The sequence below is a fragment of the Lampetra fluviatilis genome, chromosome 37 (assembly GCF_964198595.1).
Source record: "Lampetra fluviatilis chromosome 37, kcLamFluv1.1, whole genome shotgun sequence".
Lineage (NCBI taxonomy): Eukaryota > Metazoa > Chordata > Hyperoartia > Petromyzontiformes > Petromyzontidae > Lampetra > Lampetra fluviatilis.
In genome coordinates, this window is record NC_136311.1 from 7,743,766 (window position 1) to 7,879,047 (window position 135,282).

The 135,282-nt window shown below is 52.4% G+C and overlaps 3 protein-coding genes across 13 annotated transcripts; 1 reads left to right on the plus strand and 2 right to left on the minus strand.

Moving 5' to 3' along the window:
• Positions 1–15,669: 15,669 nt before the first annotated feature.
• On the minus strand, positions 15,670–33,670 carry LOC144945459 (acyl-CoA dehydrogenase family member 10-like). Its single transcript, XM_078873976.1, has 13 exons — positions 33,603–33,670; positions 30,021–30,211; positions 28,059–28,207; positions 26,878–27,069; positions 26,161–26,319; positions 24,981–25,137; positions 23,143–23,284; positions 22,182–22,250; positions 20,787–20,968; positions 19,313–19,463; positions 16,799–16,944; positions 16,019–16,192; positions 15,670–15,674 (listed from the first exon to the last, which is right to left on the minus strand). The coding sequence occupies exons 1-13, from the start codon at positions 33,638–33,640 to the stop codon at positions 15,670–15,672; spliced, it is 1,755 nt and encodes a 584-aa protein (XP_078730102.1). The 5' UTR covers positions 33,641–33,670.
• Positions 33,671–36,749: 3,079 nt separating this feature from the next.
• On the plus strand, positions 36,750–94,940 carry LOC144945310 (rabphilin-3A-like). Of its 10 annotated transcripts, none has more exons than XM_078873734.1 (19): positions 36,750–36,878; positions 50,728–50,930; positions 62,892–63,067; positions 67,211–67,320; positions 69,282–69,425; positions 70,560–70,689; positions 71,331–71,417; positions 73,213–73,411; positions 78,446–78,556; positions 79,359–79,559; positions 86,895–87,074; positions 87,602–87,681; positions 88,680–88,754; positions 89,896–90,005; positions 90,380–90,506; positions 91,063–91,226; positions 91,998–92,079; positions 93,161–93,257; positions 93,967–94,940. In XM_078873734.1, exons 4-19 carry the CDS (start codon positions 67,241–67,243, stop codon positions 94,092–94,094), a joined length of 1,995 nt encoding a protein of 664 aa, XP_078729860.1. In that variant the 5' UTR covers positions 36,750–36,878; positions 50,728–50,930; positions 62,892–63,067; positions 67,211–67,240; the 3' UTR covers positions 94,095–94,940. The 10 variants fall into 10 exon arrangements, with proteins under 10 accessions (XP_078729860.1, XP_078729862.1, XP_078729864.1 ...); XM_078873733.1 differs by lacking the exon at positions 36,750–36,878 and adding an exon at positions 50,447–50,554; XM_078873736.1 differs by lacking the exon at positions 50,728–50,930.
• A 1,594-nt stretch (positions 94,941–96,534) lies between these two features.
• Positions 96,535–118,866, minus strand: GGNBP2 (gametogenetin binding protein 2). Of its 2 annotated transcripts, XM_078873747.1 has the most exons (15): positions 118,737–118,866; positions 117,729–117,809; positions 115,522–115,775; positions 114,846–114,944; positions 113,112–113,225; positions 110,388–110,591; positions 109,430–109,604; positions 107,196–107,378; positions 106,347–106,545; positions 104,796–104,903; positions 103,132–104,289; positions 101,145–101,302; positions 99,207–99,986; positions 98,289–98,369; positions 96,535–97,438 (listed from the first exon to the last, which is right to left on the minus strand). In XM_078873747.1, exons 1-15 carry the CDS (start codon positions 118,827–118,829, stop codon positions 97,223–97,225), a joined length of 3,903 nt encoding a protein of 1,300 aa, XP_078729873.1. In that variant the 5' UTR covers positions 118,830–118,866; the 3' UTR covers positions 96,535–97,222. The 2 variants fall into 2 exon arrangements, with proteins under 2 accessions (XP_078729873.1, XP_078729874.1); XM_078873748.1 differs by lacking the exon at positions 98,289–98,369.
• Positions 118,867–135,282: the final 16,416 nt, after the last annotated feature.

The following is a 135,282-nucleotide window of genomic DNA, read 5'->3' on the forward strand; positions in this document are numbered from 1 at the left end:
GCTGTTACACACCGCTGTTACACACCGCCGTTACACACCGCTGTTACACACCGCTGTTACACACCGCTGTTACACACCGCTGTTACACACCGCCGTTACTCACCGCCGTTACACACCGCCGTTACACACCGCTGTTACACACCGCTGTTACACACCGCCGTTACTCACCGCCGTTACACACCGCCGTTACTCACCGCTGTTACACACCGCTGTTACACACCGCCGTTACACACCGCTGTTACACACCGCTGTTGCACACCGCTGTTACACACCGCCGTTACACACCGCTGTTACACACCGCTGTTGCACACCGCTGTTACACACCGCCGTTACACACCGCTGTTACACACCGCTGTTGCACACCGCTGTTACTCACCGCCGTTACACACCGCTGTTACACACCGCTGTTACACACCGCTGTTACACACCGCTGTTACACACCGCTGTTGCACACCGCTGTTACACACCGCCGTTACACACCGCTGTTACACACCGCTGTTGCACACCGCTGTTACACACCGCCGTTACTCACCGCTGTTACACACCGCCGTTACACACCGCTGTTACACACCGCTGTTACACACCGCTGTTACACACCGCCGTTACACACCGCCGTTACTCACCGCCGTTGCACACCGCTGTTACTCACCGCCGTTACACACCGCCGTTGCACACCGCCGTTACTCACCGCTGTTACTCACCGCCGTTACTCACCGCCGTTACTCACCGCCGTTACACACCGCTGTTACTCACCGCCGTTACACACCGCCGTTACTCACCGCCGTTACACACCGCTGTTACTCACCGCTGTTACACACCGCTGTTACACACCGCTGTTACACACCGCCGTTACACACCGCCGTTACTCACCGCCGTTGCACACCGCTGTTACTCACCGCCGTTACACACCGCCGTTGCACACCGCCGTTACTCACCGCTGTTACTCACCGCCGTTACTCACCGCCGTTACTCACCGCCGTTACACACCGCTGTTACTCACCGCCGTTACTCACCGCCGTTACTCACCGCCGTTACACACCGCTGTTACTCACCGCCGTTGCACACCGCTGTTACTCACCGCCGTTACACACCGCTGTTACACACCGCCGTTACTCACCGCTGTTACTCACCGCCGTTACTCACCGCCGTTACTCACCGCCGTTACACACCGCCGTTACTCACCGCCGTTGCACACCGCTGTTACTCACCGCCGTTACACACCGCCGTTGCACACCGCCGTTACACACCGCTGTTACTCACCGCCGTTACTCACCGCCGTTGCACACCGCCGTTACTCACCGCTGTTACTCACCGCCGTTACTCACCGCCGTTACTCACCGCTGTTACACACCGCCGTTACTCACCGCCGTTACTCACCGCTGTTACACACCGCCGTTACTCACCGCCGTTACTCACCGCTGTTACACACCGCCGTTACTCACCGCCGTTACTCACCGCCGTTGCACACCGCCGTTACTCACCGCCGTTACTCACCGCCGTTACTCACCGCCGTTACTCACCGCCGTTGCACACCGCTGTTACTCACCGCCGTTACTCACCGCTGTTACACACCGCCGTTACTCACCGCCGTTACTCACCGCTGTTACACACCGCTGTTACTCACCGCCGTTACTCACCGCTGTTACTCACCGCCGTTACTCACCGCTGTTACACACCGCCGTTACTCACCGCCGTTACTCACCGCTGTTACACACCGCTGTTACTCACCGCTGTTACTCACCGCCGTTGCACACCGCTGTTACTCACCGCCGTTACTCACCGCCGTTGCACACCGCCGTTACTCACCGCTGTTACTCACCGCCGTTACTCACCGCCGTTACTCACCGCCGTTGCACACCGCTGTTACTCACCGCCGTTACACACCGCTGTTACTCACCGCCGTTACTCACCGCTGTTACTCACCGCCGTTACTCACCGCTGTTACACACCGCCGTTACTCACCGCCGTTACTCACCGCTGTTACACACCGCTGTTACTCACCGCCGTTACTCACCGCTGTTACTCACCGCCGTTACTCACCGCTGTTACACACCGCTGTTACTCACCGCCGTTGCACACCGCTGTTACTCACCGCCGTTACACACCGCTGTTACTCACCGCCGTTACTCACCGCTGTTACTCACCGCCGTTACTCACCGCTGTTACACACCGCTGTTACTCACCGCTGTTACTCACCGCCGTTACACACCGCCGTTACACACCGCTGTTACACACCGCTGTTACACACCGCCGTTACACACCGCTGTTACACACCGCCGTTACTCACCGCCGTTACTCACCGCTGTTACTCACCGCTGTTACTCACCGCTGTTACTCACCGCCGTTACACACCGCCGTTACTCACCGCCGTTACTCACCGCCGTTACACACTGCAGTTACTCACCGCCGTTACTCACCGCCGTTACTCACCGCCGTTACTCACCGCTGTTACACACCGCCGTTACACACCGCTGTTACACACCGCCGTTACACACCGCTGTTACACACCGCCGTTACACACCGCTGTTACACACCGCCGTTGCACACCGCTGTTACACACCGCTGTTACACACCGCCGTTGCACACCGCTGTTACACACCGCCGTTACACACCGCCGTTACACACCGCCGTTGCACACCGCCGTTACACACCGCCGTTACACACCGCCGTTACACACCGCCGTTACACACCGCCGTTGCACACCGCCGTTACACACCGCCGTTACACACCGCCGTTGCACACCGCCGTTACACACCGCCGTTACACACCGCCGTTGCACACCGCCGTTACACACCGCCGTTACACACCGCCGTTACACACCGCCGTTGCACACCGCCGTTACACACCGCCGTTACACACCGCCGTTGCACACCGCCGTTGCACACCGCCGTTACACACCGCCGTTACACACCGCCGTTGCACACCGCCGTTGCACACCGCCGTTACACACCGCCGTTACACACCGCCGTTACACACCGCCGTTGCACACCGCCGTTACACACCGCCGTTACACACCGCCGTTACTCACCGCCGTTACACACCGCCGTTGCACACCGCCGTTGCACACCGCCGTTACACACCGCCGTTGCACACCGCCGTTACTCACCGCCGTTACTCACCGCCGTTGCACACCGCTGTTACTCACCGCCGTTGCACACCGCCGTTACTCACCGCCGTTACTCACCGCCGTTACTCACCGCCGTTACTCACCGCTGTTACTCACCGCTGTTACTCACCGCCGTTACTCACCGCCGTTACTCACCGCCGTTACTCACCGCCGTTACTCACCGCCGTTACTCACCGCTGTTACTCACCGCCGTTGCACACCGCTGTTACTCACCGCCGTTACTCACCGCCGTTGCACACCGCTGTTACTCACCGCCGTTGCACACCGCTGTTACTCACCGCCGTTGCACACCGCCGTTACTCACCGCCGTTGCACACCGCTGTTACTCACCGCCGTTGCACACCGCCGTTACTCACCGCTGTTACTCACCGCTGTTACTCACCGCCGTTACTCACCGCTGTTACTCACCGCCGTTACTCACCGCCGTTACTCACCGCTGTTACACACCGCCGTTACACACCGCCGTTACTCACCGCCGTTACTCACCGCTGTTACTCACCGCCGTTACTCACCGCCGTTACTCACCGCCGTTACTCACCGCCGTTACTCACCGCCGTTACTCACCGCCGTTACTCACCGCCGTTACACACCGCCGTTACTCACCGCCGTTACTCACCGCTGTTACTCACCGCTGTTACTCACCGCCGTTACTCACCGCCGTTACTCACCGCTGTTACTCACCGCTGTTACTCACCGCCGTTACACACCGCTGTTACACACCGCCGTTGCACACCGCTGTTACTCACCGCTGTTACACACCGCCGTTACTCACCGCTGTTACTCACCGCTGTTACTCACCGCCGTTACACACCGCTGTTACACACCGCCGTTGCACACCGCTGTTACTCACCGCTGTTACACACCGCCGTTACACACCGCTGTTACACACCGCCGTTGCACACCGCTGTTACTCACCGCTGTTACACACCGCCGTTGCACACCGCCGTTACACACCGCCGTTACTCACCGCTGTTACACACCGCCGTTGCACACCGCCGTTACACACCGCCGTTACACACCGCCGTTACACACCGCCGTTGCACACCGCTGTTACACACCGCTGTTACACACCGCCGTTGCACACCGCTGTTGCACACCGCTGTTACACACCGCTGTTACACACCGCTGTTACACACCGCTGTTGCACACCGCTGTTACACACCGCCGTTACTCACCGCTGTTACACACCGCCGTTACACACCGCCGTTGCACACCGCTGTTACACACCGCCGTTACACACCGCCGTTGCACACCGCTGTTACACACCGCCGTTGCACACCGCTGTTACACACCGCCGTTACACACCGCCGTTGCACACCGCTGTTACACACCGCCGTTGCACACCGCTGTTACACACCGCCGTTACACACCGCCGTTACACACCGCCGTTACACACCGCCGTTGCACACCGCCGTTACACACCGCTGTTACACACCGCCGTTACACACCGCCGTTACACACCGCCGTTGCACACCGCTGTTACACACCGCCGTTACACACCGCCGTTACACACCGCCGTTACTCACCGCTGTTACACACCGCTGTTACACACTGCTGTTACACACTGCCGTTACACACCGCTGTTACACACCGCTGTTGCACACCGCCGTTGCACACCGCCGTTACACACCGCTGTTGCACACCGCCGTTACACACCGCCGTTACACACTGCTGTTACACACTGCCGTTACACACCGCCGTTGCACACCGCTGTTACACACCGCCGTTGCACACCGCCGTTACACACCGCTGTTGCACACCGCCGTTACACACCGCCGTTACACACCGCTGTTGCACACCGCTGTTACACGCCGCTGTTGCACACCGCTGTTGCACACCGCCGTTACACACCGCCGTTACACACCGCTGTTACACACCGCCGTTGCACACCGCCGTTACACACCGCTGTTGCACACCGCCGTTACACACCGCCGTTACACACCGCCGTTGCACACCGCCGTTACACACCGCCGTTGCACACCGCCGTTACACACCGCCGTTGCACACCGCCGTTACACACCGCCGTTACACACCGCCGTTGCACACCGCCGTTACACACCGCCGTTACACACCGCCGTTACACACCGCCGTTGCACACCGCCGTTACACACCGCCGTTACACACCGCCGTTGCACACCGCCGTTACACACCGCCGTTACACACCGCCGTTGCACACCGCCGTTACACACCGCCGTTACACACCGCCGTTACACACCGCCGTTGCACACCGCCGTTACACACCGCCGTTACACACCGCCGTTGCACACCGCCGTTGCACACCGCCGTTACACACCGCCGTTACACACCGCCGTTGCACACCGCCGTTGCACACCGCCGTTACACACCGCCGTTACACACCGCCGTTACACACCGCCGTTGCACACCGCCGTTGCACACCGCCGTTGCACACCGCCGTTACACACCGCCGTTACACACCGCCGTTGCACACCGCTGTTACTCACCGCCGTTGCACACCGCTGTTACTCACCGCCGTTGCACACCGCCGTTGCACACCGCCGTTACTCACCGCTGTTACTCACCGCCGTTGCACACCGCTGTTACTCACCGCCGTTACTCACCGCTGTTACTCACCGCCGTTACTCACCGCTGTTACTCACCGCCGTTGCACACCGCTGTTACTCACCGCCGTTACACACCGCCGTTGCACACCGCCGTTACACACCGCCGTTGCACACCGCTGTTACTCACCGCCGTTACTCACCGCCGTTACTCACCGCTGTTACACACCGCTGTTACACACCGCTGTTACTCACCGCCGTTACTCACCGCCGTTACACACCGCTGTTACTCACCGCCGTTACTCACCGCTGTTACTCACCGCCGTTACTCACCGCTGTTACTCACCGCCGTTGCACACCGCTGTTACTCACCGCCGTTACTCACCGCTGTTACTCACCGCCGTTACTCACCGCTGTTACTCACCGCCGTTGCACACCGCTGTTACTCACCGCCGTTACACACCGCCGTTGCACACCGCCGTTACACACCGCCGTTGCACACCGCTGTTACTCACCGCCGTTACTCACCGCCGTTACTCACCGCCGTTACACACCGCTGTTACACACCGCTGTTACTCACCGCCGTTACTCACCGCCGTTACACACCGCTGTTACTCACCGCCGTTACTCACCGCTGTTACTCACCGCCGTTACTCACCGCTGTTACTCACCGCCGTTGCACACCGCTGTTACTCACCGCCGTTACACACCGCCGTTGCACACCGCTGTTACTCACCGCCGTTACTCACCGCCGTTACACACCGCTGTTACACACCGCTGTTACACACCGCCGTTACACACCGCTGTTACACACCGCTGTTACACACCGCTGTTACACACCGCTGTTACACACCGCCGTTACTCACCGCCGTTACACACCGCTGTTACACACCGCTGTTACTCACCGCCGTTACTCACCGCCGTTACTCACCGCCGTTACTCACCGCCGTTACTCACCGCCGTTACTCACCGCCGTTACACACCGCTGTTACACACCGCTGTTACTCACCGCCGTTACTCACCGCCGTTACTCACCGCCGTTACACACCGCCGTTACACACCGCCGTTACTCACCGCCGTTACTCACCGCTGTTACACACCGCTGTTGCACACTGCTGTTACACACCGCTGTTACACACCGCTGTTACACACCGCCGTTGCACACCGCCGTTACACACCGCTGTTACACACCGCCGTTACACACCGCTGTTACACACCGCCGTTGCACACCGCCGTTACACACCGCTGTTACACACCGCCGTTACACACCGCCGTTACACACCGCTGTTACACACCGCCGTTACACACCGCCGTTACTCACCGCCGTTGCACACCGCCGTTACACACCGCTGTTACACACCGCCGTTACACACCGCTGTTACACACCACTGTTACACACCGCCGTTGCACACCGCCGTTGCACACCGCTGTTACACACCGCTGTTACACACCGCTGTTACACACCGCTGTTACACACCGCTGTTACACACTGCCGTTACACACCGCTGTTACACACCGCCGTTACACACCGCTGTTACACACCGCCGTTACACACCGCTGTTACACACCGCTGTTACACACTGCCGTTACACACCGCTGTTACACACCGCCGTTACACACCGCTGTTACACACCGCTGTTACACACCGCTGTTACACACCGCCGTTACACACCGCCGTTACACACCGCTGTTACACACCGCCGTTACACACCGCTGTTACACACCGCTGTTACACACCGCTGTTACACACCGCTGTTACACACCGCTGTTACACACCGCTGTTACACACCGCCGTTACACACCGCTGTTACACACCGCCGTTACACACCGCCGTTACACACCGCTGTTACACACCGCCGTTACACACCGCTGTTACACACCGCTGTTACACACCGCTGTTACACACCGCTGTTACACACCGCTGTTACACACCGCCGTTACACACCGCCGTTACACACCGCTGTTACACACCGCCGTTACTCACCGCTGTTACACACCGCCGTTACACACCGCCGTTACACACCGCTGTTACACACCGCTGTTACACACCGCTGTTACACACCGCCGTTACACACCGCTGTTACACACCGCCGTTACACACCGCCGTTACACACCGCTGTTACACACCGCCGTTACACACCGCTGTTACACACCGCTGTTACACACCGCTGTTACACACCGCTGTTACACACCGCTGTTACACACCGCCGTTACACACCGCCGTTACACACCGCTGTTACACACCGCCGTTACACACCGCTGTTACACACCGCCGTTACACACCGCCGTTACACACCGCTGTTACACACCGCCGTTACACACCGCTGTTACACACCGCTGTTACACACCGCTGTTACACACCGCTGTTACACACCGCTGTTACACACCGCCGTTACACACCGCCGTTACTCACCGCTGTTACACACCGCCGTTACTCACCGCTGTTACACACCGCCGTTACTCACCGCTGTTACACACCGCCGTTACACACCGCTGTTGCACACCGCCGTTACACACCGCCGTTACACACCGCCGTTACACACCGCCGTTACACACCGCTGTTACACACCGCCGTTACTCACCGCTGTTACACACCGCCGTTACTCACCGCTGTTGCACACCGCCGTTACACACCGCCGTTACACACCGCTGTTGCACACCGCTGTTACACACCGCCGTTGCACACCGCCGTTACACACCGCCGTTACACACCGCCGTTGCACACCGCCGTTACACACCGCCGTTGCACACCGCCGTTACACACCGCCGTTGCACACCGCCGTTACACACCGCCGTTACACACCGCCGTTGCACACCGCCGTTACACACCGCCGTTGCACACCGCCGTTACACACCGCCGTTACACACCGCCGTTACACACCGCCGTTACACACCGCCGTTGCACACCGCCGTTACACACCGCCGTTACACACCGCCGTTACACACCGCCGTTGCACACCGCCGTTACACACCGCCGTTACACACCGCCGTTGCACACCGCCGTTACACACCGCCGTTACACACCGCCGTTACACACCGCCGTTACACACCGCTGTTACACACCGCTGTTACACACCGCCGTTACACACCGCCGTTACACACCGCCGTTACACACCGCCGTTGCACACCGCCGTTACACACCGCCGTTACACACCGCCGTTGCACACCGCCGTTACACACCGCCGTTACACACCGCCGTTGCACACCGCCGTTACACACCGCCGTTGCACACCGCCGTTACACACCGCCGTTACACACCGCCGTTACACACCGCCGTTACACACCGCCGTTGCACACCGCCGTTACACACCGCTGTTACACACCGCTGTTACACACCGCCGTTACACACCGCCGTTACACACCGCTGTTACACACCGCCGTTGCACACCGCCGTTACACACCGCCGTTACACACCGCCGTTGCACACCGCCGTTACACACCGCCGTTACACACCGCCGTTGCACACCGCCGTTACACACCGCTGTTACACACCGCTGTTACACACCGCCGTTACACACCGCTGTTACACACCGCCGTTGCACACCGCCGTTGCACACCGCTGTTACTCACCGCCGTTGCACACCGCCGTTACACACCGCCGTTACACACCGCCGTTACACACCGCTGTTACTCACCGCCGTTGCACACCGCCGTTACTCACCGCCGTTGCACACCGCCGTTACTCACCGCCGTTACACACCGCTGTTACTCACCGCCGTTACTCACCGCTGTTACTCACCGCCGTTGCACACCGCTGTTACTCACCGCCGTTGCACACCGCTGTTACTCACCGCCGTTGCACACCGCCGTTACTCACCGCCGTTACTCACCGCTGTTACACACCGCTGTTACTCACCGCCGTTACTCACCGCCGTTACACACCGCTGTTACTCACCGCCGTTACACACCGCCGTTACTCACCGCAGTTGCACACCGCTGTTACTCACCGCCGTTACACACCGCTGTTACTCACCGCTGTTACTCACCGCTGTTACTCACCGCCGTTACACACCGCTGTTACACACCGCCGTTACTCACCGCCGTTACTCACCGCAGTTGCACACCGCTGTTACACACCGCTGTTACTCACCGCCGTTACTCACCGCAGTTGCACACCGCCGTTACTCACCGCCGTTACTCACCGCTGTTACTCACCGCTGTTACTCACCGCCGTTACACACCGCCGTTACACACCGCCGTTACTCACCGCCGTTACTCACCGCAGTTGCACACCGCTGTTACACACCGCTGTTACTCACCGCTGTTACTCACCGCTGTTACTCACCGCCGTTACACACCGCTGTTACACACCGCCGTTACTCACCGCCGTTACTCACCGCAGTTGCACACCGCTGTTACACACCGCTGTTACTCACCGCCGTTACTCACCGCTGTTACTCACCGCTGTTGCACACCGCCGTTACACACCGCTGTTACTCACCGCCGTTACACACCGCCGTTACTCACCGCCGTTACACACCGCCGTTACTCACCGCAGTTGCACACCGCCGTTACACACCGCTGTTGCACACCGCTGTTACACACCGCCGTTACTCACCGCCGTTACACACCGCTGTTGCACACCGCCGTTACTCACCGCCGTTACTCACCGCAGTTGCACACCGCCGTTACACACCGCTGTTGCACACCGCTGTTACTCACCGCTGTTACACACCGCTGTTGCACACAGCCGTTACTCACCGCCGTTACACACCGCTGTTGCACACCGCCGTTACTCACCGCTGTTACTCACCGCCGTTACTCACCGCCGTTACACACCGCTGTTGCACACAGCCGTTACTCACCGCCGTTACACACCGCTGTTGCACACCGCCGTTACACACCGCTGTTACTCACCGCCGTTACACACCGCTGTTGCACACCGCCGTTGCACACCGCTGTTGCACACCGCTGTTGCACACCGCCGTTACACACCGCTGTTGCACACCGCCGTTACACACCGCCGTTACACACCGCCGTTGCACACCGCCGTTACACACCGCCGTTGCACACCGCCGTTACTCACCGCCGTTACACACCGCCGTTGCACACCGCCGTTGCACACCGCCGTTACACACCGCCGTTGCACACCGCCGTTGCACACCGCCGTTACTCACCGCCGTTACTCACCGCCGTTACACACCGCCGTTACACACCGCCGTTGCACACCGCCGTTACACACCGCCGTTGCACACCGCCGTTACACACCGCCGTTGCACACCGCCGTTACTCACCGCCGTTACACACCGCCGTTGCACACCGCCGTTGCACACCGCCGTTACACACCGCCGTTGCACACCGCCGTTGCACACCGCCGTTACTCACCGCCGTTACACACCGCCGTTACACACCGCCGTTACACACCGCCGTTGCACACCGCCGTTACACACCGCCGTTGCACACCGCCGTTGCACACCGCCGTTACACACCGCCGTTACACACCGCCGTTGCACACCGCCGTTGCACACCGCCGTTACACACCGCCGTTACACACCGCCGTTACACACCGCCGTTACACACCGCCGTTACACACCGCCGTTGCACACCGCCGTTGCACACCGCCGTTACACGCCGCCGTTGCACGCCGCCGTTGCACACCGCCGTTGCACGCCGCCGTTACACACCGCCGTTACACACCGCCGTTGCACACCGCCGTTGCACGCCGCCGTTACACACCGCCGTTACACACCGCCGTTGCACACCGCCGTTGCACGCCGCCGTTACACACCGCCGTTGCACACCGCCGTTACACACCGCCGTTACACACCGCCGTTACACACCGCCGTTGCACACCGCCGTTGCACACCGCCGTTACACGCCGCCGTTGCACGCCGCCGTTGCACACCGCCGTTGCACGCCGCCGTTACACACCGCCGTTACACACCGCCGTTACACACCGCCGTTGCACGCCGCCGTTACACACCGCCGTTACACACCGCCGTTGCACACCGCCGTTGCACACCGCCGTTGCACACCGCCGTTGCACACCGCCGTTACACACCGCCGTTACACACCGCCGTTACACACCGCCGTTGCACGCCGCCGTTACACACCGCCGTTGCACACCGCCGTTGCACACCGCCGTTGCACACCGCCGTTGCACACCGCCGTTGCACACCGCCGTTACACACCGCCGTTACACACCGCCGTTACTCACCGCCGTTGCACACCGCCGTTGCACGCCGCCGTTACACACCGCCGTTACACACCGCCGTTACACACCGCTGTTACACGCCGCTGTTGCACACCGCTGTTGCACACCGCTGTTGCACACCGCTGTTGCACACCGCTGTTGCACACCGCCGTTGCACACCGCCGTTGCACGCCGCTGTTGCACACCGCTGTTGCACACCGCTGTTGCACACCGCTGTTGCACACCGCCGTTACACACCGCCGTTACACACCGCCGTTGCACACCGCCGTTGCACACCGCCGTTGCACACCGCCGTTGCACACCGCCGTTGCACACCGCCGTTACACACCGCCGTTACACACCGCCGTTGCACACCGCCGTTGCACACCGCTGTTGCACACCGCCGTTGCACACCGCCGTTGCACACCGCCGTTACACACCGCCGTTACACACCGCCGTTGCACACCGCCGTTGCACACCGCCGTTGCACACCGCCGTTGCACACCGCCGTTGCACACCGCCGTTGCACACCGCCGTTGCACACCGCCGTTGCACACCGCTGTTGCACACCGCCGTTGCACACCGCCGTTGCACACCGCCGTTGCACACCGCCGTTGCACACCGCCGTTGCACACCGCCGTTACACACCGCCGTTGCACACCGCCGTTGCACACCGCCGTTGCACACCGCCGTTGCACACCGCCGTTGCACACCGCCGTTGCACACCGCCGTTGCACACCGCCGTTGCACACCGCCGTTACACACCGCCGTTGCACACCGCCGTTACACACCGCCGTTGCACACCGCCGTTACACACCGCCGTTACACACCGCTGTTACACGCCGCCGTTGCACACCGCCGTTGCACACCGCTGTTACACGCCGCAGTTACACACCGCCGTTACACACCGCCGTTACACACCGCCGTTGCACACCGCCGTTACACGCCGCAGTTACACACCGCCGTTACACACCGCCGTTACACACCGCCGTTACACACCGCCGTTGCACACCGCTGTTACACGCCGCAGTTACACACCGCCGTTACACACCGCCGTTGCACACCGCCGTTGCACACCGCTGTTACACGCCGCAGTTACACACCGCCGTTACACACCGCCGTTACACACCGCCGTTGCACACCGCTGTTACACGCCGCAGTTACACACCGCCGTTACACACCGCCGTTGCACACCGCCGTTGCACACCGCCGTTACACGCCGCAGTTACACACCGCCGTTACACACCGCCGTTACACACCGCCGTTACACACCGCCGTTGCACACCGCTGTTACACGCCGCAGTTACACACCGCCGTTACACACCGCCGTTGCACACCGCCGTTACACACCGCCGTTGCACACCGCCGTTACACACCGCCGTTGCACACCGCCGTTACACACCGCCGTTACACACCGCCGTTACACACCGCCGTTGCACACCGCTGTTACACGCCGCAGTTACACACCGCCGTTACACACCGCCGTTACACACCGCCGTTACACACCGCCGTTGCACACCGCTGTTACACGCCGCAGTTACACACCGCTGTTGCACACCGCCGTTACACGCCGCAGTTACACACCGCTGTTGCACACCGCCGTTACACGCCGCAGTTACACACCGCCGTTGCACACCGCTGTTGCACACCGCCGTTACACGCCGCAGTTACACACCGCTGTTGCACACCGCTGTTGCACACCGCTGTTGCACACCGCCGTTACACGCCGCAGTTACACACCGCCGTTGCACGCCGCTGTTGCACACCGCTGTTGCACACCGCCGTTACACACCGCAGTTACACACCGCCGTTACACACCGCCGTTGCACGCCGCTGTTGCACACCGCTGTTGCACACCGCTGTTGCACACCGCCGTTGCACACCGCCGTTACACACCGCCGTTGCACACCGCCGTTACACACCGCCGTTGCACACCGCTGTTACACACCGCTGTTACACACCGCCGTTGCACACCGCTGTTACACACCGCCGTTGCACACCGCCGTTACACACCGCCGTTGCACACCGCCGTTACACACCGCCGTTGCACACCGCCGTTACACACCGCCGTTGCACACCGCCGTTGCACACCGCCGTTACACACCGCCGTTGCACACCGCTGTTACACACCGCCGTTACACACCGCCGTTGCACACCGCTGTTACACACCGCCGTTACACACCGCCGTTGCACACCGCTGTTACACACCGCCGTTACACACCGCCGTTGCACACCGCTGTTACACACCGCCGTTGCACACCGCTGTTACACACCGCCGTTGCACACCGCTGTTACACACCGCCGTTACACACCGCCGTTACACACCGCTGTTACACACCGCCGTTGCACACCGCTGTTACACACCGCCGTTACACACCGCCGTTGCACACCGCTGTTACACACCGCCGTTACACACCGCCGTTGCACACCGCCGTTACACACCGCCGTTGCACACCGCTGTTACACACCGCCGTTACACACCGCCGTTGCACACCGCCGTTACACACCGCCGTTGCACACCGCCGTTACACACCGCCGTTACACACCGCTGTTACACACCGCCGTTACACACCGCCGTTGCACACCGCCGTTGCACACCGCCGTTGCACACCGCTGTTACACACCGCTGTTACACACCGCTGTTACACACCGCCGTTGCACACCGCTGTTACACACCGCCGTTACACACCGCTGTTACACACCGCTGTTACACACCGCTGTTACACACCGCCGTTGCACACCGCCGTTACACACCGCTGTTACACACCGCTGTTGCACACCGCTGTTGCACACCGCTGTTACACACCGCTGTTGCACACCGCTGTTACACACCGCTGTTACACACCGCCGTTGCACACCGCTGTTGCACACCGCTGTTACACACCGCTGTTACACACCGCTGTTGCACACCGCTGTTACACACCGCTGTTACACACCGCCGTTGCACACCGCTGTTACACACCGCCGTTACACACCGCTGTTACACACCGCTGTTACACACCGCTGTTACACACCGCCGTTGCACACCGCCGTTACACACCGCTGTTACACACCGCTGTTGCACACCGCTGTTGCACACCGCTGTTACACACCGCTGTTGCACACCGCTGTTACACACCGCTGTTGCACACCGCTGTTACACACCGCCGTTACACACCGCTGTTACACACCGCCGTTACACACCGCTGTTGCACACCGCTGTTACACACCGCTGTTGCACACCGCTGTTACACACCGCCGTTACACACCGCCGTTACACACCGCCGTTACACACCGCTGTTACACACCGCCGTTGCACACCGCCGTTGCACACCGCTGTTACACACCGCTGTTACACACCGCCGTTACACACCGCTGTTGCACACCGCTGTTACACACCGCTGTTACACACCGCCGTTACACACCGCCGTTGCACACCGCCGTTACACACCGCTGTTGCACACCGCTGTTACACACCGCTGTTGCACACTGCCGTTACACACCGCTGTTGCACACCGCCGTTACACACCGCTGTTGCACACCGCTGTTACACACCGCTGTTACACACCGCCGTTACACACCGCCGTTGCACACCGCCGTTACACACCGCTGTTGCACACCGCTGTTGCACACCGCTGTTACACACTGCCGTTACACACCGCTGTTGCACGCTGCCGTTACACACCGCTGTTACACACCGCCGTTACACACCGCCGTTGCACACCGCCGTTACACACCGCTGTTGCACACCGCTGTTACACACCGCTGTTACACACCGCCGTTACACACCGCCGTTGCACACCGCCGTTACACACCGCTGTTGCACACCGCTGTTGCACACCGCTGTTACACACTGCCGTTACACACCGCTGTTGCACGCTGCCGTTACACACCGCTGTTACACACCGCCATCACACTGCCGTTACACACCGCCGCCGTCGCATCGCCAACGTCAAATCGCCATTGTTACACCACCACCGTTGCACACCGCAGTTGCACACCGCTGTCGCACCACCGTCGAACCACTGCCGTCATACTCTCATCACACCGACGTCACTCCGCTGCCGCCGCCGCCACTGTGTTAATTTAGCTTCACGAAACAAGCGACTAAGGGTTTATCATTTGCTGCACATTTTTGTCCACGTGATGGTCCACGTGATCACTTCAAAGTACGAGGCATGAGCCCGTCTCGACGGGGCATTTGGCCTACTCTTCCACGCCGGCCAAGAGCCCTATCGGCCGAGTGTGCGGGGCGCCCACCTGAGAGCGCCCGCTTGTAGACGCCCTGCAGGATGGCGGCGACGCGGAAGAACGAGAAGGCCAAGTAGAAGTGCCAGTCCTCGACGGGTGGGCGGCCCGAGGCGCCGCAGTACGCCTTCATCGCCTCCTCGTCGCTCGGGATGCCCAGCGCCACGAGGTCGCAGCCCTTCAGCCCTGCGGAAGGCGGGCGGCGTCGCAGGGGGTTGAAGCGCGGGGGCACGCGGACGAGGAGGGGGGGAGTGCGGGCGGCGATTTTACAGGCGTCACGCGGGAAGATTCTCCTGAGGTCGGAGCACGAAAAATAAAACGCGCGAGACGCCGAGGCGTTGGGTTGCCCGATGTGCCGGTCACGCCGAGCGGTGAAACGCGTCGTCCGCTTTAGTCGAATGAATCGACTATTTCAAGATTCGGAGAGCCCAGATCTACACGTGTCTCTGCGCGTGCGTGTGCATTGGTGGGGAGCGCTCGCGTGGTGGTGAGCGCGCTGCGCTATCAACCGAGACCGTGATTCGTGTGCGAGTCCCCCTCGCAATCAATTAACAGGGGAGAATATTGAACCGATCCTAGGCTTTCCCTATGTTGACCCAGGCTTACATGAGTAGCTAGTTGTGTGTGAACATCAGGAAAAGGTGGCCGGGCGTGGCGTTTGCCACCCACTCTTCTCGCGTGCCGTACCGTGCCGGCCTTCACACGTAGACGTCCGCTAACGGCACTAGCCCCAACAATCAGTTGAAGGCTTATACAAGGAGTATCTCTGCGCGTGTGCGTGTTTGCACGTACCGGGCAGGATGGGGAAATTGCGGGGCAGGTGGTGAGCCAGGCAGCTGTAGGAGAGGTCAGAGAGCGGGTTGCCCAGCGTCGACAGCTCCCAGTCGAGCACGGCCCGCACCTCCAGCCGCTCCGCGTCGAACACCAGGTTGTCCAGCCTGGCCAACCGTCGGGCGTGCGTGTACATGCGTGCGCGAGCGAAAGTTCAGTCCCTGGAGAATCTCACAGCAGCGCGCGGGGCGAAACGTCGGACGTCGCCGACGGCACAACCGCAGACGCCCACGCGGGCGGTGGTGTCGGGGAATTAACGGTCAACATTTCACCGGCAAACATCGTTTTCCTCGTCTGTGCTGCCACCGAGACTCATAATTTGACAAACAAAATCGAATGATTACGTTTATTCAAGTTCAAGTTCATTTATTAGGTATAGCCCTGTGAGCCATTCGGCTCTTGAATTGGGTGCAACCGCAACAAACAAAAAACTAAAACATGAACAAAAAACATCTTAAAGTGAATATGTGACTGAGTGCAAACAGAAAATCCAATTAAAGACAGCAAAATATTGCTGAAAAAACACCGTACACCAACGCTGTGTGCAAAAATCCCAGTGGGATGCAAGTCAAACAAGCAACAACAACCACAAGACAACTTAGATTAAGGCCATAAGTCTAACTCTGTACTACAACAAACTTGGCTAAACCAATACACTTTTCGAAATCACCAAAATAAAGCCATGAAAGCAATGAAACAGTGATCATAGGAACTGTGACGGAATTTTCACAATAAATGGCATAAACAACCGTTGGGGAACCATAGATGAAGGTGGAAGGCTACCATGCGGTGAGCCAGCCCAAATAATTGCTCCGAGTTCCCTCTTGTATCAGCTGTCTTTTCAGCCAGTTAAGTGTTCCTACGTGTGGCAAGAAACCGCAGAACCAGGAGAACACCCACGCATGCGACACTGTGCCATACAGAAGGGAGAGATGATAGCAGGCCAACACTTTGCTGTACTGCATTCTGCTGGCGAGCCAGGGTATTGCACCTCGATGCACATTGTAATTTGTGCGGTGATCCACCAACCGTCGCTGCCCACACAGTGCTGGATTAGAGGCGTGCGCCACCACGGGCCATGCGTTCATCCCATCCCCATTTGACTACTGCGATGTTAACTGCCTCGCCTGGCATGCAGGAGGTCGTCGGTTCGATCCCGACCCTGACGCCTGCTGTGTATTTGGAGTTTGCGTGCCTCTCTTTCATCATCATCACGGTGGCTAGGAGATGTTAACTACCTTGCCTGGTATGCAGGAGGTCGTGGTTTCAAATCCCGACCCTGACGCCTGCTGTGTATTTGGAGTTTGCGTGTGCTCCCTGTGGTTGCATTGATTTTGATCCGCGTCCTCCGGTTTTTCCCTCCACATTTAGAAACATGCGCTTAGAGCAGAGGTCGCAAACGGGTTTTGATTGCTTACCCTTACCCGGCCGCACCAGGGTCGCAAACGGGTACCCGTACCCGGCCGAGTACGGGTAGCCGGGTATCGGGTAGGATACGGGTATCGGGTACCCGATTGCGACCTCTGGCTTAGAGTATTCGGCTGCTATAAATTTCCACATGATAAGCCATCATTGTTGTCACAATGGAGAAGCAAGTGTTTGGCACAGTGGACCGTTTTGTCACGATGAGCAACAAAAGCATCAAGTTGCATCCAAGGGCATAAGCTGCCCCACCCAAAGAGGGGAGCACGTGCGGAGGGAGCTCGCTTTGAACCCCCCCCTAACCGCAGGGCTCACCTGAAGTTCATAATCTAACGTTTTTGGGTTTAGATCGCGTTATTTATAAATGTGTCGTAACCCTCCACCACCCGACACGGCCAATCAGTAAAAAAGTGTCACGTTGACAAAAGACAAAATAGTTCACTGCTTTAGCCCACCAGTGTGTTGAAGCGTGAAACCACAACATTTACAATTTGAGTATGACGTTTCGCTTGTAATTGCATCCAGCATCATCGGGCGTGAAACCACAACATTTACAATTTGAGTACGACGTTTCGCTGGTAATTGCATCCAGCATCATCGGGCGTGAAACCACAACATTTACAATTTGAGTACGACGTTTCGCTGGTAATTGCATCCAGCATCATCGGGCAATTCGCCAGAATTCGCCAGAAATTGCCCGATGATGCTGGATGCAATTACCAGCGAAACGTCGTACTCAAATTGTAAATGTTGTGGTTTCACGCTTCAACACACCGGTGGGCTAAAGCAGTGAACTATTTGTCTTTTGTCAACGTGACACTTTTTTATTGATTGGCCGTGTCGGGTGGTGGAGGGTTACGACACATGTATAAATAACGCGATCTAATGTTTTTCTCTTCTTGGTTCTTTCGGTAAAGTCACGTAGAAGGGAAGTCATAAAATAAGAAAAATAAAACATAATAAAATAATTCTCACGACGTTTCGGCCACAACGCAAGCAGCCGTTGATTATGAATAATATTGGTCGCGACAGCCTCACACGCGTTCAACTCACCTGAAGTCTCCGTGCACCACACAGGTCGCCTCCTCTCGGGGCAGGTGAGCCGGCAGCCAATCCACGAGCAGCTCCATGGAGGGCAGCCGTTTGGTCTCGCTCGCTCGGTATTGCTTTGTCCACGTCTGCACCTGACGCCCCACGTATCGTCCTGCCAGAGATGCGTTTTTGTTTGCCGGTTGGCTACTTACACTGGTCAGCAAAAAAAAAAAAAATTCTGGCCTGGACTTTTGCAGCTGTTTTAGACTAATTTCAGGGTGCCGATTCCAAATATTATCTCAGATTTGCTCTATCACATCTCATGTTATGCTATCGGCATACCCCATTTTCATTGATTTTACCCGAAATTAACTCTGTCACTTATGATTGCAAGTTGTTGCGAGTCAGTGACTGCTTTAGTGTTAAAATATGGTGCTGCATTTTTAGGATAGTGTGTTTATAATATCATTTTATGTAGATATCCACATTTATTTAATATTTTTCTTCTGCAGTTTTTATTGAAAATGCAATATTTGATATCTCAAAAACATGATGTGATAAACAAAAACTGACGCCAGATTTGAAATCAGCACCCCAAAATTACCTTACAAATCCTTGGAATACCTTATGCCAGAAAAAGTGTGTTGACCAGTGTTATTAATAATAGAGTTTGATCGCGTAAATATAAATGTGCCGTTAAACCCGTCACCATCCGACACAGCCGATTAGTAAGTTTAACACGTAGGCTTGTACGGTTTAAAGCTTTCGTGACTGCAGGGATTCGTATTCTTGGTTCTTTCGGTAAAGTCACGTAGAAGGGAAATAATGAAATAATGATAAAACATTATTATAAAATAAAAATAAAAACATAATTATGTTTTTTTTTTCCCTTCTACGTGACTTTACTGAAAGAACCAAGAATATATAGGCTTGTACGGTTTACCATTCGAGTACGATGTTTCGCCAGTTTCACAACTCTGGCTATCTGCGGATAATATTGATCGCGAAAGCCTATTACGTGTTAAACTGGCTACTTCTTGTAGTACGTGCAAGGCATGGTTTTTTTCTGGAATCTCACTGCAGGACGAGGGCGTCAGTGATTGCGTGAATTAACGTGACGGCACTTACGCACGCAGGAAAGGCCTCGCTGAGTCTCGAGAACTCGCGGGGGGTGGAGGGGGTGGGGGGGGGGCCTGTTTTACATTGGGCAGGCCACGCCTTGACAACAAATGATGAGACACACGACGAAAAATGAACCGCGGAATGGAGATAGATGGCAGCAACGAGACAAAATTACAGAGCTCGGAGACCACTCGTGGACAAGAACAACCAAGCAAGGGAAGCAATGTGATACGATAAGCGAGGCCTTTGCCCATGAAATGGGATGCTACAAGCTGACAAACAACAACAACGACGACATCCATACATTGGGATTTCCGGCCAAACTCTCCAGGGACGACTTGCGATGGGGGGAGTGGCAACGCGGGGAACCCACCGGTTTTGCCGAAGTCTGTGAGCCCCACGGAGCTGGGATCCACCCGGTGGATTTGGCTGAGCACGGAGGTGACGGCGGAATAGACCTTGCGGCGCTGCTCTGGAGACAGATCCGGCAGCGACGGGTCTTTGAAGATGCGCCCCTCGGCGTACTCCATCAGGTAGAAGGGCGTCCCCAGCACGCTGCGAGAACGGGGCAGCAACGTTCGTCGACGACGTTCGGACAGCAACAGACCAAGCCCGATACCCGCGCGTTGGCTTCGGAGAAGCCATTCGATGGCATCTGGCGAAGCTGAATGAAACTTAAACTGTTTTCTATTTCGCCAGGCAAGTTCCACTGAGCTGTACAGCTCTTTTCTCAGAAGCGACCTGGCCACAAATCATAGCCCGACGAAGCGGCTTATCACGTGGATATTTATAGCAGCCCAATACTTGACACGCACGTTCGTTCTAAATGTGGAGGGAAAAGCTGGAGGACACGGAGAAAAATCCACGCGACCACTGGGAGAACATGCAAACTCCAAAGATACAGGTGTCAGGGTTGGGATGGAACCCACGACCTCCTGCATAACAAGGTGAGAGAGTGAACATCTCGCCACCGCGGTCCTCCATTCGCCACCGTGAACAGAATGCGTGTGCACATTCCTGCAGACCCACGTGGGGGCAACGACCGGTGACAGGGCTCCAATTGCTCGGCCACCACTCCCCAGACAGTCGCCGATCGCCAGCCAACACCGGTGACGATTGTCTGAACTGGTCCTGAGGCCTGGCCTCGGTCGACCTGGTGCAGTGCGTTAAGATTGCCAATGGGAAGACAAAGGCGGCCAGGTGCGGTGCTGGCCACCCACCCCCTTGTGCGCCATGCCGGCCTTCATAGGTGCTGCTCGCTAACAACACTTTTCCCCAACAGTCTGTTACAGGCTATACGGGCGGATCTTTGTCTTTGGGTCGACCAACGCGTGAGTGGCAGTGTTTCTTTCCCACGTTGGTTGCTCTTGCGTCTTGGTGCCTGAAGGACGACGATTTCCTGTCGAGACTCGAGTTGTCTGCGAAGTTGTCTTCGATCGTTGAGCGACGTTTGTGTCTCAAACTGAGAAGCGCCGCGTCCAACCAGCTGAGCGCCGGCGCGGCCCCTCCATCGCGCTATCCTCACAGCTTGGTTAGTAACCGATGACATGTCACAATCAGGCACCGTGATTCGAATTAAGATTCTGTTATTTGTCGTCGTCTCGTGCGTGCAGCCTCCCAATGTCCAACGTACCAATGCGCCTGCAGCAAATATTCAATCGGTGCACGCTACCCGCCTTGCAGGTTAAGTGTGTGCGGGCGAGTAAAGTATGGTGTGTGTGTGTGTGCGCGCATACGCAGGTTGTTGGCGCGTGGGATCTTGACTCACCTGGAATCCTCGCACAGAGAGAGCACTTGTGGTACGGGAACTCCTGCCGCTCCCAGAGCCTTCATCACCCTGCACGGAGCACAGACGCACACAACAAAGACAAAAGATCCCCAGTGTAGCCTCCACAGACGATTGCAGCAAGTGCTGATGAAGGTACTCGGGGTGATGGCGGTGTGGCCCGCACCATGCCGGGATGCCTTTGTCGCCCCAGCGATGATGTTTACATTACCCCACGCAAAGGAACTAATTTAAGGCAGTCAACCTACGGGAGGGGCCAACACTAGCCCAGATATCACTCGAAATTGATGTTAGTCGTGGGGCGGTAATGGAACTCGGGTTAATTAAATCACGATGCCACCACTCCATGCCTTTAAATAATTGGTTTTAAAATGTACCAAGAAATAACATCCATCCCCCACACCTCCATCAGCTGACCAACTCCGAAACAATTATCCACCGAGCAAGTGCGACATAAATGCATTCATGCGGCATTATTATCATTATTGTCGTGAATACAGGAGCCAAGAGAGAGCAGCCACTGCTCCCCCATCTCGCCACCCACACCTGCATTGGAGTGGCATGGTGGCAAGATGTTAACTAACTCGCCTGGTATACAGGAGATTGTGGGTTCGATGCCGACTCTGACACCTGTATATTTGGAGCTTGCGCGGATTTTTCTCCGGGTCCTCCGTTTTTTCCCTGCACATTTAGAATCAACGTGCGTTTAGAGTATTTGGTTGCTATGAATTTACACGCGGTAAGCCACTTCGTTGAGCCATCATCGCATGTGGTGGCCGGGTCGCTTCTCAAAAAGAGCTCATGAGCTCAGTGGGACTTGGTAAAATAAAATAAAAATTGCTTAGTTTAGCAGCAGTAGTTTGCATTTTTCTCCGACGTGAATAATAACTTTTGTCGGATAGCTACAAAATCCGGACCGACAATTGGCGCCGATTAGCTGCACCTGTACTCCCTCTCAACGGCGTGCGCCGATGGCAGCAGCTTTCCCGGCGGCTTCTTGCGCAGGACGAGCTTGCGGTCGCCGCACTCCACGTAGTACGTTGGGTTGGACTGGCCGTGCCGGAACTGACGGACGAGTAGGGCATCTGTTGAGGTGCAACACAAACCATAGACTCAACACACACCACAGACTCAACACACACCACAGACTCAACACACACCATAGACTCAACACACACCATAGACTCAACACACACCATAGACTCAACACACACCATAGACTCAACACACACCATAGACTCAACACTGCACCACAGACTCAACACACACCATAGACTCAACACACACCACAGACTCAACACACACCATAGACTCAACACACACCATAGACTCAACACTGCACCACAGACTCAACACACACCATAGACTCAACACACACCATAGACTCAACACACACCATAGACTCAACACACACCATAGACTCAACACACACCATAGACTCAACACACACCATAGACTCAACACACACCATAGACTCAACACTGCACCACAGACTCAACACACACCATAGACTCAACACACACCACAGACTCAACACACACCATAGACTCAACACACACCATAGACTCAACACTGCACCACAGACTAAACACACACCATAGACTCAACACTGCACCACAGACTCGACACACACCATATACTCAACACTGCCCATAGACACAACACACACCATAGACTCAACACTGCCCATAGACTCAACACTGCACCATAGACTCAACACACACCATAGACTCAACACTGCCCATAGACTCAACACTGCACCATAGACTCAACACACACCATAGACTCAACGCTGTACCACAGACTCAACGCTGCACCACAGACTCAGCACTGCCCATACTCAGCAATGCCGACAGACTCACACTACCCATTAACATTGCCCATAGACTCAGCACTGCCCAGAGACTCAACACTCCCCCTGTAAATTAAGTAGGCCCCCTCCTTAACCTCCTTTCGTTCCTCTCTCAGAGCCTCACCTCTTCTCCATTGCCCAACCTCTACCCCCTCCTTCCCCTCTCGTTCCTCCACTTCTTCCCATCCCTCCCCTACCCTTTCGTCACCCCCACGTGCCCACTCTCATGGTCACTCATTCAGAATATCAGAATCATATTTATTTACACTGAAGGAATCCAATGAGCTATAAATCGATTTTTCACAGATGTTCAGTCGGGGCAAGCCCTTGCACGCCCTTGCCACCTAAATCACTCGATTTTTCTCGCCGCTTTGAAGAGTACGAATACCACTGCCGCACACAACAGGCGAGTTCTAGGCAGCAAGAGGCACGATCGTGACCGCTGGATCGGCTTTCCCGATCGTACACGACGCCAGGGTGCAATGCAACAACGCGATGTGGATGTAGCGTCTCAAGCCGTCGCTGTGCAGGAAGAGGGTGACGCATGCACGCACGGGGGGAGACCACTGGAGATAGGGAGATATCGGACACGGAACAGATTCTTTTAACAAAGGAACAGCCAACCCTGTAAACAGAACCGACCCTAGACCTTTGGGGGCCCTAAGCAAAATTTGGTAGGAGGCCTCTTTGGTGTATGATTTTTTTCACCCACTAGCTAGCAGTGACTCTAGGGGGCCCTCTGCTGGCCACGGGGCCCTTTGCAATTGCAAGGGTCGCTTAGTGGCTGGGCCGGCTCTGCCTGTAAAAACCCCAAACATGAGCTCCGTGCATGAAGATGCGTTGCGACCTGCTTGAACGTCGGACGTGTCAGTGAAACAAAGTAAAAGCGTAAACATCATTCGTACACGGTGTTATTATTTCCCGCTCACCGGCGTGCAGCCCCAGTGCCGTGCGCAGGTAGGCAGCCAGCGCCCGCTCGTCAATCTCCAGGCCGGCGCGCACCGCGCCGGTGTCCGGGGCGCCGTGGGACAGCGAGAAGCCCAGCAGGGACTCCAACTCCGCCAGTGCCACCTTGAGGTCCCCCACCTGCAAGGGAGACAAAATCCTCCCAATTGGTATCATTCGGAGGGGCGCACGCGTTCTCATCAGATCTCAACTAAACCACCGGAGCAATTTTTATTTTACCAGGTAAGGCCCACTGAGATATAGAACTCTTTTTCAGAAGGGACCCAGCCACAAATGACAGCTCAAGGAAGTGACTTATCGCGAGGAAATGTATAGCAGCCAAAAACCCTAAACACACGTCGATTCTAAATGTGGAGGGAAAACTGGAGGACCAAGAAAAAAAATCCACGCGACCTGGCCACAAATGAAAGCCCAACGACGTGGCTTATCACGTGGAAATGTATAGCAGCCAAACCTATAAACACGCGTTGATTGTAAACGTGGAGGGACGCAAACACCAAATATACAACAGGCGTCAGGGTCAAAATCAAAACCACGACCACCTGTATAACAGGCGAGGGACTTAACATTTCGCTAAGCCATCATTGTCGTCGCGGCCACTATCATAATCGTCGGCCGCAATCAATCCACCGCTGGACGAAGGCCTCCTCAAGCCTTTCGCCATCTCTCACGGTCCAGCGATCAAACGATCCACGCCGGCGCCTGCCAAACGAGCCGGTTTCGTTGTCCCACCTCTGTGTGCTCCCTCCTTTAGCTGCCACTCCATCGTTCTTCCCGACCACTGGCTCTCCACCCCATTCAGCGACGTGCCCTACCCCAATCCAACTTGCTTGTCTCAGCGGTCAACGTGATGTCTCCAACCTGTGCCTTTGTTCCCCGAACTCACGTTGCTCCTCCTTCCGCGTCTCGATGTCACACCCGACGTGCGTTCCACCACGCCTCGTTTGCCGCGCTTATCAGGCGTAGCCCTTCCTGCGCTGGCCGTGACGCGACACGACCCTAGGCCACCAGCGGAGAGCCGCGCGGCACGACCGGGAACGCCTGCGCGGCAGGACTTTTCCGTCGTGGCTACGTTGTGTCGTTTGTCGTCGTCACCGTCGTCGTTCAAGGCTCGTGCAGTGATCGTGGGGGGGAGGATCGCACCTTGATGGTGCGAAGGCCCAGGGCCCGAGCCGGTGCCAGGTTTTCTCCGAGGTCGTCGAGAAAGACGGCGCCGCTCGGAGGAACCCCGAGCTCTTCCAGGCAGAGCGAGTAGATCCTGGGGTCCGGCTTCTTCATCCCGACCACGCACGACTCCACCACCTACCCCACGATGAGACCAAACGCCAAGTGGTCACATCTTAAATTGTCACACTGCTGTTAAAAATAATCTACGCTTTGGGTTTCCTGCTGGCTGCTGGCTGGGCTCCTGTCCAGGTCGTTCAACAGAAAAACGCTCTGGAGCGCTCTGCCCATTGAACGCAACCCCCTTTACTGTCGCATCCGTACAATCTCGTTTGTTTTGATTACTAGCGTAAATCTTCTTGGTTCTTTCGGTAAAGCGTCTTTCCGACAGACCTGTTCTTAACCTGAGGATGGCTGCTTGCGTTGTGGCCGAAATGTCGTGAGAATTATTTTATTATGTTTTATTTTTATTATTTTATTATTTCCCTTCTACGTGACTTTACCGAAAGAACCAAGAAGACGAGTCCTTGCAGTCACGAAAGTTTAAATCGAAATTTACTAGCGTAAAGTAGAACAAATCCATGCATTTTTGCATTCGCGTCAAACACAAGCCAGCAGGGCAGACGACTTTAGGAGGAGCCGAGCGAACGCATCTGCAATAACCGGCGGCGGCATGTTGGGAGGCGCCGCGCTGACCACGTCGAAGAGGGCGCGGTCCAGCGGGAGGAACGTGGCGCCGCCGCGGACGTAGAAGTTGTTGGTGAGCAGCGCCGTCTTCACGCCGCGCTCGCGCACTCCCCTCAGTGCCGCGAGCGCGCCGGGCACCGGCGTGGCGAGCTGCCCCACCAGGTGTGCCACAAAGCCGTCCACGCTCACCGCACGCCCCGCCTGCTCCCCCGCGGTGAACACACAAACGACAGCGGCTTTCAATTCATCGGCGTCGGCCAACGATTTTCCAAGCTCTGCAGCCCTCCAGTTAATCAGGCATTTATTCGCTCGTTAATGAGTGTTTACACGTGGGAGGAAACAGCAGCACATGGAGAAGACGCCTCGCGTGCGAAGGGAAAACCCTCTGGTCCCATACGGAAGGAACAGGTGGAGTCCACATTCGTGCTCTACTGCATTCTACTGGTGGGCCAGGGGTAGGACACCTCCTCGACGCCTACGGGAAGGGAGTATCACAACATTTGTGCGATCCACCAACCCTCGGTGCCTGGATGACAGGCCACGTGCATGCCACCACAGCCCTATGGCTGTGGTGGCTATGCACGTGTTATTGTGTCCGTGTGTTTGTAACCACTATTATTATCGTGTTATTGTTTTAAATATTTGATCACATTTGGGGTTACGTTACCACTGTCACAGCCTGACAGCTGCTGTTGTTGTGCATGTGCATCCTGTGTTCTCAATTCACTGCTGGATGAGTGCCTCCCACTACCGCCCGGACAAAAAATGGGTTTTGTATCATCCGTGTTTTCATTTCGTCTGCTCCACTCTTGCCCCCCATCACTCCGGCTAATCAAGAATTGCCCGCCGGGTGGCTCAGCGGTACGGCGAGCCGCTCGCAATCGAAAGGAGTGCAAATTAAAATCCTGCTTGGGGGTTGACTCGAGCTCTCATCCATCCTGCCGGGGTCGATTCAAACGAGCACCTCAGCGTGGGGAAGTTAACGACGGTTGTCCTTCAGGGGAAGACTCGCCTCCCGTCACAGGGATTGGGGGTTTCCCCCGCTCGCTCAAGAGCTGCAGAGAGGAACCGAGCACAACCTTGAGCACCACCTTGGTGCTTATTTCGAGCAGCAAATCACGTGACTTTGAATCGCAGGTTGACTGCACGACCGGCGTCCGTGCACGGCGATCGCGCTCGGCGCTGCTTACGATTCTGGAGCAGTCGGCGCCGAAGAGCTCGTCAAACGTCTCGGGCGACATCTCCCCACGCTGGTAGCGGCACCACGCGTTCGCCTCGCCACCGTCACGCAGCACACGCAGCACCGTGCCGCCCGGCAGCCCGCACGCCGCCTCCCACTCTACGCACCACACGCACCTCCGGTCAGCGCGGCTGGCTACGTGCGCTGCGGAAGAAGTTCAACGCACGTATATGCACACGCATGCACCACGACGGCGACGGCAGCGATAGTGACGACGGCCGCTGTTGAGCACTAAGTGGCGGTGACGTCACCGCCTGGAGCCTGTGCCATGCTAGGTTCACTTTTATGCCGTCACGTGACGTGTCGAAGGCTCGCTGCTGACAGGAGGTCACGGGACAGAGCCAAGTGCCATGTGTTGATTGACGGAGGTAACTGACAGATGCAGTCAACTTGCTGTATTTTAATCGCCCGGCCCTCAGCTCATTGTTCCGAACGTCACTCCTCTGCCCTCCCGTGTTGCTGGAGGGCAACTACCTCCAACTGCCCAGTAGCGTCCTTCACGAACCTCCTCAACAGAGGCGGATCTTAACACCGCTGGTACCAGTCATCTGCAAGTCCACTCAGCCCAACATTCTCCAGTACCACATTAGTCCCTCTCTTCTCGAGCCTATGCCGTGCCCATTTAGCCCCCTCTATCGGGCCAAACAGAAGCTGCTTGGACATGCAGTGGCTGGGCATGCAGACTACATGACTCAGCCAATGTACCCTCGGCTGCCGGAGAAGCTCATCGATGGGACTACCCCCTACTATTTCAAATATCTGCGAGCTCCTCGCACAAATCAAGCATGGTTAAAACCAGGATGGATCGTAGGCAGACCAGCCGGAATGTATTAAATCAGCGCAGACACACACAACATACACGGCCCCTCTGTAGCATTACGGATTGATGGGGCAAACGCTGCTAGTGGGCACCTATTAAAGGTTGTCACGGCGCACGAGGTGGGGGGGGGGTGGGAGGCGAGCACCACAGTCTGGCTGCCTTTGTCTCCCCAATGCGGCAGTATGTTTCCCACTGCACCAGTCATGAGTTTGAGTCAACCAAGGGGAGACCCAGGCCCAGTTCAGATATTCGTCACTGATGTTGGCCGTGATTGGGAATCAAACTCAAGTTGCCGGTTTCAGAGCGCGGTCTGCTAAGCAGTAGGCGACCATCCCCACGACGTTTGGTGATTATACGATGTCAGAACTTTCTGACAGAATGTGTATTATAAGCGTTATAGATTGTGAAGATGCAACAATGACTTATGGTAGACTCGTGCCGAGCAAACTTCAGTTGAAGAACTTGTAAGCAATTCTTATTCACACTGGAAGTACATCAAAGAAACAAAAACAACACGACAAACATGTGAAATACAATTACTAAGTTATGGGAAAGCGACATTGTGAAGATCATCACATCGTGACATTGAATATCGCATCATGCAAAACGATATCACAGCAAGCCCACCTTGCACTGCACAGGGACAGCTTCCTTTGGTTAGACTTAAGCTTGGCATCGGAATTATCGAGGTGGGACGTGATGCAAGGTGCTTCGAGTTTCGGACGCATTTAACCCTTTCCTGCTCCAATGACGTACGTGTCAGTACGTGTACATCACCAGTACCGAGGCTCCCACAAGGCCATGCGGGAGGGCATGCGGTACAGTTTTGCGCCAGCCATCAATGAGTGTGGCCGTGTCGCTACAGTTCTCTGCGGTGAGTACAATGTCTTTAAAAACAACGACGCTACGCCTCTCCAAATAAAATTCCCGCTGAACCGCTTGCGCGTTCCGAAATTCGGCGGTGAGCGGGACGACCCACCCAGCAACTTGCAGTCGGAACGCGAAAGGGTTAAGTGCCCCATAAATACCAGCGACCCTTGTCCTGCCGGGCCCCTCGGTCAGGACAAGGTTCCTCGCCTTCCGTAACGACACCTTGTATGGGCGGGTACGGCGACGGCAGGATCACTCCTCCCATGTCGAAAATGACGGCTCTCACGTCGCCGGCGCCATGGCTCCATCGCGAGCCCTCGAGTCGCGTGGAGCGCGGTGCCAGCGGCGGCAAGGGCAGCAGCGAGCGCAGGCGGGGACTCCGCCAGAGGCTCAGAGAGTTCCAGCCGAACATCCTGATCGGTGGGGGTGGAGGAAACAAGGAGCACAATTGGTCTCCCGCTGGACATAAGCGGACACATTTTACAAAGTGGATTTGTGTATGTGTACTTGTACGGTACGGTCTTTTTGTCAAGCCACCGCTGGATGACGTCCCCGAGATGTGGGTCGTAGGGGAGGGTGGGGGGGTGTTATTTGACCGGCGTGTTTGACGGTCGGTCGGTACAGTTTGGTGAATGCGGGGGAGGCGTAGACGCTGGAGTAGAGGGCAACAGACGTCTCTGCACTGGCCCCCTTCTGACAAACGTAGCCCTGCAGCAGACTGCAACACCTGTTTTACGAGTGGCTATCACCCATTCAAGCATTGTCCAGGCTTACACCTGCTGAGCTTACGAGATCAGGCGCATTCTGGATGATTCGGCCACATAGGCTGTGGAGTTATATCACGCCTAAACGCAGCATTTCAATATGCGATACAGTGGGCATATTTATTGTATATACAGGGTGCTTAAAAAATGTTTAACACTTCTCAGAATTTTCAACAATACCACAAGACATGTGCCTCCGGGCTCTGGAGACCACCTGGAGAAGATTCCAGGCACGTGTTGACAATTATGGCGAACAAGTCGAGACTCTTTCACTTTTCGAAGCTATTAACGTCACATTTGTTATCATGTTACAGTGTATTATCCGTTCTTTTTCCATTAAAAACAATAGTCGCATATAAGTGTTTACCTTTCTTTGAAGCGCCCTGTATATAGTGAAACAGTCATACAAATAAAGACATCTCGTATTAATCAACTGCCCAAGCTCTGCAGTCCTCTATATACCAAGGTGTTATCTGCCAATTAATGAGTGCTTACATGTGGGAGGAAATCGGAAACACTTGGGAGAAAACCGCACGCGTGCGTGGGAGCAAAACTCTACCCCGTACGGAAGGGACATGTGGAGATGTGGGCTTTGCACAGAACGAGTTGAGTTGCAGAGGTCTGTTCGTCAGTCGATGTGTTCCTAAGTCCAACTTTACTCCTGTCGATTCCAAACACGCTGCACGGCGTGTAAACTGAACACGGTGAATGGCTTTAAAAGTTGTATAATATCCTGTAGACGCCACTGGTTCTTTATGCTCTGCATATGTCGATGCCACTGGTTCTTCACGTTCTGCAGATGTAGATGTCACCACCGCCATCTATTTGCGCGGCGGTTGAACTTACGACTCTCGATCGGAACAGCTGCAACTGGATATACGGACGAGTCCGTTCGTATCTCTGAAAGTTCGTAAGTAGAGGAGGGCCTGTACTGCCTTCTCCTGGAAGGCTAGAGTATGGCTTACAGGAAGTTCACAGCGTAAGACTAAAATAACACCAAAGGAACATTAAATTCACCCAAACACAGCTGTCAGCAGTCGAAGAGCATGCTTGCCAACAAGGACATTCAATTGATTTTGATAAAGTTGAAGTGTTATACAGAACTAATTTATTACTGGCCAAGATTAGTTAGAGAATTAACTGAAATTGAGAATTCAAGTAATTTTAATTGCTGTAATAGCTATAGTCAGCGCAGCCTGGAAGCGTATTATTAAGTAAAGCACAAAATATTGTTTTTTTCGGTAAAGTCACGTAGAAGAGAAATAATAAAATAATAATAATAAAACTATTAAATTTTCCCTTCTATGTGACTTTACCGAAAGAACCAAGAATATGAATCCCTGCAGTCACGAAAGCTTTAAATCGAAATTTAAAGCACAACACACATTTTAATTCCTTACAGGTGAGTCACATGCTAAGTGGCTGACTACTGACCTATTACATAATTGCATACACCCCCGCCTCTGATCTCGAATCCAGATGGGTGTTCAACAACGATGACGTGGTCCTGCACTATTTAAGACCTGAAGCAGGTGGATGGCTTCACTATTCCGGCAAATCGCCCGAAGATGCTGGATGTAATTTCCAGCGAAACGTCGGACTCCAATTGTAAATGTTGTGAATCCATCTTCAACACACCGGTGGGCTAAAGTAGTGAACTATTTTGTCTTTTTTCTTCTTGGTTCTGTCGGTAAAGTCAAGTAGAAGCGAAATAATACAATAAAAATAAAACGTAATAATATAATTCTCACAACGCAAGCAGCCGTCCTCACCTGAGGACGGCTGCTTGCGTTGTGGCCGAAACGTCGTGAGAATTATTTTATTGTTTTATTTTTATTATTTGATTATTTCCCTTCTACGTGACTTTACCGAAAGAACCAAGAAGATGAATCCCTGCAGTCACGAAAGCTTGAAATCGAATTTTTTTTTGTGTCAACGTGACACTTTTTTTTACTGATTGGCCGTGTCGGGTGGTGGAGGGTTGCGACACATTTATGAGTAACGCGATCTAAACCCAACAACCTTTAATTATGAAGAGTTCGAGGAGTGATCCATCAACCCCAGCTGCTGCCTCCGCAGAGACACCCGCAAGCCCCCGGCAATGACTCTCGACCGTCTGTGGGGCAGGTGACCACTGCCATACGGCCATAGGGGCCGTCCATAAATGACGTCACGCGATTTTGGACGATTTTTGACATCCCCCCCTCCTCGTCACACGGCGTCACAAAAAGTCAGACCCCCCCCCCAAATATGACGTCACAAAGCTCTGCCCCCCCCCCAAAAAAATATAAAACATGCTTAAAATCGCGTTAAACTATTGTCATTGTAGTGCGTATTTAATGTGGCGCTGTACTCTGTTGTAGGAGAAAACATTTATTAAAAAATATATTTAAGTAGAACGTGTTGTCTATATTAATTTAAAGTTGCGCATTTTGATGTGACGTCACATTTCTCACCCACCCCTCCTCGTCATACATCGTCACAAATGTCTGACCCCCCCCCTAAGTGCGTGACGTCATTTATGGACGCCCCCCCCTTACAGCTGCTGCTATTGCTGTGGGTGTACAATCTTGCGTCTCTCTCCACGCCGTATGGGGGGCCGAGCCGTACGTTGACCATACTTCACTACGTGGGTCGACCACGTGTGCGGCACGGCAGCGAGGGACGACTGCCCACAGAACCTATAGCACCTGTTATGCACGGCGATGAGTCGCCCATCCAACTCAGTGCTCAGGCTCAACCCAGGCTCGGATCAGGGCATTTAAACCCCGTGGTTAACAAATTACTTTAGCGAAAGAACCAAAGAGTATGGATTCCTGCAGTGACGAAAGCTTCAAATCAAGTTACAAAGCAATTATTTGTTAATTGCTTCCTACGGGTTGTTAGCATTGCCACTCATTGCATTACCAGCCGCCACAACATTGTGTTTATCTTGTAAAGAATACTGTAGTGGCGTTATCGTCACGTAACAAGCGCGTCGTTTCTCGCGTGGCGGGGCAAGAGTTGTGCACATTAAACAACAACAACAACAAAGTTTTACGTTTCAGAGGCTCGCGATGTCTGGAACGTCGTCAGCATGAAGCGCGCAGGCCGCGTGGTTTGACTGGGTGAGAGGTCGGCAGCAGACAGAGGCAACCACGGGGAGGGCTGCAGACAAGAGCAGCCGTTCATTTGGAGGTGTTTTTTCTATATTCTTGGTTCTTTCGGTAAAGTCACGTAGAAGGGAAATAATAAAATAATAAAAATAAACCAATAAAATAATTCTCACGACGTTTCGGCCACAACGCAAGCAGCCATCCTCAGGTGAAGAACAGGTCTGTCGGACGCTGTCTTTCCGACAGACCTGTTCTTCACCTGAGGACGGCTGCTTGCGTTGTGGCCGAAACGTCGTGAGAATTGTATTTTATTACGTTTTATTTTTGTTATTTTATTATTTCCCTTCTACGTGACTTTACCGAAAGAACCAAGAAAACGAAGAAGTATTTCGTCTTTTTCTTTGACATGTTGCTGTACCCCTGGCTTAGCCTGTTGTGTGGACTTTCGATCCCCCGGTGAGCCTCCAAGGCCCACTCCAGACACGAGGGGGCAGTGTCAACACGGCTGTGGAGCCCTGGACGGGGATCTGTGTGGGCCGGACAATTTCACGGGGCATTTTCCAGTTTGTCTCTTTTTTATTTACACGCTTTCATTTAACTCACTCTGTTGTTGTTGTCGTTGTTGTCGTTGTTGTTGTCGTTGTTGTCGTTGTTGTTGTCGTTGTTGTATCCTCAAATTTTGTAACTCAATTTTAACCCACTTCCCAATGAGGTATCGGCTGCAAACTTGGTATACTTACGTCATACTGATGACAATACTATCTTATATATTTTTTTAAACATTCTTTTTTATTACACGCTTTTATTTAACTCACTCTGTCTGTTGTTGTTGTCGTTGTTGTATCCTCAAATCTTGTAACTCAATTTTAACCCACTTCCCAATGTGGTATCGGCTGCAAACTTGGTATGCTTACGTCATACTGATGACAATACTATCTTATATCATAAAAAAATAAAATAAACATTTTTAAACGATCTTTTTGATATGTTATGTTTCGGCTTGGGTCAAATTGTCCACGGTCAACTGACGTTGGCTGTAATTGGCCACGGTCCCTTACGTTATGGCAAGCTTCGGGGCCACTTCCTGGAGTCGTGGAGTTCTTCCATTCCTAGTACATTTCATAAAAGCGTGTTTAAAAAAAAGTGTTTTTAAATATTACTTATTTGACTATGCAGTCGTCCCCTCGGCTGTGACTGACAGGGTCAGAGGTCGGCAGACAGAGGACACCGTGCGGCTTTCAGCCAAGAGCAGCTGTTTGCACCACGTGTCCCCAGAATCAGAATGTTGATATATACTGGAGGAATCCGATGCGCTATAAAGCTATTTTTCACACATGTCCAGTAGGAGCGGGTCAGAACGTTACAATGTCAAACAAAACAAAAGTACGATAGGAGTCCAAAGTATAGGAAAGGTAAACAAGCCACTTAAAATAAATATACAAATAAAACTAAACAATGTTTCATCTTCAATCTTGAGTAAATCCCAATGAGCTATTAGCATCTTTTTCGGAAGCTACCTGGCCACAAATGATAGCTCAACAAAGTGACTTATCGTGTAAACGAAAAGGCAAACAGATGCCTAATTTTCACAGACGAGAAGAAACCCTGCTGATGACTGCAGGGTTATGGTTACACAAAGACACCGTTCCTCCGTATAGCCTGAACAGACTGTTGGGGCAAGTGCTGTTAGCGAGTAGCACCTGTGAAAGCTGACACGGCACACGAGGGGGTGGGTGGCCAACACCACGCCCGGCCGCCTTTGTCTCCACAGTGGCGATGTTAACGGTGATGATGATGATACTGATGAATGACGTCACAGAATGAAGAATGAAAGGGAAAAGAACGAGAGGAAGGGCCAAGTGTGTGGATGCTGGAGGAGCTGAAGGGATGAAGGAGTTTATGGTAATAAAGCGGACGGGTGGGGGTAGAGAGGATGGAGAAGGTGGAAGCCACGTGGCTAATTAAATTAAATTTTATGTTTACATGTCATTAGAGCGCCTTCACTCAAGGCGTTTGACATACTTAAAAACCCCGTGACAGAATCGAATGATTAAGATGGCAGGGGCGTGCAAGGCTTGAGGATTGAGTGGCATCACTAAGAGGGTACAGTAAAACCTAGGGCTCAGGTAAGGGCTGCAGGGGAGGGACGGGAAGGAGTGGAGGGACGAGCAGAGGGAAGATGAAGAGAATGGGCGATAGAGAAGAGGTGATGCTTTGAGAGAGAGGAACGGGTGAGGGTTAAGGAGGGGGACTTCTTCATCTACAGAGGTAGTGCTGAGTCTAAGAACAGTGTTGAGTTTCTGGGCAGTGTTGAGTCTATGGGGCAGTGTTCAAGTCTATTGGTCAGTGTTGAGTCTATGGGCAGTGCTGAGTATATGGTGCAGTGCTGAGTCTCTGGTGCAGTGTTGAGTCTATGGTGCAGTGTTGAGTCTATGGGGCAGTGTTGGAGTCTATGGGCAGTGTTGAGTCTCTGGGCAGTGCTGAGTCTATGGGCAGTGCTGAGTATATGGGCAGTGTTGAGTCTATAGTGCAGTGTTGAGTCTATAGTGCAGTGTTGAGTCTCTGAGCAGTGCTGAGTCTATGGGCAGTGTTGAGTCTATGGGCAGTGTTGAGTCTATGGGCAGTGTTGAGTCTGTGGTGCAGTGTTGAGTCTATGGGCAGTGCTGAGTCTCTGGGCAGTGTTGAGTATATGGGCAGTGTTGAGTCTATGGGCAGTGCTGAGTCTCTGGGCAGTGGTGAGTCTATGGGTAGTGTTGAGTCTATGGGTAGTGTTGAGTCTATTGACAGTGCTGAGTCTATGGGCAGTGTTAAGTATATGGGCAGTGCTGAGTCTATGGGGCAGTCTTAAAGTCTATTGGTCAGTGCCGAGTCTATGCGCAGTGCCGAGTCTATTGGTCAGTGCCGAGTCTATGCGCAGTGCCGCTTAATGTAGAGGGGACGTTGATTCCAGTGGGGGAGGGCGTGCAAGGAGGGAGACGGACCGAGCACCGGTTATGGAGTTGGGACCGAGACACTGAACTTGCCACACACCGCAGCTCGCCACGAGAGGCGCGGTCCACGGCCACCGGCATCTGGTGGCGCTGACGTCACGCTTCCGCAACAATTGACACACAGACGGACACGCCACTTGTTGCTTGCCACACGAGTTGCGTTCGAACGGCGTTTGTCACCGAAACAAACACGGATCCTCTGCGAACGCGCGCCTTCTCCGCCTGCAACGGGTGAGTGTGGACGAGTCTGGGAGGGTTGAGTGACTTTGTGGGCGGAGTGTGAGTTGGTTTTGAGTGACTTGTGAGTTTGGTGAGTGCTGTGGATGGACGTGTCAGCTGGTGTGGTGTGTGTCAGTTGGTGAACGTGTCAGCTGGTGTGTGTCAGCTGGTGTGTGTCAGCTGTGTCAGCTGGTGTCAGCTGGTGCGTGTCAGCTGGTGTGTGTCAGCTGGTGTGTGTCAGCTGGTGAACGTGTCAGCTGGTGTGTGTCAACTGGTGAACGTGTCAGCTGGTGCGTGTCAACTGGTGTGTGTGTGTCAGCTGGTGAACATGTCAGCTGGTGTGTGTCAACTGGTGTGTGTGTGTCAGCTGGTGTGTGTGTGTGTCAGCTGGTGCGTGTCAACTGGTGTGTGTGTATCAGCTGGTGAACGTGTCAGCTGGTGTGTGTCAGCTGGTGAACGTGTCAGCTGGTGCGTGTCAACTAGTGTGTGTGTGTCAGCTGGTGAACGTGTCAGCTGGTGCGTGTCAGCTGGTGCGTGTCAGCTAAAGCATCTGCCAAGTCATCTCAGTCGGTCAACCCGCGGCAACCTGGGTCTGTTCCGTGACCCCCTGCCGCCAGCGGGCCTTGGACACTTCACGTGGCCGCAGAGTGCACCTAGCCTGGCACGAGCGCTACTTTGTGGTTGATGAACATCGGTTGGTGTTGCGTGGGGAGTGGTTCGCGCTCCGAACCCGACCACCCGGGTTCGAATTCCCGCTCACGTCCACCAAGCACCAGTGACGATTAACCGAACCGGTCTTGGCCCTCCTCTAGGTCGACTCGGCCTCAAATGCGTACGTGTGTATAAGCATCGCCACTGGGAAGCGCAAACAAAGGCGGTCGGGCGTGGTTACTCGCTATCAGCACCTGCCCCTGCAGTCTGTTATTAAAAACAGATTTTCGGGTGATATATTGTCTTTGAATGTCAGCCAACCCAAGGCACATTGTCTCTGGCCCGTGACCTGCCAGCGAGCCTTCGACATGCTTCACATGACGCACCTAGCCTGGCACAAGCGGTGTGGTGACGTCACCGCCACTTAGTTCAGATGAGTTGTCAGCAGTTGTCAGGAGCGGGTCTGTGTGGTTGAATGTGGCCAGCACCAGTGACGATTATCTGAACCGGTCCTGGGCCTCCGCCCTAGGTCGACTCAGCCTCAAATGAGTACCTGTTGCGGTGTGCAAACATCGTCACTGGGGAGACAAAGGCGGCCGGGCGTGGGGCGTGCCGACTTTCATAGGCGCTACTCGCTAACAGCACTTGCTCCTACAGTCTGTTAAGGCTACACGGGGGAGGGTATATTTGTCTTGTTGTTTGTGTTTCGATTTAAAGCTTTCGTGACTGCAGGGATTCATCTTCTTGGTTCTTTCGGTAAAGTCACGTAGAAGGGAAATAATAAAATAATAAAAATAAAACATAATACAATTAAAGTCACGTAGAAGGGAAATAATAAAATAATAAAAATAAAACATAATAAAATATTTTATTATGTTTTATTTTTATTAAAATATTTTATTATGTTTTATTATGTTTTATTTTTTATTATTTTATTATTTCCCTTCTACGTGACTTTACCGAAAGAACCAAGAAGTTGTTTTTTGTGGTTGCATGTGAATGAGCGAGTGGGGTTGCTCAGTGCGTGGGTACGCGATTAAGTATGGCCAAATAACCCCCACGACTGACACAACGTGGGGCAGGTGTGGGTGGCTCTACCAGGAGTGGATTGACAACACCGCTGCTGCTGTTCATATAGACACGCGCTCCTGTTTTGTTAAAGTTGTGAGTCAGAGATCATGACTAATGCAGTTTGTTTTATTTGCTTATAATGGGGATCTGTTTCCGATTGAACGTTAAGCGCATTTCATGTTGTTGCACTTGCATTGTAATAACGGTAATCGTCTATGCAACTACAATTTATAACTTTAAAAAAAAAATTCTCGTTTAACTTAAACGTGTAACATACATTTCAATGGGTGAAAACGTTCGACGATTGCACAGTTCAAGCAAAGAGCGATGTCACATTTCAACCACGTGACGGCACATGTGGTGGGAACAGCACGCGAGTGATGGGTGCGGTGGATGTGATGGATGTGATTAATATGATGGATGTAATTAATGTGATGGATGTGATGGTGGGATGGATGCGATGGATATCACAGAACCGCCCTCGATCGCTTTCTGTCCACGTCACGTTTTCGGTTCAAAGCGAAACTATTTATCTTTCGAAATGTGATCAATATACCTTGGCACGATTTTCAGATCCTTTTCGGGACAAATCCGAAATCGGGAACACGCCACTAGCCGACGCTTCTGTTTCCTATACAAAACGACCAGACGTAATCCCATCGGGGCCAGAATCTATCTTTATTTTTCAATGCAGATCTGCGTTCAAATAAGCGCCACTGAAATGCCTCCGACTGGGCGTGTGGCAATTACTCTTTTTTTTCGACAGACCTCCACACCCACGTGAATGGTTGTTAGGGCCACGTCCTTTGGCGTTCGAACCCCGTCACGGAGACAGATCGGGTCGGGGCAGGTTGGGGGGGTCATTAGCAGATAATGTCAACAGGTGTGGAAAACTTAAATCGCGCAGTTGACTGTACCACACCGCGCCTACTGCGGCAACCACCACGGCAAACCGGAATATCTGCTCCGGAATTACGCGGGTCACCGGTGCGGACGCAACCGGTAAAGCCCACCACCACCATCACCGCCACCATCACCACCACCGCCACCACCACCACCATCATCACCACCATCACCACCACCACCACCATCACCACCACCATCACCACCACCACCATCACCACCACGACCACCATCACCACCGTCACCACCACCGTCACCACCACCATCACCACCACCATCACCACTACCATCATCACCACCACCACCATCGCCATCATCACCACCGCCGTCGTCGACGCTTTTCGTCATCGGCAAGGATCTATCCGCTGCTGGATGAAGGCCTTCCCGTACCGGTGCCATCGCGAGCACGCGAAGCTGCTCGGCTTGGTTCGCGTCGCTCGCGACACGTTGGGTACATCGGAGTAAAATGTTAACGTTCACTATCCGATTTCCCAATGAGTTGCAAGGCAATATTATTTGTCATTTAAAGTGTCTAAATATCCGATTTCCCAATGAGTTGCAAGGCAATATTATTTGTCATTTAAAGTGTCTAGATATCCGATTTCCAAATGAGTTGCAAGACAATATTATTTGTAATTTAAAGTGTCTATTTGTAATTGCATCTCAGGCGCTGTATACGTGGGTGGGGGGGGCTATGATGTGGATTTAAAATACCCAGGAAACATGCCAACGTTTTGCCAACGTTGGCATGTTTACTGGGTACGAGTATTGACGAAGACAATTCGAACTGTTTAACACGCAGGAGGCTTTTCGCGACCAATATCATCAATAATATAGAGTTGTTTTGGGGGGGGGGGGGGGGTTAGTTTGCGTAAATATAAATGTGCCGTTAAACCCGCCACCACCCGACACAGCCAATTAGTAAGGGTTGTCTGTCACGTCAACAGAACGTGCCAATTCGTTACTGGTACAGCACACCGGTGTGTTGGAAAGCAAATCCACAACAGTTACAATCCGAGTACGACGTTTCGCCAGTAATTACAACTAGCTTCATCGAATATGCGAGTTGTAATGCTACGTGACAACCCCTTACCAATTGGTGGTCTCGGCTGGTGGCGGGTTTAACGACACATTTATATTATTTACGCGATCTAACCCCAAAAAAAAACTATTTTAGGGAAAATTAAAACTGAAAACCAGGAACGTGTGTCAAGAGACATGGCGATACGCACGTTCGATCACATTGTGAGAGATAGATGTAAAGGAGAGGAGAGCACGTCAATCGAGATCACGTGCGGCAGGTGAGAGAACTCGTAGCTGACTGCTGCTAAAATGAGCCAGCAGGCCATGACAGCAGACGGTCGCTGTGGAAGGGACGACGATCGGGAGATTGATAATTGGTTTTTTTACCCTTATCATATTTTTACTGGCAAATGAGGTTCCCATAGTGTAGATGCTTGCCCCGAGCTCTCATACTCTGATGGTGCATTGTCTTTGAGTTGTGCGCCTTTTGGCGTCATCTGGTCCAACCCATGTGAGACTAGGCTCTAAGGAAAGCTGTCTCGGGTGTGGACCAATCAACTTCAAGGACAGTGCAACATTATCAGAGTTATGTTTTTTTGTTTGCATTATGGCTGCAGGTATTGTTGTCTATGCAAACATGACTCCTCGTAAAAAGGTGTCAGTTTTGTTGCCAGATAGAAGGGTAAAACAACAATTATCATATTTTTACTGGCAAATGAGGTTCCAATGGTGTAAATGATCGGGAGATTGTCGAGATTCGGCGACGAAGTGGCGGCCGAGTGCGGGGACGTGCCTGAGAGCACGTCCACCGCGGAGATGGAGCACATTAAACGAGACAGATCTACAAGTAGGCACGAGGTGGATCCTGCAAGAGGATGGTGACGGCTTGGGGAGGCCTTCAACCAGCAATGGGATCGATCATGGTTGACGACGATGGCCCTCCGTGTGCTCCGTCCCACCGGCGGCGTTAACGAGCAGATTCACTATCGATCAGAGTCGTTAATTATGCGTCGTCACGGTCAACCTTTGACCTCTGGTGGGCAGTCGGATGTCCTCATCGCTCAAGCATCGTTGATTTAAAAAAATACATCACTTGGTTGCCGAATGTATATTTTTTTTTTGGTCGTATTTTTGACGCAGGCTGCGATGATGTAGTCGCGTTGTTAGCAGTGCCGGATTAAGCAAGTGCGGGGCCTGTAGCATATGCTATAAAGGGACCCTAACTTAAATAAATAAACACGTAAATATTAAAACACAAATGTTTTACTTGCATAGTAAAGTAATCGTATTTTTTAATTTGCTATACAGCCAGATCATACGACAAATCGCTAACCTTAAACACCCAGTCGTTCATAAAAGTTGAAGGCAGTACAGTATAGTACTATAGTAATAGAGCAAGTGCAGAATCACTGAACCGGAATTGATAGCTTGAAAGCATTTAGCGCGGGACCCTTGAAAGTGCGGGGCCCGTACTAGGATAATCCGGCACTGATTGTGATCCGGTGAAAATGTTGCTGCCCCTCTCGCCAACATTCATAATTAGGAGTGGACCAAACGATTAACTCGCTCGAGTCGGCCAGACTAAGAGAATGACCGTGAATCTCTCTCTCTCTCACTTTCTCTTCAGAATGGTCTTTGAAAAGCAACTTACAACACATCGTACCTTACAACATATCTCAAACTGACGACATAGCTTGCAACGTATCGCAAAATGTAATCTCCAGCGAAATGTCGTATCAGATTGTCAAGATATTGCTTGCTTTTCAACATTCCTCCGCCGGTTTGCTGAAAAATCAAATCAGTTGTAGGCATTTTTTCCCATGACGTGACAACTTGATGTGATTGGCTCTGTCGGGTGGTGGAGGGTTATAGTAAAAAAATAACCATTGCCATTGTACCTACATGGCAATCTAACCCAAAATAAAATAGTCATGAATGGCAACGTATCATCATCACTGTGTGTTGAGTGTAATCATTCGTTGGATAGCATCAATAGTTGCTAGATGTGCAGCGTGAATGACCTAGTTGACATCTGTGGAAAACAAGCTTCATAGCTCATCAGGTTCCTCCAGGATAAATAAAGATTCTAATGGGACCTTTTTGCCTTTGATCAAAGTATGAAAAATAAGAATAGGTTTTACATTTTCTGGCAATAGAACAGGCGTGTTAAGATGTTCAAACTCCAAATAGATACATTTGGCAAGGAATGGAATCTGCATTAACCACACACACATGCTGGTGGTGAATATGCAAAAAAAACAAAGATTGGCAGAGCATGCTTGTTTGCACGTTCACCACAAGTAAGTGTGGTTAATTCAAACTCAATTCCTTGCCAAATATATATATTTGCTACTTGAACATCCTAACACAACTGTTGTATTGCCAGAAAGGGAAAAAAAAACCTATCCTTATTTTTCATAAAGATTCTGATACTTAAATCCGCCGGCCAAGACTCTACAGCTTGCCTTTGACGAGACCCAGACAAAGACAAATAAATTGCTGACTAAATTCACACTGCATCTCACCGACCCCTCACTCACCTCACCTCACCTGACCACCCAAAACCCCCCATCCCCCATCCCTCACCCATCGCATTTCCATTTCGTTTCTCCGGTTGCCACGTGGCGACAGAGACCGAAGCTGCCGTCTCCACGGTAACCTCATCATCCAATGGCGTCGCTGCGCGGTTGCCAATGGCAACGGACTGGGGGACCTTGGGCCGGAGTGGAGGGAGGGTGGCCTTCTCTCGGTTGCCTGGCAACCGCTCAAGCGTCCACCCCCCCCCACCCCTCTTCAGCGTAACTCGCTGAAATCTAATGTAGTGGCAGCAGGCCCGGAAATGATGAGTGGCAGCACACAGGAGAAACACAATATAATTAGGGGGGGGGGGGGGGGGAGATACACAAACCACACGCAACGGGAGGACGGTCCAGTGGCCAGTCTCTCGGAGAGTTGGGTGCCCCATCAGCTAGCGCCAGTGTTGAGAGCTGGGTGCCCCCATCAGCTAGCACCAGGAGAAGCTACCAAAGTGTTGAGAGAAGGTGCCCCATCAGCTAGCGCCAGTGTTGAGAGCTGGGTGCCCCCATCAGCTAGCACCAGGAGAAGCTACCACAGTGTTGAGAGAAGGTGCCCCATCAGCTAGCGCCAGTGTTAAGAGCTGGGTGCCCCCATCAGCTAGCACCAGGAGAAGCTACCACAGTGTTGAGAGCTGGGAACCCCATCAGCTTGCGCCAGTGTTGAGAGGAGGTGCCCCATCAACTAGCGGCAGGCGAAGCTGCCACTGTTGAGAGCTGGGCGTCCTGTCAGCTTGCGCCAGGAGCTGCCCCGGTGTTGACTTTGTCTATCAGGAGAGGGGCATCTGGTCAGGAAACAAGTGTGCAATTGTTAACCGCTTGAGGGTGGTGGTGGTGGTGGTCGTGGTGAATGTGATGCAAGCCACAAGCTGTTCGGTTATGGGGGTCAGAGCAGCAGACGTTCCGCTTGCTGCTCATCGTCCCAAAGGACAGAGGCCGTCATCCAGCAGTCGATAGGCCAAGGCTGATGATGATAGCGATCTTCTAAGGTCATAGTTCAGCACACTGGTCGGCGTTGGTGAAGGTTTGGGGGTTGGCGTGGGAGGGGGGGTGAAAGGGGGCAGTGGACAGGGCCGGGTATTGCACTGTGATGTTGGGTTTAGCGCATCGCGCTACGAACCAAGTGACCCGAGTTTCATTCCTGCCCACAGCTGACATCAGTGATGAGCGATTCCTGAATTGTGGCAAAAGTGCACGGCCGCCGTGCACTTTTGCAAAAGCCATTAGCAGTTCCTGAATAAGAGCATTGTGGTCTTTTTTGTCTTAGGTCACCGTCAAAATAAATTTGAGCAAATGTGGCGGACTGACAGGCAGCAGCAGTGATGCGGGGAAAGGACAATCCTGGACTGGTTTTGTCATTGTGAGGACTCATCACCACCATGGGTTTTGTTTGTCACTGACAGATTTGATTACTCCTTTTTATTTTATTTAAATCCTTTATATTAAGTTCGCTTGCTTGCTTAGGACCGTGCAAATTTTTCGGTCGTTTTTTAACCCACTTCCCGTGATCCGATCGAGCTGACATTTTCCACACAGACTTGTTGTGCATGACAATTTCCAAAATTTTACACTTTTTAGGACAAAAAGATTATATTTAATTACCAATTGCTTAATGCTGCCATGCAATAATCTGACCCATAGGTGGCAGCCATCTCAAGCCAGAGGACGAGAGGACTCTAGCCGCCACGCATATAAAGGATTTATAGTGAAAAACTTTGTTTTTACGGGTTATACTTGTTTCTTGGTTCTTTCGGTAAAGTCACGTAGAATGGAAATAATAAAATAATAAAAATAAAACAATAAAATAATTCTCACGACGTTTCGGCCACAACGCAAGCAGCCATCCTCAGGTGGAGAGCAGGTCTGTCGAGTAGACAGAGTCAGAGTCTGAAAAAGATTTGATTACTGTTGGCATGAGCCAAGCTAATGGGCTCCGTGGTGTTGGAAGTGGGAGCTCAACCTACGTGGTGTACTATTACTGCATTACTGTACTGATGAGTCCTAATTACTGCGAAACCGGTTCACGGTTCTTTATCGCTGCATCACTGCTGCTGCTGTTGTTTGTTGGTCACATTTGCTCAAATTTCCTTTGCCGGTGGCTTCAGAAAAAGAGGACCACAATGCACTTCTTTGGGAAATCCTGATGGGTTTGTGTTTCCTCCCCCACCCCATGCCCAGAGAGCTTCTTTCTCGGGAGCTGCAAGCGGCACGTGGAGCGAAACGTCGGACATTGTGCCGCGTGGTAGTACAACCTGAGAGCACCAGCATGCCAATTCTCCCTTTTCAAGTAATAAAGGCAGGCTCGATGCCCGCTTAGCTTAGATGATCCCGCAAACTCGGGCACATTTGACACGATTTTGGGTTACAGACCAGGGGGGTCGGCAACCTGCGGTGGCTCTTTGAGGTGCCGCTTTCGTGACGTCACTTTATCGAGGGCCACCGTCTCGTAATCATACACGTGCATTGCGGATCTCGAAACTTTGGGCCTTTTTTTGTTTGTTACCGAATTAGAAACAAAAAAAATTAACCCGTAAAAACAAAGTTTTTCACTATAAATCCTTTATATGCGTGTTCAATGGGCCACAACCCAGCCCACATTGGTCTTTGAAACGGGCGGCTAGAGTCCTCTCGTCCTCTGGCTTGAGATGGCTGCCACCTATGGGTCAGATGATTGCCTGCCACCATTAAGCAATTGGTTATTAAATATAATTTTTTTTCCATAAAAAGTGGAAAATTTTGGAATTTTTTTTTCACGAAAATACATTGTCACGCACAACGAGTCTGTGTGCGAAATATCAGCTCGATTGGATCACGGGAAGTGGGTTAAAAAACGACCGAAAGATTTGCACGGTCGTAAGCGCGCAAGCAAGCAAGTGAACTTAATATAAAGGATTTAAAAATGGCTCATCTTTTTATTTTGGTTGCCAACCCCCTGTTTAGAGACGTTGGTTTTCTGTGAGGGCTAATCAGTGGATCTTTAGCCTTGTGCTTTCAAAGTGCATGCACACCATTTATATATTTACCCTTATTGAGGACACACAGCTCAGCTGTTCAGGGTTATTGACTTAGTGGTGGATGTGTTGGCATAGGGTCATATTTCATTTCAAATTAGCATAGTAAAAGGTTACGTAGGAAAACATTACCGAGACACAATTGTCACCATAGCTGCAGTGGGAGCTCCGTGATTTTGTCTGCTATTAAAGTAATGAATATGTAATCGTGATATGTTCACTATATAAATTAAGCTCGTCATGAGTTAATTGGGGTTTTGTGTCGTGCGTCGAATGGGTGACCCAAAGTTTGTTCATGCAGAGTTGCTCTTGCCAATACCAACTGGTAATCCATCGCGCACAGCCTGGCTCTGCTGATGAGACTCAAAAATGTCCAAACCCGGCCAGAGTTTCCCTGCTTAAACAAATGCAGCTTGAGATTTATGGGCGCGGACAGCTGATGTTTATTGGCTGATTTTTTTTTGTCTTAACATTTTTGTTATTTCACACCAACCGATGTTGATTTGTGGTGCCTTTAGCGGCAGCGGCGGCGTAAGTGGTTAGCGCATTGTGCTCTGAACGATCCGAGTTCAGTTCCCGGCCACGGCTAACATCTGCGTGATATCTGATATCTGAAACAGCAGACCCGTCACCCCTCCCCACGCACTGACCAACGTGGTGAAGTATGATTAAATAACCTCGCTCTCGTGACCGACACATATCGGGGTGAGACCATCATCATCATCCAGCAGTAGATTGACAAAGGGCTGCAAATAATTATAATAATTATGATCGTATTAATTCTCCACGACAGTGCATAATAAGTTGCATACAATAGTAGAATTAGGGTAAAATTGGTGATATGCAAAGTCAATTATGCACAAATGAACGAAAATGTCGAACGGACATTTGCATATTACTGATGATGTCCCAGCATGCCCTCTGAGCCTCAGAGAGTGGTTCTGGAATTATTAACGTTTAATTATCTTCGTCATTAACCATTAAAAAGATCATATCATCGGGCAAACAAAAAAAATCTGCATCTGCCATGTTCCTTACTGGGCCTGTTGAGACTGTTTTTGTGGAGAGACGTTAACTACCTTGCCTGGTATGCAGGAGCCCGTGGGTTCGATCCCGACCCTGACGCCTATTTTATATTTGGAGTTTGCAATATTTTCCCCGTGGTCGCGTGGATTTTTTTTGTTTACGGGTCCTCCGGTTTTTCCCTCCACAATGAGAAACGGGCATTTGGAGTATCTGGCTTGTAATAAATTCCCACACGATGATAAGCCACTTCGTTGAGCTATCATTTGTGGCCAGGTCGCTTCTGAAAAATAGCTGCACAGCTCAGTGGCCTTTGGCTGGTAAAATAACATTTTAATTTAAGTGTTGGGCCCAACGAAGCAAATGCTGCCAGGAAACGTCATGATCCCTTTCTCGCACGAGGACGGCAGAAAACTGCAGTCCTCGTGGGCCACTCTGCGCGTCTCCTTCCCCGTCGCCCGATCTCTTCCGCCCGTGGGCAAACCTGAAGTCAACCGATTTGCACGCGACTGGACGCGACCGATGCTCGGCGGTCACTCGGCAACTTGTGCGCTGCCGGACGATCGCGGCAACCTCAGCCGAGGGTTTGCGAGTGACGCTCGCGCGAGTTCACGGGCGGGGTTGTCCCTCGCTCCGTGCGGGTTCGGGGCTGTGCGGTTTCGCGCTCCACACGCGGCTGAACCGACTGCTACCCAAACGAATTCGCTCCACCGTCGCGGATTGAATTCGCCCGACATGTGGCTATGCGGTCAGACGTGGAGGCAACGTTGTTGTGCGCGCGTGTGTGTGTGCGTGTGTGTGCATGTGTGCGTGTGTGCATGCGTGTGTGTGTGTGTGTGCATGTGTGTGTGTGCATGTGTGTGTGTGTGCATGCGTGTGTGTGTGTGCGTGTGTGTGTGTGCATGTGTGTGTGTGTGTGCGTGTGTGTGTGTGTGCGTGTGTGTGTGCATGCGTGTGTGTGTGTGCGTGTGTGTGTGTGCATGCGTGTGTGTGTGTGCATGTGTGTGTGTGTGCATGGTTAGCGCGCCGCGTTACGAAACCCGGCGACCCGGGTTCGATTCCCGCTCACGGCCAACACCGGTGAGGATTATCTGAACCCGTCCTGGGCCTCCCCTAGGTCGACTCAGCCTCAAATGAGTACCTGGTGCGATGTGTAGACATCGCCACTAGGGAGACAAAGGCGGCCGGGCGTGGTGTTGGCCACCGACCCCCTCCTGTGCCGTGCCGGCCTTCATACGTGCTCACTAACAGCACTTGCCCCTACAGTCTGACAGGCTACATGGGGGATCTTTGTCTTTGTATGGTTAGCGCGCCGCGTTACGAAGCCGGCGACCCGAGTTCGATTCTCACTCACGGCCAACACCGGTGACGATTATCTGAACCGGTCCGAAGCCTCCCCTAGGTCGACTCAGCCTCAAATCAGTACCTGGTGCAGTGTGTAAACATCACCACTTTGGGAGACAAAGGCGGCAGGGCATGGTGCTGGCCACACACCCCCTTGTGCCTTCATAGGTGACAGCAGTTGCCCCAACAGTCTGCTACGGCTATACGGGGGATCTTTGTCTTTGTATGCACTGCTCGGCAGACAGCCGTCTCCACGGGCGGTCTCGCTTTGCGCGCGCCCTTCTTTTGGAACGCATCTACTACTCCCGCGTAGAGCGAGGGACACGTGCACACGTTGTAACGGTGAGATGTGTAGTGACATAGAATGGGTCACTACGGCGCGTAGCGCTGGTTACTGGTAGAGAGTGGGATCGCGGGTGTAACAGCCCGGTCCACCAGCAGGGCAGGTGAAGTATGCCACTGCAGCGCATAGCGCCGGTAGCTGGCAGTGAAGGGCATTTGAGGATACAGCGGCCGGTCTGCCAGTAGGTCACGTGATAGGCACGGATGTGGGGTAAATGTTCATACTCTTAGGTTTTTTCGGTAAAGTCACGTAGGTAAAAAATGTAATTTTATTAATAAAAGTAAAATAAAATGTAAAAATCTATATTTTACTTTTATTTATTTTATTTTATTCTTTACCTGCGTGACTTTACCGAAAAAACCTAAGCGTATGAATCCTTGCAGTCACGAAAGCTTCAAATCTAGAATTAGGGTAACGGTGACAGAGGGAGCACGTGGGGCAGAGCAAGAGCCTTCTGGTGGGTTCCAGAAGGGGGCGTGTCCGAGGGCGGAGCCAGGCCACGCTGGGGAGGATAAAAGGGAGGCCCCGACGCTGGGTCGGGGCTGCTGCGGTTTGGGAATGGAACCCGTCGTCACCTCCTCGTCGGTGTTGGTTCTGGCAGCGTGCCGGCTGTCCTGACCCGTATCTAGTTATCCCCTATACTGTGGGAAGTGTAGAATAAACGTGGGTGCCTCCTAATATTAGTGTATCTGAATTGACACACTGCAAATGTAACAACGTTGCCAGTCCAGTGGCTGTTGTGACTCCGTTTAGCGAATTGCAGAAAATCCTTTCTCGTCTTGCAAACAACAACAACAAACAACCGCCGTTCACCACTAAGTGGCGGTGGCGACACCACGGCGCCTGTGCCAGGCTAGGTGCACTTCGTCTCGCAAAGCCACATCTCTCCACCCTCGCGTCACATCCCGAGTGGTTATTGACAAGCCCGAGAAGAGGTGGGACGAGCTCGAGTGTGTGGTGGTGGTGGTGTTGTGTTGTTGTCGTGTGGGTGGGTGGGAGGCAGAAGAGGAAGTGAGAGTTGTCATGGGAGAGATGGAGGAGGAGGGGGGAAGATGAGTGGGAGGGAGGGAAGGGAGAAGGATGAGTGGGAGGGAGGGAAGGGAGGAGGTTGATGGGAGGGAGGAGCAGGGTGGGTGGGAGGGGTTAGTAGGGTGGGAGGGGTGGGTGAGTCGGGTGGGTGGGAGGGGTGGGTGAGTCGAGTGGGTGGGAGGGGTGGGTGAGTCGGGTGGGTGGGAGGGGTGGGTGAGTCGGGTGGGTGGGAGGGAGGGAGGGGTGAGCAGGGTGGGTGGGAGGGGTGAGTCGGGTGGGTGGGGGTGTTGAGTCGGGTGGGTGGGAGGGGTGGGTGAGTAGGTTGGGTGGGAGGAAGGGTGAGCAGGGTGGGTGGGAGGGAGGGAGGGGTGAGCAGGGTGAATGGGAGGGGTGAGTCGGGTGGGTGGGAGGGGTGAGTCGGGTGGGTGGGAGGGGTGAGTCGGGTGGGTGGGAGGGGTGAGTCGGGTGGGTGGGAGGAGTGAGTAGGGTGGGTGGGAGGAGTGAGTAGGGTGGGTGGGAGGGGTGAGCAGGGTGGGTGGGAGGCAGGGAGGGGTGAGTAGGGTGGGTGGGAGGGAGGGAGGGGTGAGCAGGCGAGAGAGAATACGAAGTTCCACAAAACCGCTCCCACACCCTCCGGTACCCCCCCGCCTCCTCGCAGCGAGTGCGAGCAACAGCGTGGAGGCGGGGGAGAGCGAAGAGAGAGAGCGCAGGGCAGGGGTGGGTTTCGAGGCAGACGCCTGTGGATTTGGTGGCGGTGGTGTTTGTTGGTGGTGGTGGCGGTGGTGTTTGGTGGTGGTGGTTTTTGGTGGTGGTGGTTTTTGGTGGTGGTGGTGTTGCCTGCCGGGCGTGGTGCTGACCACCCCCCATCCCCCTCGTGTGCCCCGTGCCAGCCCTCGGAGGTGCCACTCGCAAAACAGCACGTGCCCCCCCCCCCCCACGAACGCTCTGCCAAGCGAGGTGACACGGGGGGGTCTGTCTTGTTGGCGGGCTCTGTGTGTGCTGGGGGAGCGACGCGGCTGGAACCATCGCGCAGAGCGGCTCCCACCAGCAGCAGCAGCAGGAGGGAGGAGGAGGAGGAGCGGTCACATTACCGGTGAGCATCAACTCTGAGCAACTTTACCACGCACGGGCCAGTGACGGAGGGGGCCTGAATTCAGGCGAGTGGAGTGGTGGGGGGAAGGTGTACAGCTGGTGGGGGGGGGGGGTAGAGCTAGTGGTGGTGGGGGAAGCTGTAGAGCTGGTGGTGGTGGGAGGAAGGTGTAGAACAGCACAGTGGTGAGAGTGGCCGGCGCACCACCAGCAGTTATTGCCCAAGCTCCGCCGTCCTCTCTGTATACAGTCTGTCTCAAACGGCGTTGTCATCGGCCATTCAATTCGCGCGCGAGAGGGAGGGCGACGTTGCTGCAATGGAGGTTTTAGTCTGCGGCTTGGCTCGGCACCCCATGGCTTGGGGAGTTTGTTTGCTTTTTTGACGCCATCCGTGTGGTGATCCACCAACCCTCGCTGCTGCCTCCACACGGCGACGGACGAGTGCAGACTGTCAGGTGCGGCAATGTCGCCACCCAGCTCGTGAGTGGGGTTCGATTCCCTGCTGTGATCTGGGTTCCCTGCTGTGATCTGGGTTGGGTTCCCTGCTGTGATCTGGGTTCCCTGCTGTGTTCTGGGTTCCCTGCTGTGATCTGGGTTGGGTTCCCTGCTGTGATCTGGGTTCCCTGCTGTGATCTGGGATCCCTGCTGTGATCTGGGCTGGGTTCCCTGCTGTGTTCTGGGTTCCCTGCTGTAATCTGGGCTGGGTTCCCTGCTGTGTTCTGGGTTCCCTGCTGTGATCTGGGCTGGGTTCCCTGCTGTGATCTGGACTGGGTTCCCTGCTGTGTTCTGGGTTCCCTGCTGTGATCTGGGCTGGGTTCCCTGCTGTAATCTGGGCTGGGTTCCCTGCTGTGTTCTGGGTTCCCTGCTGTGATCTGGGTTGGGTTCCCTGCTGTGATCTGGGTTCCCTGCTGTGATCTGGGATCCCTGCTGTGATCTGGGCTGGGTTCCCTGCTGTGTTCTGGGTTCCCTGCTGTAATCTGGGCTGGGTTCCCTGCTGTGTTCTGGGTTCCCTGCTGTGATCTGGGCTGGGTTCCCTGCTGTGATCTGGGCTGGGTTCCCTGCTGTGTTCTGGGTTCCCTGCTGTGATCTGGGCTGGGTTCCCTGCTGTAATCTGGGCTGGGTTCCCTGCTGTGTTCTGGGTTCCCTGCTGTGATCTGGGCTGGGTTCCCTGCTGTGATCTGGGTTGGGTTCCCTGCTGTGATCTGGGTTCCCTGCTGTGATCTGGGATCCCTGCTGTGATCTGGGCTGGGTTCCCTGCTGTGTTCTGGGTTCCCTGCTGTAATCTGGGCTGGGTTCCCTGCTGTGTTCTGGGTTCCCTGCTGTGATCTGGGCTGGGTTCCCTGCTGTGATCTGGGCTGGGTTCCCTGCTGTGTTCTGGGTTCCCTGCTGTAATCTGGGCTGGGTTCCCTGCTGTGTTCTGGGTTCCCTGCTGTGATCTGGGCTGGGTTCCCTGCTGTGATCTGGGCTGGGTTCCCTGCTGTGTTCTGGGTTCCCTGCTGTGATCTGGGCTGGGTTCCCTGCTGTGATCTGGGTTCCCTGCTGTGATCTGGGCTGGGTTCCCTGCTGTGTTCTGGGTTCCCTGCTGTGATCTGGGCTGGGTTCCCTGCTGTGTTCTGGGTTCCCTGCTGTGATCTGGGCTGGGTTCCCTGCTGTGATCTGGGTTGGGTTCCCTGCTGTGTTCTGGGTTCCCTGCTGTGATCTGGGTTGGGTTCCCTGCTGTAATCTGGGCTGGGTTCCCTGCTGTGTTCTGGGTTCCCTGCTGTGATCTGGGCTGGGTTCCCTGCTGTGATCTGGGCTGGGTTCCCTGCTGTGTTCTGGGTTCCCTGCTGTGATCTGGGTTGGGTTCCCTGCTGTGATCTGGGCTGGGTTCCCTGCTGTGTTCTGGGTTCCCTGCTGTGATCTGGGTTGGGTTCCCTGCTGTGATCTGGGCTGGGTTCCCTGCTGTGTTCTGGGTTCCCTGCTGTGATCTGGGCTGGGTTCCCTGCTGTGATCTGGGTTGGGTTCCCTGCTGTGTTCTGGGTTCCCTGCTGTGATCTGGGTTGGGTTCCCTGCTGTGATCTGGGCTGGGTTCCCTGCTGTGTTCTGGGTTCCCTGCTGTGTTCTGGGTTCCCTGCTGTGATCTGGGTTGGGTTCCCTGCTGTGTTCTGGGTTCCCTGCTGTGTTCTGGGTTCCCTGCTGTGATCTGGGTTCCCTGCTGTGATCTGGGCTGGGTTCCCTGCTGTGATCTGGGCTGGGTTCCCTGCTGTGATCTGGGTTCCCTGCTGTGTTCTGGGTTCCCTGCTGTGATCTGGGCTGGGTTCCCTGCTGTGATCTGGGTTGGGTTCCCTGCTGTGTTCTGGGTTCCCTGCTGTAATCTGGGCTGGGTTCCCTGCTGTGATCTGGGCTGGGTTCCCTGCTGTGTTCTGGGTTCCCTGCTGTGATCTGGGCTGGGTTCCCTGCTGTGATCTGGGTTCCCTGCTGTGATCTGGGCTGGGTTCCCTGCTGTGTTCGGGGTTCCCTGCTGTGATCTGGGTTCCCTGCTGTGATCTGGGCTGGGTTCCCTGCTGTGATCTGGGTTCCCTGCTGTGATCTGGGCTGGGTTCCCTGCTGTGTTCTGGGTTCCCTGCTGTGATCTGGGCTGGGTTCCCTGCTGTGATCTGGGCTGGGTTCCCTGCTGTGTTCTGGGTTCCCTGCTGTGATCTGGGCTGGGTTCCCTGCTGTGTTCTGGGTTCCCTGCTGTGATCTGGGCTGGGTTCCCTGCTGTGATCTGGGTTGGGTTCCCTGCTGTGTTCTGGGTTCCCTGCTGTGATCTGGGTTGGGTTCCCTGCTGTGATCTGGGCTGGGTTCCCTGCTGTGTTCTGGGTTCCCTGCTGTGATCTGGGCTGGGTTCCCTGCTGTGATCTGGGCTGGGTTCCCTGCTGTGTTCTGGGTTCCCTGCTGTGATCTGGGTTGGGTTCCCTGCTGTGATCTGGGTTGGGTTCCCTGCTGTGATCTGGGTTGGGTTCCCTGCTGTGATCTGGGTTCCCTGCTGTGATCTGGGTTGGGTTCCCTGCTGTGATCTGGGTTGGGTTCCCTGCTGTGATCTGGGTTGGGTTCCCTGCTGTGATCTGGGTTGGGTTCCCTGCTGTAATCTGGGTTCCCTGCTGTGATCTGTGTTCCCTGCTGTGATCTGGGTTCCCTGCTGTGATCTGGGTTGGGTTCCCTGCTGTGATCTGGGTTGGGTTCCCTGCTGTGATCTGGGTTGGGTTCCCTGCTGTGATCTGGGTTGGGTTCCCTGCTGTGATCTGGGTTCCCTGCTGTGATCTGGGTTGGGTTCCCTGCTGTGATCTGGGTTCCCTGCTGTGATCTGGGTTGGGTTCCCTGCTGTGAGCTGGGTTCCCTGCTGTAATCTGGGTTGGGTTCCCTGCTGTGATCTGGGTTCCCTGCTGTGATCTGGGTTGGGTTCCCTGCTGTGATCTGGGTTCCCTGCTGTGATCTGGGTTGGGTTCCCTGCTGTGATCTGGGTTCCCTGCTGTGATCTGGGTTGGGTTCCCTGCTGTGATCTGGGTTCCCTGCTGTGATCTGGGTTGGGTTCCCTGCTGTGATCTGGGTTCCCTGCTGTGATCTGGGTTGGGTTCCCTGCTGTGATCTGGGTTGGGTTCCCTGCTGTGATCTGGGTTCCCTGCTGTGATCTGGGTTGGGTTCCCTGCTGTGATCTGGGTTGGGTTCCCTGCTGTAATCTGGGTTCCCTGCTGTGATCTGGGTTCCCTGCTGTGATCTGGGTTCCCTGCTGTGTTCTGGGTTGGGTTCCCTGCTGTAATCTGGGTTCCCTGCTGTGATCTGGGTTCCCTGCTGTGATCTGGGTTGGGTTCCCTGCTGTGATCTGGGTTGGGTTCCCTGCTGTGATCTGGGTTCCCTGCTGTGATCTGGGTTGGGTTCCCTGCTGTGATCTGGGTTGGGTTCCCTGCTGTGATCTGGGTTCCCTGCTGTGATCTGGGTTGGGTTCCCTGCTGTGATCTGGGTTCCCTGCTGTGATCTGGGTTGGGTTTCCCTGCTGTGCATCTGGTGTCCGCAATGTGCATCTGGTGTCCGCAATGTGCACCGGTGTTGAATTCGATTCCAAGTTCACTCGTTCCACGGAAAATCCCGTCTGAGCCAGTTACCCAGCTATAATCTCGATTTGACGCTTTCCTGACTGCAGGAATCCATCCTCTTTGGATATCCCGCGATGCCATCGGCACCGAACAGGAACATCCATCATCATCAGTGATACCTACAGAGGTGCAGGCAACAGCTGGGACAGACCACAACTTGATACACAGGACAGTAGTAGTAGTAGTACATTATGTACACGTGCAGCCCGTGTGCCAATCCACTGCTGGATGAGGGCCTCTCTGGCAGGCTGTGTGTGTCCTGGGTGTTATTTGAACTTGCGGTACAGCACTGCACTAGATTGGGCGTTGTTGAAGGGTCCGCTGAGCATCGACGTGGGAGCATAGAAGTACAGTACAGTAGAGTACAAACAATGGATTGTTTTCACTGCACTGCCCCCCTGCTGACATGTAGACCCGCCAGTAACTTGGGACTGTGGTTCTGTATTAGAATGTTTCTTTTTTTTTTAAAGAGATCAACGCACTCGTCAATAACACCGTGGCCCTTCCGCATAGCACACATTTGCGATGGGAACGATTTTGTTTTTTTATTGACAGGTGACGTTACGGCAATGGCCGGGCTCCTTCTTTGTTGCTCCCAAGAGCTATGAGGAAGGAAACCCGTTGTTGCTCTTGACCCGTGCGGTTGACGGGCGTGTTGAGTTTATATTGTTCAGGGTGCTGGTGCGCTTTCCGCCGCCGATTTTCGCCGTGGCTGGGAAATGAACCCTCTTGGGGCAGGCTCGAGGGGACATGCTTCCCAGCAACCTCTGCCACCCACCTCACAGATCTACGTTAAAAGCCACCGGTTGGTTGAGGTAGCCGTGGTCGGGAATCGAACTCGGGTGGTGGGATGTGCGTTGGTGGCATCGCTGGGTTCAAAAGTGCGCAGGGTTGTTAACCGCTTTGATCGGCCGCTCCAACGGGCCGCAAAACCCCTTCACAGATCTGCGTGACGACCGCTGTCGGGCTCGTCATCGTACCGAGCGAGCGATAACGAATGTCAATGAGCCCGGGCCGCGTTAATCGACATACGCGGGCCGACGGATTGATTACCGTTACGGCTTGTCAGCCCGCTTTAGTGTCTCAGCCTGAACTGTCCGCGTAACGAAAACGAGCGCTAAATTCGCCTCGGGAGGTCGGGATTTTAGCTGAGCTTATTAAGCCGAGCTCAAAATTTCTGCCCCCCCCTCCCCACCACCACCCCCCCACCTGAATACCTCTCACGCACTCAGCCCACCCATCTACCAATCCACTCACCCTTACCCACTCATCCATCCAGCCAACCATCAATCCACTAAAAATAACTCATCCATCTACTCGTCAAGCAACCCGCTCACCCATCCACTTACAAACTCGCCCGCCTACCTAAGATTCAACTAGCTCATCCACTCACCCGTCCATATGCTCACAAGCTCACTCGCCCATCCACTCCCACACACTCACCCATCTCGCCTATCCCACTCGCCTATCCGTTCGTCCACCCAGCCACCCATCCAGTCACCCAACTCACCCACCCACCCAACTCACCTGCACACTCACCGATCCACCTACCCACCCACCCACGCATCCGGTCACCGAACTCACCCCCACACACCCAACCACTCACAAACGCACTCACCCGTCCACCCCGCCACCCACTCATCCCGCCACCCATCCACTCACAAATGCACTGCCCCGTCCGCTTACCCAGCAGTCTGCCCGCACGCCAGCGGTGCTGTGAAATTCAAAGAGGCAGGATAATAAGCGCAGGATGGTCGATGAGAAGCCATCGCTGTCGGAGGTGGCCGTTGCGGCTCGGAGAGTTTATTCCTCAGCAAGACCGTTGAGGCGGCGGGCACCGCCGCCGAGAGCCTGGGTTCGAATCCAGATTTCAACGCCTCTGCCAATTCGAACGAGTCCTTGGAGCCGAGCGAGTTTGGTGGCGGCCTTTAGCGTAGACAATAACAAACGGCCGAACAAAACCAACAAAAACCTCGTCGCTAAATGCACCTTGCGTTTTCACGCGAGGCCACGAATGCTGCGTTCACGACCCCGATAAAGTTGATTCTTGCACACACGATTCCACACGTGTATCGTTGTAGACACCTGTGTGAAATAGCGTCACCGTGAGGTGTTACGGATGACCTGGCACTCGCCACAGGAACGGAATGCCCACCAATTATTTAGGACCACCCATTGCGAAAGACGACGAGGGCTCTTCGTTTGAGATTGAAGATGCCTGATTGTCGGACGTTTGAAAACCGAATTTGGAGCCGCCGCTTATTTATTTCATTGCTTACCCAGCTTATTGTGTCCCCCATTACGGCGTGTTCATCTTGTTCAGGCGAGGAGGCCGCTGCGTTTATCTGATTGCTCCTGCGGGCGGGTGGGCAGAGGGCCTTTTGGCTCTCTGCCGGATCTCGCGATAAGCATCCACATGCAATTATTTTTACTAAAACTAAATTTCGATTTAAAGCTTTCGTGACTGCAGGGATTCATCTTCTTGGTTCTTTGTCTGTCTTCTCGACAGACCTGCTCCACCTGAGGACGGCTGCTTGCGTTGTGGCCGAAACGTCGTGAGAATTGTATTATTTTATAATGTTTTATTTTTATTATTTTATTATTTCCATTCTACGTGACTTTACCGAAAGAACCAAGAGATTTACTGAAACTCTTTTTTTAGTTTACCAGGTAAGACCCCACCGAGCCCTATGTAGCTCTTTTTCAGAAGCGACCTGCCCACAAATGATAGCTCAACAAAGTGGCTTATCACGTGGAAATTTATAGCAGCAAAATCATGTAAATACTCGCTGTGGAGCGCCTGCATTCGAAATGGAGCGGGAAAGTTCACAATTTTAATCTTTATCCTGGAGAAATCCGATGCGCTATGAAGCCTGTATATTAAGAGTGTGCATGTTCTCCCCGTGGTTGCGTGGATTTTTCTCCGGGTTCTCCGGTTTTTCCCTCCACGTTTAGAATCAACATCGCCGCGCGTTTAGAGTATTTGCCACGAATATCCTCGCGATAAGCCCCAGCGTTGAGCTGTCATTTGTGATAGGTCGATCCTGAATAAGAGCCGCATAGCTCGGTGGGCCTTACCTGGGCGAGTAAAAAATAGTTCACAGTCTGTAGTTTATTTTCTTGGTTCTTTCGGTAAAGTCACGTAGAAGGGTAATAATAAAATAATACAAATAAAATAAAATAATATATTAAATGACATAAAATAATATATTATTTAATTTTATTATGTTTTATTTTTATAATAAAATAATATATTATATTTTTTCATTTTATTATGTTTTATTATTTTATTATTATGTTTTTTATTATGTTTTATTCTTTTATTTTCTTATGTTTTATTTTTATTATTACATTTTTTCCCTTCTACGTGACTTTACCGAAAGAACCAAGAAGATGAATCCCTGCAGTCACGAAAGCTTTAAATCGAAAAGTCTGTCGTTTATTTCCCACAGATGTCTAGTCGGGGCGGGTCACAGAGTCGACCGCGGTGGATTCTCACGCCCGCGATCATCAACCGTCGTTTAGCCATTGTCTATCCGCTGCTGGATGGACGCCTCCCCCGTCGCCGCCGCTAACAATCCCCGCGATGCGCCAATCCATCTGTCTCCTGCTGTGGCGCGGGATCATTTTCGTTGCTCCATTTCCGCGGTGGAGATCGTAATCGAGAGCGGTTCCCCCTTGGGTGTTAATCTCCGACCGCCGGCCGTCGTGCCTTCCACCGACATGTATGTACAGTATGTTGAACTTCTTTCGCACTGTACGTAGCCGACCGTGATAATCTGTGGGTCTCTGTAGGTCCCTGTGGGTGTCTCTGTGGGTCTCTGTGAGCCTATGAGTGTCTGTGGGTTTCTGTGTATGTATGTATGTTGAACTTCTTTCGCACCGTACGTAGCCGACCGTGATAATCTGTGGGTCTCTGTAGGTCCCTGTGGGTGTCTCTGTGGGTCTCTGTGAGCCTATGAGTGTCTGTGGGTTTCTGTGTATGTATGTATGTTGAACTTCTTTCGCACCGTACGTAGCCGACCGCGATAATCTGTGGGTCTCTGTAGGTCCCTGTGGGTGTCTCTGTGGGTTTCTGTGAGTCTATGGGTGTCTGTGGGTTTCTGTGTATGTATGTATGTTGAACTTATTTCGCACCGTACGTAGCCGACCGTGATAATCTGTGGGTCTCTGTAGGTTCCTGTGGGTGTCTCTGTGGGTCTCTGTGAGTCTCCGGGTGTCTGTGGGTCTCTGTGTATGTACCGTATGTTGAACTTATTTCGCACCGTACGTAGCCAACCATGCTCATGGGAGGTGCGGGGGGGATAGAACAGCAGACGTGTCCTGGCATGAACCCTCGCTGTCCTGTCTTCAAAGACGCTCGGCACGAGTTCTCTCCAACTCAACGCGTTTCTCGGTGGGAAATGCCGAAGCGTGCGTGCACCCGTGCTCGCACGCTTCTTCGCGCACTCCCTTATCTTTCTGATCTGCGTGCCAAATCCCCGCGCCAAATCGGACACCATTGTGCTCTGCTTTCATTGTTAGAAATCTTGATTTTCCCTTTTTTTTTTAAGCCTCGTTGCGAGGAACGAGGCTGGACGTACGAAATGGACAATAGCGGAGGAGGTGGTACGAATGACGGCCGCGGAATGTTATTGATCGCTACGATTCCCGCTCACTGGTCCCGGGCCTCCCCTAGGTCGACTCAGCCTCACTTGAGCACCTGGTGCGGTGTGTAAACATCGCCACTGGGTGAGACAAAGGCAGTTGGGCACAGCACTGCCCACCACCACCCCATTGTGCACTGTGTAAGCCTCAATAAAGCAGCACTTGCCCCAGCTGCCTGTGAAAGGCTGCATGGGAGATGTGTGTTCCTTTGCGCACGAGTGTGTGTGTGTATGCTAGTGTACCAGTTAGCGCGCTGCGCTGCGAACCCGCCGACCCGAGTTCGATTCCCACTCGCGGCCAACACCAGTGACGGTTATCTGAACCGGTCGTGGGCCTCGCCTAGGTCGACTCAGCCTCACTTGAGCACCTGGTGCGGTGTGTAAACATCGCCACTGGGGGAGACAAAGGCGGCCGGGTGTGGTGCTTGCTCACTCGCCCCCATGCGTACCATGGTGCCGGCCTTCATAGGTGCTACTCGCTAACAGCACTTGCCCCAACAGCCTGTTAAGGCTATACGGGGGATCTTTGTCTTCGATTTTGTGTGCGTGTGCGAGTCATGAGTGTTTTCACGTGACCACTTTTGTGCCCAAAGGCTCAAGTGACAGTTGCTTTACGAGGCTTCACTTGAGTGGCTCCGCAGGGAAGAAAGTGTCCCGCTGTAACCGCAATACAACCGCACGCAAAGGTCCCCCGTGTAGCCCACGCAGGCTGTTGCGGGGAGGGGGGGTGCAAATGCCGTCAGACTTACACCCATGCAGATGTTAGTCGGGCGCGTGATGTCTCGGGCCGAGCCTTTGCGGTTTCGCGAGAGGTGCGGCATTTCACGAAGGAAACGCCGAGACAGACATTCACGAACCTTGCGTCATCGAATCGCGATCCCACATCGTGAGAATCCGTACGATTTGCAAACTGGTGAATTGGTAAGGGCTGCCTGGATGAAAGTTGATTATCCACATTTTTCAGGTGCCAGCCTTTTTTCAATCCACTGGTGGATTAAGGCCTCCCCCGTGCCATGTTGGTCAGGGGTTGTTTTTGTTTTTACCAAACCGCGCACCACATTGGTCAGCGCAGATTGGTGAAGGGTTGGGGGTAGGCAGAGGAGTGGGTTTGGTATAACTCGCCGGTGATGTTGGCTTTGGCGGGGAATCAAACTCCGGTTGCCGGGGTTTCTAGTGCGGTGCGCTCGCCCCAACAACAACAACGGCCGTTGTTCGCCACTAAGTGGCGGTCAGGTCACCACGGCACTTGTGCCAGGCTAGGTGCATTTTGAGGCTGTCACGTCAAGTGTCGAAGGCTCGCTGCTGGCAGGAGGTCACGGAACAGACCCGGTGTGCCATGGATGGCTGGCAGACGCGCCAACCTCTGCTCCCCACTTGCCACCTCGCTGCGTTTTACCCGCCCGGCGCACTGCTCATTGTTGTGAGCCGTCGCCTCTCCGCCCACTCCCACACGCGTACGTTCAAGACATCCCATGCCGGCCTCGCTTGAACACATTTACATTCCACTTTTGAGCTTTGGCCACACAAGGAACTCGATGCCTCACTTGGCTTTCCCATCCACTTAATGTAAAGAATTTGAACTTGCCGAACAATGTGAGGTTGTGCGTTGTCAAGTTGTTGGGTTCATTTTGTCCAGGACACCCCTCCACCACACCTTGTTATTGATACGCTAATGATTTGGTGTGTGTGCGTGCGCGTGCGGGGAGCGGTAGTGTAGCAGTTAGCACGCTGCGCTGCCAACCCGGTGACCCGAGTTCGATTCCTGCTCACGGCCACCAACACCAGTGACGATTATATGAACCGGTCCGGTGCCTCCCCTAGGTCGACTCAGCCTCAAATGAGTACCTGGTACGGGTGTGTAAACATCGCCACTGGGGACACAGAAGCGGCCGGGCGTGGTGTTGGCCACCCACCCCCTTCGTGTGCCGTGCCGGCCTTCATAGGTGCTACTCGTTAACAGCACTTGCCCCAACAGTCTGACCAGGCTATACGGGGGATCTTTGTCTTTGTAACAGTTTACTTTTTTAGTTGGCGTGCTGCGCTGCGAACCCGGCGACCCGAGTTCGATTCCCGCTCACGGCCGTCAACACCAGTGACGATTATCTGAACTCGTCCTGTGCCTCCCCGAGGTCGACTCAACTTCAAACGAGTACCTTAGCGTGACTGTGGGGGGGGGGGGGGGAGGCTGGCCACCCCAACCCCCTTGTGTGCCGTGCCGGCCACCACAGGTGCTGCTCGCTCGACAGCACCTGCCCCCCCCAAAGTCTGCCGTGGCTCCACGGGGGGGTGGGGATCTTTGCCGTCGTGCCACGGCCTTTCAAGCCTGACCACGTGCGGGGAAGACAACCGCTCGGCAGGATCTCGTCGCTTGGCGACGTCGCCTTCAAGTGCGCACTCGCCGAGTTTGTGAAGAGCTGCAGGCGGCGGTGCGACGAGGCTGCTGCGTGGCGTGTGCAGGGGGCTGCCGTTGCTCCGCGTGACGGGCGCTTGCCGAGTCCTGGCGCACCGCACGGTATGTTTGGGATCCGGGGGGGGGGTGGGGTTTAATCCGTGAGAAACCTGAGAGCAATGGATGATTCATCATCGCCATCAGCATTCTAACAGCAGCAATAGCCGTGGGTTTATCCACTGCTGGATGAAGACGTCCGCCCAACATTGTCGCCCGCCCCCCCCCGCCCCCCCAAGATTACGGTCCGTCTCGCTCCTGCGCATGAGCTGATCTCGTTTTCTCTGGACCTCCACGAGGTCGACTTGGCCTTAAGTCAGTCCCTGGTGCGGTGTGTAACACAGCAGCACTGGGGAGACAAAGGCATCCCACTCCCCCATGCGCTTCATTCTCGCTACTCGCTAACTGCACTTGCCCCAACAGTCTGTTGAAGGCTACACAGGATGGGGGGGGCCTTTGCCTTTGCTTATAATAGGTGCTTGCTACCTGCACTCACCTCCCAGCAGTGCTGAGTAATGTAGGCCGCACCGGGAGGAACCTTCGTCCCAGAGGCGCCTTTCAATTCCCACCGTGGTGAACGAACGCCACTAGAAACGAACGCGGGGGGGGGGGGGTTGGGATTTGTCACCGCCACCGCGTGTGGAGCAGGGACTTGTGAAATCGATTCGTGGCGATTGGCAAGCGTTCGCGAACAAAAAAAATAAAATCCCCTGTCCCTAATCTTACCGCCCCCCTCCCTCCCTCCCCCAAATTCCGCGCAGAATTGAAATCGCTGCCTTGGTCCGTGCTTGCAAGCCTCGGGCTGGCGTGGCGTTGGCGCTGAATCGCTAATTCAACCGGAGCGCCGCTTGACCACCCGGGGAGAGGACAAAGCGGCGTTACAGCGCAGGACACGTGGAGGGCAAAGGTCAATTCTCGAGTGCGAAAAGAAAAAAAGGTCAAATTTTGGTGCGAAACGTGGCGGAAATGCATGCGGAGCGGTCGGGCTTACGCAGAACCCCGCGGGGCCCGTTGTTTGATTATGTTTACAGGCCACGGCAAACATCGGTTGCGATTTGTCTGAATCGGCCCTGTGTGCATCCCCAACCCCCCCAACCTCCCGAAGCTGACTCCGCCTTAAATGAGTACAGCACCCTGATGTGATGTGGGGGGGGGGGGGGTGGATCATAATTGGGGAGAGAAAGGCGGCCAGGAGTGGTGTTGGCCCCACCACTCCATGCGCCGCCACCAGGCCTATCATAGTGCTACCATCGCGCACCTGGTGCGGTGTGTAAACATCGCCACTGGGGAGACAAAGGCGGCCAGGCGTGTTGCTGGCCACAACCGCCACCCCTTCGTGCCTTCATAGGTGACAGCAGTTGCCCCAACGGCCTGTGGAGGCTACCTGGGAGATCTCTGTCTTTGTGCGTGTGCGTGCGTGTGCGTGCGCTAGTGGTAGTGTAGCGGTTATCCCACTGCACTCTGAAGTCTGAACCCAGCGACCCAAGTTCAATTGCAGCTCACGGCCAACACCATCGCCTATTATCTGAACCACGAGTGTAAAATCGGTGTGACTGCCATTAGTGGTCTCGTGAAGCACAACAGAAGAGATGATTTCCACCCACGATGTGCCATGATTGAGGGCCATTGCCCGAAACGTCGCCTATCATATCTATTTTTTCCCCCTTTTACGACCACGGTATTTAATGACAAATGAGTTGAAATTTTGTTATTTGTGCACCACCGCAAACATAGCGCAGCATCGTCACCGAGCTCACTTAGATATGAAGATCAACACATTTTATTTCGGCACACAATACGAGTCGTGCGAAAAAGATCTGAAATTGGCTTTGTAAACACACGGCATTCCAAAAGCCTAATACAGTGCATGCAAGATTAGCCAAAATGTACAAAGCGTACCGACGCTTAAACGTGCATAGGACAGGGCTCATCGCTGAGGTTCTTGTGGCGCTGTGCAAATTCCACATTCCTATGGCAGGGAGCCAGTCCCCACATTGTAACAGCCACTGTCGACCGTACGCGGAGCGGCACTATTTTCACGAACCCGGGAGGGGGGTCTCGATGGGCCGAGTCGCAGCCTTCTCACTCTCCGAGTCACTGCGAGGCCAACGCCGCAGGTACCACCACCACCGATGCGGTTCCACTGCGTCGGTGGTCGCGGTCGTGCCGCTGCCGCCGCAGCCGCGGTCCAGCTCTCCTCCTCCGCGTTCTTCGGGGCGGTGCCCCGGTGCCGTTCGTTGAGATGTCCGACGTTTCGCCCCCCCCCCCCCGCGTGCCCTGGGGGGGGGGAGGAGCTTCTTCCGGAACCGAAGACGTCCAAACATCGCGCGGACCAGCACGCGGGCGGAGGGCGAGAATGAGCGCCGCGCGACCATTGTTGAGTTTTGCCTGAGTTTCCGTTCAACCGTTTCCTGGGCTTGCATTTTGATTTCTGAGCGCGCCTGTTTCGTCGGCCAGCGTTAATGCGACCGTTTCGCTTTCCTAGAATTCACTCGAACATCCCCGATGTGGCCCGCCCGGTCACAACGATGTCGCCGCCACGAACACGAAGGGAGAAAAATAACAAACAAATGGATGCCGTCAGTCGCCACCTTTTGATATCGCCTTTGTTGAGACTCCCCGCAATCTTCCCCGGTAGGCGGAACCTACGTGGGAATTTATTTGGCCGCACCGAACCAAACCCTCCATGGCCGGCGCGGTGAAGTATGGTCAAGCAAAACGCCACGACCGACACACGACATCCCCTCTCTTCTCTGCCACTCGAGTTCTCCAGCTCAGAAACAAAATATGCACGCTTTGTTGCAATGCCGTGCTTTATGCAGAGCCTCCAAGTTGTATTAACCCTATGCTGCCATGCAATTGCTCAAGGGGAGCGGAGAGCGGGGTGCGGGTAATTTGTTTTTGCCGGACCAGCGATTGAACCACGGGCGATCGCGAACGAACACGGGATTTGCACCACCACCACCGCCACCATCACCAGAAACAAACGACAAAGATCCCCCGTATAGCCTCTGCAGACTTTAAGGGGAAAGTGCTGTGAGTGAGCACCTGTGAAGGCCGGCACGGCACGCGAGGAGGGCGGGTGGCCAGCACCGCGCCTGGCCGCATGGGCCTCCCTCCTGGTGATGTTTTACACGCACCACCAAGCGCAGTACTCATTTGGGGCCGAGTCGACCTACAGGAGGTCCATGACCGGTTCAGATCATCATCGCTGGTGTTGGCAGTGAACTCGGGCCACTAACACTCCCACTCCGCACCACCGCCGCCAGCGATCGGCTCCGAACGAGCACAAATATCCACGGTCTCCAGCGGTTTCCCGTCTGACCGGTTCCACGCGCCTCCTGTTGGCGCGTGCGGCACGCCCTCGCCGCAACCAGCACCGCAACCGTGGCTGTCATTCTAACCGGGTCGGTCCTGGTCGGCGTGTGCCCGGCACATCACATCCAGTATACCTCTCACGACACTCTGTGGCTACTTGAGTCACGCCGTGCTGGCTAGGAGATGTTAACTTCCTCGCCTGGTGTGCAGGAGGTCGTGGGTTCGAACCCGACCCTCTGACGCCTGCTGTATATTTGGAGTTTGTGTCCGGTTTTTCCCTCCACATTGAGAATCGGCGCGTGTTTATAGTATTGGCTGCTATACATTTCGACGTGGTAAGCCACGGCGCTGAAAAAGAGCTACATAGCTTACCTGGTTACATTAAAACAGTTACGTTAGTTAAGTTATAGTTAGTCAAACCTACTGCATAGTACCAGTGAGCTTTTAAAAAAAAAGTTACACCTGGCAAACCACATCCAGCATCCGCTTGGCACATGTCAAACTACTCCGGTGGGTGTGGAAAAATATCCGCCGAGAAACAAACAGTGCCCCAAGGGGACAAAACCACCGCTGCCGATAACTCGATGGCCAGGCAATGGGAGCCACGCGAGCTCCGGGTGGAGCTCCGGGTGGAGCTCCGGGTGGAGCTCCAGGTGGTGCTCCGGGTGGAGCTCCAGGTGGAGCTCCGGGTGGAGCTCCGGGTGGAGCTCCAGGTGGTGCTCCAGGTGGAGCTCCAGGTGGAGCTCCGGGCGGAGCTCGCGGTGGAGCTCCGGGCGGAGCTCCGGGCGGAGCTCCAGGTGGTGCTCCGGGTGGAGCTCCAGGTGGAGCTCCAGGTGGAGCTCCGGGCGGAGCTCCGGGTGGAGCTCCGGGTGGAGCTCCGGGTGGTGCTCCGGGTGGAGCTCCAGGTGGAGCTCCGGGCGGAGCTCGCGGTGGAGCTCCGGGCGGAGCTCCGGGCGGAGCTCGCGGTGGAACTCCGGGCGCAGCTCGCGGTGGAGCTCCGGGCGCAGCTCGCGGTGGAGCTCCGGGCGGAGCTCGCGGTGGAGCTCCGGGCGGAGCTCGCGGTGGAGCTCCGGGCGGAGCTCGCGGTGGAGCTCCGGGCGGAGCTCGCGGTGGAGCTCCGGGCGGAGCTCGCGGTGGAGCTCCGGGCGGAGCTCGCGGTGGAGCTCGCGAGCTCTGCGTGGGGTACGAGACGATCGATCGGTTTCAGGGCGGCGGCCGATCGTTACGCGTCAAGCGTCGCGTGAAACCGCACGGCGATCACGCCGCCTCCGCCTCAACTCGTGTCAATAATTGGCACTCATTATTATAAATGGAGCGAACCTACGGCAACACAAGGGGCCCATGCTGTAGAGTCCACACGGACAGGTTCTTGAACCCACTTGCTCATACCGCCATCTTGCGGGTTTGGGGGGCGCCTCGCAAACACGCGCTTCCATCCTGCACGTGATCCACCAACCCCCCCCCCACCCCACCCCACCGCGCGAGTCGGTGGTCCCCGGCGTTTTTGGTCCCCGCCCCACCGGCGGTCTGTGAGGCCGTGGGAAATGGGGAACCCGAGGAACCGTTGCAGATTCTGCTTTTGAAAAATATCCGCCACCGCCGCACGGCCGACCGGCGGGAAAATTGCTGAGCGTTGACAGTGTGGGGGGGGGGGGGGTGTAACCGCCGTGCCGAGCGTGCGGTCGCAGACGCTCAACGTGCTCGCGCAGCTCTGGAGCAGGAGTCTAAGCGGTACCCGCTGACCATCCCCCGGCGCGTGCAGGGCCATCGAGGGAGCGAGCGGGCGGGCGCCATGACGGACGCCGTGTTCGGCAGCAGCGTCGCCGACCGCTGGGTCTGCCCCAACGACCGCCACCTGGCCCTGCGCGCCAAGTGAGTGCTCGCCGGACCGCGGCCACGGTCGCTGCAGCTGCACCTCTCACACCACCACCACCACCACCACCACTCCCACCACTCGAACCACCACCAACATCACCACCACTCCCACCACTCAAACCACCACCAACATCACCACCACTCCCACCACTCAAACCACCACCAACATCACCACCACTCCCACCACTCAAACCACCACCAACATCACCACCACTCCCACCACTCAAACCACCACCAACATCACCACCACTCCCACCACTCCCACCACTCAAACTACCACCAACATCACCACCACTCCCACCACTCAAACCACCACCAACATCACCACCCATTCACACCACCACCACTCCCACCACAACCACCACTCAAACTACCACCAACATCACCATCCATTCACACCACCACCACTCTCACCACTCCCACCACTCAAACCACCACCACCAACACCAGCACCACTCACGCCACCACCGCTCACGCCACCACCACTCCCACCACTCAAACCACCACCAACATCACCACCACTCCCACCACTCCCACCACTCAAACTACCACCAACATCACCACCACTCCCACCACTCTAACCACCACCAACATCACCACCCATTCACACCACCACCACTCCCACCACAACCACCACTCAAACCACCACCAACATCACCATCCATTCACACCACAACCACTCTCACCACTCCCACCACTCAAACCACCACCACCAACACCAGCACCACTCACGCCACCACCGCTCACGCCACCACCATTCCCACCACTCAAACCACCACTAACATCACCACCACTCCCACCACTCCCACCACTCCCACCACTCAATCTACCACCAACATCACCACCACTCCCACCACTCAACCACCACCAACATCACCACCCATTCACAACATCACCACTCCCACCACTCAAACTACCAACACCACCACCACCACCACTCACACCACCACCACTCACACCACCACCGCTCACACCACCACTGCTCACACCACCACCACGGGCGGCTGAAACAAAACAAAAACCCGGATGGGAACCCAGGCTCTGTGCGTCACCGGCACAGTGCTCTCTTGGGCTCTCTTATGCGCGTCGTGGTCGATTCCTTTTCATGTTTGTATTTCTGGATTTCTGTCCGTGCCATGTCCCACCTCTCAAAGGCGCTGGTGCGGGGAGAGATGCCGTGAGTCCACTCGGCGACCTTTAACTCAAAATTGTTGCGATATTTCGGTAAAGGGCGGCAGCAGGCTCGAGCGAGAAAAGTCGTTTTGACGTCGCTCGCCCTCTCACTGGCTCGCTCGCTCCCGCGCCTGCACGCTCCCTTTCCCGCTCACCCTTTCCCTCCCTCGCTCCCTCTCCTGCTCACCCTTTCCCTCCCTCGTCCTCTCGCTCCCTCTCCCGCTCACCCTTTCCCTCTCCCGCTCGCCGTCATTGTGAGCCCTCAAGCCATCTAGGCCACTTTGGCCACATTGGCGTAATTTTTTTTTCTTCCAAAATTATGTTTCTTATCGCTGGAAGTTTTCATTTGGAGCCCTGCACCTGGGGTCCGAAACAGCCCCGAGAAGTTGAGGTTACAGAGCTGGTTTTGAGGTCGAGGCAATCGGATCTGTTGATCCGCACTTAGGGGCACATATTTTAACGTGACATGCAAAACGAAGGTCACGGTATGTGAATAAAGCTGGCGGTTTCTATTGTCGGAGTTGGATTCGAGCCAAATTAAGAACAAAACCAAGTTGAGTGTTTTTTTTTCTTCTGCGTGCAGTCATCGGTGACCAGGCTGAGACGAACAACTTTCCACACTCGAGATGCCTCGCGTGTCACTTAGAGACCTCTCACTTACCCCCCCCTCCCCGCCTCGAGGTGTCGCACGTGCCAACGCACGCATACCACCCCAGGTGCACGCGTACCCCCACGGCGTGAGCCGCTGCCCACGTGTCGCGTGCGTGTCGCGTGCCGTGGTGCAGGCTCAACACGGGCTGGTCGGTGCACACGCACCGCTCGGAGAAGCAGCGCAGGAACGAGACGCTGAGCGAGGAGGAGCGCGAGGCCATCCACAAGGTCATCGAGAAAGCCGAGAAGATGGAGCTGCTGGAGCAGGAGCGCATCGGGTGAGCGAGCGAAGAAGAAGAAGCGTGGGAGCGGAGCGCCTCCGTCGCCGATGTTGGAGGTCCCTCGCCGAAACGTCACGGCTCGCGTCGACCGGTGTCAAGATCGTCGCGAGCACTCCGCCACTTGTCCACGTGTGGTCACCTCCACTTGCAACCCCCCTCCCCCTCTTCCCCGCGACCTCCCCCCCCCCCCCCCCCCTGTGGAAACAGACGCCCCTCCTCCTCCTCCGTGCGGCTCACTTCTGCTCGCTCATCCCTTCTTCTCCCTCCCTTCCTCCCTCCCTTCTCATCATCCTAATCACCGTCTCCATCCCTGATGAAACATCTTGGCCCTGCCATTCCTTCTTCCGCTCCTCCTCTCCCCCTGCTGCTGCTGCTGCTTCTGCTCATCTTGCGCCGTGCCCTCCTCTTCTTTGTCCGTCTTGGGGCGGGGTGGGGGGAGGGGGTAGCGACTTCCGCCCCGACCTCTCCCTGTCACTTTCCCGTTACTTTCTCGTTGCCCCGTTCACGATCGCAGCCCTTGACTCCACTCGCCCTCGGGCATGTCGCGTCGCCCCGGGCACAACCGCCTTCGTATCGACTATGTCACCGCATCTTAGTGACACGCAGGCGGTGCCCGCAGCACTGGTCTGAAGATGCACGACGCTCAACAGAGACTCCGTCTGTAACCCCACCCGCTTTGTCTGCACGTGATCTACGTGAATGTCGAACGGAAGGAAACTCCTGGCCTACTCGTCGTGGACTCGCGCGGCCCCCTTTGCAATTCGCGATTGGGATGCTTGCCGCCGCCGCCGTGCGTCACGGCAAGGGCACGCGCGAGATTGCCGGTTCGGCGACCGCGGCTTCACCGCGTCGGTAGAGGAACTCGTTGGACGCTGGCGCGTCTTGTCTCCGCGATTCCCCGATCTCGTTCGAAAAAACTTCTCCTGCGCGGTATCCATGCCGCAGCCTGCGCGCCTGCCCCACTCGGTTGAGAACACGGCCAGCCCCCACCCGTTCGATGGCCCCCCGCCACTGACCCCGGTCGACGCCACCCCCCCCTCCCCCCACCGTCCCATGACCCTCGCCACTGACCCTGTCCCGTGCCCCCCCCCACCCCCACCCCACCGCCCCCTCCCCTCCGTGACGCTGCAGGCGGCTGGTGGAGCGGCTGGAGAACATGAGACGGAACGCACTGGGCGACGGCGCCGCGCGCTGCGTGCTGTGCGGGGAGCAGCTGGGCCTGCTCGGCTCGGCCGCCGCGCTCTGTGAGGACTGCAAGAAGGTGAGGGGGGGACGGGGGGAGGGGGGAAGTCGGGGTGAGTTGGGGGAGGTGGAGGTGGGGAGTCTGGCTGCCAAAATGGCGAAAAACATCAAAAGGATGCGCTCAGGCTGAGCGTGATGGTGGAAGTCAGTCGTGGCGTCCAGTGTCAGTGTGGGGGGCGGGAGGGGGGCGGCGGAGGGAGAGGGAGCCACGGCGAGACGGAGTCATGAGCTCACAAAGCTGGCGTCCACGCAGACACAGACACAGACACGACCACCACACACACGGCTACCAGACAGACACACACGGCAGCCACAGACAAGCTGGTAAGAGGCATTTTTCGTATCTGTGAACAGTGGGGAGCAGTGGCGCAGTAGTTGGCGCGCTGCGCAACGAAGCTGCTGACCCAAGTTCGACTCCCCGCTAGGTCGTCTCGGCCTTAAGCGAGTACCTGCTCGCGGTTTGTGATCATCGGCACCGGGGTGACAAAGGCAGCTGGGCGTGGTGTCGGCCCACCCACTCCCGTCGCGTTTCCGTGCCGGCCTTCACAGGTGGTGGCGCTGCTCGCCAAACAGCACTTGCCCCGACAGTCGTCGAAGGCTATACGGGGGACGTTTGTCTCTGTGTGTGCCGCCCCCCCACCCCCGTCTCTCTCCCGTCAGAACGTGTGCACCAAGTGTGGCGTCGACTCCGTGTGCAGCCGCCAGCGTCCGCTCTGGCTGTGCAAGATCTGCAGCGAGCAGCGAGAGGTGAAGTATACTCTTAGTTTTTTCGGTAAAGTCACGTAGGTAAAAAAATTACATTAAAATTAATTAAAATAAAATCATAATAAACGTGACTTTTTATTATTTTATTTTTTATTAATTTTAATTTCATTTTTTTACCAACGTGACTTTACCGAAAATACTAAGAGTATGAATCCTTGCAGTCACGAAAGCTTCAAATCTAGAGAGGTGAAGTGTTCGATCGGGAAGGGGCACAAATGTTGATGATGACGCTGATAACGACGTCCCCCGGCCGGTGCCCCTCCAGCCAGCCCCCCCACCCTGTCGAGCCAGCCCCACCCTCTCGGAATCTTTGTGGTGCTCGATAGGTCTCTGTGTAGCTCTATTTATCTTTCTGGATATGCACGTGACGCCGTGGGTCCTCTACCTAACTCAATAGATCTCCACGTAACGCTGTGGATCTCTACGTAACTCAATAGATCTCTACATAACTCTGTGGATCTCCACATAACTCTACAAGTCCTCTACGTAACTCAATAGATCTGTACATGAATGTGTGGATCTCTACGTAACTCTGTGGATCTCTACGTAACTCAATAGATCTGTACATGAATGTGTGGATCTCTACGTAACTCAATAGATCTGTACATGAATGTGTGGATCTCTACGTAACTCTGTGGATCTCTACATAACTCAATAGATTTGTACATGAATGTGTGGATCTCTACGTAACTCTGTGGATCTCTACATAACTCAATAGATTTGTACATGAATGTGTGGATCTCTACGTAACTCTGTGGATCTCTACATAACTCAATAGATTTGTACATGAATGTGTGGATCTCTACGTAACTCTGTGGATCTCTACGTAACTCAATAGATCTGTACATGAATGTGTGGATCTCCACGTAACTCTGTGGATCTCTACGTAACTCAATAGATTTGTACATGAATGTGTGGATCTCTACGTAACTCTGTGGATCTCTACGTAACTCAATAGATTTGTACATGAATGTGTGGATCTCTACGTAACTCTGTGGATCTCTACATAACTCAATAGATTTGTACATGAATGTGTGGATCTCTACGTAACTCTGTGGATCTCTACGTAACCCAATAGATCTGTACATGAATGTGTGGATCTCTATGTAATTCCGTGTAACGCGTGGTGTCCTGTAACTGCTGCCACTGGGCTGTGGTGGTCCCTGTGACAACATCTGCTTCGGCTCTATGGGGGCCCTCACCAGCTGAGATAATAAAGTCCGCGTCTGAGCCGTTGTATAAATCCAAATTGTATAGAAGAATTGGTTTTACCCTTTCTGGCAATAGAACAGGTGTTAAGATGTTAAAACAACAAACAAAATCCTCGTGCAAGGAATTATGTCTGCATTAACCACGCATGCTTGTGTTGAGCATGCAAACAAAAAACATGCTCTGGTTGTTTGTGCATTGTCGTTTCACATTTTGGTATTCTCTGGACTAACACTGTTTGAGACGAGGCTCTTGAGAAAGCTCTCTCTGGTGTGGACCAATCAGTTTGAAACACAATGCATCATATACGACCAGAGCGCGTTTTTTTTGTTTGCATGTTCACCACAAGTACGTGTGGTTAAGGCGGACGTTATTCCTTGCAGGAGATTTCTGTTTGGTGTTTTAGCATCTTAACACAACTGTAAAACCAATTCTTTATATTTTGATACCGGCAAGGGAGGTCCCACGAAATCCAAATTTCACCGTCGCATCATCCCCCAGCGTCCGCTCCGTCCGGTGTTCACCGCCTCCTCCTGCCCCTCTCGCCACGCGCCCGTCTCTCCGCTAGGTGTGGAAGCGCTCCGGAGCGTGGTTCTTCAAGGGGCTGCCCAAGTACGTGCTGCCCCCCAAGACGTCCGGGGCGGGGGGCCGGCACGACTCGCGGCCCGTCGCGGCCGCGGTCCTCGGCAGGAACCCGCAAGGGGCGGCGAGGGACCAGGCGGCCTCCGCGCCCGACACGCGCACCTACACCTGGGTGCGCGGTCGCGGTGAGTGATTTGGGGGCGGGGGGCGGGAGGGGGCCGCGGAGAGTTTCGCGTCGTGAGCGCGAGGCTGCCGCACGCGCACACACAGCCGCTGACGCACGCACACACACAGCCGCCACCGTGGACACACGCGCACAGCTGCGGCTCGACGGCCTCTCTCCTCCGTCTCTCCTCCTCCGTCTCTCCTCCTCCGTCTCTCCTCCGTCTCTCCTCCTCCGTCTCTCCTCCGTCTCTCCTCCTCCGTCTCTCCTCCTCCGTCTCTCCTCCTCCGTCTCTCCTCCGTCTCTCCTCCTCCGTCTCTCCTCCTCCGTCTCTCCTCCTCCGTCCCTCCTCCATCTCTCCTCCTCCGTCCCTCCTCCGTCTCTCCTCCGTCTCTCCTCCGTCTCTCCTCCTCCGTCTCTCCTCCTCCGTCTCTCCTCCGTCTCTCCTCCGTCTCTCCTCCTCCGTCTCTCCTCCGTCTCTCCTCCTCCGTCTCTCCTCCTCCGTCCCTCCTCCGTCTCTCCTCCGTCTCTCCTCCTCCGTCTCTCCTCCGTCTCTCCTCCTCCGTCTCTCCTCCGTCTCTCCTCCTCCGTCTCTCCTCCTCCGTCTCTCCTCCTCCGTCCCTCCTCCGTCCCTCCTCCGTCCCTCCTCCGTCTCTCCTCCGTCTCTCCTCCGTCTCTCCTCCTCCGTCCCTCCTCCGTCTCTCCTCCGTGTCTCCTCCGTCTCTCCTCCGTCTCTGCTCCGTCTCTCCTCCGTCTCTCCTCCGTCTCTCCTCCGTCTCTCCTCTGTCTCTCCTCCGTCTCTCCTCCGTCTCTCCTCCGTCTCTCCTCCGTTTCTCCTCCGTCTCTCCTCCTCCGTCTCTCCTCCTCCGTCTCTCCTCCTCCGTCTCTCCTCGGTCTCTCCTCGGTCTCTCCTCCGTCTCTCCTCCGTCTCTCCTCCGTCTCTCCTCCGTCTCTCCTCCTTTTTTTTTTTACGATCAGTGGAAACAAGAAGATGCTCGGTGTATTCGGCACTTTGTTTCGTTCATCATTTCGTAAATTTTTTTTTTTTTTTAAACGGGGCTTTATGTAGCCCTCGCTCGCTCTCTCGCTCACTCTCTCACTCGTTCGCTCTCTCTCTCTCACTCGCTCTCTCTCTCGCTTGTTCTGTCGCTCATTCTCTCGCTCACTCTCTCGTTATGTACGCCGCCCCCCTCGCAGTCCGACGGCCTCCGACGGGTAGCTCATATCAGCATGCAGAGCTCCCCATCATCTGCCACGGAGCACACGGCCTCCTCCATCGCCCACTGCTCCATGAAGGCCGGCACGGCGTGGGTCAACCGCGCATGGCGGAACTCCAGCCACACCCTGGCTCCGACCAGAGCGCGGAAGATGCCCAGGCTGTTGGCTGGACGTTTCCCCTCCAGGGCCACCTTCCTCGCCCTGTAAATGGCGAGCTTGGCGTAGCCGACGAGCACGTTGACCAGCCCCTGAAGATGTTGGGATCCGTCGCCCTTTCCGTCTCTCCTCCTCCGTCTCTCCTCCGTCTCTCCTCCTCCGTCTCTCCTCCGTCTCTCCTCCGTCTCTCCTCCGTCTCTCCTCCGTCTCTCCTCCGTCTCTCCTCCGCCTCTCCTCCGTCTCTCCTCCGTCTCTCCTCCGTCTCTCCTCCGTCTCTCCTCCGTCTCTCCTCCGTCTCTCCTCCGCCTCTCCTCCGCCTCTCCTCCGTCTCTCCTCCGTCTCTCCTCCGTCTCTCCTCCGTCTCTCCTCCTCCGTCCCTCCTCCTCCGTCTCTCCTCCGTCTCTCCTCCGTCTCTCCTCCGTCTCTCCTCCTCCGTCTCTCCTCCGTCTCTCCTCCTCCGTCTCTCCTCCGTCTCTCCTCCTCCGTCTCTCCTCCGTCTCTCCTCCGCCTCTCCTCCGTCTCTCCTCCGTCTCTCCTCCGTCTCTCCTCCGTCTCTCCTCCGCCTCTCCTCCGTCTCTCCTCCGTCTCTCCTCCGTCTCTCCTCCGTCTCTCCTCCGCCTCTCCTCCGCCTCTCCTCCGTCTCTCCTCCGTCTCTCCTCCGTCTCTCCTCCGTCTCTCCGTCTCTCCTCCGCCTCTCCTCCGCCTCTCCTCCGCCTCTCCTCCGTCTCTCCTCCGTCTCTCCTCCTCCGTCCCTCCTCCGTCCCTCCTCCGTCTCTCCTCCGTCCCTCCTCCGTCTCTCCTCCTCCGTCTCTCCTCCTCCGTCTCTCCTCCTCCGTCTCTCCTCCGTCTCTCCTCCTCCGTCTCTCCTCCTCCGTCTCTCCTCCTCCGTCTCTCCTCCGTCTCTCCTCCGCCTCTCCTCCGCCTCTCCTCCGTCTCTCCTCCGTCTCTCCTCCGTCTCTCCTCCGTCTCTCCTCCGTCTCTCCTCCGCCTCTCCTCCGCCTCTCCTCCGCCTCTCCTCCGTCTCTCCTCCGTCTCTCCTCCGTCTCTCCTCCGCCTCTCCTCCGTCTCTCCTCCGTCTCTCCTCCGTCTCTCCTCCGTCTCTCCTCCGCCTCTCCTCCGTCTCTCCTCCGCCTCTCCTCCGTCTCTCCTCCGTCTCTCCGTCTCTCCTCCGCCTCTCCTCCGTCTCTCCTCCGTCTCTCCTCCGTCTCTCCTCCGTCTCTCTTCCTCCGTCTCTCCTCCGTCTCTCCTCCATCTCTCCTCCGTCTCTCCTCCGTCTCTCCTCCGTCTCTCCTCCGTCTCTCCTCCTCCGTCTCTCCTCCGTCTCTCCTCCTCCGTCTCTCCTCCTCCGTCTCTCCTCCGTCTCTCCTCCGCCTCTCCTCTGTCTCTCCTCCGTCTCTCCTCCGTCTCTCCTCCGTCTCTCCTCCTCCGTCTCTCCTCCGTCTCTCCTCCTCCGTCTCTCCTCCTCCGTCTCTCCTCCGTCTCTCCTCCGCCTCTCCTCCGTCTCTCCTCCGTCTCTCCTCCGCCTCTCCTCCGTCTCTCCTCCGTCTCTCCTCCGTCTCTCCTCCGCCTCTCCTCCGTCTCTCCTCCGTCTCTCCTCCGCCTCTCCTCCGCCTCTGCTCCGTCTCTCCTCCGTCTCTCCTCCGTCTCTCCTCCGTCTCTCCTCCGCCTCTCCTCCGCCTCTCCTCCGTCTCTCTTCCGTCTCTCCTCCGTCTCTCCTCCTCCGTCCCTCCTCCGTCCCTCCTCCGTCTCTCCTCCGTCCCTCCTCCGTCTCTCCTCCGTCTCTCCTCCTCCGTCTCTCCTCATCCGTCTCTCCTCCTCCGTCTCTCCTCCTCCGTCTCTCCTCCTCCGTCTCTCCTCCTCCGTCTCTCCTCCGCCTCTCCTCCGCCTCTCCTCCGTCTCTCCTCCGTCTCTCCTCCGTCTCTCCTCCGTCTCTCCTCCGTCTCTCCTCCGCCTCTCCTCCGCCTCTCCTCCGTCTCTCCTCCGCCTCTCCTCCGCCTCTCCTCCGTCTCTCCTCCGTCTCTCCTCCGTCCCTCCTCCGTCCCTCCTCCGTCTCTCCTCCGTCCCTCCTCCGTCTCTCCTCCGTCTCTCCTCTGTCTCTCCTCCTCCGTCTCTCCTCCTCCGTCTCTCCTCCTCCGTCTCTCCTCCTCCGTCTCTCCTCCTCCGTCTCTCCTCCTCCGTCTCTCCTCCGTCTCTCCTCCGTCTCTCCTCCGCCTCTCCTCCGCCTCTCCTCCGCCTCTCCTCCGTCTCTCCTCCGTCTCTCCTCCGTCTCTCCTCCGTCTCTCCTCCGTCTCTCCTCCGTCTCTCCTCCGTCTCTCCTCCGTCTCTCCTCGGTCTCTCCTCCGCCTCTCCTCCGCCTCTCCTCCGTCTCTCCTCCGTCTCTCCTCCGTCTCTCCTCCGTCTCTCCTCCGTCTCTCCTCCGTCTCTCCTCCGCCTCTCCTCGGTCTCTCCTCCGTCTCTCCTCCGCCTCTCCTCCGCCTCTCCTCCGTCTCTCCTCCGTCTCTCCTCCGTCTCTCCTCCGCCTCTCCTCCGTCTCTCCTCCGTCTCTCCTCCGTCTCTCCTCCGACTCTCCTCGGTCTCTCCTCCGTCTCTCCTCCGTCTCTCCTCCGTCTCTCCTCCGACTCTCCTCGGTCTCTCCTCCGTCTCTCCTCCGTCTCTCCTCTGTCTCTCCTCGGTCTCTCCTCCGTCTCTCCTCCGTCTCTCCTCCGTCTCTCCTTCGTCTCTCCGTTATGCCGCTGTTGCCCCTCCCCCCCCCCCCCCCCCACTGGATGGCAGGGATTGGAGTTCCGTCGCCCGGTGACGGAACTCCAAAAATGTGCACAAACAAAGCTCGTGTTATCCATGAGTCCGGGTAGTGTTGGCGACGCACGCGGCTCTGCCCCGTAGTCCAGCACTGTGGAGGCAGCGGCGAGGGTTGTTGGATCTCTGCACAAATATAATTAATTAAACTCGACGAGGATCCGTCCATACCCTGGCTTGCCCGGGAGAAGGCGGTACGGCAAATGTGAACTCCACCTGTTCCGCCTGTATGGGCGCAGCGTTGCCCCCTCTCACACATGCGAGCCTTCTCCTGGTGCGCCTGTCTCCTCGTACACGTAAAAGCACATCGATTGAAAATATATAAAGAGACGCAGAGGAGCACAGAGCTTGGCCAATTGTTTGTAACGCCGGCTCACTGCCGCCTGGCTGCTACTGCTGCCTTCCCCACTGCTCTGTGGTTGCTCATTGCGCCTCCAAGTCGTCCCATCTCTCTCCGTCTCTACGAGAGCGAGCGAGTACTGTACGGCGGCAGAGCAGCATTACAAGTGTGTGGAGGTGTACGTTGAACTTCCTTGGCAGCGTACGTAGCCAACCGTGCTGATCAGCAGACAATATCGATGAATCTGACGCGTCATTCCGCACCCACAGTTTTTATACTTTTTTTATTTTTGACTTGCTCACCTTTCCTATACTTTGCCCTCCTATCGTTGTTTGTGTCGTTTGTTGTTTTTCTAACTTTCTGACCCGCCCCCTTACTGGACATCTGTGAACAAGCTCTGTAGCTCGTCGGTGAGCGAGTGCGCGAGCGAGTGTGCGACCGTGCGAGCGCGCGAGCGAACGTATTGCGCGCCGTCCCCTCGGGTCGCCTAACGAGTGACGCTCCTTCCCCCCCCTCCTCCTTCCACCTTTGGACGTCGCGCCGCAGTGAGGATGGGCGAGAGCGACTCCGACTCGGAGCGCAACTCCAGCTCGGACGAAGACGACGCGGGGACCCGGAGGGCGCGTCACGCGGCGGGCGTCGCGCGGGCCGACTCCGGTGAGGGCCGCGGTTCCGCCGCGCGGCGCTAGCGGCCGCCCCAGCGGCAGCGGTAGCGGTAGCGGCGGCGGTAACGATGGCAAAGTAAAACCAGCCACCGTCTTCGGCAACAGCTGCGAAGGCGACATCGTCACCGTCGTCGTCGTCGTCGTGGGCTGCAGCGACAGATGCGATCGGATCACAGTCGACGGCCAATCTTCCGAACGCGAGAGCCTCCTTGTAACAAATGAGTCTTGAGATCCACGTCGGGCATTGTTCATCTTGTTGTCCTTGGCCCGCACCTCCGATTAGCGTGGTTGGCTACGTTTGGCGCAAAAGAAGTTCAACATCTTTGTCGGTTGGTCCCAAGCCATCGTTGGAAATTCCATGGCTCTGTGGCAGGGGCCTGCTGTGGTTGGTATAGACGACAACTGTTGACGGGTAACTCCAAGCATCAGTAATTCATTCTATCTACCCACAAAAATGTGACTGACGGAGTTAACCCCTACCGGGGTCGATCGAATGAGGTCTAGGGAGAGCCAGTGCCGGCAGTGTTTGCGATGATTTTTTTTTGTTGTGCAGTCATTGGTGACCCCGCGCTGAAGTGAATCGGCTCACTTCGCTTGAGAACCCGGTTCAATCACACGCAGCAGCTGCTGAAACCCGCATACGAACCCCGGGGATCTCAGCGGTTACCGGCTCCGCACTTCCCATTTTAGCGCGGTCGGAATACGTACGCCGCAAAAGACGTCCGGCATACATACGTACATTAACCGCTTGAACCGTGACCCTTGACTCCAAACTCTTGACCTTTGGTGCCCAGCGAGCAGCGACGGAGCCGGCGCGTGGCCGGCGGGGTCGGCGGGCGGCAAGCTGAAGGGCGCGCAGGGCGCGCTGGGCAGCCGGGGCAGCGTGGGCAGCAGCAGCGGCGGGGGCGGAGGAGCCGGCGGCGGGTTTGGGGGAGCGACGAGCGCCACCGAGAGCTGCCAGGGCGACGCTGCCGGCGACAGCGACGCGAGCCGGGGTTAGTGGGCGCGTGGACAGCGGCAGCGGCAGCCCCGCGTCTCTCGCGCGCGCACGCACGCACGCACGCACGACGCGAGAATGGCTGCCGCGGTACGGCGATACCACGGCATATCGGCTGGCTACGTACGGTGAGAAAGAAGTTCGGCGTACGTACATGTCGTATGAAATATATACATGTCAAAGCCCACGATACTCGCACAATCCGGTTTGTAGAATATCGTTGTGTCGCCGCTCACTAAGTACGATCGTAACCGTTGCAGATAATGGGTTATGACGTCGCTGTAGGACAACCGCAGGGTTTGCGCGGAACGTCTGTGCTACTGCTGCTACAGAGCCCGTCCGTGCAACGTTACCTCCCGGGGGGTGTAACAATCCCCCCCCCCCCTCACCACCCTGCCCTCCTCACCCTCCACAGCGATTCGGTACGAACTGTTGCCACCAAATAAACGTGGAACGTTGCCTCAACAATCTTGGCCCAACAGCCCCAACGGTTGCAACCCCACGTTTACTGGGTATTCATGTAACATAGCGGGTGCATGCATGTAGCAGGGCCTCAGCAGAGGCTGCGTGGGTCGCGTTTGACATCGACACGAAATCCAAATCGAAAACTCGTCGATTCTCGCGTTACACGGGCATGCGATCAGATGCTCGAGAATCGATGCTTTTCACTTCCGCATTGAGAATCGGCGTGCGTTTAGAGTATTTGGCTTGCGACAAATGTCCACGTGGCATAAGCCACTAAGTTGAGCCGTCATTTGCGACGGCCAGGTCGCTTCTGATAAAGAGCTACGTAGCTCAGTTGGGCCTTACCTGCTAGGATTTAGATATCACTTGATCCCTCGGGGCGTCGTTACACTGTCACACATGCCACCATAGGGGCCGTCCATAAATGACGTCACGTACCTGGGGGGGGGGGGGGGGTCAGACATTTGTGACGATGTGTGACGAGGGGGGGGGGGTTTTAGAAATGTGACGTCACATCAAAATGCGCAACTTTAAATAAATATAAACAACACGTTCTACTTAATTAAATAGACTTTTAATGTTTTCTCCTACAACATCAGAGTGCAGCGCCACATTAAATACACACTACGATGACAATAGTTTAAAGCGATTTGAAGCATGTTTTATATATGTTTTTGGGGGGGGGGGGGCAGAGCTTTGTGACGTCATATTTGAGGGGGGACCTGTTTTTTTGTGACGCCGTGTGACGAAGGGGGGGGGGGAGGTCAAAAATCGTCCAAAATCGCGTGACGTCATTTATAGCCAAATCCAACCGAGGCAAGGCAGGTCAATGCTTTTTGGAATGGTGGCTTCGTAAGCAAAAAAAACCTAACGAACGCTCGCAACTGTGTAGTAACGTTTCACTGTAAAGCGCCAAAGAGTGTCTTTATAAATTGTTCCGTCAACTGCCTCAGCCGAAGGGCGAATCGAGCGGTTCCGACTTTGGTCTTCGTAGTAGAAATAGTAAAGCGCGCAGTGTGTTTACAGCGGCAGGTGCTGCGTTATTTTACAGTCGTTTCGTTTTTAAAAGTTTTAAAACATAGCGATCCTCGTGTGCCGGTGTTTTCGCCCACGCGGGTTTCAGTGGCCAGACTTGCCGCAAAAGCCAAAAAAAGACCAAATGGAACAGTCAGGGAACGTGCGCTGTAGCTCGCCCTCCGACGTGCGTTTTATGTCGGGCCCGTCGCCGCGTGTCGTTCAGCGCGACGTCCGACGTTTCGCTGCGGCCCACAATGGACGTCGGAGGGGCTAGCTGCAGCGCAACCGCACGGGCCTAGCGAGAGAATAGAACGCCCGCCCCGTAGGTTTTGAAGCCGAGCGGCGTTTCGCGTTTCAGTTGCGGCGTTTCATCGTTCATCATGATCGGCCATTAGCTCTGTCCACTGCTGGATGAAGGCCTTCCCCAAGTCGTGGCCATCCATCACAGTCCCGCGATGCATCTAGCTCCGTAAACAAAGATGGCGGCGCGGGTCTGGTGACGGCGCGTCGAGTTAGTTTTCGTTTTGGTTTGAGCAAAGTGTTTGTTTGGTACTTTGGTGGTTTTTCTTTTTTCTTTTTCGCTCGAGTTTCCAAACGCTGTCTATGCACAGAAAGAACACTCCTCCTCGGGCTCGATCCACCTCTTCTCGCAGGGACGTCTACCGTAACACCGCCCTGCACGCATCGTCTCTCTCTCTCTCTGCCCGCGTTGATGATTTCGTCGTTGTGTGTTTTAATTTGCGCGCGCCGCAAATGCGCTGCTGGGCGGTGGGGGGGGGGACCCTGGCTCCGAAATGATTTATTTGGCCAAAAATAACAACGGGAGAGGGTTGTTTGTGCATTCTGGATTTGAGATAGCTCACGGTAAAGCCATGCTCCTCGCAGCCACATTGGATTCCACGTTGATTCTTCATAATTCACCCGTTGGCCATCCGCTTTGCCTGCCTTACCTCTCAGAGGCGCGGGGCCTAGGAACAAATCACCCGGCCTGTGACCAATCTCATCAGAAGCTGGAAAGCTGAGCGGGGCTGAGGCCTCGATGTAGCGCTCCAATGGGTGGCCAGTCCATGCATAGAAAAGTTGCTGTGCTCCTTGCCCTCACCAACCCAGCACTAACCGCCACGGTGAAGTATGGTTAAGTACCCCCCCCCCCACCCCCTCCCTCCACGAGCCGCCAAGGCGTGGGAAGATTTCGTGTTCGGAAGCGGATTTACAACAAAAAACCCCGACGTATCTAGGACCGATTGGCGCTCTCCGTGGGGGGTTATGGAGTTGTTGTTTTTTACCAGGACATTCCCTCCCACCCCTACCCCCAGCGCGTCTTCTCTGCGCGCGCAAACGCTGGCTGCTGCACGGCCTTGCCTTCTTCATTCTCACTGCCTTAATAACAACGCCAACAACAATAATAATCCTAATCCTTGATGATGCCATTGATAGACTGGTTGGAAAATTGCCGTCTCTCGCCTGCCCTTGTTTGCTATCGCGTTGATTTCGCACGAGCGTGCGCTCTCTGTGTGCCGCTGCCAATGTGAATCGCGAGCCATCGCCACGCTCCTAACACGGTGAGGGCTTCACAAACTCGAGTCCTCATGGCCCAGCCACCACGCTACATCTTTCCGCATTTACCAACTTACTCCCCGCGCGCTCCCCCCCCCGCACTCAAATGAACTCGTCTCACGCTGCCACGGTGCCCGATGATTGTTCAAACGCGTCTAAATGTGGTGCGCGCTAACCAATTAACGTTGCGTTGGGTGCGCACGCAGACACACATGGACACGTGTTTAGATGTTTATACATCCATGTTGGGCTTCTTTTGCACTCTACGTAGCCATCCGTGATAATCGGAGGTGCGGGGGGAGGACAACAAGCTAAACACAAAAGGCTGTTCTAAATCAAATGAGTTTTTTAGTCTGGATTTTTTAAAAAGTGCATATAGCTCCCGTGGCTTCCTGATATGGGAAGGAAGAGCGTTCCAGACTGCCGCAGAAGCGACCGACTGCACGCGGAGATCTCAAATCTTAATTGGCATTGGCTCTGTGGACGCAGAGAAGAGCGTTTAATTGCTCGGCGTGTCACGTGGGACGAGTTTAACAACGATCGGGCGCGTGCGGCAGCGTGGAACGGGTTTAAGCGGCGCACTATTTGAATGTGCGAGGAGTAGATTTGGATAACGCGGAAAAGACGCAGCGCAGCGACGGCGGTGGGCCCGCGAGGACTGGAGTTTGAGAAACCCTGCGAGACTAACCGCTTGCCCCGCCGTCGATTTGTGTCGACGAGGAGATTTATTTTTTTTAATGTAGCGACGAGAATCGCTTCAACGATGGCCACGAGCGGCCCGCCGAAGGCCCAACCGCCCGCAGCCACTGACCGCGACGACGAGACGGGTCGCGACCGAAGACACAGGCCGAGATAATTTTTCACGCAATAACACGACAACTTGACACTCGTCAAAAACAACACCTCGATTTAAAGCTTTCGTGACTGCAGGGATTCATCTGCTTGGTTCTTTCGGTAAAGTCACGTAGAAGGGAAGTAATAAAATAATAAAAATAAAACATAATAAAATAATTCTCACGACGTTTCGGCCACAACGCAAGCGGCCGTCCTCAGGTGAAGACCAGGTCTGTCGGGGAGACAGACGCTGTCTCCCCGACCGAAACGTCGTGAGAATTATTTTATTATGTTTTATTTTTATTATTTTATTACTTCCCTTCTACGTGACTTTACCGAAAGAACCAAGAAGAAAAAACAACACTGTGCGTGCGTGTTTGTGGTGGGGGGGGGCCTTAGAATAAAATCGCCGACTTTCGGGTAACAAGTCCCCCTCTTCGTAAACATTGAGGGCCAAGCGCTGCCAGGAAAGTACACGACCACAATTTGATTCGAAAGATAGCGCCCACTGAGATTATTAACCATTTTTAAAAGGCGAACTGGCGTGATGATGGCTCATCGAAGTGGCATTATATCGTCAAATGTGGGTTATCTAAATGCATGTTTCGAAACGGCGATTTTTATATAAATATATCATTTTGTTTCGTTAAAGGCCACAATGTTGTTATGGATGGACGTGTTTTTATTATTATCAACTGTGCTTTGTGCACCACTGCCAATGCAGCAAAGATCACGCAGCATCGTCATCGCCATCGCCAAATGATTTAATTATCGAGATGATTCCGTTGTGGCGAGGAAGACCAAAAATAGCCATCGACTATTCCTGTAAATAAACATTTACCGAGTTTCACCGATTTAGTTGAGCTAATAATATAAGATGGTTGTAGGAATTGCTGCCTCAGGCGTTCTTCGTTTTAAAGGCCCCCCCAGGCCACTGTCGGCCCCTGGTGGCCTTTTATTAAACCCCCAAATGGTTCCAAATGTTATGGCGGTCCTCAAATTGATGATGTCTTATAGGCGAAAGTGCCCCCCCCCACCACCACCACCACCACCTAAGATAATTATTAGTGAAGAAAACTTGCTCGGGTCGCGACCGCACTCTCGGTAGGGAACGACAACAGCAGCAAAACCACGCGCGAAAAATACCACCGACAGAAACACAACAGCCGGGTAACTGACTGACCCGTCGCTCGCTGCTGAACGTCTGTGAGAAAAAAAAAAAATAAAGAGCTTCGCGGCTCATCGGATTTCTCCAGAATGAATAAAGATTCAGATTTTGACCTGAAGATTCAAATTGAAAGAATGAACGCCGCGTCTCTGTGCTTTCTCTCTCTGTGTCACTAACGGCCCTTGCATTTGCTCTCTCGCTGGCTCCTCTCTTTGGTGGCTTGTGTTCGGTTCATGCCTTTCCAATAAAAACTTCTTCCCCCAACTCGGAAATCCCCGCATGCGTGTTCTGGATTTGTGTGCGCGCCTCACTTTCGCTTGTGTCTCGCTACGCGGTTGGCTTCATGGGTTGCGGAGGGGGAGGGCGGGCGGGCGGTGAGCAGCGCTCCAGATAATCTGCGCAATCTCTCGGATTTATTGGGTGCCGTGGTGGCTACAGATGTTAACTACCTCGCCTGGTATACAGCAGGTCGTGGGCTCGATCCCGACCCTGACGCCTGCTGTATATTCGGAGTTTGCATGTGTCTTTCTCTCTCATCATCACAGTGGCTATGAGATGTTAACTACCTCGCCTGGTATACAGGAGGTGGTTCGGTGTCGATCCCGACCCCCGACGCCTGCTGTATACTTGGAGTTTGGATGTTCTCCCCGTGGTCGTGTGGATTTTTTTCTCTGGGCTCCTCCAGTTTTTCCCTCCACATTGCTATAAAGTTCCACACGATGATGATGATGATGAGCCAACTTCGTTGAGCTATCATTTGTGGCCAGATCGCTTCTGAAAATGAAGCTAATAGCTCTGTGCGCTTTACCTGGTAACATAAAAAAAATTGTTTCGTTTTATTCGTATCGTTTGTTCAAAGTCATTTGTTTACCTTTTGCTATACTTTGCACTCCTATCGTGTTTTTGTACTGTTTTTTGGTGTAACGTTCTGACCCCGTGCCCCTACTGGACATCTCCGACTGGCACGATTGGCTGCGTACGGCGCGAAAGAAGTCCAACACACACGCACGCGTACGTGCAAAAGAGCGTTATAGCTCATCGGATTCCCTCGGCAGCAGGTTTAGGACTTCACTCCAGTTATATTTATGAAGCAAGGCCGTAGCCATGGAATCAACATTCGGGGGGACCAAAAATCTTCCAGGGGGTCCCAACCCAGAAAAATATCTAAATTAGAAAACTCATTTCCTGCCTAAAATTATTTCAAAATTCACTACCACATGGGATGGACTTTTTATTTTATTTTTTACAATAATGTCTAATAGTGTATTCTATTACATTGCTCTGTTTTAACTTTTTTTTACCATTTCTCGTTTCATTGTATGTAATGGCAGAGATTAGGGATTAATAAAGTCCAACCATAATCATATAAACAGAAATTGATGCATTGATTTATATGAAGACCAGATATTGTGGCCAAGGTTTAACACATTGTTTTTTTTATTTACATAGCATAGCAATTATTACTTTTTGATATTTTCATAGCATTATATTGGGGGGGACATTTTGAGCATATTTGAATATTGGGGGGGGGGGAATGTGCCCCCCCCCAATATATATTATAATTACGGCCTTGTTATAAAGCATCAAAGTTCCCCGTGTAGTCTCAACAGACTGTTGGGGTGGGTGCTGTTCACGATTAGTACCTGTGAAGGCCCACACGGCACGCGAGGGGGTGGGTGGCCTTCGTCTCCGCAGTGGCGATGTTTACACACCGCACCAGGTACTCATTTGAGGCCGAGTTGACCTAGGGGAGGCTCAGGACCGTTTCAAACAATCGTCACTGGCGTTGGCCGTGAGCGGGTTCGTAGCGCAGCGTAGCGCTAACAGCCGCACTACATACTCACCGTGGTCAGGTGCGGACTGCACAACTCCCTTAGATTCTGGCAGAAGGACGGAAGCGATGCCAAGAAAATAAACTGAGAAACGGGGGGCAAATGGTTCAGGAGCGGTGAGGATGGAGCGGAAGAGGTGGCTACATCAGGACCCTGCTGCTGCACGGAGGAGCGGCGTCCGTTTTCACAGCGGCGGCCGTGATAGGGGAGTGATTCAGGGTGGGGGTAGCCCTCACACACAGGTCATGTGGTTTAGGGGAGGCTCGCGCTGATATGGATACAGAGATGTCTCACAAGACCACGATGGAGACTTACGGTCCCAGTACCGAAGCGGACGAGGTCTCGTTAGTTCAAACCAGGGCATCCCGGTGCTTCGGCGTTTGCGCGACGGTGTGGTGGTGGCGACAGCCGGCGTGACGTGGCTCGCGCTGTGGGGTGCGGGGGGGGCGGTGGTTTGCAGAGGGGTCCCTGCGCTCGCGTCTCTCCCTCGCCCCCTCTGACACCTCGTCGTCACTGGCCACCTCGTCGCACGCCGACGACGACGTCGACCGCGCCTTCTCCGCCTTCGCCGCCACCACCGCCGCCGCGACACCGTCACAGCAGCAGCAGCAGGCTGACCCAAACGACTCGGACGATGCCAGTGAGTCTCGGCCTTCCCGATCGTCCGCCCTCCCTCCTTTCCGTTCCGCTCTCTCTCTCGGTTTCCCTCTATTACAATCTGTGTCCCCCTCTCAGTACTCCTCTCCCGCTGTCCTTACATCTGTCTGCTTCCCTCTCTTCTCCCCTCTTCCTTCTCTGCTCTCATCTCTGTGTCCCCGATCTGTGTTCAAATCTCCCTCCGTCTCCGTCCCTGTGTGCCCCTGTCTCTCCACTCCTCCTCTCCTCCGTTCCTCTCTCTGTGTTTCTGCCTCTGTTCTCTCCTGTTCTCATCTCTCTATTCCCCCCCTCCCCGTTCCCCCCTCTCGCCGCCGTTCCCCCGACCCTCGCAGCACCACCGCCCCCGCTGCCCGGTCTACCGATCCGTCGTCTCCGTGTGAGCGGAGGGGTTTGGTGAGCGAGGGAACTGTGGCCGTGGGGGGGGGGGGGGGGCCTGCGGGAAGTCGGGAGGTTTTGTGACGCTGGCGGCGCGTCGCGTTTCCGCCGCTGAACGTTCCGCTCTCTCCGCAGCGACGCTCGGCTGCCTCGAGTTCAGTCTCCTCTACGACCAGACCGGCAACATGCTGCACTGCACGCTGCTCCGTGCCAGGGTAGGTGCACCTCCGCGGCCCCCACCCCCCTCCATCGGCGTTCCTTGTCTGCTCGCGGTGCACGTGGCTATCGAGTGAGTGGTGAAGGCGGTGCAACTGCACCGCAGCCTCTGGGCTACATTGACGGGGGTGGGGAGCGAGGGGGCATTTAATTCCTTGCAACAGTCGTCCATGAGTCCAAATCAGATATTTAACTTATCGGCACCACTTGAGGTGGCAATGCGTGGATGGTTCCAAATTCTCTGTGCGGCCAGCAACAGCGAATCGTGCATTAACCATTTGATTTGGGGTTATCGAATCGTTAACTCGTACGAGCCATGTCAATAAACCAGTACGTACTGCGTAAGTTGCGCTACACAAGGTGGTACCAAATTCGGCCCATGGACTTACAGGGGCGCCACAGTGACGAGATGTTAACTACTTCGCCCGGTATACAGGAGGTTGTGGGTTTGACCCCAACGCCTGCTGTGTATTTGGAGTTTACATGTTCTTTCTGTTGCCAGGTCGCTTCTGAAACAGCTCAGTGGGCTTTACCTCGTAAAATAAAATAAAAATAGTTTAGTTTACAGGGCCCAGGACACCCGCACTGCGCCACTGACTCTGCCTCTACACACTGGGCGACCACCATTTAGAAACGGGCTAAATGACTCGAAGCATTTGAGTACAAAATTGCCGCGTTTTCATTCCTACGTTACGTCCAAGAGCTTGTCCCTACACAGGCCTCCTCGTGCACACGCAACGTTGCTCCAACCGTTGTAACCCCACGCCGACGTCGGCCCAACGTTTTGAACGTTCACCGAGCTTTTGTCAATCCCACTGCAGGATGAGGGCCCTCCCCATGCCGCGGTGAGGGGTCAATTTGCCCGTCCTCTGTCACGGGGTGACGATCAGCGCGGGTGGGAAAAGGCGCGGGGAGCATAGAAGGGCAGTACAACAATGGATTTTGCTGCATGGCCCTCGGCTCTCAACAATAAAGTTGCCCCCCCCCCCCGCCGCAGGGTCTAAAGAGGAGCCACTCAGGGGGGCACGCGGACCCCTACGTCAAGCTGCACCTCATGCCCGGAGCCAGCAAGGTGAGCCGTAGCCCCCCCCCCCCCACCAGTTCCCCCGCCCCCCCCCCCACCACCACCACGGCGCTGCTGCCCCTAATACTGTTGAACACGAAGTAGACTTTCGCGACCAATATTATCCGTAACAAAGGGTTTTTATTTAAAATTTTTGGGTTAGATCGCGTCAATATAGATGTGTCGTTGAACCCGCCACCACCCAATTGGTAAAGGGTTTATATCGCGTGAACAAAACGTGCCGATTAGTTACTACTCCGGCGTGCACCCGGTGCGTTGGAGAGTGAACTCACAACATTCACAGTCCGAGTGCGGCATTTCGCTGGTGATGACATCGGCCCGCTTCATCGGGCGTATTCGCCAGAATTGTGAAGAAGTCTTCCTGTTTCGGTCTTTATCCTGTATTTGAGTATTTAAGACCGAAACACTCGTGCAGCATTTGTTCCACCTAGTCCCTGACATTCGGTAATATTCTCTCCGCTTCTAAGTATTTGTGACCATTCATAGTTTTTTTTATTTTATACCAAAAAGGTGATGTTTTTTTCACCTGTTACGAATTGTTGTTGTCGTTGTTTAATCAAGTTGGCCAAACGTCTTAATATAGGATCACAGAGCTTGGGGAAATTGTTGGCACTGGAAAGTGCCGGCTCTGGTCGCTGTCCGGCTCGTCTGCGATGTCCCCCCGCCCCTCTGAACCTCCGCATTACAAAGTCTGCTACAGCAGCGTTGCGAGACGCCGCAGGAATGAACGACAATGACATTTGTAGGAATGCAACGTTAAGCGTCGCGTGGCATCACCGCCGTCCTTACCCGACGGGGTCGCGGCTTGCTGGTGCTGCTGTGGCCGTGAAGACAGATGCCTGGCTGGTGGTCTCTCCCTCACTCTCTCTCTCTCTCCCTGCCTTTCTCTCCCTCACTCCTCTCTCTCCCTCACCTACCTCTCTAAAACTAAACTATTTTTTTTTTGCCAGGTCAAGCCGCCAACTGAGCGATTTAGCTCTTTTTTCCACGCAGCAGCCTGGCCACAAATGATAGCTCAACCAAGTGGCTTATCGCACGTTGATTCTGAACGTGGAGGGAAACACCAAAGAGGGTGGCCCTTCCTGCCTGTCCGCATAGTGGATGTGTGCGGTGTGTGCTCCCCTCTCAGGCGAATAAGCTTCGCTCCAAGACGGTGAAGCACACGCTGAACCCCGAGTGGAACGAGCGCCTCACGTACCACGGCATCACGGACGAGGACATCTTGAAAAAAACCTTACAGTACGCACGCGCGCACGCACCAGCGCGCATCGTCACTCGCAAATGACTGAAGATCCCACCCCTGTGTAGCCTCTGTCAGACTGTTGGGGGGTCAAGTGCTGTTGAGCAGTGGAACTACAAAGGGGCAGCACATTATAATTGTATTGTGACATTTAGAAACACTTCATCTAGCAGTGGATAGACCAAGGGGGGGCTGTAATATAATTCCAATAATTTCGACACAAATGTTGATAAACCTCTTTTTCTTCCAATCGTAGTTCGTGGTCACCCCCCCCCACCCTCCCTCGACACAGTCGCCGACCGAGGCGGTTATTCACCATCGCGGTTCGTTTTTCTTTTGTCTTCCCGATTCTCTGCGGCCTTCCTGTGGCCAGGGTCTCGGTGTTCGACCAGGATCGGATCGGTCACAACGAGTTCATTGGCGAGACGCGCGTCGCCCTTCGCCGGCTCAGCCCCCAGCAGGCAAAGAGCTACAACGTGTGCCTGGAGAAGCGGCTGCCCGTGAGTGCCGCCCCTCTCCCTGCCTGACGCCTCCGGGGTTCGATCGCCACTCTCCTCGTTCTTCCTTCACGTTCGCCGGCGAGCAGTCACTTTAGACGCGTTTCGTTTTTTAACACGTAGGGCTCTTTGCAGCCAGCGTTACGATTCGTAATTGATTTTGTTGGAGGGGGGGGGGGTGGCCACGTAAAGTGATCTGGCCCAATTTGTGTCGCTAAAAACCTTTAGAAACGGTACCTACCCAGACCTCTGAAAGTGCTTCATTTCAATAGTATTGACTCGGATCAAGCAAAACTCTGGACCGGTTTTGTCCCCGTCTCCGTTTGAATCGATGCTGGTGAAATTGCCAGATGCTATAGGCAAGGACCCTCTGTTTAAGACATTGGCCTTAATTCGATTCGCACGGTTGGCTATGTACGGCGCGAAAGAAGTTCAACATACGCACATAACGCTTAATAATGGTGATATCATCTCCATTGTACGACTGAGAATCTAACGCGTGTTGGAAAGCCGTCGCAGAATCCTTGCGCGCTTGTTTCCCTTCCTCGTTTCCCCGCAGACGGAGCGGGAGGCGGGGGAGCGGGGAGCGCAGCGGGAGCGCGGCCGCGTGCTGCTCGCGCTGCTCTACAGCAGCCAGCGCGGCGGCCTCGTCGTGTCCGTGATGCGCTGCGCTCACCTCGCCTCCATGGACTCCAACGGCTACTCGGACCCCTTCGTCAAGATGTGAGCAACCCGCCCCGTCACCCCGTGTCGTCTCCCCGTGTCGTCTCCCCGTGTCTCCCACGCCCGCCTCCCCGTGTCTCTCCGTGTCTCTCCGTGTCTCCGCGTGTCTCCCACGCCCGCCAACCCGTGTCTCTCCGTGTCTCTCCGTGTCTCCGCGTGTCTCCCACGCCCGCCTCCCAGTGTCTCTCCGTGTCTCCCACGCCCGCCTCCCCGTGTCTCTCCGTGTCTCCGCGTGTCTCCCACGCCCGCCTCCCCGTCACCCCGTGTCGTCTCCCCGTGTCTCCCACGCCCGCCTCCCCGTGTCTCTCCGTGTCTCCGCGTGTCTCCCACGCCCGCCTCCCCGTCACCCCGTGTCGTCTCCCCGTGTCTCCCACGCCCGCCTCCCCGTGTCTCTCCGTGTCTCCACGTGTCTCCCACACCCACCCCATCACCCTGTGTCTCCCACCCCTAATGTGAGCTCTCACCCCGTCGCCGACTTTTCATCCCCGTGTCTCCCACACTCGCAACGTCTCCCAGTCACCTGGCTTCACCAGTCGTCATTTAAGACGAAAGATTTGCATGAACAGGGCCATTGCCTTAATGCCTCGGCAACTTGAGGCGCCTTACATCTCATCTCAACCGTACGCCAGCCTAGCCAAGAGGGGACTCCCATTGGCAGCTGTCCCTGTGCCGCACACTTTGTGCCCACCGCTCCTCACGCGAGCCGCCCGCTTACACCCCGGTGTGCCGTCCCCCCCCCCCCCCCTCCCCGCGTGTTGTTCCACGAAACAGACAGCTGAACCCCGACTCTGGGAAGAAGTTCAGATTCAAGACCGCGGTGAAAAAGAAGTGCCTCAACCCCGAATTTAACGAGGTGAGGACCTCCCCAACAGGTTACGTAATCTCGTGCGTCTCACAAAACGAAGTCACGGGACGCGAGGTGCTGCTGCCTGGTCTGGAGCGGTGGACGAACGAAGCGGCCGTTCTCTGGCGACGACCAGGTGACCAGGTGACCAGGTGACGGGTGCGCTGCTGCTGCTGCCTGCCTGCCAGAGTTCTGAATGAACATCACCTTGTGACGCGGCGATTGCATTGTCACGTACAGATTCAGTCCGTGCACACAGAGTGCCGGGTAACTTGTATACAATACGGCACATGGCGCAACATGAAATGTGGAAATCTTGTCGACGGGTCACAGGACAGACCCAGGTGCCGTGGGTTGACCGACAGAGATGACTGTGCTCCCTACGGTGCCAGCTTGCCGTGCTTTAGCCGGCCCGCCGCTCCGCTCGTTGTTGCGAGCGTCACTCCTCTGCCCCTCCGTTGTTGCCGTAGGGCGACCGCCTCACCGACTGCCCAGTAGCGTCCTTCACGAGCCTTCCTCCTTCACATCGGGCAAATCTTGAGAGGCCACGAATAGAAACTCGTGCTATAAGAATCGTTTGTACCCTTTCTGGCAATAAAACAGGTGTTAAGATGTTAAAACACGAAACAGAAACATTTAGAATCAACATAGGAATGATGTAGCTGCTCAAGATGTAGCTACTCATCCCGAGCTCTCAATGTCCTGATGGTGCATTGCCCTTGTGCTGTTCGCCTTTTGGCGTCCTCTGGTCTAACACTGTTTGAGACGAGGCTCAAAGAAAACTGTCTCTGGTGTGTGGATCAATCAGTTTCAAAGACAATACACATACTACCATAGCATGTGTTTTTTTGTTTGCATGTTCGCCACAAGTATATGTGGTTAATGCAGACATGATTCCTTGCAAAATGTTTGTTTGATGTTGTAATATCGTAAACACCTGTTTTAGTGCCAGAAAGGGTAAAACCTATTCTGATATTGATACTGGCAAGGGAGGTCCCATGAAGAATGCCATGCGCTCACATGTCCCCTCCCGCTGCCAGGAGTAACCCTTCCCCGCCTACCTGACCCAAGCCCTTCCCGTAACCCACAGGAATTCTTCTTCGCCCTCCGGCAGAACGAGCTCGCCGGCAAGAGCCTGGAGGTCGCCGTGTGGGACTACGACCTCGGCAAGTCCAACGACTTCATCGGTGAGGGTCGGGAGAGAGACAGAAGTGAAGGGGGGAGCACGGCGGGTGTTTGATGTCGGTCGGAGTGATGGCCCCGCTTGTGTTGTCACACAGGTGGCCGGTGGAAAATATCGAGCACGTTCATTCGCTCGCAAACTCCCTCGCCCTTTCCGCTCACTCACCAATTCCCAAGTTAATTCCTCATCCACTCCACCCACACCAACTCCGTTCTACCCTCTCACTCACTCATTCAACCCGTTCACATGAACCAACTCACCTACTCCGCTCTCACTCATTCACCCCCCTTAACACCATCTCACAAGCCCAACAACAACAGCCGCCATTCGCAACTAAGTGACGGTGACGTCACCACGGCGCCTGTGCCAGGCGCGGTGCACTTTTGAGGCCGCGTAAAGTATTTAAGTCTCGCTGGCAGGTGACGGGACAGACCCAGTTGCCATTGGTTGACGAGCAGATGCACCAGCTGTGCCCTCTACAGTCCCAACTAGCTGAATTTTAGCCACCCGGCACTCCACTCGTTGTTGTGACCGTCGCTCCTCTGCCCTCAGTTGTTGTTGGAGGGCGGACTGCCTCCCGAATGCCCAGTAGCGTCCTTCACTCACCCCGTCACGTGCTCGAGCACTCACCCCGTCACGTGCCCGAGCACTCACCCACCCCGAACGCCGTCTGAGCCGATGTTCCGTTGCCACGGTTCCCCCTCCCACCGCAGGCTCCGTGGAGCTGGGAGCGAAGGCATCGGGAGAAGCGCTCAAGCACTGGTACGAGTGCCTCAAGTACCCGGACAAGCGGGTGGAGCGCTGGCACATGCTGGGTGACGCAGCACCCTACAAGCACTAGCACGTCTGCCAGCCCCCCCCCTCCCCCCACTCTTCAGAGCCAGAATTCGGCTTCCTTGAAGCTGCCGCCAACGCTTGGAAAATGTCGGCGGTGCAAGCGCACGGGGGCTTCATTTCTCGCCGGATATTTTCTGGGTGACCGTTATAAGATGGCAGTCGTTGTCAGGTGGCTGCTAGTTGGCCAAAGTCATAACAAGAGGTACACTGGATGTGGTGTGCCAGGTGCGAAAATATTTTACAGGTCACCGACCCGAGACCGACGCAGTTCAGATTAAACCTCCGATTGAGATTCAGCACTTACGAATGCATTGAGGGGGGGGGGGTGCAGAGATTTGTGGAACTCCCAAACCCGCCCATGTGTCTCAAGTATTCTGCATATGTTAATATTTTCTTATTTTCGACTGACAAATTCTCCAACGTGACTTTCCACCAACACCATCTCATGACTAAGTAACCATAACCCCTACATCACAACCCACCGGGGCAGTCGGGAGCAACCAGCTCCAAATCCAGATTCATGAACAGATTAAAATATCGTTGCTGTGGGGTAAATTACAGACACCCCTACACAGTGACAAAATTCATGACTGTGCCACCACCCACCCAAAGGACCTGCTGGTTTAAATTGTGCCCAGAGGTTTGTAGTTTCCTTCTTACCACCAGTAGCAAGGGAACCACACGCAGGGCTTGACCACAACCGTATTGTTCTGCACAATGCAGAACCGCAATCTAACCTATACAGTTTTCGCAGCCAATATATGCGACATTTACATTTTGCAGTACGGGTGGGGTGCATGTTATACCATCATTTGTAACCGTTTGATCCACAATAAAGCTTACTTTGAAACATCTGTTTCCGATGTCCAGTGTTGGTGTTGTGGTCTTGTGACCTTCACGACCCCCATGACATGGGGAGGCCTTCATCCAGCAGTGGATTGGAAAAGGGACGTACGTGGTAGGGTTTACCATCGGGGCGGCTTGACATGACATTCACATCCTGCAAGGTTAGGATGCTGTTGTGACCAAACACCAACACCAGCCACTTTACGGTGTTCAAATAATATCCATGCTCCCCACCTTTACGGAACAGCATGATGAAGTATGGACTAAATGTTCCGTGTTTATTCATACTAGAGGAATCCGATGAGCTCCAGCTCTTTCTCACAGATGTCCAGTATGCTCCACAGGGGGGAGGGGGGGGGAGGCCCTCATCCAACAGTAGATTCACTTGACTAAACTAAACTCTTTTTAATTTACCAGGTTAAGACCCACTGATCTATGTAGCTATTAGAAGCAACCTGGCCACAAATGACAGCTCAACGAAGTGGCTTATTGCGTGAAAATGTACAGCAGCCAAATACTCCAAACACATGTTTATAAATGGAGGGAAAACACGAAGGACTGGGAGAAAAACCCACATGACCACGGAGAGAACATGCAAACTCCAGATATACAGCAGGCATCAGGGTCGGGATTAAACCCACGACCTCCTGTATACCAGGCAAGGTTGGCAACATCTCACCATTGTGGCACCCCTGAAAGGGCTGTACCTGTACAGTAAAACCTTGGATTGCGAGCATAATTCGTTCCAGAAACGTGTTTGTAATCCAAAGCACTCGTATATCAAAGCACTCGTATATCAGTTGTGATCACGTGACGCTCGGCAAGACTTCGCTCGTTTACCAAATTAATATTTATTTTAAATACTTGCTCATCTTGTAAAACGCTCGCAGACCAAGTTACTCGCAATCCAAGGTTTTCCTGTATATCCATAAAACAAGGAGCCCATTACCAAGGGAGACCTTGGGCAGGTGGGTGGGGAGGTCGTGGTGGAAATGCAAGAGTGCTTTGCGATGGCACCTCAGGGTCCTTCACAATAAACCCACACATGGGTGTGTGAAGATCAATTTGAAAAGGACTCCCAACCTGCCAGCATTCACACAGACCTGCGGCGTGCATATCAATATAGTTTATTCAAAATTCTATAGATTATGAATATATTATACCTTCAAACATTACACAAGATTTCAAAATATTGCAGAAACCTTTTTAAAAAAAAAAAGTCGTAACTGGCAAAGTTTGAGTTTACAATACATTTTATGGAGACACGCTACAGGTGATGACAGAGCCTCCCGCCATCGGCGAAGACGTTCAACACGCGCCATGCACAAAAGCACAGACAGGATTACCTTCAATCCCGATAGCGAGACACACTATCCATTCATTAAAACAACCGTTAGACTGGTTGAATTTGTAAACAAGTACAGACTAAATTGGTGCTTCCGATGATTAACCATATTTTAGAGATGCATGCATCTTCCGAGAGGGGGGCGGCAGGGGGGGGGGGTAGGTGTTAGTTTTTTTACGCCAGATATGTAACTCATTCTTGTTGCCCCCCCCCACCATCCACCCCAACCCACACCCCTCCCCCCAATCCACCGTTGACACCAGGTTCACCAGCATACATTCTTAAATGAGAAATTTAAAAAAAACACATTTTTTAATAGCACTAAAATTAAAAAGACTTTTAATAAATTTGACGATCAACAACGTTAGCACAGAAGACAAGTTCAGTGTTCAAAATAATGTCATTCGGTGTTATCTTGTCTGGGTGTTAAAACGACGACGATTTTGAACACGTGCCAAGCGTCTTGCGCATCCTCAGAGCGAGCGCGCCTGCAGCGGATACATTACTCCTGCCCGACACGACGCGACACCAACGACAGAACCGCAAGGCAAGCAAATTAACAAAGGCAAAAAATAACTACTTTTTTTTTATTCAGAAAGGAGAATGATCAAATGCAAACAACTGCGCAACATTCGCTAAAGAAAAAAAATATAACCAGTTCAACAGATTTCATAATTTATACCGTCGACTTCAGTCCCATACCTGCCAAATGTCAATTTAACAATGGAACAAAATCTCAAAGAGGTTCTGGTCAGGAACAAGGAACAAGAAACAAATAAACGAGTGGTGGTGGTGAATTCTGCAATCCTGCACACACCGCATTCCTTTTTCCAATCCTTTCTTTAACATCCCTCGCCATCCCTACCCCCCCCCCACCAACCCCCCACTACCCAACCCCGCACCCCGCCATTTAGACGCCCCCATCGACAGCATCAGCAGCTCTACTTGACGCCGGCGGTGGCCAGCCACTTGCCATTGCAACAGCGCTGATCACAGGGCCCGTTGTGCGCGTTGCAGTACTGGTTGAAGCGCTCCTGCAGCTGCTGCCGGTACTGGTCGCGCTGCACGTAGAAAGCGCGGTGGCTCGCCTTGAACGAGCGGATCTCGTCTGGCGAGATGAACGATTCCGCGTCCGGGAAACAGTCGTCACTGTCATCCTGCGAGATGGCAACAGTGGTGGCATTGATGATGGTGGTGACAATGGTAACAATGGTAGTAATGGCGATGATGATGATGGCGACAGCAGTGGTGGTTGTTTGTGGCGATGGTAGAGGTGGCGGAAGTGGCAGATTGAAGGTAGGAAGAGGAGAAAAGAGAACATTTGGGTTAATCACACTGTGCAAACAGATGCTGTTACTATCCAGACATTACCCTGCAGTCCCTGAATGGGACAAATATCATGTGAACCTACTGCACTTGTGAAAAATAACTTCATAGCTCATCGGATATCTCCAGGATAAATACAGATTCTGATTAAGCTGGAATGACCCCAAGTGCATGATGAACTGTACATAGTCAGGTGGTTGGATCAGCGATGCTTTTAACGTGGGGCTTTGGGTCAACGCGAATGTCAGAAGCGATGACGTGGAGGGGGGGATCACGCGCGCAAACCCGTAAAACCTGAAATTCAAAAACCCTCCTCGGACCTCAATGAATTTACGCTGAGTAATAACTTAGGTCGGCAGTGACCAGAATGCTGAAGCAAGCAAGCAGCAGTGCCCACATGTTAACAATCAGTGGTGAGAAGTCTACATTCCTATGCAAACGGAAATTGCGTCCACAAAAGACACGTACTTAGACGGGAGTTGACAGCTTCATCGGGAACAATCTCTTATTTTATTCAAAAACCAGCGCCAAGGGAAGGCGTCCGCATTTTTAAACCGCATATATCTGGAAAGCTACAGAGACACGACTACAGCTGGGACATCCGATTATCGGTTCGATTACTCTCGGCTAATCGGACGGCACGAAAATAAGTCGTGGGGGGGGGAACAAAAAAGGTCTCGCCTCTTCCCACGTGCGCCGCTGGACGGGAGATGAAGATGGGCAGCGCTTGGTGACGTCATCTGCATCATCAGCCGCGTCACGCTGGTTCGGAAGGCGGGATGGGACGTGGGAGGGGGTGGGGGGGGTGGGTAGGGGTGGGAGGGGCAGCCGCCAATTTTTTAAAGGGGTCCATCCGAGTAATCGACCACAGTCAAAGTAGTCTATTACAATGCTGTCGAGTAATCGACCTCCTCGACTAATCGTCCCAGCTCTAAGTAGAACATTGAACGTGCAACAAGATGCTATCTTTATTATTATGGAGTTATTTGGGGTGAGATCGCGTAAATGTAATTGTATCGTTATAAACCCACCTCCACTCAACGCAGCCGATCGGTAAAGCTTTGTCACACGTTGTGAACAAAGTGTGCCAATTAGTTACTACTTCGGCGTGTTTACGGCACATTTACATTCACGCGATCCAACCCAAAAAAAAGTTACTGTCAATAATAATGGTCGCGAGAGATGCCCAAGTGTTAACCTAGGATATATTAACAATTAAATGCGAGTTAACTCTCGATTATCCGTGCGCGGATTATCTGAGAAGTCGACTGAACGTGCTTGCTGGAAAAACCATCGCTACGCGCACGCCACTTTGTCTGCTGCTTCAAAAACTTGTGGCGGGTCGGCAACTCGCCACCCACAATCACCACTAAACATGTTGGCAGGTAAACACGATTGCTTACAGCGGTCAGCAAAAACAAACGACACAATGAATATGTGTTTATAGCCTAACTTACATGTTTTACCATTATTTTATTTTATCTGGCCCACCCCAGTCCTCCCATTATCCCTGACAATTTAAAGTTGATTGTTCAGTGAGGAATGAAAATGCGAAAGCTGTGTATGTGGGATGGGGGGGGGTCTGCTGAGAAGGGGTACCAGCATGTCAGCGAGGCTCCGGGCAGGGTCCTGCTTCTCCTCGCCGCCTGTTGGCTGCTTACCCCCACGCTTCTGCCCGCCCTTCTTCAACTGCTGCTGCTGCTGCTGAACCTTCTGCTGTTGCGCCCGTGTTCCCTGCTGTGCCACCCTTTGATCGTTTGCTTTCTGCACGCCGTTAGATTTTTGTACTGCTGCCTGTTTGCCGTCCTGCTGCTTCTGAAGCGGCTGTTTGGCGTCCTGCTGCTTCTGAGACGCCTGTTTGACATCAGCTTGTTTGTGAGCCGGCTGTTTGATTTCTTGCTTTTGAGCCGGCTGTTTTCCATCCGGCTGTTTCTGAGGCGGCTGTTTCACTTCCTGCTGCTTCGGAGCCGCCTGTTTCCCATCCGGCTGTTTCTGAGCCGCCTGTTTCCCCTCCGGAGGCCTCTGGCCAGCCTGCTTCGCTTCCGGCTGCCTTTGCGCGGGCTGCTTGGCGTCCGGCTGTTTGTGCTTGGCGTCGGGTTGCTTGGCCAGCGGCTGTTGTTTCGCTTCCGCCTGTTTCTTCGCCCCTTGCTTGGCATCGGCCTGCTTCTGCGCCTGCTGCTTGATTTCCGTCTGCGCCGCTTGTGCTTTCTTCAGCTCGGGCTGCTGCGCGATGGCGGCGGCGGCAGCGACAAGCGGGATTCCCTTGTCGGGCGAGCGGTGGCCCACGGCGCCGCAGCCGTCGCACCTCACGCACACCCCGAGCTTCGGCTGTGCGCACACGGCGGCGGGGGCGGCGGGGGCCCCCACGTCTTCCGGCTCCTAACGGGTTTTCGGGGGGGGCGGGGGGAGGGTCAGAATAGCATTCGTTGAAGCTAAGGAATTCTTACGATTCAACAGAAACACTTATTCAGGGTTATAACGATTATTGTCCTTCACTACCGGACGAACTTAACACTTGGGGATTCGGTATTCGAGTCACCAATCGATTTGTATTCGCCCGCGTGGCGCGTAGTGTTTGCGATGCACAGGTGGTAAGGGGTCCTCCTCGGGGGAGACAAGTGGCAGGAACAGGCTCTCAATGCCCATTCTTAAAAGTTGTGTGCTACAGTTTCCATGCCCGTTGGGAATACCGACACTGACGTGTAATGCAAACCTCACGAGTCAACAGACATGAATATATGGGATGTGACCTTCTATACTCTACAATTTGGATTGTCAAAAGTTTTTTTTTTGGGGGGGGGGGGGGGGGTCACGATTCAATTAGTTCAAATATTATTTTGCACTTATAGTCGTTCACAAAACAACAAATATATTGTAACAAGACAAAAAATACTACAGTGTACAAAACAAACTTATGCTACTCTGGACAACAAATATTGCACAGGACAGCCTGTGGGTCATTCAATAACAAGTAATCCATCTAGGATTTTTCTAGAAAAATTCCCTTGGGTGGTTTTGGGCTCGCCGAGTCCAGAAATGCTGATCTTTTTTCCCTCCCTTCAAGCTGCGACCCGCCCAAAGGTCCAAGTGAAAAAGTGACCTCACGAAAAATCACCCTGCGCTCAATGTAGACGCTACGATTGTGTCTAACACCTCATGCGTGACTAATTTGAGGCCGAGTCGACCTAGAGGACATCCAGGATCGGTTCAGATAATTGTAACCGTCACCGGTATTGGTGGCTGCAAGCGGAAAATCAAACTCGGGTGGCCGGGTTCATAGCACAGCACGCAAACCGCTACACTACCAGTCGCACGCACAACACGCACGCAGCATAATACTAACGCCACTGAAAACAGAAGCTGTGCAGGCCAGTTTCAGCCAAAGATCCGTGCCTGCCCTTTCAACAACGAACTGAGCCAAATTAAGCACAGCAGGTTCTTCCGCACACAGCCAAAAACCAGATACACATCTCGGCCGAGGGTGAGCAACCCGACGGCACGCGGGTGGGGCGTGCGTGCCATTCGCCCGACGCTTACGTCTGCCTGCTGCCCCTGGTTTTTTTTCTTTTTCTTCTTCTTTTTGCCGCCGTCGGGCAGCGTCTCAGCAGCCAGGGGCAGCGCTGACTTTGCGGTGCATTCAGGGCAGCACCCCGCCGGCGCCTTCTCAACGCCGCCACCACCATCCACACGGCAACCTGGCACGGAGCACCAACCGCATCGGGTGGTTTTAAATGGGGGGGGGGAGAAAGAGGTCACAACGGGGTCAGCATCGTCATGCGATGAATATGCGTGTAACTAGTTTTTGCTTGAAGATAAAAGTAAAAGTCAGAATTGTGGCTTCCCATGCCAAGAGCACTGGGAGAACATCATCGCCTTTAGAGGCTCCCACCAAGCCGCTGGTGGTGGAAAGTCCACATTCCCATGGCGGAGTGGGGCTTGCAGACAATAATCACCATCAACGAACCACAAGGTGCTACTCGATTTACGCTAATTATAATACTCTTTGTTTAACGAGTCTGAAAGCTGTTTCAGGAGGGTCCTGCTTTCCGACATTTGGCCAATTACACTCACGAGTGTTTTGCCACCTGGACTGGCAAAACTCATTAACGACACTCAACTCTCACTTGGCTTCACAATTCTCAGCAAATCACGTGATCTGTTGCATGTGTATACAACACTCAAAAGCCCTGCACAGCAAGTTCATTAATCCAATGCCGTGTTACCATGTTCTTGGTCACATTGCATCCCAGGCCTACTTTGCAAAGTACTAACGAAGGCGCGTCCAGTTTAGCTTCCAAGATCAGGCAAGATCTGATGCATCCTGGGCGATTGAATCACAATCGCACCACTGCTATCATTAGCACAGCCTTATAAAACAGGAAAACACGTTTGACTAAAATTTTGAGCAATGACCTTTGTTTATTGACAGGCAAAGGTCTGTTTTATATCCTCAGAATACAATTCCAGGACCCACAACGTTATATGTCTCCTATAATAAATGTTCCTGTTTTCACTGGCAAGGACGTGAGCATGATAATCCCGGCATATTTGTTTGGCTATAGACTCCATATAAAACACTCAACAAATGTTCCATACATGTCAAGCACGACCCTCTTAAAAAGGAAGGCTCAAGACTGACTCAAGAGGTTCTGTGAGGCTTTCCCGGGATAAGGACTGTCATAATACCCACACGTGCACCCTCACAAAATAAAATTAATGCGACCTGCAAGCACAAACATATTTTCTTATCCTGTCTGCAACCAATGCTTCAATATCTCAAAACACCGGTGTACGATTGCTGCCAAAAGAAACAATTCACTTTGCCAAACATGTATTTATTTGCTGCGAAACACACTGCCAACAGGTCCGTCGAGTCTGTCCCCTCGACGAACCTGGTTTTCACCTGAGGACGGCTGCTTGCGTTGTGGCCGAAACGTCGTGAGAATAATTTTATTATGTTTTATTTTTATTATTTTATTACTTCCCTTCTACGTGACTTTACCGAAAGAACCAAGAAGACACTGCCAACATTGACTCTGTTGCTTTTGCTCACTGCTCTCAAGTGTCCTCAAAGCTCTCTCACAGCAGACGACACGCAAACTGCCACTTTCCTGACACTTGCTCGCTCACTGCCTTTAGGCACTTTGCACGTCGTCTGCAATTACTGACGTTGGCCACGCCAGACCTCGGTGAAAGAAACTGTGGTTATTTTTTGACCGATCCAACATCTGACTGACTCTTCCTCGCCGCTTGCTGCTCAATCATCCGGGGCGAACCCGTTTTCTTCCTCCTGCTCTTCTTCCTCCCTGCTCTCCTCGACTTCCTGTACACTGCTGCCCAGCTGCCCTCTCTCCGTCCCTTGCCACAATCCTCAAACCGCCCTTTTAGGATCCCCTCCTCAAATCCTGCACTTTGTCTTTGCTCCTTTGAAAAAAAAAAATCGCTTTCCGACGTGCCCGTCGCCTCTCTTTCTTTTCAATGGGCTCGACGCAGATGATCGGCGCTTCACAACTAAACATCTCACCTGTCTCACTGGCGGCCGAATGCTGCATAAGCGGGGTCCTGCTATCCGCCGTCGCTCCCTTCCGTTCCTTGCCCCCATCCTGGCCAATGCCGAAGGCCGCCGAGGACTTCTGCACGGCCTGCACCAGGTTGGCGAGCCTCTGGTCCGGTTTCAGGCCGTTCACGGCTGCCTTCCCGCTCTTGGGCACCTCCGAGAGGACGGACGCCAGGCCGGACGAGGCGGAGACGCTTCCGTCCTGGTGCCTCGCCCCCTTGGCCGCTTCTGCCTTCTCCTTGCCCGCCTCCGAGATGTACATGTTGCTCAGCCTCTTGGCAGATTCGATGAGCTCCGTCAGCTCCTTGTTCTGCTTGAGGCTGGTGAAGCCGGACGCGTCCGTGCTCACGGTGGCACGCGCCTCCCGCCCATCCGCCAGCTCGCTCAGGTTCAGCGCCGACTGCAGCAGCTCGGCGATGCTCTTGTCCTGCCGCACACCGTTTCCCGCCGAAGCCACGGCTCCACTGCCGGCATCGCCGCCCGTTTTGGGCTGAGTGGCATCCAGCAGCACCTTCTCCAGCTCGCGCAGCTTCTGCGCCGACTGCAGGAGGCTCGAGAAGCCCAGCGTCTTTAAGGCTCCGTCCACCGGCTTGCCCGCTCCAGAGGCCGACGCCTGAGCCGCCGCCGCGGCCGCCGCCGCCGCGGCCACGCGCGGCAGGGGGAAAGTGGCGCCGCCCACCACAGGCACCTTGGACGCCGAGAAGAGACCGAGCGCGGGCCCCAGCGCGGGCCCCAGCGACGGCGGCGGGAAGAAGAGCGAGCCCTTGCCCTGCGTGGCGGAAGAGGAGGAGGACGAGGGGGCGGCCGGGACGGAGGAGCACAGCACAGGGCTTCGGCCGGCACCGGACAGCGGCTGTTGCTGCTGCTGTGGGGAAGACTGCGGAGGGGGCGACTGCGACGGCGTGGGGGAGATCTTCTCGACGACGCGCCGCAGGACGGCGTAGAACGCGAAGGGCATCTTCTCTTTGGCTGCTTTGAGCAGGTCGGCCTTCACCTCGGCATCCTCAGAGCAGGCGAGCAGGATGTCGTAGTTGGAGATGCCGAGTTCCTTGTCGATGGCGGCCGCTATGCGCCCGCTCATGCCCTGCGACTTGAGCCAACCCGCAAAGTCTTTACGAGGGTCGGCTGCCCACGGAGGGGGGGGGCGGGGTGGAGGGACAATGTAGTGTTAAGGGGTGAACGGGGGCGGGATAAATGTGAGTTTTAGCGGGGCTAGTTTCACAACGCCTTCCTCAGATTCCACACGGGCATCACAAGCGGAGTAATTGGCGAATCGGTGAATCGTCAGACGCTCGACGGTGGAGAGTAGGGATGAGTTTCAGATTTTAAAAAATAAATTCAGGAAAATGTTGGGATCATTTGCATACTGCAATCATTTTACGAATCTTTGTGCTAAAGAAAGTGACGTCACACGAGGTCACCCGACGCCCCTCCTGCAAGGCAAAGCACGGGGATTTTTGGGATCTGAAAGATCCTGTCTCGGCGAGATTCTCCAAAAATATTTTTCTTTTTGCTAAAATTCGAAAAAACCAGGAACACGTCAATAGCGGACAGCACCCATAATAACCGATCAGCAGCTACCACTCAAAGGGTCCGTTTCCCATCACGATCACCGATCGTGCCTCTCGTACCGGCGTCGCCCTGGCCACTTCCCTCAGAGCCGTCCTGGGAGCCCGGCTCGCTGCCCTCCGCGCTGGACGAGTAGCCGCAGTCGCTGCTCCCGTTCACCTTGAAGGTGCCTGCGCACAGTAAACGTTCAAATTCACCGTGGCCGCGTGTAAAGTGTCAGGTGCGCACGCTTTTGTAACGATTTTAACTTGTCATGCACTGCACCAGTAGTTTACTCGCTCTCACAAAGAGAGAGAACGATCACTCCCCGGTGCAAGGAACCAGACGAGCCGGGAGGCAGCCACGAGGCAAGCCGGCACCAACTACTGTCCAAGCTCTTTGGTCCTCTATGTATTAAGGTCTTATTGGGCAATTCATAAGTGTTTACATGTGGGAGGGAACCAGAGCACCTAAAAAAAACTCATGCGTGCGAGGGGGAAACGCAATCCCGTACAGTCAGAACAGGTGGAGTCCACATGATTGCTATTACTGCCTTCTCCCCACGATCTATTGTACGAGACCTCCAATGTTGGATTACAGGTGTGCTCCACCACCATCCGAATCACGCTTGTCGCCCAAACTGTAGTACAAATTTCATCACTGGACTGCCACAGATGTCAGTGTCTTTGGGAGGTCTTAATCCAGCATTGGATTGACCATGAAAATGGTAAAAATGTTGTTGAGATAAACCTCTCGCTTATGACTTTGTGTACTTGCTCTCTGGTTAAATAATATTCCTAATTACTGCAAGTTCAAATGTTGCTGTGCGACACACGGCATGAGCTGAAGAAAAAGTCCCTGCGTAAATCGCAGTTGGGAGTGATGTTGCACATCTTGAGATGGCGGCCACTTTAATGTCCATGACAACACCAGGCAATCTAATAAATAACTCACCAAACTGGAATGTTTTATTCCACCTCCGATTAGCATGGTTGACTACGTATGGCACGAAAGAAGTTAAACATACACACATACAAACCAAAATGTAACTCGCTATTACAAATGAGAAACTGGTTTAACCACAGGTGGCTGTCTATATTCAATAATCTCCAATGGGCTGCGACCACACATAAAACGGGATTGTAGGCTGCTGCATGGCTACATTGTCAGAAGAGGCAAGTGCAGCAACTTCCATGGTCGTACTATGTCACCACAGTGGCGGTGACATTGCCACGGCGCATGTGCCCAAGCCAGGGATACCTTGAAGCCACGTGAAGTGTCGAAGGCTCCCTGGAAGGTCACTGGTGACCCATGACTAGTAGTACTGAATGTCCCTTCAGTCATTCACCACTGGTTCGTGAATGACTGAGAGAACACTGATCAGCGCAGTCAAGCAACCTCCACAACCCATAACGGTGCGGGAGGAAGTGGGAGCTCTCATCCAGCGGTGGATTGACAACCAAGGCCTACACACGTGTGCAAGCTCACGGCTCCGATGTGGACATCGGTTACCCTAAAGCTACCCAGACAGCCGAATTTAGTCATAACTTTGCCCTTTCGATTTTATAATAAATGCGAGAGATAACGGGCCAGTGGTACTCTCCGCGCGCGGCGTCAGGGACTGACGAACTGGCCTTGGAGAGTCGCCTCTGTGCTGCGGTGGTCGGCCAACGCGTGCCCGTTGGTGGCCTGGGGCCCGTCCGTGGCAAAAAGGCACATGCACGCGCCGTCGCCGACCTCCGAGGCCAGCGGCGCCGGGGAGGTGCTGGCCGCGGGAAGAGCTGGGATCGCATCGCTCATTCCGTCACCGTCGTCCGAGCCGTCGGCATCCTCCTGTGCGCGGCGGTGGTGGGAAAAAAACATTTGATCAGAGAACATTGCAAACCCGTCGCAAAGAGCCCACACCTTGGCTTCTCATTTGTGCAACGGCAGCCCTTTTCACACAGTCAGCGCTATTTAGGAGGGAGACGGTGAAGAGGACGTTAAAATCAATTGCTACATTTTTAAATATCAGGAAACTTAGATTTTTTTTTTACGAAAAGAACTTGGTGGAAAACTGACAAATCATATCAATGCAACTGTAGACTTATTCGGGCCGCTGCTCGAGTAAACAAGACTTTCTGTTGAAGCCCAAATAAAATTTCACTCAGAGAGAGGTCGCTCATTCCCCTCTGCTGTCAGGAACTCTCCCCCCAGTCATCATTGCTGTCGACTCCCAGTCCTTGTTTAGATGCAGGCTCGATACCTTCCTTTCCTCCGTCCACGACTGGTCTCGCCTCTCCATATAATCCTCACGTACCGAGTCTGAAGATGCGGTCGCATTTAGACGCGTTATAAAAAAAAAAAAATCACTCGTTTTGTCAATATGCAATCTGAGCTTCCGTTCCAGTTACAGTGGTGAGCGTTAACCAGCCTCTCAGCCCGCTTGCCCGCTTGCAAGCCACAAACGCAACAAGACCGGATGTGCAACGTCTATTCCGCACCTGGACAGGCTCGGCCAGGTCTGTGTTGGCGTCCGCCCCATCCAAGCCGAATTTGTTCTTCCGCCGGTTCCTCCGTTTCTGCCGCTTCTTCTCCTGGCGCAGCTCGCGCGCCCGCTCCTCCTCCCACAGCTCCTCGCAGAGCATGTCGATGCGGCTCACGCCCTGCTTGCGCTCCACCGCCACCTGCATCCCCCACGCAAGATGCGACGAGGCGCGCAAGCGCGTACGCACACGAGCGCAAGTATAAACAAAGCGGACACGGAGGATATCTCGGCACTTGGTGGGGCCCTCGATTAGAAAGATGTGGGAGAGTAGGAGACCGACGCATAGAGACATGGAGAAACATACACAGATGCACACACGTGGAGAGACAGACAGATACAGTGAGATCTGGAGTCGAAGAGACAGACCAAGAGAAAGAGATGATGCAACACACACGTGCAGACAGATAAATCTTGACTTAAAGCTTTTGTGACTGCAGGAATTCATATTCTTTGGGTCTTTCGGTAAAGTCACGTAGATTGGTTCAAAGAAAATAACAAAAAACAAACCGTTTATAAGCAGCTTGCCTTTAGAAGCCAATCCCCTTTTCCTGATGACGACCGCTTGTGTTGCGATCGAAACGTCGTAGTTTTTTGTTATTTTCTTTGACCCTATCTACGTGACTTTACCGAAAGACCCAAAGAATGTGCAGACAGATAGTTTTGGGAAAGTATATTTTTTTAAACGTTTGTTTGACAATCAGCTACAATGCAATGGATCTCGTAAAGTAAGCAAGGTTGCGCCTGGACAGTGCTGGGTGACCGCCATGCACAAAACAGGACGTCTTTGGGCTGCAGGCTACGTGATGGACAGCAGAGGGGTCTCGCAACAAGATTCATTGCTGTACTCTACTTCTTTACTTCCTGCCTCATCTAGCAGTGGATTGACAACAGGACTGCACATGCACTTATTAGAAGCTGGGGCCCTGTGCTCATTATTATCTTACATAGATTTACATAGCGCCTTGATCCAAGGCATGCTGCACATGCCTCGAGACAGCAATGCACAAACATGAGATGCAACTTTAGTCTGGATGGACCGTCGTGATTGCTGTTTTTCCGCAAGCGCCTATACACAAGCGAGACCGATGGGAGACAACACCGCCCCTGGCAGCCTTTGTTCTCCAGTGCTAATGGTGTCACCACGATAGCGACGATGCATTTTAGGCCAAGTCAATCAGGTCCACGCAGCAATCGCCATCGGCCAGATGGACTTTAAAAAGCTTCTGCTCCAGCGAGCTTATAGTCGATAACAGGTTACGCAAGCAGCATTGTCATCTGCTACTGGGAGGAAAGGAAGATTGATATTTTTTGGGTCTTTCAGTAAAGCCACGTAGACAGATAAAATAACAAAAAATATCCACGTTTCGATCGCAACACAAGTGGTCGTCTTCAGGAAAAGGGGGGTTAGCTTCTAAAGACAACTGCTTATAAAGGTTTGAAATGGGCGTAGCCCAAATGTCAGCAGCCAATGCAAGTGGTGGGCAGCGACCGCTGCGGTGGTGGGCTTTCCACCAATCAGAGGGCTGCCAGGCAAATATTAGCATGTCAATGCAAGATCGGAGAAGCCTTCTCCACGGCTAGTGCGCCAAGGTGGCCATGTTAATGCGGCCTCATCCAAAGTACAGCCAATAAGAGAGTCTTGCGTGTTCTGTAGACGTGTGTGTCAGAACTACAAGTCCTCACGACCTCCCAGATCAAGTTGTGTCAATACAGAGGATAGCGCAGGAATTATGAGTTGGTTGAGTTGCAGTGGCTTGGTCAAGAATGGAAACTAGCTGGTGTGGTGCGAGATGGGCAAGGGCATCTGTGGGGAGGACAAGTATAGCCCATAAATCAAGGCACTGCTGCGTGGTTCATGGTGAAGGCAGGATAATACGTTGGAGCATAGAAGCACAGCACAGTAATCCATTTGTCTCTACTGCAGTTTGCTGCCCACATGTTTCGTAATATTTAAGTAAATATATATTCACGTATTTAGTCGAGGAAAGTCTGAAGACTTTTTTTCGGAGGCTCCTTCAGTTTGCCAATTTCCTTAAGGAATCTTTTGAATGTGGAGAGCAAACAGGGCCAGTTGGAGACCAAGGCCAATGATGACGACGATGATGATGATGGCGACGACGACGAGGAAGCCGCCTATTTGGGCAGCACTGCAATTCTACAAACGGGTCCGTCAAAGGGGTGACGCGTCACCTCGAAGCTCTTGCGCAGGGCATCCACCCCGAGGTGGAAGAGCAGCTGCCAGGTCTGCTCTTCGGCGCGCAGCCGCTGCCAGATGCGGTGCAGCCGCTCGTACAGATGGATAGCCAAGCAAGTCACCACCTCCTCCTGCGCGCTATCCAGCGTCTTGGCGTGGCGCTCTCTCCTCCTGCTCGGAACCAAGGACGCACGGCAATTGATTCCCGTTGCAACTTTCCGATCACGTTGAAACGCAAGTCAATTTTGATATTGTGCCATCCTTACAGCGGCGCAGGGCTATCACGAATGCACAATTTTTCGCAAACCGCCCGCAGTAGTTTTGCAGTTGAGGCCGTTGTTGTTATGTGTTCTCCGAATGTAGTATTTATCGGTCATTTTTCAAATCTAGCAAAGACTGTCATAATGGCACACATTCCCTACTCCATGTCACGTGCTATTTAGCATCCCCTGTGACGCAGACAGCACATATTTATGAATAGGTTTTTCCATGTTGTGCTGTATAGCACTTCGATGCCTTTTCTGGTTGTACCACGTGTTGTTCGGCATGATGCGAATGCCTATCAAGTCTGACTGCTGATGAGACTATGGGTGTCGAAACCCGTGAACTTTGCTCACGTTGCATCAATGCTGCTGAAATTAAGCAAACCCAGGTTGCTGCGCAGATGTTGGATTGTGTACAAATATTTTTTTTTATGCAGAGACAGAATTATGAACGAGACATTGTTTGCTTATCTATATTATTATTCATATTCTACACAACGAAGCTCATGATTATTTGTGCTGGGTGTATCCATCAATTTGATTTCATGTTCACACATCTAACCTTTTTACATATTCACCCTTGCCTCAGTACCCCAGCGAGTCGGACACAATACGCTTGTCTACAAAACAATAGCTGCAAAGAATCGAAACCCCCCCCTCGCCTCCCCACCATCCCGACCAAGGCACGTACCCTCCAGCGAGCTCGGAGACGGCGCGGCCCAGCAGGTGGCTGATGAAGGTGGTGTCGCAGGAGACGTGAACGTGGCGCTCGTGGGGGCAGGAGCGCAGGCCCTCGTAGAGGCCTGCGCAGTAACCCTTCTCCTTGCTGCCGTCCACCTCGCCCGTCAGAATGGCGTAGGCGCGCAGCACCTTCGTCTTGCACTCGCCGCAGAACCTGCTCCCGCCAGACAATGGGCGAGCCGGTTCTAACCGTGTTCTAAATATTTACGCGATCGTCGTCGTCGTCACGATTACCATCGGCCATTGTCGAGTCGCTGCTGGCTCAAGGCTTCCTCCCCTAAACCGTCACCCTCACTTGTGCCTCTGCGATAACACTGGTCACACTTTTTCTGGCATAAGGTATTCCAACGGTTTTAAGGTCATTTTGGGGTGCTGATTTCAAATCTGGCATCAGTTTTTGTCTATCACATCAGGTTTTTGAGATATCAAATATTTAATTTTCAATATAAACTGCAGAAGAAAAATATTAAATAAATGTGGATATATACATAACATCATATTATAAAATACACTATCCTAAAAATACAGCACCATATTTTAACACTAAAGCAGTCATTGACGTGCAACAACTTGCAATCATAAGTGACAGAGTTAATTTCGGGTAAAATCAATGAAAATGGGGTATGCCGAAAGCATAAAAATGAGATGTGATAGAGAAAATCTGAGATCAGATTTGGAATCAGCACCCTGAAATTAGTCTAAAACAGCTGCAAAAGTCCAGGCCAGATTTGTTATTGTTGTCCTGGAACCGATTTCATGGCTCCATCTCTCGGATGAGTTTCATTCCTTTGGCTGTCGGTCTGTCACCAGTTGCGTCAATTGTCTTCATCCCTAATAGCGATGTATCCTGCCAAGCGCTTACATTTCTTTACGACTATGATGTCTCCATTTGTATCCGTTCCCCGATCCACGTGTTTCTCTATCTCAGTACAAGTCCGAGCATGCGTCGCCTAACTCAACGTTGTGGCGCAATTTAAGCTTTTGATAAAAAAATTCAGTGGTAATTTTCCTGATGTATGCGTCAGCTATGTACTGATTGAAACGGCAAATCAGGATGCTAATTTGCATTATCTAGTACTTAATTCCAAATGGAGGCTTTCAAGACCAACATTATGATTCATCATTGCTTTATTTTGGGCTAGATTGTGTTGATTTCAATTGAGAGATTATAACACTCCCATCATCCGACAAAGCCAAACCAATCAAATTGTCACGTGGGCAAATGTACCAATTGATTTCGCCCAAAAGAAACCAATTTTTTTATCATGAAGTGCTTCAACACAATTTTCTTTGCCTCTAATAATTGGGGGATGAAGGTCATAATTGCTCAATTTTCCCTTCCACTATCCACATCGTGCCAAGTTTCCCAAGGCAGTTAGCTGCAATGTTAATTAGCACCAGCGCTTCAATGGACGATGGAACAAGCATAAAGATGGTGGGAAAGGAAACTAAGGGTGTAATGGGATTATACGATGATAAATAAAATAACGACCATTAAATTGAGAGAATAGATGTAACAGTTTCCTTTTCTTATTTGCACCCTGACTTTGTGAACTTTGCCAAGTGCATCACTCCAACTCTTCCCCCCCCCAACTGTAAAGAAACATATTGCATAACCACCCCCAGACATCACCCCTCTTTTCCTCATTCCAATCTCAGTGAACAGACGCTGTACTAGTTGCACCGAATATGCCATCATCTGATAAATACCAAACAGTTAAGGGATTGTTAAACATTGTTACCAATTATAAAGAATCCACCATACCGTTTCCCCATCACCTTCCCACCATCACACTCAAAAATGTTGTATTACCATGCTTACTCTTGAGAAAAAAAAGAGCTTTGGATAACAATTGAAATATTTTAAACATTATCAGTTATGATCAATCCACTACTGGATGGTCTCCCCAAGGTGGATGGCCTGCAATGTAACAATACATCTATCACAGGTACAGGATACGGGTTCATTGCTACTTTTCCATGGTGGACGTCCTGTCGGGAACTTTTCCTCCCTTGGCTTGCACTCTGTCGTTTGTCTCGACTGTGGTTTTAAATATGCAACCCAAATACCAAATAGCTCCAATTCTTTGCAGATACATATCTAGGCTGTGTGTTCTGGGCTGTTTGCTATGAGTGTAAAGCTTGCTGAACGATAAAAACATCAATATAAAATGCAGCAAGCTGGATCTCATGAACCCACGGCTGCATCCGAGGGTTAATAATGAATGTAACAAACGATTTGATGTGTGCTTCCTAACATGCTAAGCGATGTCCCTGATGATACTCAACATGTCTTCATAAGTCAATAGTGATGTTACGAGAGCATCCCAAGGACTCGAAAGAACGTGGCAAAATCATGCGTCGGCTGGGCAAGCAACATAAAAAAATGGATCAAGAAGTGGAATCGCATCAAGGGAGGAACGCCATAAATAACAGAGCACAGTGGCAGGAGCACCAAGACATTTTAGGCAATGAGAATAGATGAACCCCAATGGTCACAAAGATCGAGTAGCCCTCTCATGCACGAATGTGATTTTGGTAGCCAAAGAAACTCCCCAAATGTGTTCAAATATAGGTGGTCCATCAGTGGATAACATGCATGAGCGAATTAAAGAAAAAGCAAACAGTGGCGATGGGGGGGGGTGGGGAAGACGCTTGCGGCTCAGGGGGTCACCTGTGCTTGCGCAAGTGCGTCTCCAGGGTCTCCAGCAGGCAGTCCGAGTCGATGAGCACCACCTCATCGCGGCAGTCCTGCGACATGCGGTCCCACACGTCCGTCCAGCTGCCACTGCACACAGAGGAAGTGTGAGCTCAGAAACATCCCAGCAAAAAATAAGAATGTATGTAGAACTTATTTCGCACCGCACATAGCCAACCGTGCTAATTGGAGGTGATGACAATGCTCCCACCTGCGCTTTCAGTTGAATTTTCAAGAGGACCCATAGTATTGACATGCCTCAACGCGATTCACGCCCTGTGCTTGCTAATCGTGCTCATTAACCCTGCCGATGCATTCACGACATAATTTGGATTTCTATAGCTTTGAAATAATCTAGCCAATTTATACAGAATTGAAATCTATGATTAGGACTAATTGTTTATATAGCATCTAAATGGGACTACATCTCAAGACACTGCAAAAACAGTGGACATTTATTTGTAGAGGCGGTCAGTGATAGGTAGGAGAAAAGGTTTTGAGCCTGAACAGTGGATGGAATTGGACAGCACAGATGGAAGCAGGAAGGCTGACTTGGGGCTTCAACATAAAGCCTTAGAAAGAAAAAAAAGCACCCCATTTCTGAAAATGGCTCACAACTTTAAAATGTCTTCCTAATAAGCCACATAAAAGTGCCACTTACTTTGAAATGTGTGGATGTTTATGCTAAACATCAGATTGATTCGAAGCCATTTCAGCTGAAACATGCAGCGATGGACAGAGACAAGTGGAAACCCCACAAAGTCGATAGATGAAGGCCCAAAATAGGCTAAGAAGGCCTAAACAGGCCAAGAATGTGTATGCAACGTTCACAAAGTTACCTTCAATGCACACCCATCACTTCAACACCACTCTGCCGTAAAATGTTCATCTTACTCGTACAAAAAAAAACAATCTCTACTTAATATCTATCAAAAAAAACACTTGGTGTTACCTGTATGGGGCCTGGAAAGGCCCAAAAATGTAGGTAATTTTACACCTGACTCGCTTCCTGGCTCCTCCACCTCCTGTATCTGTACCTACAGCTTGGCTGGCTGAGGTGGCCAGTGCACCGTCTCTGCATCGTCACGCACTCACAAATCATCTTTTGCATAACATGATTAAACAAACCTAACACCGTACCATTTCCTTCTAGTTATAGTAATAATTCAATAAGTTGGAGCCCTTTAAAAATACACTACTGAAGTACTCTTGCCATGTTGATCATGGGGGTAGGTTGTTGGCTGTGTCTTACAACGGCGCTTAGTGTATGGTCAGTGGACGTGGAAGATGGATGGGTCCCTGTGTCTTTTAGAGGGCATGTGGGGAAAGCACAGGTGGTACATCTGCCAGTCATCTCAGTCCGTTAACCCCCATGACACCTGGGTCTGTCCCGTAACCTCCTGCCAGCGAGCCTTCGATACGTCGCATCAAAGTGCACCTACCCTAGTACAAGCGCTGTGGCGACATCAATGTCACTTAGTGACAAATAGCCGCTGATGTTGTTGTTGTGGCGGCGAGGTGGTAATCCAGAACCAGTTCAGACAGCACTCACCACTAACTTTAGACGTGCCAGAAATCAGACTAAGATCACGGGATTCGTAACATAATGCACTCACTCAATTCCCCTTCCTGTAAAGCTCATAAATTACAGCAACATACAGCAGACAGTAATTTTTCCCCACATCCAGTCACCACTGTGGATTCAATTACCCGAGCGGTTTTGCCTTGTGTGTGTCCAGAGAATGGAAAGGACAGCGCCGGTTCTTCTTGCTCTTAGGAATGGAATCCAGAATATCATTCAGCTTCGCCCTGTGGAGAGGAATTACACATTTTAATTTCACACGAAAAATTGTACGTGCCAATCTTCCCATGGTAGAAATGTGTAGTGTGACCTCAATGTCAAATCTCTACCTGCTTTGAAAAAGGCCCATTATGGCTCCAAAACATCAACCTATTATCTTTATGTTTCAAGACAGTGTTCACCTTACTGTTCTGGTGGTTGGTTCTGGAAGAGCCATACAAGAAATGTTGTAGATTTGCTCACAGAAGATGATGTAATCATCCCTTTTTATAATAAGTTGTTAAATGTGTTGTATAAGATCACACAAGTGTGCAGTATGTATACCAAATACATATTGATGAGTCCCATGGACCCAGGGCTACATCCTAAGGCAAATAATGAACGCAACAAACCATTTGATTTGTGCTTCACACTGGGCAGAGTAAAACATTAAGAAATAAAACATACAGACAATGCATAATTCCTAGCCAGACGTGTATAAAACATTAGAGACAATACCACGAGTAAAGATACTACACGTGCATTGACTTTTTTGTTTGGTACGTACACCGCGGGCATAAAAGATGTACAATCAAAGACACGCACCCGTGCAGATAGAACAAGCAGTAGAGTTTCCGCGCGTCGGCCAGGTAGCTGTGGCAAACCACGAGCTCTCCCGACGACTCCAGCAGCAGAGGCTCCAGCGCCGGAGTGCCACTCTCCAGCAGCGCGGAGAAGAGACGCTCCACGCTGCCGCGGCAGCCCACGCACGCCACCTGCTCCGGGAGGCAGCCCACCAGCTCGCGTGGCGGCACGCGCACCGCACACACCAGCTCCTGCCCCGACAGCATCTCGTAGTGCTGCAAAACACGCCGCACAGCAGGTTGAAATCGTTTTCTAAATTATTATTTCCACCACCCCCCCACCCCCCCCAAATGGTAGCGTGCCCTCCAAAGAATGACAACTGTAGATAAAACCGTTTTCTGGATTTGATGGAGATTTTTTTAGGGGGTGGTGGAGATCCCTATACATTTTTTATATTACATTTATAAAGCACTAAAAAGGAACAGGGTGCAAGTAATACTCAATGTTTTTGCTGCGTCTCCACACTGCGATAGAACTTCATGCGTCAGGTGCTCCCAGTTTAATACTATAACTGTTCCCACTGTGCTACTATAATGTACGTTCCAGAAATGGCTTGTGATTTTTAGTGGATTCAGTGGTGTTTCATTGCCGTATAATATACTCATGCAATATACATGTTTATAATATAAAAGACAGTATAGACAACCTAACAATCAGCAAATAGGATCAAATTAGTCTTCATTGAAAGAATATTGTTTTGTTATGTAAATGGATAGATTTGGGCACCCTACCCCTGAATGAGCCCAGTTTTTTCTGGAACGTATTCCACTGGCCGCAAGCAGCTAGAAGTGCACCACCTTGCATTGGAGAACTGCGCCGGTAAAGTACATTACAGAACTACTTCTGAAGTCCCTTCAGTCAGTTTCTTATGCATGCTAAAGAGTACATATTTCATATGTTCTGCAAAGTATGTGGTTTGCAGGTCAATCAAGCAACAAATGTTAATTTATCAGTTGGAATTAGCCAAATAATTGGACATCTTTTTTTATTCAGTAATTTGTGAAAGGGCTAAGAGACCTACAACTCAGAACACTTGAAAGCCTGTTTAATCAGGGGCGGATTCCCAGATTCAAAACCAGGATCACAGCAGTGCTGGCTCACTGGTATTAGCGACTGTGTCACCTCAAGAGCAATGTCATTGCTATAACATTAAACATGCTCAGCTTGGAAGTGTTTTCATTACCCAGACATGTTTTTTTCAGCAGGGAATGGGGTCTTCACATTCACAGCACCATCATCAGTAAACACAAACCCTGCCCCCAGTACATTTCATATGCACTGACAGCTCATGCATATTCTATATTACTAGCTTGTTAGCCCGTCCTAGGACGGAAGCTGTAATATTAAAGATGTAAATTAACATTGTATTGTGATTGTTAATTTTATTGAGGTGTGTACCAACAATGGTATAATCCGTAGGTTGGACCATCCATACGATTGCCCTCTTGGTCCAAGAAACTATTTGCCCGATAAGGCCACACTTTTTGAGGTGATAGTCTAAAAATAAGGTTGTGTGTATTATACACGCAGTGTTAAATTTCATGTCACATGCAAACCACAATGGGTCAACTGATCCAATGGTCAAAATCATGCCTTTTGCTGTCCAAAAGTTAACGTGTGTGTATATTATTACTTAGTTTACGGCCTTAGCTCGAATTTTATTAAAGATGAACGTCTCATAATACAGAAACTGTGCGAAATGGTTAAATGGCGCAACTGCTTGCCAATTACAAAGCATACGAGACGAAATGTTTTCTAGTGGGACAAAATTTAAGGGGTTCTTAAGTGGCAAAACCAACTCTGCATACAACTATAATGTTAAGGCATGAACTACTGGAGGAGCAGGCACTTCTCAATAAGCCACTTTGGAGGTGTTTGGGAGGGGGGGGGTATTTATTAACTCGCTGTTCCTGGCAATCCAAGATTGATTCCTGGTCATTGCAAACAGCAATGGTGATATCTGAAATAACCCTGCCCTTACTCGCATTCGCCGACCTGAACTGACCATCCTGAAGTATGATTAAAATACCTCATTACGGACATGAAAGTGGCCTTCATGCACTAGTGGGCTGAGATTGGCTGAAATGCAAATTCTCTTCAGTTAATATAACTCGCATGTCATGTGAAAAGTACAATTGATGTTTTTTTTTGCAATGATTTGCGCAAACCTGCGTGAACTGCTTCAGCTGAGCGCTGTTGACTTGACCACCTTCTGCGTTGAGTAGCGTGTCCGGGAACTCCATCACCAACTGCAGCATGTCGAGAGAAGGCACGAAAATATCGCACGAACATCGCTTTCAGAGACCAAAATTGCATTTGATGCCGACATTTCCGGAAACAAGTTTGAACTTACCCGAAACGCCTCTGCGTTTTCGTTTGGATAATTCCCCGCTGTCCGCATTTTTTTTTCATTAACCAAAACAAGCAGCTAAACACTCACTCTATTATATTCGCCTTTTGAAAGGCCCTCAAAAATAAAATAATAAAACCCCATTACAAAATCCAAAATAACTTCGGCGGACTTCTTTTGCAAACAAGGAAGCAATATGGTGCCTCAGAAACAACTAGACTGCTGTAAATCCGTATCCATTGGACATAAGTGACACACTCGCAAACGGACACCATCAAAGCATGATTATTGCCCTACAAAGGGTCAGGATGGACGAACCCCGGACACGTCCCATACAACCCCAGGTGATAAGCTCATCTTAAGACTTCACATGCGACGACATTTGCCCTATTGTCCCTATGACCCCAAGTCGATTATCATTAACAGAGTTGCGACTGCGATGGTACAAATCCCCCACTGGATGCACAGGAAGACGTTGCACATCTAGCATAGAACAATGTGCACGACAGAGTCAGAACAACAGCAATCACCACTATTTACTATTATAACAGCACTGGCTGTACGTTCGTGCGAGGCCCATCGCGCTCTGAAGCACGAAGAAGAACACGGCCTATGCAACGGGGCCTACGGCCTCGGGACGAGGGCGGGAGTACAGCCCTCTCGCCCCGGGGCCTCGGTGCGTCTTAAGCCGGCTGACAATCTAGGAAACTGCTTAGGCGCCAAAATGACCCAGGCCAGAACCGCGATCAAACCGGACCCTCGGGGCGAGGGGCGCGTGCGATGGTCCCCCGAGCAAGCTCGAGGCGACGAGGCGGGTTCCTCTTACCGTGAGGGTATCGTCAATAGCGAGAGGAATCTGCCGCTTCTTGAAGGGGAATCCGTCCTCCCCGTTCCGACAAACGGCCACCAAACGCGCCATGTCCGCTCCGCGTCGCCGCCTCGCGCTACGGCTCCGCCCCGCGTCGTGATTGGGTCGGCATTGGTCACGTGATATTTTAAAGGAGTGGGGGGGAGGGAGGGGCTCGAAAAATACTGGGGGGGGGGGATAACCTTGGGGGTGGGGGTCACGTGACATGAGTGGTGGATTATTAAGCCCCGCCTCTCCACCCCTCCCCCTCTGGAAACACCACTCCTCAAGTCGAAGCTATTGATGTAAAAAATAAGTAATATTTCAAAATTATTTTCTTAAAAACACGTTTTAATGAAATGTACCGTACGAGTAATGGCAGAACTCCACGACTCCAGGAAGTGGCCCCGAGGATTTCCATAACGCAAGGGGCCGTGGTGATTTACAGCCAACGTGAGTTGAGCGTGGACAATTAGAGCCAAGGCGAAACATAACATATAAAAAAGATGGTTTAAAAATATTTGTTTTATTTTTAATGAGAGAATATAATATTGTCATCAGTATGACATAAGTATACCAAGTTTGCATTCGATACCATATTGGGAAGTGGATTAAAATTTAGTTAGAAGATTTGAGGATACGACAACAACAACAGGCAGAGTGAGTTAAATAAAAGCGTGTAAAATGTACTATATTTGAGTTGACCCAATTATTAGTTGGTGATAGTGGCTTGTCAGTGGTGCACTTGCAATGTTATATGTGCTATGAAGAAAGGGCCGTTGCCCCAAAATCGTCACCTATTTTTTTTACTTTGAAGGCCACAGTGTGATTGATAGAAATGTGTTGAGTTTTGTTGTTACGTGTGTGTCATGTTAATGTAATGTCTATAATAGTTTAGAGTTATTAAGAAAGCCTAAGCTATCAAGTCACATTACTCTTATGAAGAACACTTGCTTTTTGCTTGGTTTAAAAATGCGGGCCCATTTGCCTTTCCCAGTCGATTTTTTTCTTCTTCTGAATTTCACGTGCGATGAACAGGAGTGTCTGAAAAAGTTTTAAATTCTGACCCGATTCAATAGATTTATCTAGACGTGGACGTGGTGGCTAACTAATCCTTGATATTAACTCTCCACAGAGCTCCCTCTAGTGGAGACCCTGTTGCCAGCGGTGGTGTCAGAATTTGCGGGGCTGCGCGTTTACCTTTCATGGGTTTAGAATATTGTACAATTGTTCTGCTCAAATAACTTAACTGCACAATTTAGTGAGAAGGCGTGTGAAAGTTTGAAGGATAACATTTTTTCAATGATATTTCCATTACAAAAATGATGTCTCATCAACTTTTCATCCGTTCTGCTCAGCCACAGTGGCTAGTTAGCACAAAACAAACTTAAGTGGGACATGTTTCAAATTTTCCTCCATAAATCACTTGCAGTATATTTATTTCTAGTTATTTATTGAACTGTCCAAAGGACATTTACAGTGCAATAAGGTCCTTATGTTTTATCAGTGTACCCTAGTATTGTACAGTCATTTCATTTAGGACAGTTAATGAGACTTATACATATTTAACTCACATGAGCAGAGTACGTAAGCTGTGTAGAGGAGTACAGCGGGGACCCAACCGGGGGCAACCGCGGGAAGGGATCCAAGCAGAAAGGGGAGTGCCAGAAGGGAGAGAGAGAGAAGGGTAAGTAGAAAGACCCCAGGTAAAAGGAGGAGAGCCAGGTAAAATGGAGGAACCCGGGCAAAGGGGATGAAAGGGGAACCTGGACGGAAGGGGAGGGTGAGAAATGGGAGTCAGAGAGAGAGAGGGGAACCAGGTAACATGGAGAAAGGCTCCTGGGCCGGAGAGACAAAGGAGGCTAGGAGTGGATGAGTACGGGGTAGCCTGGACGAAGATCGAGGGAGTCAGGAGAGAGGGCGAGAGTCAGGGACTACGGGGTACTCGAGACAGAAAGAGGAGTGCGGATGTCGGTGTGAATAAACGACAAGCAGCCCTGAACATTCCACCCTGGTCTCCGTCTTAGTCTGTAATCACGACTCTCCAACTGTATCTTATTATGCTTATATTTTAAAGCCTGTAACCAAATCGCCCAGAATATGCCAGATCTCATGAGATCTCAAAAGCTAAGCTTATCCGGGGTTGAGTCCGGACAGTGCTTAGAATGACCGACCACGTTACATCGGGGCTGCTTTGTCAGCAGAGGGCAGTAGTGTGCTCTCTTGTGCTCCACCACATTCACCAATCCACACTGACCAGCCTGGTGAAGCGATGGTCAAATAACCCCCTCGGTCCACAGGGCTTGGGAGCCTCTTAGCCAGTAGTGGATGGACAAAGGGGGCTGTATATGCTCACATTTGATGTCACGAGGTCAAATACCGTAAGGACAAATCGGACCCATTCATTCCCTAAGCCGGGCTGTAACCTCATGGTCAGTTTTTTGGACTGTACTTTGGGGCCGTCCATAAATGACGTCACGCACCTAGGGGGGGTCAGACACTTGTGACGATGTGTGACGAGGAGGGGGGGGTTAAGAAATGTGACGTCACGTAAAAATGCGCAACTTTAAATAAAGACAACACGTTCTACTTAATTAAATAGACTTTTTAATAAATGTTTTTTTTCCCTACAGCATCAGAGTGCAGCGCCACATTAAATACGCACTACAATGACAATAGTTTAAAGCGATTTGAAGCATGTTTTATTTTTTGGAGGGGGTCAGAGCTTTGTGACGTCATATTTGAGGAGGGGGGGGCTCTGACTTTTTGTGACGCCGTGTGACGAGGGGGGTGGAGATCAAAAATCGTCCAAAATCGCGTGACGTCATTTATGGACGGGTCCTTTGGCGAATGGGAAGCAATGATTGAAACCCAACGCAGGACTAAATTTACGGATTTTTTTGGGTAAAATTATGTTTATTACAGCAAATGGGAGGGCCTATCACCGCAATGTATTTCGAACGCGGAAGGGGAGAAACGTGCACTCTATATTGAATGTGGTGCATTTTAATAAACTATGAACCTTGATGTGTCTGAGTGGAAAGCCCACGAGTTGCTCGAAATTGGAAAAGCCAGTGGCAGAGATCCCACGCAAGGAAAGAAACGTACATTGGAAGGCTCGCACGCACTTCAGACTGCAAACATTCACACACGGTGTAAACACGTGGCTTCGGGAGACCACAGTTGGTTAGCTAGAGTGCAGCTCGCCATTTATTATGCACCTGCACGCAATAATAATTCACCCTTATCCTTCCCAGGTTGACCTTTGGACATACCACTTTGTATTCCGTTTGCAGCCAGGCTCTAAGAATGAGCAGAGTTTTCATTTTCTGCCCAGTGGCGGAGCGACGGTACAACCGTAGCAGGACCCACATGTCTGGATGGGCCCTGACACCAAGCTACAAAGATGATGCTGAAATTGGACAGGGGGCCCAATTTATTATTTTATTTTTTATAGAGCGCCTTAGCTCAAGATGCTTTTATATAGTTTCTAGGCGGGAACAAAAATATAATGACTTGGAGGGCAAAGGGCGTCGAAGGGCCGAGGAATGAGTGATCATAACTTAGGGCACTTAGGGTCATAAAAGGGCAGGGCATGGACGGGAAGGAGTGGAGGGGTGAGATGAGGGCTGGGAAGAGAAAGGGAATGGCCAATGGAGAAGAGGTGAGGCTCTAAGAGAGGAACGGAAGGAGGTTATGGAGGGGGACTGCTTAAGGTACAGGGAAAGTTTATTCCGGTGGAAGGGTGCAAGTGGTGAGAAAGATCTAAAACGAGATTAGGCACAATGAAAACGAAACGAAAGGAGGGGCAGAGAAGATTGTGAATGACCAGCACGAGGGGAACGTAAAGAGATGAGAGAGGCACCAGGGCCCGTCCTTGCTCTGCCACTGATTGTTGCATTTTATTAGGAAAGCCTCATTGAGTCTGGTGGTTTTTCAGGATGATCCCGTTTAGGATGTTTGGCTAATCATATTTTTCAGTCATTGTCATAATATTAATAATTATCTTTATTTACCCAGGAAAGCTTCACCGAGCCTTAAGAGTCGTTTTTTTACGAGTTTTGCATTGGTTTTCTTGGTTCTTTCGGTAAAGTCACGTAGAATGGAAATAATAAAATAATAAAAATTCAACATAATAAAATAATTCTCACGACGTTTCGGCCACAACGCAAGCAGCCGTCCTCAGATGAAGAATAGGTCTGTCGAGAAGACAGAGTCTGAACGTCGTGAGAATTATGTTATTATGTTTTATTATTATTTTATTATTTCCATTCTACGTGACTTTACCGAAAGAACCAAGAAGATGAATCCCTGCAGTCACGAAAGCTTTAAATCGAAACTTGAATTGGTTGTTTCTCCATTTCCAGCAATGAGTCACATGGCAGGAAATGGGGAAATCCATGCATATGAAGTGGTGGCAATATAATCTCTGCACAGATAGATTCAAGAAACATTTGCTGTACTGTTATCTTCGGGTCAGTTTGTCGCCGAAGTCTACTATACCTGGCACAGTATCACTGGACAGGATCAACCCCGCTTTTGCTTTTGAGAACTGATAAACTGGTAAAATCTAGCATGAATTGATAGACGGAATTGTATGTGGAATAAAAGTGGGATACCAAGAGGACAAGGGAAAACTCTGCACAAACATGTGAGCAACCCCTACGTACTGGTTTACTATCATCAGTGACAAAGTGTGGTTGTATGACCCCTGGTGCAAGGAATTAAATGGATCCCCCTGTCTAATTTCCCTCCCTCTGGCCCATGAGGGTTTTCAAGAATGTCCAGCTCTGATGAACACAAACCTAGGACATATCATCTCCCAGTAGGTAGTGGAAGAAGGGTGAAATACATGGTAAATACGGCATTATCTCAAACGGCACATTATATACAACAGACGATAACCATAGTATTGTGTTTATGTCCCTGGAAGGCTTAGATATTTCCTAGGACAGCTACCCCGGAAAGAGGACGGATCCTGGGAAAACCAAGAAAGGTGGCAAACGTTAGGGGCTGCACCACTGCTCATTCAGTCGCTACGCCACTGTGTGTCCCAATAGTGTACTGTTACGTGTACCGGACTCTCTTTTGTAACCCTGTTTTAAGAGAAGCCACGATTGCCAGGCTTGGCTGTCGAGTTTAACGCTGTCAATAGGAGGCACTCTTTCGGCTCAACCGAGGCTCAATGAGCAGGCACAAATGTTGCTCTCTGCAAACTGCGGCACTGTACTGCAAACTGTGGCTGTGCCATGAGACAGACGTGACATGAGGGTTGTCCCTGCGCTGCAGATGATACTTATTATATGTGGATATTTTTGGTCGCCATGGCCTCCCCAGATACACAACCCACCAAAGAGCCACAAGTTGTCTGCAACGGGCAAATATTCCCACTGGCAAAATTAAGAACAAAATACGAATTTAACTCGTTTGTGTATTTGCGATTCGTGGCGTTCTTCTCGAGTAAGGTTGTCGCGAAGGAATTGTGTTTCAGAGACGAGAAATAGTCTAGATTTGAAGCTTTCGTGACTGCAAGGATTCATACTCTTAGTTATTTCGGTAAAGTCACGTAGGTAAAAAATAAAATTAAAATTAATTAAAAAAATTTAAAATCACGACGTTTCGGAGGCAACACAAGCTTCCGTCTTCAGGTGAAACTGTCACAGCACTTGATACAGATTTTTGCTGTGACAGTTTCACTTGAAGACGGAAGCTTGTGTTGCCTCCGAAACGTCGTGATTTTATTGTTGTCACCAGTTTTTTTTCCATCTCCCGGCGCGGCAGTAGGGACAATTGGCACCTTTATTAAATCCACCCCATCCACGCCTCTGTCCGTCGTATAAATGGGTACAATCACAGTTCAACCAAATCTGCGGGTCGCGTGTGTTAGGGTCAATTTGTGGGTAATCCCACCTCTTTTTTCCAAGACGGTCTGGCCAATGTGGAAGAGTAGGCCAAACATACCTTCTCTCGAGAGCTGCCCCTTGGTCGAGACTTTCAGAAGCAGTGCCACGTGCAAGACATTTCAGATGCTGCAAATTCACTTGTTTTGTTGACCAAATCACGGAATGGTGGCAATCAATAGTATACCAGGTGCTAGTTACTTTGCACTGCACGCTGAGAAGCAAATGTTCAGCGTGTGAACTTGCCATTTGTACACCAAGTGGCACTATTATCGGAGCTTATTAATGAGCAGAAGCAAAGTGTTCGAGACAAGGCATTCGTTACTAAACACTTTGCCAAGACCAAGCCCTGCCCCCAACATTGGCTAGTCTGCACTTGTCTCAGCTGCGTTAGTAGCTGCAGTTCACATCAGCGGTGTGCGTCAGTACTTGCTCAACAAAGGGGAACTGACCGCAGACAGAATAAACTACGTGCCTCTACTGCCAGGCCATGTGAAAATGTGTACACCTTGCGTTTGATTCAGAGCGGTGGGTTTAAGAGCACTTCGCGTGACCCGACTTCAGTGGCGAATGACATCTGAACCGGTCCTGGGCTTCTGCTAGGTCGACTCAGCCTAGTGTGTGTGTGGTGTGCAAACATCAGCGCCTTGGAGAGACAAAGGCGGCCGGGTGTACATCTGGTCCCCTCCCCACCTCGTGCAAAGGACGATCTATGTAGGCTATCCTGGGGCGTCTTTGTTACTTTAATCATTGTTTTTCAGAGTTACCATTAAAATGTTTTCCCACAAGCAAAGAGTCATTATGAAAGCTAGGGTAATTGTCAAAATGTTAGTTGCTCGTTAATCCTTAAAATACGTTTAGTTAGGTAACGCTTGCAAAAACTCACGTTGATATTTTATTTATTTAAGGGTTGATGTCATACGTTCATGGAGGAACACTGGTTGAGGCATTTCGAATTATATTATATGATGACGTTTATAGGTAAGATTTAATGACAAAGGAGGTGTGGTCGAGGGCTGGTATATCTGGGGTGGGACACATTTCCTACCTTACTGAACTTGACATAATTCAAGGTAGAGCAGTATTAATGATCAAGAACTTCACTGATTCACTCCTAAGACAGAGGTCTACCGTATAGCCTTAACAGACTGTTGGGGCAAGTGCTGTTAGCGAGCACCTATGAAGGGGTGATGGGTGGCCACGCCAGGCCACCTCTTTCTCCCTCGTGGCAATGTTTACACACCGCACCAGGTACTAATTTGAAGCTGAGTTCACCTAGAGGAGGCCCAGGACCGATTCAGATAAGCGTCACTTGTGTTGGTGGCTGTGAGCAGGAATCGAACTGTCGTCGCCGGGTTCGCAGCGCAGTGCGCTAACCACTACGCCACCGCTTACCAACTTCACATCCACTCTCTTCACGGACTAACTCACTCACCACACTGCCGATCAAAACATTTATCTGTCTGTCTTCTTGGTTCTTTCGGTAAAGTCACGTAGAAGGGAAGTAATAAAATAATAAAAATAATTATTATGTTTTATTTTTATTATTTTATTACTTCCCTTCTACGTGACTTTACCGAAAGAACCAAGAAGATGAATCCCTGCAGTCACGAAAGCTTTAAATCGAAATTTATGTATCTGTCTGCTTCTCCCTTTGCACTGCTCCACGTTGGAATTCCCTCCCATCGTCTCCTTTTGAAATCTAGTTCTTACAACCTTGCTCAATTCAAGAGCCATATTATCTATTATCTCTTCCAACTTTAGTTCGCTGGCGTTTGGGGCATTTGGGATCAAAAATTATGTTACCGATGAATGGGGTGAAACGATGCATACATGATGAATCTATCTATATATATTAAGCTCAGAATAGTGCTTAACATTGTGTGTGGTAAGATCGGTGTGTTGATTGGTATATGTTGTGCGCAGTAAACTGGAATTGGGTTTATGTCATCCCTGCAGCCACTCGAGGCGCTACCACACGTCCACCAACAACCCAGGATCGGAGCAATTCCTCGAATTGCATGGGAGGAGGGTGATTCATTTCATCCCTCGTGGATAATTCACGTCACAACATCACCAAAGAGATTGGATTATGATGCAGACTTGATCTCTTCCGCGCCGATACAATTTTGCACAATTGGTTTAATTTACAACAGTTAAACCGGGCAGTTAATTTTGACCTGCTGATTAAAAACCACCCGATTAAAGATTATACAAACGAGGGACTCCACAATGGCCATGGTCAGGAAATTACAAGTGCGACCCTTGTTTGAACAGTATTCACTTTAATATCATTGGTCTATTTCTTGACTCACAAAAACGCATTATGCAAACCTAATAATACAAATTATTCAGCCCGTTTTCAAACCAGTGCTGGATGAAGACTTCCCTTTGCCCTTGTTGAGTTTTTTTTTACCACAAACGCAGCTTGGGGAAGAGTGCTGTGGGTGGGAGTGTGGTTTCGAGGACCAGGCTCTGATGTTAGCCATTGCCAGGAGTCTAAAACAGGTCGTCTCATCTGGTTCATGGAGCGATGTGCTAACCGCTGCACCCACAATCACTCCAGAGGTAAACGAATGTCAATCCACTGCCAGATGAAGGCCTCGCCAGACCGTGTCGGTCATGGGAGTTGTTTGACCATACTTCACCGCACTGGTCAATACAATTTCGATTTAAAGCTTTCGTGACTGCAGGGATTCATCTTCTTGGTTCTTTCGGTAAAGTCACGTAGAAGGGCAATAATAAAATAATAAAAATAAAACATAATAAAAGAATTCTCACAACGTCGTGACAATTATTTTATTATGTTTTATTTTTATTATTGTATTATTTCCCTTCTACGTGACTCACAACGTCGTGAGAATTATGTTATTATGTTTGATTTTTTTTATTTTATTATTTCCCTTCTACGTGACTTTACCGAAAGAACCAAGAAGATGGTCAATACAAGTAATGAGATTTGGGGGTCCAGAAGCTGTTCGCATATTACTCGCCACTGATGTTAACCGTGGCCAGAAATCAAACTCAGCTCACTGCGGTCATATCGCAGTGCGCAACACACCACGCATAATTAATTATATTGGGTGGGGGGAATAATCGGGAGAGGTATTGACACAGGAATGATGCGGCAAAACCAAAGTCAAGCGGTTGTGTGCCAAGGGCTGACACAGAGCGATTATTTTGCAAGTCGCCGTTCTACAAACTTAAAGGATGATCGAGCGAGCGAGAATCTCATTGGCAGCAGCCGGGATTAATGAAGAGTTTGAGAGCTGCTGATGTGGCTTCACACCACTGCTCTACAAGGCAGCCTTCAGGAATTCCATGAGTGGAAGTTGTAAGGCTGTGTATTCTTGGGTTTTTTCGATAAAGTCACGTAGGTAAAAAATAAAATTAATTAAAGTAAAATAAAATAAAAATCACGACGTTTCGGAGGCAACACAAGCTTCCGTCTTCAGGTGGAACCGTCACAGCACGCTTGCTATATCAAGTTAATGAGAAATTCCAAGAGATCCGACCCGTATATATACTGGTTGAGGGGGGAGGAGCCAGGACAGGCCCCCTTTTTATAATTATGGTAAGGTTGGTGCGGCTGAAGCTACGGCTAGCCTTTAAATTGTATTGTTTACCTACGTGACTTTACCGAAAAAACCCAAGAATATGAATCCTTCCAGTCACGAAATCTTCAAATCTAGAAATTGTAAGGCTGTGGTGAGAAGACCGTACTGCCGCTGCTGCTGCTGCTGAGTGAATCACAATCATCTTGCAAGCCTCGGCACCTTAGCGGGATACATTCTTGATGACTGGGGTTGGGCGGGTGTATTCACACCCTTGGGAAATTTAGACTTGTACACTGTATTGTGTATGCAAAGCCCGGGCACCACTAGGACTGCTGATCCTATGTTGTGTGCGCGTGATGTTCGGGCATGATGTCCCACGTTTCTCTCCACATGCCAGGAGCCTTTTTATCAATTCGGTTGCCGAGGAAACTTCGCAATCCAACACTCTATTAGCGAGGGATGGTGAATCACACAAACATTGCGAAACTCCCTTCCCGTGTGCGTCAAGGTACATGAACGCTAGGAAATGTGGACTCCATCTGTTCCATCCGTGTGGGATAGTGTGTTGCCCCCTTGTATACGCGGTTTTTTTTCCGAGTGCTCCGGTTTCCTTACCATATGACTGAAGGAGGTTGGTCAAACGTCCCAAACATCCCAACTTAGGACCACATAGCTTGGGGCCGTCCTTTAATGACGTCACACGATTTTGGACTATTTTTTACCCCCCCCCCTCGTAACACGGCGTCACAAAAAGTCAGACCCCCCCCCTCAAATATGACGTCACAAAGCTCTGCCCCCCCACCAAAAAACCCCCAAAATATATAAAACAGGATTCAAATCGCTTTAAACTATTGTCATTGTAGTGCGTATTTAATGTGGCGCTGTACTCTGATGTTGTAGGAGAAAACATTCATTAAAAAGTATATTTAATTACCGTAAGTAGAACGTGTTGTCTATATTTATTTAAAGTTGCGCATTTTGATGTCACGTCACATTTCTCAACCCCCCCCCCGTCACACATCGTCACAAATGTCTGACCCCCCCTCCCTCTAGGTGCGTGACGTCATTTATGGACGGCCCCTTGGGCAATTGTTGATGCCTGTTGTTGCTGCGTTCTCGCTTGCCTTTGGTTTCCAGCGGTCTCTGAATCTACAGAAATTGCGTGAATGTATGCAATAGTGCATTGTAGGACGGCGTACAATGCAACAGGGACAGTCTAGCTGCTTGGTATATCTCTCCGACGTGTAGAGTATATGGGTTGTACCACGGGAGCTGTCCCTGAAGATGCTTCCAGCACGTGGAGCGAAAACATCGGACATCATGCTCCGACATAACCTCAAAAAATTTACCCGTAAAAACTAAGTTTTTCACTATAAATCCTTTATATGCGTGGCGGCTAGAGTCCTCTCGTCCTCTGGCTTGAGATGGCTGCCACCTATGGGTCAGATGATTGCATTGCACCATTAAGCAATTGGTAATTAAATATAATATTTTTGTCCTAAAAAGTGTAAAATTTTGGAAAAAAAATTTCACGAACATTAATTGTCACGCACAACGAGTCTGTGTGGAAAATGTCAGCTCGATTGGATCACGGGAAGTGGGTTAAAAAACGACGGAAAGATTTGCACGGTCCTAAGCAAGCAAGCGAACTTAATATAAAGGATTTAAAAATACCAAAGAGCAATACGCAGCCAACGTCAAAACGTATGCTAGTGTTGTACTGGTTTGTCGTAAAAAATATGTATTAACACCATACACTTTGTGAGGTTGTAATTGTGGTAATTAAAAAAAATACCATTGAATAGTTGCATTGAAATGATGTATTTCCACTGTGAGTGGGCTGTATTTCCCATGGCACTATTGGACTACACAATGGCGTTGTCTATCTAAGGGTGTGTCGATGTTTTAATTCACAAACAAGTAGAGTAGCAAGGATTACCCACTGTCTCTAAACAATGACCCACCTATAGCAATATGTCTGGAGAGAAGTTAATTACTGGACCTCGGAGAGTTAAAGAACACCTTGTCATGAAGAACTTGTCCCAGTTCTTTTTTTCTCTCTTTCTCAAATCTCAACAGAACAGGGTTAGCATAACCTTGCAATTATTTTCATAGCTTAACAGCATTCTGCTTTTAGACGAGGCATATGCTGTCTATAATAGAGCATTCCAAATCAATCTTGACATAACTGGCATCATTTTTTACAATGCTCTGGGTCACAAGCCACCGCCTAACAACACTCAACAATTAACTACTTTTGCGTCTGCAAAATGAACATCGTTTATAGAATGGTTAGATTGTTTCATTTTTAATCTAACCGCAGTAAAATATGTTATGCGGTTATCTAATGGTGGTAGCATTCATCAACACTATGCTAGATTTGTTCAGTTTGTAAATAGTTAATTAACAGGAGGCAGATGGATTAGTGCACTGTGCTATGAACTGGTCGCCTTGAGTTAATTTCATGGTCATGGCAGAGATCAGTGGCAAATGCTATCTGAAGTGAACCTAGGTACCTCTTTCATCAACTAGCACTGACCAGCGTAGTGAAGTATGGTCAAACAATCCCCATGACCGACACGATGTTGTGAGGACTTTGTATAACAGTTGAATGGCAGTGCGCACCATTTTTCAAAATGCATTTATGTATTAGTGTAATAATATTTACAGAAGTACTGCATATATAGCATTTTTATTAATTATTTATACGATAACAGTATTGTTTGAGGCCTGATTCTAAAATCTAATGTTCCACTATTCAGTTTTACTTTGTATTCCACCTATTTGCGTTTTTATTCATAAGGGGCCGTCCATAAATGACGTCACGCACTTAGGGGGGGGGGGAGTCAGACATTTGTGATGATGTGTGACGAGGGGGGGGGTTGAGAAATGTGACGTCACATCAAAATGCGCAACTTTAAATAAATATAGACAACACGTTCCACTTAATTAAATAGACTTTTTAACAAATGTTTTCTCCTACAACATCAGAGTGCAGCGGCACATTAAATATGCACTACAATGACAACAGTTTAAAGCGATTTGAAGCATGTTTTATATTTTTTGGGGGGGGGGCAGAGCTTTGTGACGTCATATTTGAGGGGGGGTCTGACTTTTTGTGACGCCGTGTAACAAGGGGGGGGGGGGTCAAAAATCGTCCAAAATCGCGTGACGTCATTTATGGACGGCCCCTAAAATGGCATGGTACATACACATCACACGTGGGATTCTAGGCGAGGAACACCATACCAGCAGTACGGTTATTGAAAACGCTAAACCCTATGCCTCGGGCTGTATTTAAATGCACTACGAGAGCCGATGGCAGTTTTCGTTTAACATCGTTTAGTGCTGCACGTAGCACCTTTGGCGTATTTATCGCATTCAGCCCGGCATTCAGTCACTGCACCCATGGGCATAGGTAAATTGCCTGTATGCGGCAGCATTTAATTGGCAGCTTTTCAGCTGATGCCATTCCCACGAGGCCTGGCAAAAGCCATGCCTTCCTACGGCAGAAAGCCATAGCTGAGCATGGGCATTTGTCAAACCGTACTGCGTCTGCGTGGACGTGCAGAAAGGGCTGCGTTAAAAAAAAACCGCGCTAATCCTAAAGAAATAAAAAAATAAACCAATGCAGAACCTCAGCCCTGGTTTTGCTATCGACAGGATGTGGCAGATCTCTAAGCTGGATTGGCCGTTGTGTTTAATGTCTGTGGACAAAATGCACCCATTTTAGAAAGCGTTTTTTTACATCCCTCCCCCGCCAAACGCTACCCCCACGAGTTCTAGACAAGGGGAATGATCTACACAAAATACTGTATTTGCTGATACAAGCAATGATCGGTCCCAGCTTGTAGAAGGTAAAAAACGAGATGAACAAATAAACAACATTTTCCACACATTCCACGACGCACACAGCAACAGTGTTTGTGAGGAACTCTGAGTGGGTTTTTTTTTTCCATGGGTTTCTACGTAAAGATTTACACCAACTGGGCACAAGACATGGTCTGTTGTACACATTTCAAGGGGGTGGAGTGCCACTGCGGTTATTAGTGCTCACCGGCATGAGCCTCGCGACATGGGTTTGATTCCCAGCCACAGCTAACAGCAGATTTGGTTGAAGTATGGTCAAACAAACCTCATAACTGGAAGGCTTGGGAGGCTGTCTTCAACGGTGGATTGATAGATGGCCGTACATTACAAGAGCTAAGCGAAACAGATTTCACATCACGTAGGTCTATGCTATCTTGGTCTACCTACACTCATCCTATGCTGCCCACCCCTATTTTGCACTCTCTCCCCAAGCCATTTATTGCAATCAAATCTCTGCCCGCCCCTCTTCAGGCCCAATGTCCTCTGCCTATGGCTGTCTCTTGTCTGTAACATACACAAACGTTTGCCTAATTTTTCACAGTGATGGACACATCCCAGTGTAGTAAACTTGGAACTATGGGCCAACGATGGGCCAGAGTTAGTCAAACGATTCCAACCACATGCCAACATTGGCCCAACATTGCTTGTTTGCTGGAACCACGCTGATTTGTGTGGCGTCTTCAGATTATGTTTCATGTGCGCACAATTTAAATGCAAATACGAAACAGGAACATTCTTCATATTGTGAGGGAAAAAACTTTCATGAGGTAGTGATGATCCTAAAAGGTAAGCAGTGGGATTTTGAAGGTGCAAATGTAATGGTCTTCATGACCACGACTGAAATTTGCGCCATTTGTTTTTCTTAGATTATCTTTGGGGCACGGCTAAAACTCGACCCTTGGACCAAGTCGCTGTAGTGAATGACTCCTGAGACTGAACGGATTTTAACCGTAACATAAATCAGAATCAGAAAGGGTTTATTCGCCATGAAAGTTTGCACAGACAAGGAATTTACTTTGGCAGGAAGGTGCATACATTCAACATATAGGAATCTTAAATCTTAAAAAGTGGTGTACAAGTCTAACTATACTATAAGACGCTGTCACCGTTTACCCACCAAATAACCAAATCACCTGTAGTGTGCCCAACCCCCCACCAGATATCGGAAGCCTCGTTGAGATTGTCCGTGGAGTCACCACAATAAACAGGTGTTATAGGCTCCAGTACTACACTGCCAGCGGAGGGCAGTGCAGCAGAATCAGCTGTACTGTGCTAGTTTGTGAAGGCTTCCTGCCTTCACAAACTAGCTTTTGTGACTGCAGGAATTCATATTCTTGGGTCTTTCGGTAAAGTCACGTAGATAGGTTCAAAGAAAATAACAAAAAAAGAAAAAAACTACGACGTTTCGATCGCAACACAAGCGGTTGTCTTCAGGAAAAGGGGGTTTATCTTCCAAGGCAAACTATTTATAAGGGTTTGAAATGGGCGTTGCCCAAATGTAAGCAGCCAATGATAATGTAAGTGGTGGGCAGCCAACCCGATGGTGGTTGGTTTTCCACCAATCAAAGGGCTGCCAGGTGAAAATTAACACGTTAAATAGAGTTTAGCATGTTAATGGGAGATCGCAAGAGCTGCAACCAAGGGGTCGGCGCGCGAAGTAACTGTGCTAGTGTGAACCCTGTGAAAGCGCAAGTTTGAAATGGGAGTAAAGCACAACTAACATCGGAAGGTGGTAGGATAGGAACATCATAGCCAATTATGACTTAAACTGGTTGATAACGTCCTTCCAATGATTGCTCAGTGTTTACCCATCTTCTCGGTTGAAATTGTGTCTGTGTCTATATATATGGATTGCTTCATGAACGAATCTTGGTTGATAACCAGTGTGCTTGCAAAGTACCTTCGTCTTTGCGAAATCAATTTCGTGTGAGCCCACCACATTAAAACAACGATCAGCCACGGCCGATGTATTGGTCCTACCGTGTTTCAGATCTGCCTTATGTTCACGAACACGGTCCGAGACATGTCGCTTAGTTTCCCCAATGTAACTACTGCCGCAGACACAGCTTAGTTTGTAAACGCCGGGGTATTGCATGTCAGGGATCACATCCTTCACAAATGGGATCAGATCATGAATTTTATGTACTGTGTTAGATTGAACCTGGATCTTGTGTTTGCTCATGATTTTGGAAATATTATTAGTGACCCCTGCTATGTATGGCAAGGTGATGGTTTTGATTGGGTCCTCTTATGGTTCTTTGCCAACGGTTGGGGTGATAGCTTTATGGATTGTGTAGTCTGAATATCATCTTGAGATCTTGGTGTACGTGTTCCAGTTCACTGACTAGGTGATGACGGTCGGAAATACATCGAGCTCTATGGTGTAGAGTTTTGATGAGGGAATTCTTCTGGAATATGGTCATATAACCCGCACGGTGTGGCAAAGGCGTCATCCAGCTGTGGAATTTACAAAATGGTTCTACATATACAGTAGACTGTTTCCCAACAGGATAGTTTGCAGACATGCACAATTGTAGGGTAGTCAATGCAAGGATGCCTTCAGTGAACATGCAACGTTGGGCTGACTGTCGCAACCACGTGCCAAAGTTGGCTCAACGTTGCATGTTTACTGGGGTGCTACCATATTGGCGGACTTGAGCATTACGTGATAACCAATATGACAGCCAGGTTGTAACGCGCATCGCAGACAGAGTCCAAAACGACTATTGAGTAAGATACGACAACATCTCATAACATGTACACGTGCAGCCCTTTCTCTCATCCACTGCTGGATGAGCACCTCCCCACTAAATGACATTTGGAAAGAAATGCATAATGAAAAGAAACCCCACATTGCAACACCTGCCCTCCCATGGCATATATGAGCATAGCATCTTGTGCCCCTTGAACATGTTGAGGAAATGGTGGCAACAGCAATTGCAGTTGTATGGCGATTTTACTTAAGAAAACAATTATTATCAGCACAGTCTACCCAACGTATCACACTGTACAGCCCAATTATGTGAAGGTGTCATTATTCCTCGTGATCATCAGCTCTGTAAAGCCTTGCTATTCTATACACGGCAGCTGTATGCTCGTTAAACCCCCAATAATTTATAGTGCAGCGTAGCTCTGTTTGAATGTTGGGGCCAGAAAAAAACGCTCTTAAGATTGATCTAAGTCTACGATTGTGTTACG

What these genes read in the sequence shown, in the direction of transcription:
- LOC144945459 (XM_078873976.1), bottom strand. Translation starts at nt 33,640, where the DNA reads ATGCTGACGACGTTCCAGACATCGCGAGCCTCTGAAAC. An exon ending in ACCGCGCCCTCTTCGACGTG is followed by an intron (nt 26,320 to 26,877) that starts GTCAGCGCGGCG and finishes ATCGTGGGGTAG; the next exon opens with GTGGTGGAGTCGTGCGTGGT. An exon ending in GGCACTGGGGCTGCACGCCG is followed by an intron (nt 23,285 to 24,980) that starts GTGAGCGGGAAA and finishes GCACCTCAACAG; the next exon opens with ATGCCCTACTCGTCCGTCAG.
- LOC144945310 (XM_078873734.1), top strand. Translation starts at nt 67,241, where the DNA reads ATGACGGACGCCGTGTTCGGCAGCAGCGTCGCCGACCGCTGGGTCTGC. An exon ending in CTGGAGCAGGAGCGCATCGG is followed by an intron (nt 69,426 to 70,559) that starts GTGAGCGAGCGA and finishes GTGACGCTGCAG; the next exon opens with GCGGCTGGTGGAGCGGCTGG. An exon ending in CAAGTCCAACGACTTCATCG is followed by an intron (nt 93,258 to 93,966) that starts GTGAGGGTCGGG and finishes CTCCCACCGCAG; the next exon opens with GCTCCGTGGAGCTGGGAGCG.
- GGNBP2 (XM_078873747.1), bottom strand. Translation starts at nt 118,829, where the DNA reads ATGGCGCGTTTGGTGGCCGTTTGTCGGAACGGGGAGGACGGATTCCCC. An exon ending in GTCTCCGAGCTCGCTGGAGG is followed by an intron (nt 109,605 to 110,387) that starts GTACGTGCCTTG and finishes GGTTCCGAGCAG; the next exon opens with GAGGAGAGAGCGCCACGCCA. An exon ending in TTCGGCCGCCAGTGAGACAG is followed by an intron (nt 101,303 to 103,131) that starts GTGAGATGTTTA and finishes GCTCCGTGCCAG; the next exon opens with GTTGCCGTGTGGATGGTGGT.